The sequence below is a fragment of the Lynx rufus genome, unplaced genomic scaffold (assembly GCF_022079265.1).
Source record: "Lynx rufus isolate CCGP_SWC_20201006 ecotype Redwood Valley unplaced genomic scaffold, mLynRuf1.p SCAF_10, whole genome shotgun sequence".
Classification (NCBI taxonomy): Eukaryota; Metazoa; Chordata; class Mammalia; order Carnivora; family Felidae; genus Lynx; species Lynx rufus.
Genome location: NW_025814824.1, coordinates 59,242,791 through 59,385,426, shown reverse-complemented (window position 1 = coordinate 59,385,426; position 142,636 = coordinate 59,242,791). Strand labels below are relative to the sequence as shown.

Sequence of the window (142,636 nt, the reverse complement as noted above, 5' to 3'; positions counted from 1 at the left end):
ACCTCAAGCATTTTGAAATGGTCATCTGTTATATCATCAGCTCGGGAAATAGCAAGTGCAAACTCCAGCATTGCCTTTTCCTGAGCAGGGAGATCAGACTTTCTCCAGTTCACACAGACGTGCAAGAAAATACACAGAAGCAGAATCTCTGTTCATCCCAGTATAGCCAATAAGACAAAGGGCCTAACAAAATGAAAAAAATCCTAGGTTAGAGTAAAGGGACAAAGTCAGGCCAAAATAAACTTTCCAGTTAAACTTGATCAAGTCCATCGGAATGCAGACCTGAAACTCTGGCTCAGCACCACCTCTGCCAAGAAGTCTTCTTTGCTCACTCCAACTACAAGCACCTCCTCTTTCTCCTCTAAACACTATGGCATCAAAAATCTCAGAACCAAGACTCAGAGACTCTGAGTACATAAGGACCCCAAATCCCAACTTTTTCATATGAGTAAAGTGAAGCTCAGATAATTATCCCTTTGTCTCCAATTAATCCCAAACAAGATGCAATATTTGCAAAATTAATAGCCGACACTTAGCAATTACTATGTGCTAAGAATGTGCTCAGTGCTTCATATTATCTTATTTCTTCTTCTTTTTTAATGTTTATTTTTGAGAGAGAAACAAAGTGTGAGCAGGGGAGGGGCAGAGAGAGAGGGAGACACAGAATCCAAAGCAGGCTCCAAGCTCTGAGCTGTCAGCAGAGCCCAACGTGGGGCCAGCAGAGCCCAACTGTGAGATCATGACCTGAGCCAAAGTTGGATACTTAACTGACTGACTCACCCAGGCACCCCAATATTATCTTACTTCTTATAAAAATCCTAGGAAGTAGTATTTTTATTATCGTCCCATTTTATTGGCAAAGAAACTAAAGTTCAGAGAGGTAAATTGACTTCCCCAAGGTCACACAGTTGGAAAGTGGCAGAACTAGGATCTGACTCCAAGTGTATTTGATTCCAAAAATTATACTTATAATCATTACCCTTTCTCAGGCAAAACACTGAAAACTACTAAACACCTAAAAATAGAAGAATAATCCAGCAAACCATGGTGTGACAGCATACTTTATGGACACTAGGGAAGCAATGCCTAGAGAATGATCTTGAAAGAACAAGAGTCTGGCAACTAGGCAGGAGGCTCTCAGCAGGGCAAAGGGAAGAGGATGTACCTGTCCTGAAGTTATCTTCAGGATGGCAACAAAGGCCCTTCAAGAACAGTTTGCAAGGTGGGATCAGGAGGGTATGTTGGGGGGTAGGAAGACTGATGACCTTCAACCTGAGATATAAATACAGAGAACAGATGTTTCTGTTTCCCGGCACAGAGGATCAGGAGTTTCACTATAGGGATCAGTAGGACTTTGTAAGCTTGGTTTACAAAAAACCCACGTTTGCTGTGCCTTTACCCTTGGTCCATTTCTCTGGGAAGAATTAGCATGATCTCTGATACCCAAAGGGCCTGACTTTGGATGAAAGAGATAGTAAGCTGTTGGCTGGGGGATTGAGACCAATTTCACAACCAGTCTTGGTGGGAAAGAGAAGATGGAGGCAGTTCTAGAAATGAAAGGCAGACAGGCGTAGGCTTGGGCCAGAAGCAAGAAATAAATGAAAATGTAAGAAGCTGTTTTGGACCCATTAAGAATAATTAGTGGCTAGACTAAATTCACACTGGCAAATGCAAACAGTATCATGTAGCAGAAAGAGCTCAAGCTTTGAAAATGGACTCTGCCATATTCTAGTTGCATGCCCCATATTAAGTTACAGCTCTGAACCTCAAGGATAAAATGGTTATAATAAGGCTCAACTTTGAGGGGGAGCTGTGTGCATTTGAGAGAATGTATGCCATGTATCCAGGACCAGGTCTGGCACAAAGTTGGGGCATAGCTAACCCCTAGTCCCAAACGTCATGCATACACAGGAGCAGATGGACACAGTGATGGGACTGGAAGGGAACTCAAGCAACGAGAAGAGCTGGGAGGCGGTGGGGGGGGGGCATTCCCTGCACCATATAGTGGCATGGACCTTTCCCTTTCCTTAGGTATGAAGAAGCCCTGAAACTGGCATTGAGGAGGTGGGCACCAACCTGGTCAGAGAGCACTGGGTTCTTTGAGGAGATCCTGTACCAGGCACTGTGGACAACCACAATGTATGGGTACCTGTTGGCCAGGCTGGTCACCACAATGATAAATTCCTTGTCAACTCTGCTGAGCTGCCCTACAGAGGGAGAGGAGAGGAGAAGAGACCAGTTCAGAAGCCCTGGATTGCAGCTTAGGATAACCTAGACAGGTTCAGCCATACTTCAGCAACAGACTTCTCCTCTACCCCTTCACTTGTGCATCCATTCCCAGTCTCTTGCTACCAGCTACCCTATTTTATTTTCTTCATAATACTTAACACTTATGAAGTTAACCTGTTCTTTTATTTTGTGCAGTTGTTCATTCTTTTTTCCTCTCTAGAATATGTCTGAAAGTCTAGAAATTTTTCTGACTTACTCACCACCGTATTACCAGAGGAGTGCCTGTCATATAGAGGTTACTCAGAAAATATGTGTTGAATATATTACTAAAATTCCAGAAACATTTTCTGAGGCCCATCAGGTACTGGACTAACACTTTAAAAGGAGGAGAAGAAGAGACTTCCTAACCTCAGAGGACCTACTCCATGGGGACAGGGAGAGGCAAAGAAAGTGGGAATTCATTTTGGCACCAGGTACCATTCTGGTACATATGTAACCTTATTTCACCCTCATACCAGCACTGTACAGTAGGTATTAATGCCATTTTACTAGTAAGGACATCAAAGCTTTGAGACATTTAAGTACTTTGTTGAAGTTCACGTGCAACCTCTATGGCACCTCTATGGCAGAACTCAGATGTGAACACAGGGTCTGTCTCTTCCCACTAGGACAGAGAAGCTGTGTGGAAAGATAAGGCAGATAGCTCTCTGTATGCCATCGGAAAAGGACAGATGAAGGATGCTGTGGGAGTTGAACAGGAGGAAGAGTCTCTTGTAAGTAAAGGCAGATGAGATGGACTTTGAAGGAAAGATCAGCTTCACCAACATGGACAGGAGAAAAGGTATCTCAGAGGCATAGCAGAGGGTGAACAAATCATGAGATTTGAATGCTCCAGAGTAAAATGTAGCCCACTTTGATTCCGACAGATAGAACATAGAGGGGCTGAGGGAAAGGAGGCTGGGAAGGCAGGCTGCTGTCAGGCTACTGAGAGTCATTGTGACACACTGTCTCCCAGCACCTACTGTCTCCTCTTCAATAAGAGTCCCTTCATTTTAGACAGGCACATGGCCTACACAGCTTCCCTTGCAGCTGAGTGTGATGATGTGATGAAGTTCCAGCCAGTGGGATGTAAAGAGAAGTGATGTGACTTTCATGTCATGACTCTAAAGGAAAGGAATGTGTACCCACAAATGCCCCTTCTCTTTCTGATGGTAGCAGTGGTAAATCAGCATGAGCATGTCGGCAGGGGCAATCCCAAACAGTAAACAACACTACACTGGCCCTTAGCAGCTCACATGGGGACTATTAGGTGAGAAAGAGAAAATACCTTGTTTATGTTTAAACCAATGTATCTTTGGGTCTAGATAACAGCAACCTAACTTGAATCCTAAGTAAGAAATCCATGATTGCCAAGCTCAAGTACCCGAACTTTATTCAGGGGGCTATATGGAGCCAGAGGACATTTAAGCCCAAAGTAAGAAAGATGAGCTGTGGTCATCACCTAACTTAATTCTGTATGTATAATTATATAGTTACATTCAGAACCCAGATTCAGAATCTAGAGGATAGCTCAACCAACTACAGTCTTTCTGAACCTCTTCCTAGCTCCACAGTGATCTGGAACTATATGGGAAGAACTCTAGCAAGCAGGCATCTGGATCTCATCCAAGAATGATTTAGCACTGTTTTTCTATTTACCTGTTGCCTTGTTGCAGATGGCATTGTAATAAGCAAAGAAGGCTCTGAATTCCAATGGCCAGTGAGACATTACTTTAAATACATTCTGTAAAAATCCCGTCTGCAGGAAAGAAAAAAACCAAACAAACAGGGAAACATAAAGTGAAAATTAAGAGCAAAATAGGCAATCAGTAACTGGTAGTCACCATACGGTCTGCTGAATGCCAGATGCAATCACAGGAAGGCCACAGCCTTGGTGTCAAAGTACAACCCACACATACCTTCTTAGGATATTTATAACTTGCAGTGTTACCTCTAAAGGTATACGTGATTTTTTTGATAAGTGACTTTATGAAATTTAGACTGTGAATGTTATAACTAAACCAAGACACTTCTTAGAATTTACATTTTACTGATTTCCTACCTTTTCACAAGGGGCTGGTGGTGCTCATTCATTTATAAGAATAAATTAATAACAAGCCTTAATATCAATAAAGTATTTTGCAAAGTTCTTTCACACATCCTTCTCCACAACTCTGTCAGGTAGGTAAGGCAGGTATCACTATTCCCAGTTTACAGATAAGGAAACTAAGGCCCAGAGAGGTTGAGTGACTTGGCCAAGGCCATACCAAAAGAGGCAGCCTTGGAATTTTGACATTGGGTTTTCGGTATATTTCCTAATGGGATGTTACAGCAGACAACTATTGGCTGCTACCCAGCAGCCATTTCTTCCCTCCTCCCTTGACAACGGAACCTGTATATTGTTCAGATACCAGATTGCCATGGTTTTCTGGTAAGGTTAGGCCCTTCCCCAACTCTAGTGGGTAAATCCTGATTTGTCTAAACCAACTGTGGTTATTCTATTCTACTTCTCAGTGACTGGTCTAGGAATGGGCATGTGACACCATCCTGCCCAGTAAGAAATGAGGGGAAATTAGCTGGGAACCTTCTTCTCCTTCCAAAAGGAATATGAGGAAGGGGGGCACCCTCCTAACCCCTTCTAGAAGTTGTGCAAGGATGTAATGTTGGCTGCTGCTATAGGCATCTTTTGACTGGGAGGGGACAAGTGTGAGCCCAGAGTCATCTGAGGAAGACAGAACCAAAAAATGCTAAGAGCCTCATCATGCTGTATCACTTAGCCACTGGATTAAACAACCCAGGAATCACCCTGTCTGTGGATCTGCTGTTATATGAGACACTGAACTGTCCTTATAGTTACATGAACTGAACTGGATTTTCTGTTACCTGTAGGGCAAAGAACCCTGATAACAGATGCTAACAACTCATTAATGGGCTAGAAGACATAATATAAAGAACCATATATATCAGCCAGGGGCAGGGGCTGAGGAAGAGGTGGGGAAGTGGAGAGGTTATGGACAGGTGAAGGTGGTACTGAGGGAGAAGCTAGGCCTCCAGACCTTTCCCTGCAGAGCAGGTGGGTTTTTATCTTTCTTATATAATGGATTTCCATACAAGATTTTGTTTGGAAAAAAATCCTTTAAGTTCTACCACCAAGTTTGAAAAACAAAAGCTTATAGCAAATGTCTATGCTCAAAGAAGGGTTTTATAATTTGGCAACATAGGTACCAACTTTCAAAAGTACCCTGAGAAAATAATTTGGGAATGTTAAAAAAAGATAAATTACAAGTTCTAAATGTCCAAGATTAGGAGATTGCTGAAATAAATTAAAATATGTCTAATATATAATACTATATTATGCAGCCACTAATTATAATGATGTTTTGACCTGTAAAATGTCCATGGTAACACGATTTCATTTTCAAAAGTTATATGCAGGGTACCTAGGTGGCTCAGTATTTTTAAAAGTTACATGTGGGACGTCTGGTGGCTCAGTATTTTAAAAAGTTACATGTGGGGCACCCTGGGTGGCTCAGGCAGTTAAGCATCCGATTCAGCTCAGGTTATGATCTCGTGGTTTGTGAGTTTGAGCCCCATGTCAGGCTCTGTGCTGACGGCCTGGAGCCTGGAGCCTGCTTTGGATTCTGTGTCTCCCTCTCTCTCTGCCCCTTTCCCACTCACACTCTGTCTCTCTCAAAAATGCATGAATGTTAAGGGGCACCTGGGTGGCTCAGTTGGCTAAGCGCCCGACTTCGGCTCAGGTCATGATCTCACAGTCTGTGAGTTCAAGCCCCGCGTCGGGTTCTGTGCTGACTGCTCAGAGCCTGGAGCCTGTTTCAGATTCTGTGTCTCCCTCTCTCTGACCCTCCCCCGTTCATCATGCTCTGTCTCTCTCTGCCTCAAAAATAAATAAACGTTAAAAAAAAATTTTTTTTAAAATGCATGAATGTTAAAATGTTAAAAAGTTACATGTATATTTATACAAAGAAAATAACGGGAAACACATCAAAATGCTAAAAGTAGCTTACCTGGGTGGAACCAGATAATTTTCATTATTTTTGAGTTTTCTGCTTAATTTTTCTTATTTTTCAACATGTAATTATAGAAGAAGCAAGGTACCTCTCACACTTTAAGCAGCTAGCATGGATGTCAGTGGTTCTATCTCCACGCCATATTACAGTGCTAAAGTAAACTATTATAAAACAAACCTCAGAAGTTTGTTTGGGCAGAGGACTGAATGACAAAGAAGAGTCCCAAAACATGAGAGCCTAAGAGGAAAAAAGTATGTCCTTCTGATTGGGATACAACTGGTCCCCAAAAGAAGGGTTTGTCCACAGTGGACACTAGGGCAGACTGGGGCAACCTGTTCCAGGGCTTCCTTTCTGGCTGACACAGTCTGTACTGGCTGCCTCCCTGCATGAGGGAGGGTCTTACCTCCTTTTCTACCTCCTACATGAGCTCTATAATGTCAAAAGGCAGGTCCTTCTTGTAAGGAATAGGGTAACGGCTAATGGGTTTGGACTTCTCTTCCTTCTGAGTCCCATAAAGGTGCAAGTTCAGGATCACCACAGGCAACTTTTCCCAAAACCTATTTGTCACAAAGGAAACAGAGACAGGTTTAGGTGGACTACTGAAGAAATGGCTTGGATAGCTAGTCTGTATATCTGGGCCTAAAGAAAAGAGATTACAAATAGGGTCTACCTCCTGGAACAACTCCCACTGACTATAAATCCCCTGTCTTGAGCAATCATGAAAAGGATTCTCAGCTCAGTAAGAAACAATATTGTAATCAGTTAGTAATGTCTCACATGGGTAGGCAATATGAGGGCATGGTGGCCCAGGTAACATTATTTGCAATAGGTTAGACAGATGTTTGAGCCTGCATTCAAATCCAAAACTGTATGATTCCAAAGTCTATGTTCTTCTCACTTTTCAGTCCTGTTAAAAAAAAAAAGTCTAAATAAAAAAATGTAAAAAACTAACAATATTCTAAATGAAGAGTAGAAAACAAACAAACAAACACATAAATTTGAATGGGCTGCCCCTTTGTGCCTTTTACCACATAAAGTTCTAAGAGGGGTGCTTTTCTGGAAAGTTCAGTGTGGTCAGGCTATCTATGAAAGATAGTGTAATGCAGGGCTGTCTGAAGCCCTGAATGAGGAGCATCTGGTTGGCTCAGTCAGTTGAGCATCCCACTTCAGCTCAGGTCATGATCTCATGGCTCATGATTTCGAGCCCCACATTGGTCTCTGTGCTGACAGCTCGGAGCCTGGAGCCTGCTTCAGTTTCTGTCTGTGTCTCCTTCTGTCCCTCCCCCACTCGTGCACTGTCTCTCTCAAATATGAATAAACATTTAAAAAAAATGAAATGTTACAGGTTTAAAATAAGGGTGTCATAAAAGTATATTGGGGTACACCGTGAATCTATCAATTGACATTTGCTTACATATTCAATGCTGGGCCCACAGAAAAGATTTGACAACTCCCCTCACACCCTCTAGGAACGGTGGATGGGCCCTATCTACTGTGGCAGCCCACACACCTGGCATTCACACCTGACACCTCACCTCGGTACCTCCTACTGAAGGGGAAGGTCTAGGCTGTCAACCTTTGTAGCTTTTTAACTTCAACTTCCCCTACCTACCAACTAGTATGGGGCAAGTAACTGAGCAACCAGGCCACAGACTAGCCACTGATCCATGAGGCTGTCAAGCCAAAAAGCTCTGTCCACACAGATTCATACTCTATGGGAGGTGAACTGGGAAATCAGAAGCGAGTTAGCTGGCAATGAGAATTTGGGCTGAAAAGTAATGAGGTAAAACAGGCCACTGGAGTCATGATGGTCATGAGCACACCAAAGGAATGAGAGAGAAATCATGAGTAAGCAGCAGTTACAAGGGAGAGAAAAAATTCAGGGTAGAGGGTAAGGAAGAAAGTTGGTGGTAGGAGGAGATGCAGATAGAGCAGCTGAGACTTGTTCATGGCAAAGTTCCTAGGATCTTGCTGCAGGGCTCCCTTAAAGTACCAGAATGAACTCTCAGTTTGTTTCTTTCTGGCGTGACTGCTTGGTGTTGCCATACTTGTGATAGGTTTTACAGAGCATTGACAAGAAGAATCAATAACAACCAAGAAAGCAATTGTGTCATTTCCATCTGGGAGCCTTTGGTAACTCAAAGAAAACAATGTAGTCAGGAATGAAATGGTCCTACCATATAAGCTTAAAAAAACATAAAATATATTGGGGCGCCTGGGTGGCGCAGTCGGTTAAGCGTCCGACTTCAGCCAGGTCACGATCTCGCGGTCCGTGAGTTCGAGCCCCGCGTCAGGCTCTGGGCTGATGGCTCAGAGCCTGGAGCCTGTTTCCGATTCTGTGTCTCCCTCTCTCTCTGCCCCTCCCCCGTTCATGCTCTGTCTCTCTCTGTCCCAAAAATAAATAAACGTTGAAAAAAAATTTAAAAAAAAAAAAAAAAACATAAAATATAAAAAGCAAACACTTATATAATAATACATGCCTAATACTATTCTGGCTGTTTTATATTAACTCAAAAGTCAAGTTACGTTGGTATGTTATTATCCCCATTTTAGAGCTGAGAAAACAACAGCCACAGAAAAGATAAGTCACAGAGCCTGCAAGTGGTAGAGACAGGATTCAAATCTAGGCAATCCAGCTCCAGAGTCCACAATCATAAAACCATGGGCTGTGCTGTGTATAGAGCTCACTGCCAAGGATGGCAATTACTTTTTTAAAACCCCTCAACTCCAAGCCACTCTACAAATCTCAGGTCTGGTCCTTCTTTTCCCCTAACCACGTGTTAACATTTTCATTGTGAACCTCTGAATAACCAGAATACTATTAAAAAGAACAACTTCCATTTGAGTAAAGTACTACACCAGGATTATCAATACGAGTTTTGTAGACATTGTCTCTGAACCTTAAGTTGTTATCACCACTGTATCTCTCTCTACTGAAGCAGCCAGATTCAGCTACCACAAGGCTTAGTAATGCCATTTGCTTTATCAAAAGAAAATGAAGGTGGAAGTTCAAAATGAAGCCTGCTGTTAGCCTACTGAAGCAGCAAGAAATAAGACTATGTACCTGGCACAGCAAGGAGGTGCTTGTGTGACTCTGGGCACCGGCTGAGTAAAGACTTAGCCACTCTGCCACCTTCCGGTGATAGAGGGCACTAAGTCCTGGCAGTCACGCTTGAACTTCAGACACCCCTGAGACAGTAGGAAAGTAGCTGTATCCCTGACTCTGTGCACTCTGCCAGCTTATTTGCTGGTTTGGTAGTAAACTGAAGTAAAAGGAACCCAAAGGTGATACTATTCTTGCCAATCTTTGAGCCCATACTGGGTTCTGGATTAACTCATTAAAAACGGAAAATTTCAAGTGAAATCTGATCATTAAATGTTAACTCAATTGTTTTTCCCACAGGTGTGCATGTAGCAGCATTGGTGGCCACAGAGGCTGTTTTTTGGCTACGTAGAAGTTTACTATACTAGTCTGTCAACTTTTATGTGTTTGGAGCCGTCTATAATAAAACATTAAAAGGGGTGCCTGGGTGGCTCTGTCAACTAAACGTCCAACTCTTGATTTCAGCTCAGGTCAGGATCTCATGGTTCGTGGGTTCAAGCCCCATGTCAGGTTCTGCACTAACTGCAGAGAGCCTGCTTGGGATTCTCTCTTCCTCTCTATCTGCCCCTCCCCTGCTTGCATGCTCTCTCTCTCAAAATAAATAAATAAACTTTTAAAACAAAATTAAAAGCCACACTTAAAAATTTTTTTTAATCTGTGGAACAAATACACACAAAAGTCTGCAAGCTGTTAGCTTACAAATGTTAGCTTAAAACGCCAGCTATGAAAGCATTTGAGTTATGAACATGGGCACAGTACTTGACATTCTTAGGTGAGTGGATAAATGAGTTATTATTGGAGAGCTATAGTTTAAAAATTTGTTTTGTAAAAAATCAGACACTTCACTATTCTAAAATACAGAGACTGGGCTCCACTACCAGTCTTCATAGTACAGCACAATCTAAAAATAAAAAATTGGTAAACTGGATGTCATCAAAATGCAAAATATGCTTCAAAAGATACTGTTACAAAAATGAAAACAGGTCACAGACTGTGAGAAAAAAAATTGTAAATCATATATCTGATAAAGGGTTTATATCCAGAATATATTTAAGAGTATCTTATAACTCAATAAGACAGGCTACACAATTTAAAAATGGGCAGAGGTGCCTGGGTGGATCAGTTGGTTAAGCGTCTGATTCTTGGACATGATCTCATGGTTCATGGGTTCAAGCCCCGCATCCAGCTCTGTGCTGACAGCACAGAGGCTGCTGGAGATTTTCTCTCTGTCTCTCTCTCTCTCTCCTCTCCCCTGCTCATGCTCTCTCTCTCAAAAATAAATAAACATTTCAAAAAATAAATAAATACAGGCAAAAGATCTGAATAGACATTTCATCAAGTAAGATTTACAAATGTCTATTAAGCATATTAGTCATTAGGGAAATGCAAATTAAAACCACAGTGAGATAATATTCACACCTACTGAGATGAATTTAATCAAAAGGACAATAATCAGTGTTAGTGAGGATGTGGAGAAACTAGAACCTTTATACATTAGTGGTGGAAATGTAAAACGGGGCAACTTAGAAAAATTTGGCAGTTTCTTGAGAGGTTAAAAATAAATTTATCAGAGGCACCTGGGTGGCTCAGTTAGTTGCTTGAGCATCTGACTTCTGCTCAGGTCATGATCTAGCAGTTCGTTAATTCGAGCCCTGCATTGGGTTTACTGCTGTCAGCACACAGAGGCCGCTTCGGATCCTGTGTCTCCTTTCTCTGCCCCTCCCCTGCTCACACTCTTTCTCAAAAATAAAAATAAAACATTAAAATTAAAACAAAAAATTTTTTAACATTTATTCATTTTTGAGAGACAGAGTGAGTGGGGGAGGGGCAGAGAGAGAGGAAGACACAGAATTTGAAGCAGGCTCCAGGCTCTGAGCTGTCAGCACAGAGCCCAATGCGGGGCTCAAACTCACCGACTGCAAGATCATGACCTGACCTGAAGTCAGACGCTTAACTGAGCCACCTAGGCGCTCCAAACATTAAAAAATTTTAAATAAATAAATATATCATACAACACAGCAATTCCACTCCTAGGTACCCTATCCAAGAGAAATGAAAACATACATCCACAGAAAGACTTGTATACAAATGTTAAAAGCATTATTCATAATAGCCAAAAAGTGAAAACAACCCAAATGGTCATCAACTTGTAAATGGATAAACAAAATGTGGTGTATCCATACAACAGAATACTATTCAGAAATAAAAAGGAATGATTTACTGCTAATATATGCTACAAACACAGATGAACCGCAAAACATGTTACATGAAAGAAATCAGACACAAAAAATCTATACATTGTATGATTCTATCCATATGAAATGTCCAGAAATGGCATACTAGAGAGACAGAAAATAGATTAGTGATTCCATGGGGCTGGGGTAGAATGGGAATTGATTGCAAGTGGGCACGAAGGACCTTTTTAGGGTGACCGAAATGTTCTAAAGGATGTTCGTGATGGTTGCACAACTCATAAACCTACTAAAAAAATCACTGAATTGTATATTTAAAGTGGGTGAAATTTACGGTATGTAAATTACACCTCATTAAAGCAGTTTTTTAAATGCTGCATGTAATTGGCAGGGTCGGGGAGCAGAAATACCCTATTTTGTTTTAGAGTGAGATTTGGGGAAAGTTTCACAAGCATGGAAGAAGAGCTAACCTCCGTGCCTTTCCATAGCTGTTTAAAGGCTCTGACAACTAAGTAATCCCTAGAGTCTCACCCAGGTATACAGATTTTGAGTTTCTCAGCTTAATCATCACTAAATCCAGTACTAGCAGACTTCTGTTGATACAAAGACAAATGGCCCATAAAATGGTGAACTGGCCATAAATTAGACCATAAAGGAGTTTTTAAAAAGGTATAAACCCACTGGACAACAAGAAGAATAGATAATAGCAGATAAAAGTTTTCAACAAATGTAAGATAAAATAGAAGTGGTAACTAGCAGAGGATAGTTTCCACCTGAAATAGCTGCAGGTGGCCTTCTGAACACAGGTGAGCCTATTTGCTGCCTATTTGCTGCACAGAACCCTGGGGAGACCCAGCCCTTGAAGGTACAGACACTATGTACGGTAACAGGCTGATAGGAGGTGGAGCAGCTCAAAGTCTGTATACCACTTGGTCCCCTAACCCAGTGGCCAGGCTGCTTTCCCCACCTCCACCCCCAAAACAATGGCTAGTTCTTTTCTAAAGAAATGAACTGCAGATGATGGTGGCTGCTTCTGGATAGGAACTATAGGAACTTTTTTCACTTTTCCATCTGAAACTGTAGCCATTAAAGAGTTATTCCTACTTTCCCCCTCCGGCAGCCTCTGGCAACCACAGCTATTTTTCTAAACGCCTTATAGACTTTTATCTCTACAAGACTTTTTGAAAACCAGCTACAGTACCTGAAACTAATGTAACATTGTGTGTCAACTACAGTCAAATAAATTTAAAAAAAAAAGTCTTGTAGACTTTCAAAATAAATCACTTCTCTCTACATTATTTAGATGAAAATTAGAAGTGAATTTTTCCAGGGGTGGTGGCGATGGTGGTGGTGGTTTTCCTCAAATATATTGTTTTTAGCCTAGAGAAAAAGTATGTTAAGTAATCCCTGCAGGGATCTGTGACATACAATATTCATAAAGCTGGAGAAATATTTAGCAAGCTTATATTAAGAGATCTTCCTGGTAGAGAAACTCCTTCATAGACTTTGATGCAATGCATTTGACATACCAGTTTCTACATTCCAGGCATGTGCATGTGTATAAATTTGGTAGTTTCAGTCTCATGTTTCCTGCTATGATAAATTATGGACAGTGAGCTATGGAAACAGATGAGGGGCAGGCAGCTCCAAGCCAGTATCAGAAAATATTCCCTGGGCAATCCAGCCCAATTTTGAAGGAAAGGTTAAGAAGGGAGAGGGAGGTTGGTTTGCTACATTAAGAAGAATTTTAAGCAGAGGGCATACATGGCTTGAATGGCACAGATCAGGGTACATATGTGATAAATACGTGATGTGGTATTACTCAGAAGAAATGAAAGTCAGAGAGAAACAGGATAAAGGTGGCAGACAGAGTGAGCTGAGGCCAGCTGTCAGTCTTGGATGCCCCCTGGAGTTTAGGCAGGTGAAAGGCATGGTCAAAGCTGTGTTTATTTTTTGTTTGTTTTGCAATAACTTTTTCCATTATTTGCTCCATCATGCTGAACAGTCATCAAGACGGTATCTAGATTTCCTATCTCCACACTATTTTTTCAATTATGAAAAGTTTCAAACAAAACTAGAATTGAATTAAAAAACCAGGGGGGTTGCCTAGGTGGCTTAGTCGGTTGAGTGTCCGACTTTGGCTGAGGTCATGATCTCACGGTTCAAGTTCTGCGCCTGGCTCTGTGCTGACAACTCGGAGCCTGGAGCCTGGAGCCTGCTTCGGATTCTGTGTCTGTCTGTCTCTCTGCCCCTTCCGTGCTCGCGCTGTTTCTCTCAAAAATAAACAAACATTAAAAAAAAAAAAATAAAAAACCAGGGGCACCTAGGTGGCTCAGTCGGTTAAGTGTCCAACTCTGGCTCAGGTCGTGATCTCATGGTTTGTGAGTTCAAGCCCCGCATCGGGTCTGCTGTCCGTGCAGAGCCTACTTTGGATCCTGTGTCCCCCTTTCTCTCTGCCCCTCCCCCACTTGTTCTGTCTCTCTGTCTCCCTCTCTCTCTCTCCCCCAAAAATAAACATTTAAAAAAATAACAAAAAAATCACAACCATATGCCCATCATCCAGGTTCAACAATTACTAGATTTTTTGTTACATTTGCGTCACAGATCTCTCTCCTTTTTCTGTGGAAATACTCCTTTTACTGTGGTAAACATAAACTTTACCATTTTAACCATTTCTAGGGGGACAGTTCAGTGGCATTAAGTACATTGATATTGCTGTGCCACTGCCACTACCATCTCCAGGCTTTTCATCTTCCCAAACTGACACTGAACTCATGAAACAATAACTTTCATTCTCTTTTCTCCCTGCCCCTGGTAACTTTTTGTCTCTGCAGATTTATCTATTCTGGATATTTCGTATAAACAGAATTGTAGCCTTTTGTATCTGGTTTCTTTCACTTGGCATACTGTTCTCTAGATTCAACCACATTGTAGCATTTATCAATACCTTTTGTTCTCTTTCAGGATTAAATAATATCCCATTATATGCCACATTTTGTTTTCCCATTATCAGCTGATGTTCATTTATATTGTTTGTGCTTTTTGGCTAGTTTGAATAATTCTGTTACGAACATTCACGTGCAGTTTTTGTATAGACACAGGCTTTCAATCTTTGGGTTATAATATCCTAGGAGTGGAATTGTTATGTTATATGGTACCTGTGTGTTTCACTTTTTGAGGAACTGTCAAACTTTTCCAAAGTTTTACATTTTACACTCCACCAGCAACATGGGGGTCCCAATTTCTCCACATCATCACCAACACTTAAATTATTATCTTTTTAATTATAGCCATCCTAGTGGGGGGTAAAAATGGTGTATCATTAAGGTTTTACTTTGCATTTCCTGGACTAATTACTTTAAGCATCTTTTCATGTGTTTCTTAGCCATTCGCATATTTTCTTTGAAAAAAATGTCAATTTGGGGGCGCCTGGGTGGCTCAGTCAGTTAAGCATCTGACTTCAGCTCAGGTCATGATCTCACGGTTCGTGGGTTTGAGCCCCGCATCAGGCTCTGTGCTGACAGCTCGGAGCCTGGAGCCTGCTTCAGATTCCGTGTCTCCCTCTTGCTCTGCTCCTCCCCTGCTCACACTGTTTCCGTCTCTCAAAAATAAATAAATGTAAAAAAAAAATTAAAAAAAAAAGAAAAAATGTCAATTTGGATCCTTTGTCCATTTTTAAATTGGGTCACTTGTGTACTACTGAGTTGTAGATGTTGTTTATATATTCTAGATACACGTCCCTTATCAAATACATGATTTTCAAATATTTTCTCCCATTCAGTGGGTTGTCTGTTCACTTTCTTAATGCTGTCTTTGAAACACAAAAGTTTTGATAAAGTCCAACTTTTTTTCTTTGGGTGTTTGTGCTTTTGTTGGTGTCCTAAGAAACCACTGGCAATCACAGGTCAAAAAACTCAGCTCTATGTTTTTCTTCTAAGAGTTGACTTCGTTGTTTTGCATGTGGATATCCAGTTGTCCCAACACCATTTGTTGAACTATTTTTTTTCCTTGTCTTCGTACCCCTATCAAAAACCAGTTGCTCACAAATGTGAGTTTTTCTATGTTCTGAATTTTTTCCCATTGATTTATGTCATGATACCAGTACTGTCTTGATTACTGTAAGCCTTGTAGTAAGATTTAAAATCAGAAGTGTAAGTTCCCCAACTTTGTTCTTTTTCAAGTTTTTTGTCTGTTTTTGCTATTCAGGGTCTCTTGAATTTCCATATTAATTTTCGGGTTGATTTGTCAATTTTTGAAATGAAGACAGTAGGGATTTTGATAAGGATTGCTTTGAATCTGTGTATTAATTTGGGGAGTACTATTATCTTAACAATATTAAATCTTCTGATCAATGAACAGGAGGTACTTCTCCAAGTATTAAGATATTTAATTTCTGGGGTGCCTGGATGGCTTAGTTGGTTAAATGTCCGACTTTTGGTTTTGGCTCAGGTCATGATCTCATGGTTCATGGGTTCAAGCCTTCACACTGTCTGCGTGGAGCCTGCTTGGGCTTCCCTCTCTGCCCCTCCTCCCCCCCACCAAAATAAATACTTTCTTTTTAAAAAATAATTTTTGATAGAGAGCACGTGGGAGCAAGGGGCAGAGAGACAGGGAGAGAGAGAGAGGGAAGAGAGAGTAAGGAGCACGAAGCAGGGCTCAAACTCCCAAACCGTGAGATCATAATCTGAGCCAAAGTTGGATGCTTAATCGACTGCACCACCCAGGCGCCCCAATAAAAACTTTTTGAGAAGATATTCTGGGGCACTTGGGTGGTTCAGTCAGTTAAGTGACCAACTCTTGGTTTTGGCTCAGGTCATGGTATCACAGTTCATGAGTCCCAGCCCCGCATCTGGCTCTGCACTGACAGTGAGGAGCCTGCTTGGGATTCTCTCTCTCCCTCTCTGCCCCTCCCCTGATTGCGTGCTCTCTCTCTCTCTCAAAATAAATAAATAAACTTTTTTAAAAAAAGATATTTAATGGGGCGCCTGGGTGGCGCAGTCGGTTAAGCGTCCGACTTCAGCCAGGTCACGATCTCGCGGCCCGTGAGTTCGAGCCCCGCGTCGGGCTCTGGGCTGATGGCTCAGAGCCTGGAGCCTGTTTCCGGTTCTGTGTCTCCCTCTCTCTCTCTGCCCCTCCCCCGTTCATGCTCTGTCTCTCTCTGTCCCAAAAATAAATAAACGTTGAAAAAAAAAAAAAATTAAAAAAAAAAAAAAGATATTTAATTTCTTTCAATAATGTTCTATAATTTCCAGAGTTTAAGCTTAGCATTTCTTGGGTTAAATTTATTCCCAAATGTTTTATTCTCCTTGATACTACTATAAATAGAATTGTCTTAATTTCAGTTTTCCAAATGTATAGAAATGCAATTGATTTTTGTATATTGTTCTTGAATCTAGCAACCCTGCTGAACTCATTTGTTTAACAGTTTTTCTTGAGTGGATTCCTTAGCGTTTTCTATGTACCTGATTATATCACAGGCAAATAGAGACAGTTTTACTTCTTCCTTTCCAGTCTGGATACCTTTTATTCCTTTTTCTTCCTGAACTGTGTGGGGTAGAACCTCCACTACAATACTGAATAGAAGTGGAGAGAGCAGACTTCCTTGTCTCGTTCCTGATCTTCGGGAGAAAGTTTTCAGTCTTTCACCGTTAAGTACGATGTTAGCTGTGGGTTTTCGTAGATGCCCTTTATTAGGTTGAGGAGGTTCTTTTCCAATCCTAGTTTATTGAGTGTCTTCATCATGACAGGGTGTTGGACTTTTTAAAACGCTTTTTTTTTTTTAATCTACTCAGGTAATAATGTGGCTTTTGCCTTTTGGTATGGTAAATTAATTGATGTCAGATGTTAAAAGACTACAATTGTAGGATAAATCCCATTTGGTCATGGCGTATAACCCTTTTTGTAGAATGCTGGATTCAGTTTGCTAGTATTTTGTTGAGAATTTTGTGTCTATCTTCATAAGAAATAATCATTTGTAGTTTTCTTTTCCGGAAGTATCTTTGGTTCGGATACCAGGGTAATACTGGCCTCATAGAACGCATTGGTATATGTTCCCCCCTCTTCTATTTTTTTAAGAGTTGGCAAAGGATGGATATTCTTTAAATGTTTGGTAGAATTCATCAGTGGAGCCATGTGGACCTGGGCCGACTCTACTGCTGTTACCAACAAGTCTATTGATATCACAACTTGATGAGACCTTGAGCCAGTTACCAAAGTACAGCCACGATGGTCTAAACTCACCATTACTGCTTGCTCTGAGAAAATGGATCTGGACCTTTAAAACACTTTTCCTTTCCTATCTAACACAAAGACAGGCTTTGTAGGTAGAAAGCCCTGCAGAAGCATTTCAGGAAGAATAGGTTTTGCTTACTGGTACACTCCTGCAGCAGGGCAACTTCTCTAGTATCGGCTCCTTCTTCTCTTGGTGGCCAGAAGCACCCACAAGTTTTCCCTGGTGCCCTACCAGGCAGTCTTGTAGCAGGGGCTTCCAGGTGACATTTCCCCAGGAATAGCTTTCCCCGGAACCATAGAAGTGCCAGCAAGTTCTGGAGAGTGGATTTCAAAGCAAGTTCCACTGCCACAGGTTCCCGGTGACTGCTTACATTTAATGAGCCATGACCATGTTCTCTCCAGCAAGGACTCACTCAATCAGTCCTGGACAGCAGGGAGAGATTTCCTCAGACGTGCTATCTCAACTGTAGGCATAATGGCTGTTCCTTACATCTGCTATTCGTATACTCTTCAAAACTCTCTCTAGTTTTTTATTTGTGATTATTTATGACTTGACTATTTGTGATTAAAAACATCTGTAGCAAAAAAAAAAAAAATCCATAGCAAGGAGATTCGTTTAAAGTGATAATTGTAAGCATCTAAATTCTTTACTTGAATAACGACACTAACAATACTTACATGGGCTCTTAATTTCTGTACATAAATCAGCATGTAGTTCATTTGTAATTTTTAGAAACCAGTAAACTAAAAAAATCTTAAAGGTTCATTCAAACTTTCTTTGGGACACCTATCCTGACTCCCACCTTTCTCCCACATTCAGGTAACCATTTCATCCTGTCTACCCTTGCGACTGACACCCTCATCAGGTTGTTACAGCCACCTTAGCCCTTGGTATTTTCATGTGAAGACAGCTAACTCCTCCAGGGCAGGGGCCATGATTCAGCTGATTCCCCGGCTCACTTCCTGACTCAGAGCAAATGTTCAACTAGAGTTGTTGACTGAAAGGAAAAAACACAAACAAAAATCCGCCCAATTTCACCAGTCAACAAAGAAAGGCAACCATGACATGTTACTTTTCCAGTTTTTCAAGTCGCAAAGATTTTTAAAAAGGAAGTTTGGGGAGACCGTCCGGAAGGATGTGGTCAGGTCCAACCTTTCCAAAAATCAATCTGGTAACTTTGCGGAAGAAAATCCTGAGAAGTGGGGAGGTGGAAGCCAGAGCCAATTGAGGGTGGCGCCGCCCTTACAGCACGGGCTCCCAGTGGGCAGCCCCCCAACAGGCAATGGGCCTAATCCGCCTGGGCCAATCTGCTAGGCAGCCCCCACCTGGGGGCCGAGTGCTAAGCTTGTCTGGAGCCGACAAGGCCTGCGTTAACTGCATGGGCTCGGCCTCCTATGCATTCCCCAGTCCCACCGCCATTTTTACATCCAGAAACGACCGCACGCGCTTTGTGGAAACGCAACTTCGTACCCGCGACCCAACTGGACCCCAAAGCCAGACCTGCACGTCACAGAAGTCCTGGCCGCTGCGAGGAACCAGGCTCCACATACTCGCTGGCGGTCTGGACTCCCCACTCACCCGCACGCGGAAGGACCTCAGCATCTCCGGGGCCCTGCCCACCACGCGCCCACCACGCCGGCCACTGCCGGGCGCTCTCACTCACCAGAGGCGGCAGAGCGCCGAGGTAGCGAAGCACAGCCATGGCGGCACGCGGCTCAAAGCCCGGCGTCCTTCCCGCGCGCCCCACCCCCTAGGCCTGCCCCTTGGGGGTGTGTCGGGAGGGCCCCGCCCGGGAGGAGCTGCGGCCTGCCCCTCCCGGCCCAGCTTCCGGTCTTCAGGCGACGGCACACTGTAGAATGCCGTATGTCTTCTGTGGACCTAGGAATGAGCCAGGAGGGTACCCACGTGCCTCCTTCACAGGGTGGTGGACTCGGAAGACCTTCTTAGCCAGGTTTGGGCCGAGTTTTTTTTTCCAGAGACTTCTCTGTCAACGTGGGGTGCGCAAAGGACAATCCTGGGGTCATTTCCCGACTTCTCTCTCTGCCTGGCCCATACCGGAGGCCATTGGCCCCACTTCCGGCATGGCCTTGCTTGGGCCAGCCGCGATTCAGGTGGTCTTGGTCATCGAATACCCACTGATTCCAGAGCCTCTAGAAATGGGTTAGATTGGGGAGGAGAGAAAAAACAATCTACACCATCCCTGCTGCCAGGGTAACCGAACAAGAACACTTTAAATAATGTGGCTGTAAAACAAAAGCTACATTTCAGTTGGCCTCTTAATACTCTTACTCAGTTGGCTCGTCAGCACTTTGCCAAATTTGGAGGGTATGTTAGAAATGATCCGTCTTAAACATCCCCCAAATATAATAACTCATGTTGGAAGCCAATCCCTCCCAGTCCCCAGGAGCTCTCAGCCTTATTGGGGAATCTGACCAAGCGCTAACTGGAGGTGCTAGTTTATAGAGGAAACAGTGATTTCAAGAAAGAGCCTAGAAGTAAGAGCAGTCCTGATATGCTATGGATTTGGAATTCAGCTGCTTCTCACCTGGGTACCTAGTGTACTCCATGGAATGTAGCCTCAAGGATATAATTGCAGTTACTAATTCCTCGGACCATGTAGGGGTAGCTCAATTATGGGGAAATGCGCATGGGCATCTGTATATTTACAGGGAAAAAAGTCTGGGGACAAATACACACCAAAATGTTAACATGCATTCATTCATCAGGTTTAAGACCCTGGGCTACAAAGAATGAGAACTAGCTGACAGCTAGCCGGAGACAAATGGGAGCAAGACTAATACCTTTTGTTTATTTTCTCTTTATTCTTCTCTTTGTTTAACATGCTGTGAATAGATATCTAGCAACCACTAAAAAAAGTTTTTTGTTTTTTTCGGTTTTTTTTCGTTTTTTTTTTTTGGAAAAGGAAAATACTTTTCCTTCTGAGGGCGGAGTCGGAAGGAAAGGACTGACTCCCCAAGCCCCTCTGCTCAGTCCCCAAGGTTGCTACGGAACCACACCACACGTAGGAGCGTCTTGAATCCTGCGGTGCGACCTGAAACATCGGAAGTGAAGGATGTGCCATCGACTCAAGTTGCGTGTTTCGAGTGCCGATTTGCAGAAAGACTGCAAGATAGGTGGCGGGGTCTAGAGACACTATCGCAGTCACCTTGGCGGAACCCTCCAGCCCACAGCTCACAGGTTTCGTGGACGTAGTTTCTCCAACAGACCGCTACTACCGGAAACGGAAAGCCTTGGGCCGGCTGGAGATTGGACGCGGGGCCGGAAGCGGAAGTGAGAAATTGCTTTGGGTGGCTCCGGGTATGGCAGGGGTGGTGGCTGTCGCGGCCGAATCCCTTGCGGGAGGCAGGGCACGGGCGGCTCGCACTGTGCTGGATCAGGTGGTGCTCCCGGGTGAGGAACTGCTGCTGCCAGAGCAGGAGGACGCAGAAGGCCCAGGAGGTACCGGGGAGCGACCGCTGCGTCTGAATGCGGGGGTGCGCGCCCGGGTGCGTGTAGTGTGCGGCCCGGGCTTGCGGCGCTGTGGTGACCGCCTTCTGGTCACCAAGTGCGGCCGGCTCCGTTACAAGGAGCCCGGCGGCAGCGGCGGCGGCGGTGGCGTTTACTGGGTGGACTCGCAGCAGAAACGGGTGAGTTGGGACTCTGGAGAGGTGGTACGGCCGTGAAAGTGATATCCCCGCTCTGGGAAGAGGCGGGGATGGGGCCCTGGATCCCTCTGTTAATGCTAGTCTAGAGCCACCGTAGTCTTGTGCCCACCTCTACATCTCCTTTAGAGGGACTGTGAACAAATGGAACGTGACTCGAGAAGGGCGGCCAGGAGAGAGAGGAGACTGCAAATCTTGGTGTATAAGAGGATAAGAACTGTAAGACATGGTCGTTGCCTTCAAAATCCCAAAGGAGCACCAGGCGTATCTTTTGGCGTCCCAAAGGACGGAACCAGGCTCAATGAGCGGATGTCACAGGGAGTTAAATTTCTCTTAGAATAAGGAAAGACTTTAATATGGGAAAAATTGTGAATGAAATAGCCTTACTTGGTTGTGAGGACCCCGTGTAGCACTAGACTTAATATGCAAGCAGAAGCTAGGGACTTCCTGATAAGGATACAAGATGTATGGGATATTGGCTGAAATGAACAGAGTATTTGAAGCTGTAAACCTAAGAGTTTATGATTGATTTTCTTTTACTGAAAGTAACATATGATCAAATTTGTTGTAATTTGTATTAATTTGTAGACTTGAATCTCACAATATTTTCTAAATATCTCTAATGACAGTGAAGTAATCACTAAAGACTTGCTGAAGATAAAGTGGAAATGATTGCCATTTATGGCTGTCACTTCATTCTGGTTTTTTGTTTTTTTGTAGTATGTCCCAGTGAAAGGAGACCATGTGATTGGCATAGTGACAGCTAAATCTGGAGATATATTCAAAGTTGATGTTGGAGGGAGTGAGCCAGCTTCTTTGTCTTACTTGGCATTTGAAGGTGCAACTAAAAGAAACAGACCAAATGTGCAGGTAACGATGGGGGCCTTTGCTTTCAAAAATAAGAAAAAGCATCGAAATATCCAGCAACACTCAAATATCCAGAATGCTACCTGAATTCTCTCTTAAGCATGACTTACTTTCCCACTTCTCTGGGTTGATCTCTGAGCATCTGTGTAATCACTTCAGGCTGTAAGAGTTTTTTCCAGTGTCCAGCTCTGGGACTAGAGTTGCATGCTTATTTACATTTGCTATATTGGGGGCTGTTTCATTTGTACTGAGTTGAAAGGCTCTGTCCTATTGTTATTTGTTATGTCTGTATCCACTGGACAAGGAAGTGGGCCATAGGCTTCAGGAGGAAGGAGGATTAAGTAGTGCAAATTGCCATATCAGCCACCCATCCACCCTGATTGTTAAGTCCTGGGACTGCCATCTCACAACTTCAGTCGCATCAGTTTTCCCACAAGCTCTGCTTGGAGCTGGCAGAGGAGCAATCCTGTTACCTCAGGTTTTCAATTTGGGTTCTTCTGGTAGTATAGCCACACTCTCTCTGTCTGCCCAAGCCAGAAATTTGGTGATGTCTTTGCCCCTTTTCACTAACCTCTCAATGTGTCTTTAGTTGCTTAATCTTACTGATGCTGTTTGATTCTATCTCTGATCTTCTGCACATTAATTCCTGTATCCTTCCATTTTGCAAGATCAGACGTTAGCTACTTTTTGACCAGTATTGGTTAGTGACCTCCTTTTTTAAAAAAATATTTATTGAGAGAGAGAGAGTGCGTGTGTGAGTGGGGAAGAGACAGAGAGAGGGAGAGAGAGAGAGAGAGAATCCCAAGCAGGCTTTGCACCATCAGCACAGAGCCCAGTGCCTAACCAGCCAAGCTAACCAGGTGCTTCAGTGATCTTTTCATTAACATCCCTGCATGTACACTTTTGCCCTTCTATCCAGGCTTTTGAGAGCTGACAGCCTCATAACACTCCCCTTACTCAAAAAAAAAAAAAAAAATCTTTAACGCCTACAGATTTCCTTGGCATTATACTCCAGAAGTCTTCACTTATCTATAATTATATCCTCCGTGCAGCCATACTTGAACCACTCCAAACTATTTAATAACACTACTGAGGGGTGCCTGGGTGGCTCAGTCGGTCAAGCATCCTACTGTTGATTTCATCTCAGGTCATGATCTTACAGTTCGTGGGTTTGAGCCCTATGTCAGGTTCCACACTGTGCAGAGCCTGCTTGGGATTCTCTCTGCCCCTCCTCTGCTCGCGCTCTCTCTCCCTCTCTCAAAATAAATCTACCTTATAAAAAAAATAGCACTACTATTTTATTTTTAAGTCCCTGCCCTTGTACCTTTGCTTATGCTGTTCCCTCTGTCTGGATTGCTCTTTCTGATTGCTCTATTACCTTAGCCTGTGGAACACATGCTCATCTTTTGAGACTCAGGCTAAACACCATCATCTCTGTAAAACGATCCCTCATTTACAATCATCTTCCTTATAACTTTACTCTAGCACCTACTGGATTCAGTCTTAAATGAACTTGGTTATTTATATGTACATCCCCACTGCCCTCCAAGACCAAATGCTTCTGAAATGCAAAGAATGTTTTGTTCCTCTTTAGTTGCTAGTCACCAACAAATAGTAGATATAGTAACAGAACAAATTCACTCTTCTCCATTCCTTTAGTTTCATCATTTTGAAGTTCAGTTCTATGAAGTTAAGTAAATCTTGCCTTAAATACCAATGAATTACCATTGTTCCATGTTGCTTTGAATAATTGACACGCCTGGAGTTTTCTTCCATCAATCTTCTGTAAGTCCCTAGAGTAGTGCTATCTAATAGAACTTTCTGTGATGATGCTAGTGTTTTACATTTGCACTGACTAGTATGGTAGTCACTGGCCATGTCATGGCTGTTGAGCATTGAAATGCGGCTAATGCTGGGCGCTTGAGGGGCTCGATGGGTTAAGTACAGACTCTTGATTTTGGCTCAGGTCATAATCTCATGGTCACTAGATTGAGCCCTGCATTGGGCTCCATGCTGGGCATGGAGCCTGCTTAAGATTCTCTCTCTCTTTCTGCCCCTTGTCCACGCATGTACGTGCATTCTCTCTCAAAAAAATAAATAACTTTTAAAAATGTGACTAATGAAATTGAGGAACTGAATTTTGAGGATCTAATTTTAATTAAATGTAAGTTTAAATAACTACATGTGGGTAATGGCTACCATATTGGATGGCGTAACCCTAAAGAATGTTCTCTTGTCTTTGAGATAGCTCCCATTCTGGGGAGGACACACTTGGGTAATGTTGCCTTTTTAAAGAGTCAACTCGAGTGACTCTGGGTATTCTGGAAGATAGTTGGTCCCTTAGGCACAGAAGTATACATGGCAGGCATTGCTGCCAATGGGAAAGAACCCATAGCAGCACCTATAGAATGATTTGAGTGGAAATGAACTTTTTAAATTATCATTTTAGGTTGGAGATCTCATCTATGGCCAATTTGTGGTTGCTAATAAAGATATGGAACCAGAGATGGTCTGTATTGACAGCTGTGGACGAGCCAATGGAATGGGTGTGATTGGACAGGATGGTCTGCTTTTTAAAGTGACTTTGGGCTTAATTAGAAAGTAAGTCCTAATGCCTTCTGGCTTGACTATCTTCTTTTATAATTATCCTTCTTGGAAAGCTGACTGATTTTTGGGATTGGATTCTTTGTAACAATGTCTGAATCTCCTCAAAGTTAAAAATCAGTGTCCATTTTAACACCATTGTACGCTCATGCATTTAGTCCCATCCTCTCTTCATGTAAATACACTAAATTCAGATGTATCTGGTGGTGTAGTTTTTGTGTTGATATGAAGTCTTGGGCTTCTTTCCCAGAAAATCAGATGTGAAAACTGGCCTTTCCTCCTCCTAGGTCATTTGACTATAGACGCAATTTATAATTGTACAAAATCACCAGATTTCTCTAGTAATGGGGGCCAAATACAGGTAGGCTGATGTACTCTTGAAGCTTATGCAGATATTCCCGTAAGATTCCTGCTATTCTGTCCTGGTAGATTTAATAGTTCCCAGAGGTAGATTCTGTTAGGTGTTTAGACCTTTACCTACCCAAAGTTATGTCCTGTTAAAAGAGCTTTACTCTTAGAGCCACTGAGCTCAGAGCTCAGTGTTACATGCCTCTCTTTGCTACTTATTCTGCAGATTTGGACAAAGTTCAAGACAGAGAAGCAGCACCCTTGTGGTTTGAAAGTCAATGTTTCTCTCCAAGTACTGAATTTAATACCAGGAAATAGCTTACATGGTCAGCAAAATAAGCTGGTTCGTTTAGCACCATAGATAATACAAAAGTTACAATTCTACAGCCTAGAATTAAGGTGCTCTGACGATACAGGAGAACTTTATATGTATTTTCTGTAAAGTTGGTGACAGAGGGACTTTGATTTCTTTGTAGAGGATATAACCCACTGTTGTGACCTGTAGTGTACTGGTAAGTGTGCTTGGATGAAAGGGGGCAGCAAATGTCATGTACCTTTTTCTTGGATGATGTTGGTGGGGATTTGAATAACTATGGAGAACTATCCAGAAACTAAGTCTTCTGCTAAAAGAGACTCAGGTCACACCCTACCACTTGGTTAAATTTCATTTTCTTTCCTTTTCCTCACCAGGCTGCTGGCTCCAGACTGTGAAATCCTTCAGGAAGTGGGAAAACTCTACCCACTGGAGATAGTATTTGGAATGAATGGAAGAATATGGGTTAAGGCAAAAACCATTCAGCAGACCTTAATTTTGGCAAACATTTTGGAAGCTTGTGAACATATGACAGCAGATCAAAGAAAACAAATCTTCTCCAGACTGGCAGAAAGTTAGATGTAATTTTTTATGGGTCAGTTGACCCAAGAGACTATGGGTTTCCTAGGGAAAATTTTTTTCAGGTGAACCTCTCTCTCCCCATTAAACCGTCAGAAGACATAATGTGAATGTACACGTTGTCTTATTACAGTTCTAAGTAAAATATTTTTATAAACATGTTACTAGTTGCCACCCATGTTCTTGTGGGTGAGAAAAGTCATTATAAAATAATGGTGTACTTTTTCCTTTACAATAAAGTTTACTAAAAGTATTAAGGCTTATTTGGTGTTTACTCCTTTAATTTGGCTGAAGTGCAGCTTCTATAATAAACTGGAATTAAGCATTAAAATAACAATTATTTTCTGGTAAAAGTAAAACATGTTCACCAGAGAAAATGAGAATACATAAAGTATAAAGAAGAAAATGCACTATAGACATAATGTATGGAATATTCTTTAAATTGAAATTATAGGATTATACTTTATATAGTACTTTGTAATCTTTGTCCACTTCAATGTTTGATGTATTTCTTATATGATTGCTATTAAAAATGAAATAGTTATAGAATATTTAATGTTCATGTTAAGATATTTTGCATATATCCAGCTTTTTGTTGGTTCTGTAAATAACACAGATGAGGATCTCTGAAGCCAAGTCCAAAACTTCCTGCCTAGGCTTTAAAAAAAAATGGTAGAAGTGATAGCGTTGGAGAGGAAATTCTTCCATGCCATTTGATTATTGTAAGCAAAGTCTTTAGAGGTAAAAATGAAGCCTGGCAGATGATCCAGGTCAGTGTTCGGAGGTCAGAGACCTCTCTGAGAGTATGATAAGAGTCACCCCTGAAGCCTAGCCATAGGAGGTCCCTTTTGGATGACAGAGATTATAGAACTCATTTAATACGGTGATAAAGACCAAGGAGCATTATATATTCCTAAAGATGTTTCCTGAAGATTGGGTTGTTTTTAATACAAAGATATTGATAGAATTTATCAAGTGATGATAGCTCCTTTAGGATTAAATCATGAAAGGGAGGGAAGAGAGCAGAGAAATAACGTTTTGGTTCTTTGGAGCTACAGAATATATTCTCTGAATTTGCTAACTGCTTAGCTTTCAAGTTTACTAACCCAAGCTGGCCAGAGTAACTGAAGCAACTATATGTAACTAAGACCTGAGAAAAGGGATCACTGAGATTGTGTAATGAAAGGTTATCCAACATACTTGCATCAGAGGCAATGTATTTCCTGGTTACTTTTTTTCTTTTCTGGTTATTTTTAAGTTAGACTTACCAATACTGTATTTTTGCTCTTCAATTCTGCCTGTTGATTATAAATATATATGAAGAAACTAGTTTGCACAAGGCTCAGAAAGATACAAAGATACTCCCACAAAGTGTCCTGTTAGGAGGCTACCTTTAGGAAGAGAGAAACCCTCCACTCCATACTCAGAGCAGGAGAGACAGGGTGGGAGCTACAAGTGGGAGCAAAGTGCTATGGGGCTTAAAGCAGGGCTAGGTTAGGATCCTGCAAAACACATAGAGTGTATCGCTGAGTTGGGGAAAATCACCATGAACAGAGGAGGCTGGAGAAAGTGCTACAACTTGATACCAGTTGAGTGAAAATTAAACTCGATATAATAATAATTATTTAATTATTTAAGCTATCTCTAAAGAATAGGTATTTCACAAATAGGTACATAAAAGATGAATTAATACATCCAAAGCCATGTAGTTTTGGGCTAATTCCTGGTTATGTAAACTTTTTACTTAGTCATATATCTGGGCTCTTCCTGTGAGCCAGGCACTCGGAGATAGAAAAGAGTGTAAAATGTGGTCCCTGTTATTAGTAACTTATATTCTAGTGAAGATCCAAGATGTCAAGTAAAGGCAAGTGTGTGCCATCGCCACCCTCTGCTCCGCTTTTCGGTCAAGGCACCTTCAGCAACTTCCCCACCCCTGCAACTTCTTAGGCTGTCTGTCCATCACTCCACTGAGTTCTGAAGAACGTAGCCTTTTCTGGAAGAAACTCCTTTCTTCAATGCTTCAGGCCAGTTTTGAGTCTCAAAGTATGCAGATAGGATATCAAAGACTGTTAGAGGGTAAAAAGAAAATAGTGACCACACTGAGAAAAAAGTAGTAAATGACTGATGAGGAAAAGGGTGTTCTGGAATATTTCATTTAACAAACCTCTGCACCACACACGGACCCTCTTGCCACAAGGACCTCAGCCTACATGGAGAGATAACGAGCCTGTGAATGGACAGTGCCGCAGCACTGAGAGGAAAACAGTACAATGGAACACAAAGGAGGGTCTCTGAATGGCTGAGAGGGGGAAGGGAGCAGCCAAGATGCTCCTGGACTGAATTCTGGATAAATAGGACTTCACAGTTCACTGATGGGTTGAACACCGCATTCTAGGCCAAGTGGACAATTTCACCCATCTTTAACATAGTTGGTTGGGATCCAGGAAGAAAATGCCAAGTGCATCTGAGAGGCTAGAATACTTGTCACAAACAGCATGCAATAAAATCTGAGCACATTAGTCACGGGGTACTGCTTTGAGGTCTGCTTATATGTAAACATAATGCAAAGAAGCAGCACCAGAATTAACACACATTAAATGTGGGCCAAGTGAGGGGCGCCTGGGTGGCTCAGTCGGTTAAGCGTCCAGCTCAGGTCATGATCTCACAGTTTCATGGGTTTGAGCCCCACATCAGGCTCTGCGCTGACCACATGGAGTCTGCTTGGGATTCTCTCTCTCTCTCTCTCTCTCTCTCTCTCTCTCTCTCTCTCTCTTCCTTTCTCTCTGCCCTTCCCCCACTCATGCTGTCTCTCTCAAATTAAATAAACTTAAAAAAAAAAAAAGCGTGGGCCATGTAAGCAGTACCTTGATTGATGGCCAAGATCTCTGAATGATAGTTTTTCCGATTCTGGCATCTGACCATGTATTCCTGGATTGGCAAGCGGGCTGTCTTGACAGAGTGCTCTTGGGCTTTTTGAAATGTCACCTTCTGTAAATCACAAATATTTTTCTTGTGAAAATGATAAAGATATTCTCATTGTAATATGCATAGCAAATTATGAGAAACCCCATTTACCACCACTCCAATTTCCATCTGTATAATTATGATCATCTGTAATCATAATTAAATGGTAAGTATTAAAAATCAGTAGCCTAAGGGAGAATGAAGGAACTGCAGACAATGAAGAGTATTTACCTGTTCTAAGTAAGAAATGGCTTGTGCAGCAGACATCTCACTCACTTGGGAGTCATCTATCTACTAGCTTCCATTTATTACTATTTACAACCAAGAAGGAAATAAGTAAAAGGAGGCATATTTATTTGCAGCCACAATCTGCATCCAAAAGTTCAAGCAATCTAATCAACCAGAGGAGAACACTCCTGACCCTAAGTCGGTAAGATGTAATTCTGGATCTGGAGTTTTCAGCCCATAGCCATTTGACAGCAGCAAATTAGAGAAAAGGGAGAAAGGATTCAAGTCAGATACAAAACAGCAATAAGGTGTGAGAGCACTCAGCCCAAGTAAAAGGAAGGGATCTGAAAACTGCAGAAAGCAGTCATAAAAACTAAAAAAACCCCAAAATCTGAGGCCATTTAGGGTCAGAGTACAATAACTAATATCCCTTTAAAGATGTTCCTGAGTCATGAACTCAAATTTAAATTATATTTGCCACTTTGTAAGAAGCTCTGGAGAGATCATCTACCTACTTACAATTTCAGGATTAAAAAGAAAGGTTTAGATTACTGGTTAGATTACTGGTATAGATTACTTCCAATAGTTAACTATTGGAAGGGGCCTCAATAGTTAATTATTCTATTCCGATCATCTTTCCAATGTTGGTCTATCCTTATGGCCTCTCTTCCAAGTGGCCTCTGTCCTGAAAGGGACAATCCTTATGACAGGCATCCTGGGGAAACCTATTCTACTTTTGACAGTATGGATTAATAGGAAATTCTTGACAGGGAGCCAAATTTTCTGTTTTCCCTGAGCCTTCCACTAATTTTTCTAGTCCCATCCCCCCAGGACCATACCAAGCAAGTAAAATGTCTCTTCCATAAGATGGCCATTCAGGTACTCCACAGCAGGGATCATGCCCTGTGCATCCTTCTGGCAGTCTCAGTTCTGTCGCCTCCCCCTTGAGTCTCTTCATCATTCAGGCCAAATTCATCTGAATTTGTTGCAGCTTGTCACTGTCCTTTCCCACTGTGTCATGATCGACTGGCCACCAACAGTGTGGTCTGACCAGCTGGAGCAGCATGAAGCAGACCTAGCACCTCTGTCCTGACACTGGACCACCTGCTTCTCAGACTCACATAAAACAATTCCAAGAGAGAACTTCCAAAATGTGTTATGTGATGCGATTCAGATAACATAAAGGTATAGCTGCTCAAAAGCCTTTTTTGAAGAATAAGATCCCTTTGCATATATGGTCTAGGTGGTTTTTTTTTTGTTTTAAGTCTATTCTTTTACAATCATTTTGAACTGGAGTACAAGAATTCAAAGTTAGTAAGAGACTTGGATGCTGCCCTGGAGGAGCTCACAGTCTAGTTTCTGCTCCTCTGAACATTTAAAGATAAAACGATTCCCCTTGAAGAAATGTTCTCAGCCTATCTTCTGTGTGGAAGCCAAACTCTGCAGTAACAACCAAAAAGTTCTATACGTGTGGCAAATCATTGTGCCAATTATTTTTCAGTTTAAACACGACTGGAGCGATAAGAGAAGACAATGTATTAAAACTGCACATCACTGATTGTACCCTGCTCACTGACCTTCTAGACTTTTCTGACTCAAAAGAAAAAGCTGTCACTCTGCTGTGGGAGACTGCATTTGGCTGTTATGTCTCTTTAATCTCTTTTAATCTATAACAGCCCCCTAACTCCGTTTTTATTACACTGTTTTTTTTTTTAAAATGTGGTCCAACTGTTTTGCAGAATGCCTCACATCCTGTTTCTTCATGATTAAATGTAGTTTAAACAGTTTTCAGTAAGAACACTTTGCAAGTGAGATTCCATCACATTGGGAGGCACATAGTGTCAACACTGGTGATTCTAAGTTTGAACATCTGGTAAGATGGTGACCTCCAGTTCACTTCACTGTAATGGCACATTTGTGCCTTTGTGATGTGTGGGGCAACACTTGGGAGACTTGTGTGAATAGCCAGTTCCCCCACGCTTTTTGTTCAATCAGTTCCGTCAATCAGTGATTACACTGGGAGTAACAAAATAATGATTTTTCAATTCTATTATGTATTTCTCATTTAACAGCTAGCATTCTTTTTTTTTTTTTTTTAATGTTTATTTATTTTGAGAGAGAAAGAGGGTACGCGCGAGCAGGGGACAGACATAGAGAGGGAGAGAGCATCCCAAGCAAGCTCTGCACTGTCAGTGCAGAGCCTGATGCGGGGCTGCGTCTCACAAACCATGAGATCATGACCTGAGCCGAGATCAAGAGTCAGATGTTTAATTGACTGAGCCACCCAGGCGCTCCTAATACCCAGCATTCTAGCATTCTTCTATCTCCACCCCCCACCTGTTTTTTAGATTATCACTATGAATCATGGAATGCTGACCTTTTTTTTTTTTTCATTTTATTTATTTGAGAGAGAGAGTGGGGGAGAGTGGCAGAGGGTGAGACAGGGAGGGAGAGAGAATCCTAAGCAGACTCCACACTCAGCACAGAGCCCAATGAGGAGCTCGATCCCACGACCCTGGGATTATGACCTGAGCCAAAACCAAGAGTCAGACATTCCACCAACTGAGCTACACAGGCACCCCAGAACACTGACCTTTTTAGAATAAATGCAATTCAGTTAAGTATCACCTGTATTGGGGCGCCTGGGTGGCTCAGTCGGTTGGGTGTCCGACTTCGGCTCAGGTCATGATCTTGCGGTCTGTGAGTTCGAGCCCCGCATCAGGCTCTGCTGACAGCTCAGAGCCTGGAGGCTGCTTCGGATTCTGTGTCTCCCTCTCTCTCTGCCCCTCCCCCGCTCATGCTCTGTCTCTCTCTCTCTCTCAGTCAAAACTAAATAAAACATTAAGAAAATTTAAAAAAAAGTATCACCTGTATTAAATACGTGTGTATATCTCTACAGATATGAAAAAATATCCAAAATACACTCACATATATTAAAAAATACATATATGTAATATACCCACGAACACTTGTGTGATCATAGATTATATCAAGAAGTATACACAAGAAAATAGTGGTTGGCTCAGGTGGGGGGCACTGTAGGACAAGGATAGGAGGGAGACTTATTTCTCACTGTAGTTCTTTTTATACACCTTATTATATCATTATTTATTGCGTATGCAATATGTTAATTAGTGATATAAACTAGTAACAATTATCTCAACAAATGTGTGTATAATAGAAACATATTTCAAAACTCCAATTATTCCAATAAAATTCCAACTCAACAAAAGAAATCTGCACAGTCTTACTGACATCAAAATTATAGGATAAAACTTATGTCAGCAGAAAAGACAGCCCAAGAAGGAACAAACTCCACTCTCATAAAGAACAATTAGGTGGGAAGAATGCTGAATCAATGCTTCCTTGGTCAAGATCAGAGTTATCCTTGCAGAACTGAAGAGAGGAGAAAAGAAATTCAACAACGGCTCTTTATGTAATTACCAAACACTCCCCATGCCAGTTCCTGACTGGACTGCCAGGTCAGATCACTAACATTGATGAGAAAGGGAATTTCACAAGCAGGAGGGCCAACCGAGGCAGGAGAGATTCCTTCTTCCTATTCTGAGTTCTTAGGCCTTTTGGGTAAGATTATGATAGGGCAGCTACCTCTGAAAGGAAGCCCCGCTTTTCAAAATATAGCTGTTAGGTCTAAAATGCACGTTTACCTTCTGGATGCTTTCGTCCACAAGTCCACCAAGGATGTAAACTTTGTTTAGATCAACATCTTCAAGAGCTAATGAAAAAATGAAGGCCATTGAGATCAAATCTGTTTTATAATTTCTAAAGCCAAAGAAAGTAAAAGGAAAGAATTATTAATGATAAAAGTAGAAATTTAATAAAGTAGGAAACAAAAAGGTAATAGATTTGCTAATTTTCTCAAAAGACAAAACTTTGGCATATCTAACCAAGAAAAAAAAGGCAGTCGACTCAAATCAACATTAGGATTCATAAAGGAGACAAAATAAAAATTACAGAGGAATGTGAAATAATTAGGAAAGAATACTAAGATCAACTTAATACCAATAAATTTGAAAAGTATGTGAAATAGTTGATTTTCTGGAAAAAACACATATCTAACATTGATCCAAGAAGGGCCAAGGAGGGGAGCTGACCAGGGAAACTGGGAAAGACTGCCAGGTAGGTCACAAGGTCCAATGAGGCTGGAGACCCTAGATCTGTGCAGCTGTGCACACATAGTAGGACATGTGCAAAGTGTAGTGACGTATACACCCATAAGAGGTGTGCAATTAATGTTCATTCCTTTTGTTTTTTTTGATACACCTTGGGTGGCTTTAATAAATTCTGACACAGGGAATAATCAAACACAGGGTTTAGAACAAAGTGCTACATGAATCCATGCAGGAAAGTACATACCATGTTCTGAATCAGGAGTCAGGTACACAAGGGTTTCCAGAGGAAATAAACTAAAGCAGTCTTCCTCTGTTATGTCTAGCTGAAAAATGTAAATAATCCAATGTAGTGTGAACTAGGTTAAGACACAGCCCACACTGCAGCATCTAGTTACCAGGCATCAATTCTCTGTTAGGCATGGCTCTAAGTGCATCAAGGGGACACATGTCTGACAATCTGTTCTCACAAAGTACTTCAATGGGGAGAGGAAGTAGAAAGGACATTCTACAAAACAAGATAGAAAGTAATACAACACCCTAACAGATGTACAGGAAGCACGCCCCAGGACAACAGATGAGGGAGTGATAACACCAGGGACAACCTTCTAATGAAGGGAATGCTGGAACTTGGTTTCTGAAAAGAGATGAGATAGACACATACAAAAGGAAGTAGCAATGAAAATGGGGAGAATCACCTAAGAAAGGCATGAAGATGGCAAAGCAAGGGAACCATGTGACCCTAAGAGTGGGTCTGTGGGGCTCACGTACGAGAATCATAAAACCCGCACAGAGAAGAGAAGCAGGAACTGGCTGTACTGTAGGAGAGACACTCAGACAGTAACAGCGACCACAACTAACTGCAGGACCACACAGGGCACGTTTCATACTCTCTTCCTCTGTGAACCTCCCTAGGAAAGTCCACGCCACCCAGTCCCAGCTACATAACACAAACACACAAGACATTTTTAGTGGCACTTCTTAGGAAGTGTTCTGGATTGTTGCCTGTATTATGATCACCACATTCATGGGACCCTAGGGAAAGGGATAAAAAGTAACTGAATGCTCCCTAAAACTCACCTTGAGTCCACATTACTCTCATAAGGATTTTCTCTTCCCCCATAACTCATGCTCCCTAATTATGCACTACTGTAAACAAGAAAGGAGTCACAGCATTTCCCCCAAAACATTCGTGGAGTATACAGTCTAGCATACAACACACAGAATACAAAATACAGTCCTAGATACCTGGTAATATTAGTCTGCCAATGCAGTGGAAGGATGAAAGTTTAGAAATCGAAGAACTGATGAGAGATTCTAAAGTTTTTTAGATTGCAATAGTGAAAATATAGAATTAGTATATTTTTATATAAAAATATGAAAAAGTTAAAAAAAATTTACTATTATCATACAATCTATATTTCAAATGACACTTCAAGTAATATGCAAAATGAGGCTTACCAGGTAACTAGAAAATCCATCATTCATCCTCAAACACTCTTCATACAGGTGACTGTCTGTTGTGAATCCAGTGAGGTAGATCCAAAATGGCCTGTCAGCTTTTTTATTTGAACCATACAACCTTCGGATCTGTCCAGCCAGTCTACTTAACTCCTTCAAAGAAATAACGACAACTTAGACTAGAAGCATGCCCACTCTTTCTAAATTCACTACCAACAAATGGTTAGGGATGGCTGGATGGCTCAGTTGGTTAAGCATCTAACTCTTGATTTTGGCTCAGGTCATGATCTCACAGTTCATGAGTCTGAGCCCTGTGCTGGGCTCTGCACTGACAGTGTGGACCCTGCTTGAGATTCTCTCTCTCTCTCTCTCTCTCTCTCTCTCTCTCTCTCTCTCTCTCTCTCTCTCCCTCTCTCTCACTCTCTCCCTCTCCCTCTACCCTTCCTGGGCTCACGCATTCCCTCTCAAAAAAACAAATAAACAAACAAAAAAACAAAAAACCATACCATACCATAAAACGAAACGAAACGAAACAAAACGAAACAAAACAAAACAAAACAAAACAAAACAAAACAAGACAAATGGTTACTCAGTAAGTTCACTGAATGCTACTCTGAGAAATCTGATGAACTAGAATGGCCCCTTTTACTCCAAGAATGAGTACGGAGGGTATATGTGAGCATGCATGTTACACTCCATGGCACACACACCTTATAGATCAAAGTTAAGGTAATGATACTAGCCCAAAAATAGTGAGTTAATGGAAAGACTCTGAACTCTCTCTCCTTCTGGACCTGCTGTTATATATCTAATATGATATACAGAATTGTTCTTTTAGCTCATATCTAAAATTTTACCATGTGATATTTATTTTTAAAAGGTTAGATTACTAAACAGACATGTTTTATACTCCATCAAATAAAATTGGCACCTTACCCTAACTCTAGGAGATGTAACAGGGTCAGAGGTTTTAACTTTCCATCCTGATTCAGAGACATCACCTTAAGAAAAGTAGTTTCACAATCTGGCCTGATCTGGGTCAGGAGAGAAAAAAACACTCTGGATTTGATTTAATCTGATTTCAATTAAAATAAACAGAAAATTCTTGGTTGACCTTTTCAGAGGGCTATACTTAGAGGTTCCATGTACGAACCCCAAATCTTCAGTCTTCCTAGTTTCTCTGAAAAACATGCAAACACCAGCATATACGACAAAGATGTTGGCAAACAGAAGAACCTGGTTTTTGGTGTAAGGCCAAAAATTAAGGCCCAATACTGTGTGTTTCCTAGACATCTGGTGAAACCAGGTAGGCCCTGAAAGTCCAAATAAATGCAAGCTCTTCCCCCAGTTCTGCTCCCATAGACAAGGCCCCCCAGCTAAACAATCCTTTCTGTCAAAGGGACCAGGCTAGTTCCTGCTTATCCCCAAGTAGTGAGTTTCAATTCCCTGCCAGCCCATGGAGTTATTCCCAGAAAATTAAACACATCTTCCTGCAGGAACCAGGGAGTACCCCACCCTCATGATACTACAAAGCCTGCCTCCCACAGCCCCTGGTTGTTCATTCTGTCCCCAAGTATAATCCCATGTGGTCCTGCATGGCATGCAGTGTCCTCCTCCCCCTGGGCTGAGTACACATGACTAATAAACTGCTATCATTCTTATCTGTCCAATGTCAAGTGTGTTTTCTTCAGCCATCCCCAAAACCCTAGGGTGGAATCCCTCCTTTACCAATGGGGTGAATGGAAAACGATTAAAACACATACGTTATAGGAAGACCTCCTACAAGGTCATCTCATCAACATGCAACTAGGCAAATATTCCTCTCCCCAGTAGAAAGCCAGATTTCATTTCTGGAGGACTGAACATGAAAGACTCCATCTAGACCGGGGACACCATGAATACTGAGACAACAAGGTGGGGCTCAAAACAGAAGATCAGATAAAATTTGCAGACTAAACCAGAGGGTATCTATTCTCTTCCTGATTCTTTATAACAGCCAATTTGAACTGAGAAGCCATGTGTAGAAAACTAAACACTTTTGCTGGTTTACTACGGAATTACAGAGGCTGAAAGTGGTCCTGCTCTTTGTCAAAGCTGTTCCCTTCTGGACGTCCCTCATGTGAGCAGGAATTCAGAGCTTAATGGATGTCCTACCTTCTTAGACATGTGGTGGGTCATACTCAAATCAATACAGAGTCTTGGTCCTGAGTGTTTGGCTTCCAAAAGTCTCTCCTTGGTTAAGGATCTCAGAAAACGTTTGCTGTGCTGGGGGCAGATGCCTGAAGTAGAAATATCAAAAAGGAGTAAAAGTGGGAAAACAGAGGAATACATTCAGTTGGAAAAGAATCTCCCTAGCCAACTGATATTTTTTGTACACAAAGAGAAACTTGAAACTCATACAAGATATTTATTCATTTGGGTGCAGCTGAATGGTGAGGGGTGTGGGCTCTGGAGTACATTGCTGAGTCTAACTCAGAGTTCAGTCCATTTACTTATTACTAGATAGTCTTAGGCACATTATTTAATTTCTGAGCCTCAGTCTCTTCACCTACTAAATGGGGATAATAAAAGCACCTACCCCTCAGGGTAAGCCATGTAAAATTCTTAGCAATGAACCTAGCACATAGCACTCAGTAAATGTTAGCTCCTGTGGTTATCATTCCTTCTACTTCTGAGCTTATAAACACATATGTTCACTATGTGTTTCAGGGCAGCCTTAAACTTTGCTGTCTTTGAAACATTGATTCCCCCCAAAACAGAACAACAGGTCCTACCTCCAAGAGGTTTGTTTTTCCTTAAAAACAATATTCCTACTCTCCTAAGAACATGCAGATACTAGTCCGTAAAGAGATAAATGACTACACCAGCAATCGGATTTATTTTTACCTGAATTTTCTACACGATTGGCCTTTCTTCTTTCTTTTTCTTGCTTTCTTTTGCTCTTCTTTGCTGCAACTATCTTTTCCCAGTGTCTCTGTTTTCTTTGGACATTTTTCTTATGTCATCGAGAAAACAAAATTGTTTGAGAACTTCGTAAGCAACAAAAAGGAAAATGAATATTCAAATCAATTACTTATTTTTTAAGTTAGATTTAGAGTTAGGAGAGAACAAAGATATTAGTCTTAAAAAAAAAAAAAAAAAAAAGACTGGATTGTGTTAAGAGAAAGCAGAGCCCCAGAAAAGAAAAGTGATATGCCCAAAGTAAATGTATTAGGGACAGGGAGGGACAGGGCCTAAAGCAGAGCTTAGATTTCCTGACCCTTCTGAGGTGTAACAAAAACTCCTTCCCAGCTGGCTCAGTCGGTTAAGTGTCCGACTCTTGATTTCAGCTCAGGTCATGATCTCAGTTTGTGGGTTCGAGCCCTGCGTAGGGCTCTGTTTTGACAGCGCAGAGCCTGCTTGGGATTCTCTCTCTCTCCTTCTCTGTCACTCCCCGTCTCGTGCTCTCTCTCTCCCTCTCAAAATAAACAAATACACTTAAAACAAATTCCTCTTGCACTTTATATACTTTTCTTATGACTCAAGTGGAACTGAAACCTTAAACCAGTAGCAGGAAATTCATCCAATTTTGGAGCACACCAAACTCATTCCTAGTCTTTTTGTTACTAGTACCTACCCTCAGAACAGGGGTCTCTGGGACATAGCACCATCGCAAAGCCCACGGCCAGGCAACTCGCTGCACTTACTGAGCACCACATTGCACTGCCTGTGGGCAGTGTCTCTCCCTCCAGATGCTCACATTCCACATCAATCTGTAGAAGCTGGAAGCTTTCAGAGATGCTGTCTTCACCTGTGTCCTCTAGGATGACTTCTTGCTCCTGCAGCACGCGTGAGTCTGTTTTCCGAGCACTCCCTTCCAATTTCCAGTCCATGTGTTTAGTCTTCTGTCCTTTTCACCCAGGTCAGAAAAAGGCACAATTACGTGAGACGTCACCTTATTTCACCTACAGAGGTATTTCCCTGCATCCCAATGTCAAATAGCATTACTGTGTTGCTGAAGGAGTAGACATGTGGGAAATATTAACACAGACTTATTGAATGGAGAAAAGTGTCTGTGTCTTCCAGAGAAATGGGTCAGCCCAGAAATGTTTCAGTACCAAGGAGGCTAAATCCACTTTTTAGAAGACAAGCACAGCTCCTGACAGCTCCTAGCAATCACCAATGATTCACGGCTGCAGTGACACAGGTGGTCAAGTAATTTACTGTGTTCTTCAAAATGCATGTAGTAGTTGAGGGTGGGACAGAAATGGCAAAAGCCACCTCCTCCATTATGTTTCAGTTTATATTTAGAACTATTCCTTTAGCAAACATTTATTGAACACCTACTATATGTGAAGTCCACTACTAGAAATATCCTAGGAAGGTAAGAGCTAGCCAAAAACATATGGTGAAGAGTTACCCGAAACCAACCAAGAATTCTAGGTTGCTAGTGATGTATCATAATTTGTTTTTCCAAACTATGTATTCCTTCTCCCAACTCAGTTAAGTATCACTGCAGCTGAAAGCCACAGTCACCAGTGAGAAAACTTAATATCCATCAGAAGTGCTGAGGTAGGAAAATATGGAGTACCCATTGCTATGGCACACTAAACAAGGGCCATAATTTCAAACTGCTGTTCAAAATCCCTGCAAAGGTTATAAGTAAAAAATGTTCTAGGCACACCTGGGTGGCTCAGTTAAGCGTCTGACTCTCGATTTCAGTTCAAGTCATGATCTCACAGTTGTTGAGACTGAGCCCTACATCTGGCTCCAGGCTGAGTGTGGAGCCTGTTAAGATTCTCACTTTCTCCCTGTGCCCCCTCCCCCACTCACACTCTCTCTCTCTAAAAATTAAAAAAACCACTCTAGCCTACAGTTAAGTGTCACATATGTCCATTGTTTATGGCTGCACCTCTGAGTCCAGTGCATTTCCACCATCTTCGGAAAAGTATAGCTTTGCAAAAGCAAATGTATGTAATATGATCCATGCATATGGTAAAAAAAAAAAAAAAAGATTTATAATGAAAAGTAATGATCCTCATTCCAATCCCTTCCACCTCTAGTGCCAACCTGTTAATCAGGTCTTTTTAGTTCATCCGGTAATTAACTCCTTATCCTGAAATCATATGCTTTCCATTACTTCTTGAATCAACTTTAACTTTTATCAACTCCCTATGAAACACTAGAATTCAAATCACTCATAATATCCCCTCTTATTTTTCTGTTACACTGACTTTTAAATTTTTTTGAGGTATACTTTACATACAGTAAAACCCAAAGGTTAGGTACAGCTCAATATTGTGTGTGTGGAGAGAACATACCAGCTCAATGAGTTTTTAACAAAAGCATAGGTGTGTTACTTACACCCTCATCAAGATATGGAGCATTTCTTTTTTTTTTTTAAACTTTTTAGTCATTCTTCTTTTTTTTTTTAATGTTTATTTATTTTTGAGAGAGAGAGAGAGAGAGACAGAGAGAGAGAGAGCTTGAGAGGGGAAGGGCCAGAGAGAGAGGGAGACAGAGAATCCAAAGCAGGCTCCAGGCTCTGAGCTGTCAGCACAGAGACCAATGTGGGGCTTGAACCTGTGAGCCACAAGATCATGACCTGAGCCAAAGTTGGATGCTTAACCCAATGAGCCACCCAGGTGCCCCAAGATATGGAACATTTCTATCACTCCAGAATGTTCCTTTCCTTCTGCACTTTGCAAGTCAATCTCCATCCCATTCCCATAACCCGACAAAAGCAACCATTGTTTTTTTTCTATAACCATAGATTAACTGTGCCTATTATAAAACATCATATAAATGGATTCAAACACTGACATTGACATTTTCCCCCTCAACGTGTTTGAGAATCATACGTGTTACTTCATGTATTAGTAGTTTATTCCTTTTAATTGCTGAGCAGAATTCCATTGTATGATATACCATAATTTATTTCCCTATTGATGAACATTTGAGATTTTTCCAATTTGGGACTACTATGAATAAAGTTGCTAACAACATTCTCACACAAGTGTTTTTGTGGACATATGTCTTCATATCTGTTGGCCAAGTACCTAACAGTAGAGTTGATGGGGCATAGGATAGTTGCCTATTTAACTCACAAAAGACTGCCATCAGTTTCTCAAAGCGACCGCACCACTTTACAGTGCTGTCAGCAACAAATCAGACTTCCAGATGATCTGCAGCATCACCAACATTTGCTGTTGCCAGAGTTCTTAATCTTGGCCATTCTTGTGTAGTAGAGCCTAGCTGTGTTTTAATTTGAATTTCTTTGATTGTTAATGATATTAAGCACTTTTTCATGTAATTTATTGGCCATTCATAATATATCTTCATAAGATTTCTGATCAAGTCTTCTGCTCATTTTTGAATTATCTTTTTATTAATGAACTGTTGAAGTTTATCATATTTCTGGATACAAGTCTTTTTTCAGACATGGGTATTGAGAAGAGGTTTTCCCAGTGTGTGGTCTGCCCGCGCATTTTCTTAACAAGGCTTTTTGTTAAGCAGAAATTTTAAATTTTGACCAAGTCTAATTTATCATTTTTAATTAACTTTATTTCTTTAACTTTTTAACTTTATTTTTTTATTAAGTATAAAAGTTAATGCTGTGTCTTCTAAGAAATCTTTGCCTACCCAAAAAGCACAGAGATATTCTATGTTGCTTTCTAGAAATACCTTTATAATTTTAGTTTTTACATTTAAGCCATCTCAAATCCACTTCTCTCAAAGATAACAGTCTTGTCCTGCTTATTGTCCAATGCTGAAAACAGTTTCTTCATATAATCTGTCCAGTTTTACAGCTTTTTTATCAGAAGGTAAGTCCAATACCCATACCTCTGTCATGACAATTACCAGAAGACATCTTTACTATGCTTAAGAATATCCTTTAAATTTCTACTTCTTGTTCAACAATCTTATATATTACCCTCTGACTCCTTAAGGTTAGGCTCCGAAAATAAACACCCTAATCTTTCCCTCTCTCTCTCTTCCACCCTTAATGTTCCAATTTGGTAAGCTGAGGCTTTAATTTTACATATTTAAGACAGGCTCTACATTGTGATGTGTCATCAAAATTAACCCTCTTGGGCTCTGTCTATTCCCTTGGTGGTTTCTAAAATTCGTAAACCAATAAGCTGCATTTATATTAACTATATAAATATTACCCACTACAGAGACAAGTAGAGTCCGAGGATTATATTTAGTTCTCTAATGTTCTGACTCCTGTTACTAGCAAACATTTCTAGTGTTAAGCTCATACTGTTTTCTTATACTCCATCAAATGCTCAAAATGAGGCCAAATTTTAGTTGTTTTTCATTTAAAAAAAATTTTTTTAAATGTTTACTTTTGAGAGAGACAGATAGAATGTGAGCAGGGGAGGGGCAGAGAGAGAGAGAGGGAGACACAGAATCCTTAGCAGGCTCCAGGCTGCTGTCAGCAGAGCCCAATGGCGGGGCTTGAACTCACGAACTGTGAGATCATGACCCAAGCTGAAGGTGGACACAACTGACTGAGCCACTCAGGTGCCCCTAGTTGTTTTTCATTTAGACATAATAGGCTGTTGTACTGGAAACATAGCAGTCCTAGGATTCAGCCATGCTTCCCAGCTTGCTACCTGTGAGTAGTAGGATAACAGCCAACGCACTTAACTTTCTGTCACTGGTTCTTTGAGATGGGATAATACTACATCCCAGGACTGTTGCAAGAACTAGACCTATTTCATTTGCCTGACATGGAGCAACTACTCATGAAATACAGGCTATTCAATCTCTTCCAGTGCTGTTCTTTCAGGCTTTCTAAAAAGGTAAGTCTTCTGAGCAGTTTTGAGGTATTCATCACACATCATGTAAACATTTAACCACCAGATATATTCCTGAATATGGCCAAGTAAATTACATTCTAGATTTTCAAAATTACAGATTAGAAATTTGTGTTCATTTTCCTGCACAGGCTAAAGTTTACTTATGCTCAGAAGTCCTTTCTTTAATACTCAGTACAGATTTTAATGTATTTATTTATACCATTGACTGTGTCACTATGAATTTAAGGCACACACAAAATTTAGTAGTGTACATATTATTTCTAGAAAAACGAGGAAAAGGCCAAGTTATTCTTAAGCATTTCAGAAGCACTGCACCGTTCACATATGAATGGCAATGTTGATTAGAAATACCTTTAAGTGGGGCGCCTGGGTGGCGCAGTCGGTTGAGCGTCCGACTTCAGCCAGGTCACGATCTTGCGGTCCGGGAGTTCGAGCCCCGCATCAGGCTCTGGGCTGATGGCTCAGAGCCTGGAGCCTGTTTCCGATTCTATGTCTACCTCTCTCTCTGCCCCTCCCCTGTTCATGCTCTGTCTCTCTCTGTCCCAAAAATAAAAAAAAAAAAAAAAAAAAAAAAAAAAATACCTTTAAGAAAAGATAGCCAGTCTCATTATACCCGTTCCTTTAGATGACTGAGCAAGTTTTGTTGTGCCCATCATCAGAGTCATCTGCATTTTTCTGCATTTAGGCATTCAAAAAAGAAAAATGAAAACTTTAAGATAAACTGGTCCAACACCTAACAACCTCATTTTATTAGGGTGAGAAAACACCAATTTGTTAAATGAATGCCAGTTTAACAGCCATGTGCTTTCCCTCCTCTGAACTCCACAGCATTTTGTATTCTCATCTGTTTGTCCATTCGTTCAGTCAATAAATATCCATTGAGCTCCTCCTCTTTGCCAGACCCCTTTGGGGAACGACTGAGAGGCAATGAATGTAGATGTCTCATTGGAGAAGTCTGGCTGAGAAGGAGAAAAGAGAGCTAGGGTTGAAGTAGCTGGAGGGGCTGCTGAGTTTTCCGCTGCTGTTTAGAAAACTGGAAGGTCTGTGCTCATGTTTTCTCTCTCATCAAACTGCATTCCTTTGCAGGAGGGACTGTGTACTTATATTTACGTAAATACTGTAAGAGTTCACAATGTAGAACCTTGCAAACAGCAGTGTTTGAATAAATGTTTGTTGAACTGAACTGAATTTTACCACTACCACCCCCATTCCCTTCTTCCTAGTCCTCTCCTTGTATCTCAGACCTCCCCAAGTTCCTATAGTCCCTGAGGATCTTGGGATACAGCAATATTGAAAATCAAATGAAGGCAATTCCAACCACTACCAAAGAGTCTGAAATATAGCAGATTGGGCAGGGACCATATCCTTTTCATCTCTGTATCTTCAGTGGCCAGCACAAGGCCTGGCACAAAATGGAAGCTCAGTAAATACTGAATAGAGCCTTGCTATCTAGTGACTCTCAGAAAGCAAACATGAAATTGGGCATCACAGAAAAACAAACCTTCTTAATCTGTGTGAGACATTATCTATGCCCAGATTTAGCATTTCATTTCATTAAAAAATGTTTTCTGAGCCTCCATTACAGGTCCAGGACCAAGTACTGGAATTATTCAATTAATCAATCATTTAACAAATAGTTACATGCTGAGGATTTGGGAATGATGTCCATTCTGCCTCCATGGGGCTCCAATTATCTACCTCAGCCTTGACTGACAGTTGGTCTGTTTCTCCACTACGTTACAAGCTCTTCCAGGGAAGAGAGGATAAAGAATTCAGGTGCGCACCCCCAGTACTCAGCACTGAGCCTTGCAGAACACAAGGAACCTAAATGTTTTATGATTATGTTACCCTTCTGCTCAGAACTATGTAGTATTCTCCATTTCACTTACAGTACATAACTGAAATCCTTACAATGGCCTATACTCCTCATTAAGATCTACCTCCCGCATCGAGTGTCCTCTGCACTCTCTGGTCTGCTTGCTGCTCCTAACATACTTAAGGATATTCCCACCTCAGAGCCTTTGCACTTGCTGTCGTGTCTACCTCCAATGCTCTTCCCCTAGATAATTATATGGCTACCTGCCTCAATTTATTCTTATATCACTGTTCAACATGGCACATGTTTTACTTATTGTCTGAACTTCCCCATTCCTATAACGTAAGCAGGTGTTGTGTTTGTTTCGTCCACTACTCTATCCTATATGCCTAGAAAAGGGCTTGGTACATAACAGACGCTCAATAAATACTTACTGATTTAATAAATTCTCCACCCATCCCCATCTCTGAGTTGACAGAAGCCTCAGATCTTTTCTAACCCAAATCCCACCTGAGGAGCATATCGCTGGGCCCTAAGTGACGGGCCAGCCTCTGTCTGCACAACTGTTTGCGTCTCTCATTTTCTAAGTTTTAGTCCACCGAAGCTGGCTCCAGTCCTCTGGCACCTTCAGCACGAGAACACCAAGACCCCAGGTCCGAGAGTACCCCGCCTGTGCGCCCCGTCTGGCCCACAGCCTGCTAGTGCGAGGGGTGGCAGAAAGGAAAAGCACCAAGAAGGTGGAGGACACCAGGCCACACGACTGTAGAAGGTCGCTTCCCGGCATCTGTCCCACCTACGAACCAGGCGGCAGCCCCAAGTCAGACCCCTTTGGCCCCACGTCAGTCCACCCAACGAACCCCAGGCGTACCTGAATCCCTCACCTCGCGCAGTCTCGGCGGCGCACGTCAGGCCCCGCCTCCGGGCCAACTTCCGGTTCCTGCCCCCCTCCGAGTGGCATTCTGGGAGTTGTGGTTTTCAGCCTGGTAGCTTGGTGTGCCGGAGCCAGTGGGAGGCTTTGCCTTCCATCTACACTGGCTGCGTACCACCCAGGTATTGCTGCGCCTGCCTGAACCTATTTCCTCGGTTGTGAGACGGAGATTACGATACCCGCCGCTCGCCACTTTCGCAGGCTGCGGCAGGTAACCCGAGGCTTTGATGGTTCTCAAGGGCTGGGCATTGGGAAACTGGGCTGAAACCGGGCTGGAACCACCCCTCTTCTCACAACCTGGGGGTCTTGCCCTCCCTTGGACCCCCTACAACCAGCAGAGCCCACGAACTGACACAGGCTTCCCTGAGCACACAGCTGCCCTCACCACCACCTGGCTGTTTAGGCAGACAATAGAGATATTCGGGCTTGGGCCCTTAACAAGTGAGTCTAGGCTCTGGCCACTCTCCCTTCTCCTTCTCCCTTTACAGACCCAGGGGGAAAGCGAGGCTCAGAGACCCTGAAGAGACTGGCCCAAGCCTTGACCTGATAAAAAACCAACAGTCACCCTTTACTCTTCCCTTTATTCCTGCTATCCCAGCGGTCTCACCCTTTGGAAGAGACCTTAGCATGTAAGAGCCTGAACTATCTCCCACCCAAGAAACCACAGCCCTGTTGGATCCCTCCTTGGCCCCATACTGTTTCCCTCTCTGGTCTTTTCATAGATCCTCCAGCACCCCCACCCCGTCCCTAATCCTTCAGTCCATCCTTTATCTGCTACTGGAGCAATTTAAATGTTAAAAGTAAACATTCTTTATCCCCCAGAGGGCTTTTCCCTAAAACCCAGCTCTAACATCTCTTCTCTGCTCAGAAGCTGGTGCTGGCTTCCCAATCAGTAGGGCTTGCAGAGTGGCTCAAAGGATCTTCAGTGGCTCCCACCACACCTACCAGTCCCTGCACTTTGCCCTCAGCCCAACTGGATAATTTTCCTCTCTCCCTGCCACTGCTCTTGTGTCTCTTCACCTTTGAATGAGCCCATGGCCACCCCCCAGAAAAGTCCTCTTAGCTGGTCTCACTGACCACCGCCCCCCAACCCCCTACTCCCACCATGCAGCAGATATCTGTTTGTCAGATGATATGTGTCTCCCTTTTCCAAACCCTAGTGGCTTCCCATTGTACTTGGATGTGAAGTCTAACCTTCCCAAGGCCTTCCCCGCCTGGTTCCTGGCTGCCCGTCTAAACTCATCCTATCATTCTTCCTCTGGCTTGCTGTGTTCCAGTCATACCTGTCTTCTTGAAATGCCTCAAATATACCAAGGCCCTCTGCAGATTCTGTTCCCTTTCCTCTCACTTTTTCCATGGCTGGCTCCTTCCTATCCTTTAGGCTTCAGCTTAAACCTTCCCTCTTTAGAGAGACCTTTACTGATCACCCAGGTAAGATTGGCTCATCCCATCCCTGTCTTGGCACTCTTCATTTCTTTACATGACCTATCAGTCAGTAATCTTTTTATTTTTTTCTGTGTCTTTCCTACTAGTTATAAGTTCCTGAGGGGAACATGTATCATGTTGATGATTTAATTCCCAGTGCCACTGCACACTAAATATGTGTTGACAGAATCACTAAATGAGTGATTTTTCTCCTTTCTTAACACATTCCAACCTACCTTCCTATCTACCAAATCTAGGACCTGATGCTCAGTAGCTACTTCTAATTAATGCTGCTTCCTACAGGAAGCCTTCCACGATCACCACTCTGTCCCCAACCACAAAATGACTTCTGTCTTTTGAGCTCTCCTAGCACCTTATCTGTCCTCTTTGGTCACCCTGAGCAGACCATACCTTATATTTGTAGGTTTCTATCTCTACATGTCATCTTATCTCTTAGACCAGGAGCTCTTGAAGACAGGATTCTTACCCAATTATTTACATTCATAATCCCACATCAGGCATCACCTGCAACGGTTGTAACAAATGTTTGTCTAAGAAACGAATCAGCCAATATTATGGTGAATGGGAAAAGGAAGGAGTGTAAATGTCTGGTAGTTTCCTAGTCACTAAACAATTGGCTTGCATTGCATCCCATTCTGCCTATTCATGTTGGGGGTGGTGTATCTCAAAAAAGGTGCTAAACAGGACCAGTCCCCACTCCCCTCATTTTAGCTTCTCAACAAGCAGTGGGGGATTTCCTGGAACTTCTGGGACTTAGTGCAGAGCAAAATACTAACTCCATACAGTAGCAGCCCAAGAAAGTTCATGGAGTTGAGGGGAGAGGAAGCACAGACAGACATAAACATTTGAGTGCCTGTGCCAGAGGCTTCACAGTCTTCTTCCCGCCTTCCACTATTATTTCTCACAATATGCCAAATGTGTATTACATAACAATCTCTAGTTTGGGGTGTTGTCCCCATTAATAAGAAAATGTACTTGAGGTATGTAAGTAAGGCATCTGGCACACCGTAGGCCCTCACTAAATGAGACGAGTACTATTTCCTTTTGTCAGTTGGGGAAACTGAGGCCCAGCGTGGTGCCTATAACAACATCACCAGTATTCCAGCTCTGGTTAAGTTGAAGTCCTAAGCTCCTTGCTTTAAACTTGCAAACATACAGATTACGTTCATGTAAATAAGCTACATAGCTCTTCAGAGCTTTCTGCTGGTCCTGTTTCACATTATACAGTTTTTATTTTTTCAGCGTCCTATTGTTCCTGTTATTCATGGCCATACAATCACTACAAATCTACGTTCGAGATCCTTATTCAAATTTTATTCAAAATATTATGTGAAAAGAAATAGGCCTCTAAGAAAATAAATCTTTTCCTGGCACAAGTACTGGTTCACTGGTTAGTTAACAAATAACTGGTAACAAGGGGTGAGAAAGATATCTTCTCGTCTCCCAAAATATTGCTTTCCTCTAATTGCCAAGGGTTTGGGTACATAAACACACTCATTCTGCCCTCCTTGTTCTGGGTGAAGGAGAGGAATTGGGAGGCCAGTGCAGACACACAACTGATCAGGAGTACCAGAGGGACAAAGGGCCCCCTTGAACAAGCTCTAATAGCCCAAGGTGACTGTCTAAGCCAGCTTTGGCCTGGACAGAGAAGCCAGGGGGAAAAAGACATCCCAGGGGTATCTTGAGATCAGTCTTCCTGGAGTCTGAAAACAAAATGTAGGAAATGGTTTCACACTAGGAGAGGCATCCATAAAGTTTGGGGATTACTACTGAATTTTACTGAGTACTTACTAGATTATTTATTAGATTTCTACCCAACAAAGCAGGAACTATTAACATTTAGAGAAGAGAAAACCAAAGCACTGAGTGGTTAAGTAGCTTGTCCAACGTCCCACTAAGATTAACTGGGATTAACTGGTTTAATTGGGATTAGTGAGAAAGGTACTAAATATATTTCTTTCCCTCTAATATTATTCTTAAAAAGGCAAATTGAATTCAGGGCTTTATGTTTGCCTTTACAGGTATTTACCAGAGAAAAAGTGTGCAGCATTCAGTCAATTTGAGATAAAGCACAGAGCACCCACTCCTGGATGTGGGTCACCATGCAACTAAGGAATTTAACTGCCACCTAGTGGCAACCTATGCTTGTCATAGCGAGGCAGCCAAGAATACCAGGCCTGCAGGTGCAGGTGCCGCAAACCAAACCTTGTGAAGATAAAATCTATCAAATATCACATGTATTCACTCCTATTTGTGAAGGTTATTGCCAAATCAGTGTGATACGCGAAGTCAAGACCATTTTTCAGTGATCCCCACCTTCCTCCCTCATCCCTGTCATCCTGGGACAGTCTGTGAATTCCTCCTGTTTCCACATCCCCAGGGTAAACTATTAGGGCACAGTTTACTGATGGCAAGCTACTTATCTGTATCCCCCTGAGGGTCTGTGAGAATCCTGACCAGGGGCAGGGATTTGTCTAATTCACCTTTCTATCCTAAGGACCTAGCACGTGGCCTGACCCAGAGGAGGTATTCAGTGAAATGTTTGTTGAATGAACATGAGTGAATGCTTTTGAACCAAACTTATCACTCTGTATGATTCAGGTCAGGATTAAGCAGCAGTTTATTTGAATACTCTAGTAAACATTTTGGAGGGGTGGTGGAGGAATGGAGGAGCTTCTCAGGGAAGTGTCCAGGGCAAGGCAGGGGCCTGGGCAACCGGCCTGCTCACAGGGCAGTGGATGCTCGGAACTTCTGGGTCAAACAAAACACAGCAGCCGTGAGAGCCGTGCACTGACGGGCCAAGAGTTTCACACTCAGGTCGTGGTAGCCTCTCTCACAGGTCAGCCTAGCAGCCTCTACGAACTGATGGTAGGCGCACACCACGTCCCTCAGGTTCCCTGCTGCTTCCCTGTGCCGAGTGGAACAGCGGCTGCAGTCTGTGAACTGGAAGCACAGGCCGGCCAGCTGGACCAGGTGCTGGAAGGTGTCCCGCACGGCACCCTGCATCTCTTCGGGGGACTGGTCCATTCTGATCACATGTTGACAGCTCGCCAGGAGCTTCTGGGAACCCATGCAGAGGCGGCTCCGGCTTTCTGAAAAGTGCCAGGTGCACTTCTCTGGGGGATGTTTGTTCCCATTCCCCCAGGAAGCTTCTAAAATATCTTGTAATTCCAGTAAGCTCTCTGTGAGTTGGCTAAAGCCCTCCGGGGTGCTGGCAGGGGCAGCTCTCAGCTGTCTCAGGGCCCTGGAGCAGTATTCTGGCCAGATGTGGCTATTCCTCGACAGGGGCTCCGCACTGCAGCTGCGGGCCCGGGCAGGCCTCCAGGGGAGGGCCAGCCGGCTTCCTGCAGAGGGCGGCGTCGTGAGGGGGGCAGTGGGGTGTGCTTCCAAGGCCCGGTCTTCTTCCTCTGCTTCTGGCTGCAGGCCACGGAAGCACGTGGCATAGGAGAACTGGCAGCTGCACTGCTCCATCCCAATCCTGGGGGCCATTGTCTCATTCACACCCACAAACCCCAAAGATGTGGCCATCCTGAGACTGGCAGAAACTTTAGGATGGCTTTCTGGGGCAAAGCACAGGAAAGACTTCTCAGCAGGAAGGCAGACGCTAGGACTTTTGTCTTTGTTTTCTGACAGTGAACAATGGTTTGAACCTTCTAAGTGGGGCTCCTTTGGGGGACCCGGTAGTGGCTTTGGCAGAGAAGGAGCTGGATTAAAACAGATCTGCTGAGGAGTGTCCCGAGAGGCTGTCTCTTCCCCTATCGTGTGGTTAAGTGGCTCTGCCTTGACCCCCTCCAGAGGGAAGGCTGATGGAATGGTCTGGTCCCCAAGCAAGAAATCGGGGTCTAAATCCAGCTCTTCCAATAGTTTTTGCTCTTGGGCCTGGCAGGCTTGGCCTGGGGTTTCTCTGCTTTGTCCTTGGGGACCCGTGGGGGAATGTGGCAGGATCTGCTCAGTTCCTGTTACAGGAGTCTTCAAGGAGAGGGAGGTTCTCATTCCACCAGCTGGAGCATTGACACCAATAGTCTGTGGCACAGCATTCGACAGGTCACTCTTGGAGTCACTTGAATCTTTCCCAGATTCATCATGAAATAAATTGGTGCTGTTTTTGTTTGTAACTTCTCCATCATGTCCCAGAGATAGCTGTCCTTGTTGTTCCTCTTCTGTAGGGAAAGAAGCCATCTTCTCTCCCAAATTTACCCCACGTTCACCACTTCCAGGCCTGACTAGAGGAGGAGACAACAAAGGCTCTGTGTATTTGGGGGCAGTTTCTTGCATAGGATTTGTAAACAAAGATCCCAGTCCTGTTTCCAATTGGATCCCTCCCAACTCTAGTGTGTCTGCTTGAGAGACCTTATGTGGCCCTGGGCTGACGGTCAGGCAGACTCTATTTGGGTCTGGGTCAGCACTAGAGAGGGAGGAGTTGCTGTCCCCTAGCTCTAGGGTGAGTTCTTTGGGGACACTGGCATCCGAGTGTTGAAGTGGAGACAAGGCATGGGAAGGCTCTGCCTGAGCAGTATCTAGGCCAGATGAGCCTGGGCTGGAACAGTGAGGGGTGCTGGCTGGGGAACTGGCAACAGTGGCAGTCAGGGGGGCAACCCCAGAACTATCTTTATGGTTGGGGTCAATCCGGAGGCGAATGGCAGAAATAGAAGACACTCGAGAGTCGATAACTGACTTGGTTTCCATGGTCTCGGGCTCCATCTCCATGACTCGGGAGGCTGGGTTTTTGCTCTTGGTCTGCCTCAAGGGACCCAGCAGCCCCAGGGCCTTGGTCTCCAGGAGGCCAGGCTCACCTTGCATGTCCTGCAGAGAGGACACAGTTGGGGAGGGTGCTCCGAGGGCCAGATAGGGCTCCCTGTCGTAGTAGCACACATCATCCACACTCTCCAGGGAGGCTGATGGCACCAGGGGAAAGGAGACCTGACAAGTGTAGTCAGTCTGTAGGAAAGACCTTCTTTTTCTCAGGGTCTTGGCATACTTCTTCACCCCTCCCCTTCTGCTTGGTTCTCTTCCATCTGGCCCAGGATTCAGGCTGTCCTCACAGATGCAAGTGCTAGCCTTATGCTGTAAGCTTGTGGCACTGGGTTCTGCAGCAGACACAGCTCTGGCCCCTAAGAATCAAGAAAGGGAAGAGTATGTGAAAAGCAGAAAAATAAAGAGACTTATAGAGGTTGGACCCAGGACTCAGGGTTGCCTGGGTTCAGATCCTGGCTGGATTGGGTAACCTTGGGCAGATTAAAGCTTGATCTCCTCAATTTGCTCATCTAACAGTTGGGGATAATAACTGTGGGAGACATTTTTTGGTTCTTCATTGCCCACGATGCATGTCATTGTCTTTGGGTCATAGTACCCCAACTTCCTTTCAGGGAACAAAATCTCCCCAGTGCTTACTGTCTGCTAGAACTCTTCACGAAGGTGCCCTACCCGCAGTCAGCCAAGTAGCCAGATTTATGACCTAGAAAGTCAGATACAAATTTCCTAGAATTTGCGTATTAATTTAAAAAAAAATAATAATAAAAGTCGAGCCCATCCTTTGCAGCTACAGTATCCTGACAGTGAAGAAATGATGAGAAATCCTGTCACCCAGTCTCCAGGCCTGGTTACTACCTGTGTCTAAACCAGCTCTTCACCTTTGCTGGAAATTCTATAAGCTATCTGACATCCTTCTAACACTCTTGATTGGTGCTTATGTCAACCCAAGTCAGTCAGTACCAGCGGTATCAGTCAGCACTGGCCTACTGTGCTGGTTCAATGGACCGGTGCTTATCAAGCTCCCAGAACAAGGCCTGTGCTAACAGTGGTTCAGTGACGGGAGCTGCTACCACTACTGTAGTTATTGTCACTACATGTGTGAGGATTCCGAGGGAGCTTTCTCTTGACAAAAAGTGTCATGACTCAGTCTCAAGTGTGCAGGGTTTTGTGCATACCAGGATGGACCTTTCTTTTTTTTTTTTTTTTTAATGTTTTTAAAATTTATTTTTTTGAGAGAGAGTGCAAGCTGGGGAGGGGCAGAGAGAGGGGGACCAAGGATCCGAAGCAGGCTCTGACAGCAGCGAGCCCAACGTGGAGCTCAACCCATGAACCATGATATCGACCTGAGCCAAAGTCTGACGCTCAACCGATTGAGCCACCCAGGCACCCCCAGGATGGACCCTTCTGAGAGAGAAGCACTTTGTGATGAAGTCTAGGGAATAAGCCAGAAGGAATCAGGTACATAGTATAGCACTTGAGAATCAGAGGGCTCTTATCCTCAGATCAGCAGTTTCCAGTCTGGCTGCATCTTATTAAAAACGTTATCAACTCTAGGCTGCTCTTCAGGCCTCTTTAATCAGAATCTCAGAGGCTACAACCTAAGAAGCTGTAGTATTTAAACCAGGTCCCTTGGGTAATTATGATGCCCACTCATGTTTTAGAGCTGCTGCCCTAGGCCACCTATAGCCATTCACCAAGGGCATTTCTGAGGCCTAAAAAGGGAGAGACTCCCACAGTGAATCAGGGCTCAGACCAGAACCCAGCACCTTTTTGGCTCCTTGTGAAAAAAAGGGAATGTCCAGTATGGACTTTATTTCCCTGGCTAGATTCCTATATGGGAAGGCCTTGACTGATGGTCTCTGTTGTGCCCCCATTTTGAACCCTGCACAATGGCTGGCCCAGCTGGGCAAAGCTGGGGGCATGGATGGCAGTTGGCTGGGTTCTTTGGAGAACAATGCAAATCTGCTCATAAGTTTCTCCTTCTTTATGGGCACAGCCAATTAATGAACTCAGGGTAGATGGTAGAGAATTTGTTTACTCATTTAGCAAAACTGCCAGGTACTATGTGCTGGGGACCCAGGGGTGAGTGTATAACATACAGTCCCTATACTCTGAGGAGTTCTTGGTTTAGTAAGGAAGAGAAATATCAACACAAAAGTCACACGAATAAATATACAATTACAGGCAGTGCTAAGTGCAGGCAGGAAGCACCCAGGGTGCTATGAAAACACATGAAAGGGATGGGGAGACCTGCCCCAGTCTTGGCGCAGTCTGGTTGACGTTTCCCAGAGGAAGTGAATTTCTACGTGGGGCCTGATAGATGGGTAGGCACTTGTAGCCAAAGATCAGGGTGAGGAGTGTTTCAGGCGGAAGGAGCAGCACGTGTAAAGGCCAGAGGTAGGAAAGAACTTGGCACTTTTAAAGAACAGTAAGGAGGTCTGTGTGGCAGGTATGCAGAAAGAGGGCTCAGGAGGAAGGAGACAGAAAGGGACCATGTCACAGAGGACCTGGAGGGGCCTCACAGGGGCTGCTAAGGAGCTGGCCTTTCTCCCACAAGCAACGGGAAAGCACTAGAGGGCAGGAAGCAACAGGAAAGGGCTGACCCAGAAATAAATGAGCTGCAGCTTCCCCAGCTCCTAGTGAGTGACTCATCATCAGTGTCTGCATGCTATTCTCTAATTTTTTCCCTTCAGTATATGGTGTGTGCAACTGTGTGTGTGTGTGTGTGTGTGTGTGTGTGCGCGCGCGCACGCACGTGTGTCCTATAAGGATCTCACATCAACTCAGGAAGTCACTCTATGTGGAACTGGAAAGAAACATGACCAACAGATCCCCAGCCTTTTCTTACGTCTGAGTCCCTTAAGGGGCCACCAACAGCCTATCAGGTTCTTCTTACTTCAAAGCCCCATTTAATACAGAGTCAGGGTCAATAATGACACAGCCACTTTGCCTCCGCTGAGAACTCCTGTCAAACCCTTTTCAATACAAATTCTGTCCATCTCACAAGGCCCAGCACATCTGCCACCTCTTCTGGGAAGCCTTTCCTGATTCCCACTGTTGAATTGGTGCCTCCCATCTCTGCTGGCCCACAGTTCCCCGAACCTCCCTTGTACCCCTGACTTGAAGTTAGGACACATATAATTTGGTCCGCTGAGCCCGGGGGGGGGCCTTCTCAAACAAGGACAAGGAGCATGCTTCAAGTTTGGTCCCTGCCCCTGCTGGGTATTCAGAAGCCGCCTGGAGTCTGTGCAGACCTGCTGGGGAGGGCTCACCTGAGAGGGCGTCTGGGGGTGTGAGCTTGTCGGCTGCGTCATAGTACTCCTCATCTGAGCTGCCATCCTCAAAGGCCAGAGGCAGGTGTGGGCCCAGGGCTTCCAGAGTGGAGCTGGGCTGGGCCTCCATCCAGCCCTGCTGACCCCAGGCTACCAGGCCCCCACCCTGCCGGGAAGCTGTGCTCTCTGAGCTGTCGCTCTGGTGGCTGGCCAGGGAGACACTGGAGCACAGGCTATAGTAGTCTGTCCGACTGTCCTCATATAGCCTGGGGTCCAGCCGGACCGCACTCAGTTCTGGTCCCCAACTGAAAGTCTCAGGAGCGGGACTCTCAGAAAACTCAGTCTTCTGGCATGGAGGGTTGGCTCTCTGGGCCAGGTCCAGGAGACAGAGGAAGCCACTGGTTTCAATACTGCTTCTCTCCTCTTGGCTGTTGGAATCAAGACTCTCTGGGAAGCCCGGCGAGCTAGAGTGGAAGAAGCCAGACCTGCTGGAGGAGCAAGTGTCCAAGTCATCCTCTTCTAGGGCATCCATGGATTCACTGGAACCACTGGTCCTGCAGCCTCGGCTCTCAGTGTTGGCTGAGTCGGATGCCTCGGACTCAGCACTATCTGTCATGCTGCTGGCCCCGGAGGTGCTCGGGCCCCTCCTGGCCACCTCAGGTGTGGGGCTGTCCCCAGGAGGCTGCTCCTCTTTTATGAGTGGTCTGCAGGGGCCCAGCTTCAGCAGGTGTCTGTCGGAGAGAGGCTCCAGCACGCAGTCCACTTCAGAGGACTCCTCAGAGTCGCTGCACGCCCTGGATTCATAGCCTGTAACACAAGGGACACCGCGGGTTATATTCAGGGACTGGCAGAGGCTTGTGTCCTCCCACCCTTACCCTGCCTGCCCTCCAATTCTCCAGGGTGGCTGGCCCAGATCACGCTGTACTGGCTGACACAGGACCTGTGGGTCTCCAGATTCCATGTTCTCCCCACACATCAGGGCTCCTTTCCCACATCTACCTGAACTGCCTAATGGGGACAGGGTTACTTCTGAGGAGAGCTATGTGTTCATGGAAGCACAGAGGGTATGTGGCTGGATTTCACTTTGCTACAGGCATCATCACCTAGGTTCGCTAAGCCCCTCCTCAAATCCCAGCTCTGTCCTGTCTGGGCATCAAAATCAGATGGGGAATCATATTTAAAAAATAAAACAGATCCTTGGCCCTATCCCTGATGTAATAAGTCAAATATCTAGGGAGTGGGGGCTGAGAATCTGTATTCTTAGCAACTTTTTGTGGGATTCTGAGGTGGGTAGGCTGGCACCATTTTGAAGCCCAGCCTTGGGGACCCCCTGGTGCTATGGAGCTTTTAGGGCGGTGAAAACCCAGCTAGCTGCTGGTACTCAGGAAGGATTCATGGTTGGAAGGATGGGGGCATTGAGCCAGGCCTCCAATCTCTCTTCTACCATTAGCCTCCAGAATGATCTTTCTCAAAACTTTTCTCTGTTCACATCACACTCTACTTAAACCCCCTCCATGGCATCCTCTGCCTACAGGGAAGAGTCTAAGCTCTCCCACGGGTTAAGTCCTCTCACAGAGCGGCCCCAATTCCTCCTCAGCCTGGTCACCCCCTCACAGTGTGGCCCCAACCCCTCCTAAACAGCCTGGCCATCCCCTGAAGGCTTCACATGCTCCAGCCACTATAGAGAGCTTCAACAGATCATGACCTTGCCCTTGGTGTCATGCACCTGCCCCAGCAGTACTCCCTCCCACCAGCAGACCTTCACAATTGCTGCCACTCTGCATTGTCTACCTGATTAGACTCTAAGGTATCATCCCATGTTCATAAACTGTGTTAAAACCAAAACAACAAGTACCAAAAACTCATCACTTTCTAATTATTTTTTACTTCATCTTACTATCATCTGATCTCTTGAGATTATTTATGTCTATTTGATCCAAATGGAGGAATGCTATATAATGTTATGCTACTGAGTATCTCTTCCCATCTCCACATTCAGTGACATCATATTGGTAGCCTGGAATTAGCTGAGTGGGAGTGTTTCAACATTTATCAGCAAACCAGTGGGAAAATGCTGCATCAATAGTGCTGAAGCAAAAGCCTGATAGAAACTGGGAGCTGGCCTGGGAGACTGATCATCTTACCTGGCCTCCACTACCTCATTTCTTATATATGATTTCGACTCCCTTCTATATCCAGGTACCCCCTTTTTCTAAACATGTAAGGTTGAGAATTTCTATTATAATTCAAGAAAATGCAGAAGAGCACATACACATGGAATAAAAAACGGTCATCTATACTTTCTGAATAAATGAATGACATGTTTTTTGCCAGTAAATAAAGACAAAATACAGTGGATTTTGGAGACGATTTTAGGAAATACTACAGGGAATCAGAGACCTTCAATAGCATATCTTGGCTTCCAGGGACTCTCAGATACATATAGAAAACTTCTCCGTTTAGGACTTTAGAAAAACCAACTGTTCACCAGGAAATAAATGGAAAAATAGCTCTCATCCACTTGGGTGGAAGTCTCAGCTCAACTCAATTCATCCCCTTCTCTTAAGGCTATGAAAAGGGCCTGTCCTTACTGGAGCAAGCCTCACCTTCTTCAGCAGATACCCGGTGCACCTGTTGTTTGTTTCCGGGCCAGAGGAAAATGGAGGTAACTGGGTCAACAAACAGCCTGTAGTACCCAGCAATCAGGCAGGCTAGGTCTTTTGCACTGTTGGATTCCAGCAGCAACGTCAGAACCTTTGAAGTTAAAGAGAGTTCTTAGATAAAGGGCCAAGGGATAGTGGCCTCAGTCTGAAGACTGACAACAAGGCCATGTGGGGCCAGTGAGAGATTCCAAGTAAATCCAGCCATGGCCCACAGGCAGGCCTCCTGGTATCTCATATTCTCATCTGCAAGACTTGAAATAAGCATACATGCACACATACACACAACCACACATACATGTACACACACACTCACTTACACACAGTGGGTTCCTCCCATTGAATCTCTATGAGGTCTCCTGCCTCTTCATCCCCTAGTCCAGCCTCCCCATCCCAACAACCCCACCCCACCCTGACCATTCATACAGTGAGGCCCCTTCAAGACCTGACCTGGAAAATGAAAAGGAGAGCAAATGGAGAAGGAAGAAGAGGGTGATGAGAAAAATGAAGCACCACCCTTGAGCCCGTCAGAATTAAAGCAAAGGAAGGCAGGGTAAATGTAGGACCTTCCAGAGAGGCCCAGGAAGTACCCCGCATCATTTATCCATTTTAATTGCTGCCACTCAAAACTCTTGGGCAGCCATTTGGGTCCCATACATGAGATACAATTGTGTGGTGCTCTCATCTAAGTTTCTGAACCTGTCAGGAAAGTATATAGTCCAAGCTCAGTTTACACACAAAAATTATCTTAGGACCCTCCCAAGAAAACACACCATGTTCATTATTTTCCTTTTGATGGTACAGGATGGACAACTCATCCTCTTAAGCAAATGCTGGATATTAGACTTTGTTAATATCTATACTCTCATAAACTACCCTAGAATAATTTAGCCCCAAATTACAGAAGTTGGATTCAAAATTTCTTCCCCATGCATTACCTTGACATCCTGAAGATACACTTTGACCATGCTCACTTTCTCAGATTCTTCTGTCAGCTCCACACGGCTGATGTTTGCAAACTCTGCCAGTGTGGACATGATGTTGAGTTTGCTACTGATAATTTGGCTAATCCCATACTTGGCTCCAACTAGAAGGGCAATGTAGGATTCTCTATCCTGTAACTGCATTAGGGTGGAAGAGGAATTAGTTTTCATTCACAAGCTAGTGAAAACACATTGCACATGGAAGACATGATATCCCTCTTGGCCAACTCCTTGATTTTGATTTCAGGTCCTCACTCGCCACCTCTTTCCTAGACTACTAAATTAGGCAATAGCCTAATCTGGGCCCCATTGACAGCTAAATTAAGTATAAATATATCTCCCACAAGACCCTTCACAATAGAGAGCCAGACCATCGGGCTGTTGCCTGTTCCACAAACACAACCTGTGCTTTCACACCCATGTGCCAATATTCATGCTGTGTCCCAGTGAAATCCTGACCCCTCTTTAAAAGAATCCATCAAAAAGTAAAATAAAATAAAATAAAATAAAATAAAATAAAATAAAATAAAATAAAATAAAATAAAACAAAACAAAATAAAATAAAAAATAAATAAAAGACTCCATCAAAACCTACTGCCTATGGAAAACATCCGCTTGATCTGTCTCCTCAAGCCAGAGTAGTCCGTTTCCTCCATGTCGTTCCCACCCCACAGCCTCTGCACAGCTCTGATAGCACTGAGCTGTGACTTCTTACCATAATTATTTGTTTTCAAGCGTTGTATTCAGGTTCCCTGGGAGTCCCTAGTGTCCAGCAAGCATCCTAAGCCAGTTCAATGTGGCTGGCTTCTTCTCCCATTACCAGTTCTTACCTTAGGTAGGACAAGTAAAGGGAGACTGGGGACAGGAACTTGGCAGCTGGGAGAGGATAGGATTGGCCCATGGGAAAAGTAAAGTTGTACCTTTAAGCCTTCCTTTCTGTGGATCTAGTCTCCTTTCCAACCTTTTGTCACCTACTCGTACAAAGACTCAACTATTTTTCCCCTCCCCTATCGGATGCTCTTCCTTTCTGTCAAAACATTGATTCCTTTTTTCCACCTACATTGTTAGGTCAGCAATCTGATTAATCTGACCCATCATTGTAAATGACTGAGAAGCACACCAAATATACCGAAAGGAGCTTTGTTTATATATATATATATATATATATGTATATATGTGTATATATATATATACACACACACATATATATGTATATGTATATATATGTGTATATATGTATATATAAGTACATATACATTTATATATGTACATAAATCTCTAATTGGCAAATTGTGTGGTTTTGTGCTGGAGGGTTCTGGGGCTGCCTAAGTGCAGTGGGGGAGAGTTCCCGTAAGAGGCAGCCCACCAGTCACAGACTGCTGAAAAGCACAGAGCACCAAGCCCAGGCTCCAAAAAGAAAGCTGGGGGAGGAATGAGTAACAAAGGAGACGGCTCTTTTGCTTCTCTTTTCCCTTCTCAGATCCACCCGTAGTTCTTCCCTTATGAACAATCAGGGCCACAGCCTGGCAGTCAATCATACATTTTCATATTTCTTTCATGCTTTCCAATTCTTCCACTTCGCCTTTATATACCCAAAGTGCCAGAGTAAACTCGTCCATTTCCCTCCCCTCAGAATGCCTTTTCTCCTTACTGAAATCTGGTCAATCCAACCTTCTCGCTTTTTCCTAATCTGTCCTTCTTCCCATACTCAACCAGAAGCCAGCAGCGGTACCCTCTGTCTTCAAACTCCACAGCAGTAGTCCTGTGCCTTTCTCATTGCCTCTTTTGTCTGTTGGGTACTTTGTTTCATCGTTTGAGGGTGGAAATCATGGTTTTTTGAGTTCTGCCTCCCCCAGCATCTGCCAGAGGGCTGGCACCAAGCATGATACACACTCCCCAATGGTGTCATATTTCACTTCCCAAACAAATACCTGACAGGTACTCAGGAATTTTAGGCCAAAAGATACACTGATCTTCAGAGGACCTCTAAGTTCCCTTCTAAGAGTAGAGATCTGCATTTCTGTCATACGTACCATTAGAGTAGCATTAAAGATTTTTCCACCATACGTCTTGAGTTCCCCAAGGATCTGTAGATAATTTAAACGAAGCTGGGCAGCAGAAATAAGTTGCTTAAATAGGAGGAAACAAAGACTTAAATTAGAGTTATTCACTTGCCTAAAATCCACACAATGTTGAAAATGCTTTCCCTGAGGTTTCACAACAGACATCTGGGAGAGGGGAAGGGTTGGTGTCATCAGAGGCCACAACATTACCTTCTGTCGGGGTTCCAGCAAATTCTGGTTCCTCTTCATGTGGAAGCTAATGGCTTTCTTGATGTCTTTGCCTTTCATGTTTCGGAGTAAAGTTGGAGATATAAAGTTCTCTATTCCCCAGTCCTTCCTGCCATGAGATATCGGAGACACCATTTTTACAGTGCACCCGGCTCTAATGAAGAGCATAATTACACTTCATTCAGGAACTTAGTGTTCCCAGAACACTGCAATTATGAGCGTCTTTCTCAACAGAAGAATCTACATGTATACATAAGTGTGTGTAAATGTACATAAAATGTATTTATAACTTTATGTATTAAATATCATATATTTATATATATTTAATACGCAGGCACTCTCTCCACAAAAATCCCAGCCATTCAGGAACTAAGCCCCACTTATCTTTCTGGGAGCTTGTTGCTTTTGGTGTGGTATGATATTCTGTTAATCAGAAGAGATCTCAATCTTTTTTTTTTTATTATAATACACATCAGAAATACTGATCACATATGTATAATACATTCTCACACAGCACCTGTGAATCCTTGAGGTTATGCTTCAGAATGGTGCCAGCCTAACAGCCTCAAAATTCTCCAACAAACTGGATAAGAATACAGATCCTCAGGTCTCATTCCCTAGAGATTTAACCCAGTATTTCAGGAATAGGGTCAAGGATATGTTTTATGTTTTAATTATGATTCCCCATTTGATTTTGATGCCCAGACAGGACACAGTTGAGATTTGGTGAATGGCTTAGCAAACCTGGGAGATGCTTCCCAGAGAAAAATGAAAACTTAGCCTACGAACCAGGACGTGTTGGAATTCCACGACTTGAAACTGCTCTAATAGGAATATAATACCACACAACTGGTTCACACAAGATTAATTTCCAAGGCATTTCTGCCCTCAGAAGAGCTTTACACTGATGTTGTCAACGGATATCCCAAGACATTCTCTCAGGAACTGGGAATCTACAAAGGGATCCTGTGTCATTCTATCTGCAGTTGGCTTCTGCCCCCAAGTGCGCAGCCAGATTCTGACATCTGGGGGAGCTGGGCTGGGTCCGAGACAGTGGGGAGGGAAATGGATGGAAAGACAACAGACAGATGGGCAGGTTGGTAAGTATCATCTTTCTGTGGAATCTGGCCATCCTGGCCAGGGGCCAGCCAAGTTATAAATGCAGCCCAGCTGCTGTTGACGGCACATAGAAGTCGCCTGCCACTCACTCTATGTACTTCAAAGAGATCTTCTGCGGCTGGGCACATGCGTAGATCCGCTCCTGGATGTGCAGGGCTGCGAGCCGGAGCGCGGAGCTACATTTCATTTCTACCGCAAAGCGCTCCTGGAGCACATCACTGCAGCTCTAGAAGAGATTACATCAGAGGAATTGGGAAACGAGAATACATGGATTGTGTTCCTAGTTCTTTCAGGCGAAAGGCTCTGAGACCCGGCTCTGCCAATTCTTGCCTATGTGACCTTGGTTGACTTACTAAGACTCTGAACATTGGTGTCTTCTCATTGCTAAATGTAGTCAAGTCTACCTTACGCTGTTTCTGTGAGGTTTAAATGAGATAACATATGAAAGGAGGCATAAGGACACAGCACTACACAAATATAAACTAGTTTTGGTATTATTTGCTGCCATCATTTCTGTAAGATTTGGGCAAGTTAATTCATCTAGTTTGAGTTACCTCATTGGTACAATGGCAATACCTTGGAAATGATTCTTTTTTCATCAGCAGAAAAATGACATGATACATCTCACCCAAGCAGGCAAAGTAGGGGGAACACCAGGCTAAGGGTCAAGGAACCAATTTTTGGCTCTGCCATCAAATGCATGGCCCGGGAAAATCATGTGAGCTTCCCAAGACTCCTTTTCATCATTTCTAAAATAAGGCTTTGAAGGGGAGCCTGGGTGGTTCAGTCAGTTGAGCATCCAACTCTTGATTTCGGCTCAGGTCATGATCTCACGGTTAATGGGATCAAGCCCTGTGTCAGGCTCTGTACTGACAGCACAGAGCCTGCTTAGGATGCTCTCTCTCCCCCATCTCTCTGCCTTTCCCCCATGCACACTCACTTTCCCTCTCAAAAATAAATAAACATTTTAAAAAACTAAATAAGGCTTTGAAGCACTAATGCCACTCGAAGCAATAAAAAACTGTAGCTCTAAATGTTAGTAGAAAATGTATCATCCACATTGAGGGCTAAGCCTAAATTTCATTAATACGCAGCAAATATCCTAAGACAGCAACCATTCTGAAGGATAATCAAGCCTATTCTTCAGATAAAGATAATCCCTACCAGGGAGTTGCTTAACTGCCTTAAGCTCATGTTCAAAATCACCCAATGTGCCATCTTTGAGAAAAACCACTGTTATTTTAGGAAGGGCAGATCCAGTCACCTGCAGGTAGAGGTATTCAAAGGCCACAGGATCTTCTTTCAGGAGGTCCAGGGGGTCCTTGGGAACAAAACACACCCTGAAGAGGCAGCGGTAGTCATGTGACTCCTCCCTTTCTACCACCTGCAATGGGTAAGGGACATAGTTAATCCTCTAACTGCCTTTGTTCTCACAGCTATTCCACAAAGTAACTTAAAAAAAAAAAAAAAAAGGAGATAATGAAAGTCCTCAGAGATTTCAATTTTAGTGTTTCCCAAAACAGCTGCAGACCTTTGCTCTTGACTTTCCCATGGGTATAAAATGTAAAAGGCTCAAAAGAACAAAGTTTCCCACTGACCCCATCAAATTGTTCTCCTTTCCAAAAGAAATATACTTCCAGTCTCCTATATGCCCCTTCAGAGACTGTGTGTGTGTGTGTGTGTGTGTGTGTGTGTGTGTTTCTATATATGTGTATTATTTTATTTTCCACAAATAATAGTATAGTATACATTGTTATATTATGCACCTCACTTTTTTTTTCTACTTCAACTATCTTGGGGATTTCATTTGATTTTCTTTTTCAATGCTAATGGAACAGACATGTTAAAAAGTTGGTATGACAAATCACTGAAAGGCTGAAAGACTGATTGGTACAGACAGACTATGTTCTGCCAATCCATCAGGGACCAGCTTAGGGGTAAGTCTCAGAAAAAGGGCTTAGACCCAGTAAGAAATGCTTCTCTGACTTTTCAAAGATCATCAGAGCTGGAAGCAAAAGTTGAGGCTCTATTGGTTTCATTACCTTGAGTAAGTCACCTTATCTTCTTTTTTGAGTTTATTTATTCATTTCAAGAAAGACAGAGAGAGCAAATGGGGGACGGGCCAAGAGAGAGGGAGAGAGAGAATCCCAAGCAGGCTCCACACTGTCAGAGCAGAGCCCAGTGCTGTGCTCGAACTCACAAACCAGGAGATCATGACTGGAGCCGAAACTGAGTCAGATGCTGAACTGAGTGAGCCACCCAGGTACCCCAGTCATCTTATCTTTCTAAGTCACTATCTCCACATCTGCAAAATGGGACCCCACATACTTCATATGAAAATCAGTCCTGATTTTTGCCCTGTTATCCCCAGGCTGAGTGAGGGCATGAGAAAGTGCTGATGTGCTGAGCCCTATCCCAAAGATTCTGGCTGAGTTGTGTAGCTTGCCCAGCCCGGCTCTCCTCACAAGGAGCAGGTATACCTGCTGGATAAGTTCCTCCTCATGCAGTAGGTGCAGCCGTGAGATGTTGTACTGCTCTTCCAGGGCCAGTGCAAAGTACTCCATGCTTCGGATGGACAGCTTCTCCTTCACAGTGAGGATGATGTCCTGCCAGGCACAGAGAGACATAAGAGTCACCCAAAGAGCAGGCTGGCCCTCGTGCTCAGGCACAGAGCAGGGAGGACCTCCTTGACCTTTTCTCTGCCCCTCGGTGCAGCTGGGGAGAAAAAAGCCTGTGCTGGCTGGGTCCACTGCCAACTCAGGCAGCTGAATCTTCCCAGGCTACATAAGGGACTTCTCATCACCCCTCATGGCCCTACACCCACTGCTCCCCTCTCTTCGGGGCTCCAGCACATCCATACAGTCATCCTCTCTTGTTTCGTGGAAGGCTGAAGCCATGTACTGGAGGCTCATGCCTCTCTTCAAGGTCTCTGGATTCATACTCTCGCTGGAGTCTGCAATTTCAACTGCTAACCAGACAGAATCCCACCACCTACCCAGCTCTGCAACTGGGAAATCAATCTAACATTTCTGAACCTCAGTTTCTTCCTGCAAAATGGATAATGATGCCTCTGTCTCAGAGTGGCTGGTAGGGTGGAATGATAATTACTGCTGAACCATTAGAGTTGCCATGCCACATTCCTCTCCTTCATTCACTACAGTGGCCCTATGTTATCACAAGGTCTTTGCTACCACAAGGCATTCACACATGCTGTTCCCTCTGCGTGGCACACTTTTCCCATCACTCCTCACAAAGCTGTTTCCCTCTCTTTGGAGATGCCTTCTCTGGTCACTGTATCTAAATATGATTGACCCTTCCCTTCTCTGTCCCAAGATCCTGTTTATTTCCCTCATCAATATTTAATATTTGCTTCAATAACAGCTATGTTCTTTAGTAAGAGACAGTATAATAAAGTTAAGTGAATGGGTTCTAGACCCATACCACCACTACTAATTGTGTGTCCCTGATTAAATTCTTTATTCTGCCTGAATGGTACCTAGCAGATGGCAAGTGTTCAGTACATGCTAGCCGCTAATATGTGTTTTCTTGTTTACTGTCTTTCACCCACTAGATGGTAAACTCCTTAGAATATGAACCCTGCCTCTCTTGTGCTCCACTAGATCTCCAAAGCCTGGGGTTCAGTAACGTTCAATAAACCTTTACTCAATGAATCAATAATCATCACAGACTCATTAGAGATGTCCTGCCAAAAGCTCAGGTTTAATAAGTGCCAAAACTGCAGGTGCTACCTGCTAGTCTGAATCCTCTTTCTACTTGCTCCATCACCCTCCATAACTCACCAGTGAGACCAAGTCCTGAATAATCCATCTAACTCAACGTTAATCTAATGCCTGCTTTGCACTGGCCTTGATGGAGAGGCCGTCTCTTGACTCTGTCTCCCTCTCCATCCTCCAATGTCTACTGTGCCTTGAGCTCACACATTTCTCCACTTTGCAGAGTGGTATGCTAGTGATCATCTTACTATCCATCTGACCTCCACCTTGCATCTAGAGCAGAGGTCGGCAAATCGCAGCCCATAGGTCAAATCCAGCCCACTGCTTGGTTTTGTAATTAAAGTTATATGGGAACACAGCTATGTCTGTTTGCTACAATGGCAGAGTTGAGGAACTGTGACAGAGACCCTACAGCCTGTAAAACCTAAAATATTTACTGTTTGGCCTTTTACAGAAAAAGTTTGCTGACCCCTGATCTACAGGGAGTTGTCTAAACCTTGTGCTGTGTACTGATTATGCTCTCTTGCTCAAGAATATTCAGGGATACCCTCCCCCACCCCATGGCCCACTAGGCCAAATCCAAACTCCTCAGCTTAATATTCAAAGCTCTCCAGTATCGGGTGCCACTTCTCCCACTTGATCTTCTGCTGCCTCTTCCAATGCACTCTGCTCACAAGCCCTGTCCTCTTGTCCAAAGTTCCCAACTTTGGGTCTTTGTAGATGCCATTCCCCATTCCCCGTGGATGCTGTCTTCACATACTGCTCATGGCCTATTCCTGTCAAAAGTCTGTCTATCTTTCCAAGTCAGCCTCCCTGGAGGTTTTTCCTTGCCCTCCAGCTGGCAGGTCTCTGTGCCCCGCAGCCTTACCACACAATTTAAAAAAAATTTTTTTAAATGTTTTTATTTATTTTTGAAGGAGAGAGAGAGAGAGAGACAGAGCATGAACGGGGGAGGAACAGAGAGAGAGGAAGACATAGAATTCAAAGCAAGCTCCAGGCTCTAAGCTGTCAGCACAGATCGATGTGGGGATCAAACCCACGAACTGTGAGATCATGACCTAAGCCAAAGTCGGACGCTTAGCCGACTGAGCCACCCAGGTGCCCCTACCACACCATTTTTATGTCCCACTGTCATGACCCTGAGCACACTGCACCTGCCTCGGTTCACACTGAGTTAGCCCCAGGTCTCCTCTCCCCCGCCCCCCAGGCCCCACGCCATGTCTCTGGGCTCCTTTTGGGTGTGACACTGAGGAATTTGTTTCTTTATCCCTGACAGCTCTTTGGCACACAAATGTTCACTGGGTGGAATGATATATTATTTTTCTAGACTTAGAGAAAGTGGGTTTTCTAAGGTAAAAGCTTTGTTCCCCTTTGTAAGGGAGCCAGGAAAAAAAGTTCATGTCAATCATGAACTGACAGTAAAATTTTTTTTTTTTTGACCCACAGGATTTGTTTGTATCTTCCCTCATGCCTCTCTGTCATAAAGAACTAAAAGACTTGCTTTTAAAATTTTGGTTACTACAGAGAAAGTAAAATTAACCAGTATTCTGCCAGCTAAATCCTTGCTCATTTCCCCAACTCTGTCTATCTATCATCTTGGATCTAATTCCTTTGTGGTGTGTGCTTTTATTATAAATCATCTCAAAGTCTTTTTGGCCACCAAAGCGGGGCTCACTCTAAATAAATCATTCTCTTCCATTCCAGTGCATTTCTTTTAATGTTTATTTATTTACTTTGAGAGAGAAAGAAAGAAAGAGAGAATCCCGAGCAGGCTCCATGCTGTCAGCACGGAGCCCAATGCGAGGTTCGATCCCATGAACCATGAGATCATGACCCGAGCTGAAATCAAGAGTTGGACGCTTAACCAACGGAGCCACCCAGGCACCCGATTCCAATGCTTTTTTTTTTTTTTAATGTTTTATTTATTTTTGAAGGAGAGAGAGACAGAGCATGAGTGGGGAGGAGCAGAGAGAGAGGGAGACACAGAATTCTAAGCAGGCTCCGGACTCTAAGCTGTCAGCACAGAGCCCGATGCGGGGCTCGAACTCACGAACTGTGAAATCATGACCTGAGCCAAAGTCGGACACCAAACCAACTGAGCCACCAAGGCGCCCCCCCCCCATTCCAATGCTTTTAGATCAAAGATGACAGGAGTAGAAACCTTGTCTAATTCGTTTGCAAAACTTTGGTGCAGAATGGTAGCGTGGCAAGCTCTGATGCAGGGTTCAGAAATAGACCAAGTTTGAAGCCAGTTATGAGCTAGTTGACCCTGACAATTTGGGCATCTCTTGGGCCTGTGTTATCATGTGCAAATGGGGATAATACTCATCACTTTACAACGTTACTGGAGGCATTAAAGGAGACAGTACACAAGGAAGTGCCCAGGAAAGCAGACATGTGGTAAACACTTAACAAATCCATTCCTCCCTCCTCTTCCTCCTCTGAGTGTGGTCTTCCCCAGTGCAGAGAGGCTTTCTCCAGCTTCTCCTCAGTCATGCTGAGGCAAGAATTGGATAGGGCATTTGGAGCAGCTCTAGGAATTGCCAAAGGAAGGTGACAGAGAGGAACACTGGCTGTATGCACATATGTGTGCATGGGGGGGGTACATGTGTGTGAGTGTGTGTGTACGTGCATATGTCTTGGCTACTGTATGTATAGCTGCCCACCTGAACCCCCTTTGTTTGCTTCTTCACTGGAGCCTCACTCTAACACCATTTACTCTCTTGTTCAGAAACTGTTGTGCCATCCCTTACTCTCTATGAATGTCACTCAACGCCCTCCCCAGCCAGCCTGCGCCCTCTCTCACTCCTCCTAAAAGAAAATGGCCAGTGGTCCAGTGTCATTGGATGGATTACTACTTCCTGGGCAATGCCTGTCTTATTGGCTCTCTGCATTAGTACATGTGCATTAGTACCCCCAACCCCTGCCAACAGTCGTGTCCCCACCTTCCCTTACTGAATTCTTGACTGCCCTTCAAAGCTTAGCTCAGGTCCAGCTGTTTTTTTGCAAAGCCTTCTCTGACGGGAAGGAGGAGATGGTGCTCTTTCCCTTGCAAGCAGAGCGCTTCCTTGTCCCTCTCTTTGCAGACCTTATTTCATCCTGCCTGGGACCTGGGAGCTCCTTGAATGTCCAACCTCCCTCAACTAGACTACAAGCTTCTGGAAGACAAAACCACACTTTACCTAGTCTGTACACCCCTCCCTGCCCCCCCCAGAGCACCTCCTCCCACCCATCCTCATACGGAGGAGCCTGTCAAAAAGAAGTTGAACTGACTTCACCCCAGAACAGAATATGCAGACTCTTGGGCCCACTCTGACATACTGCTTGAGTCTTTGGCTGCACTAGTCTTTTGGGTAGCAAATGGGGTCACATACAAGAGGCAGGGAGCCCAGTGATTAAGGGTGAAGGCTTACAAGTTGTAATAGGACCTTGGGTACTTCATCCCTCTGATCCCGGATTTCCTCCCCTGGAAGATAGTGATAAAAATACATCTTGCTGGGTGGTTGTACAACTAATGAGATAACACGGTGCTTGGCTTATTATAGGTGCCCAGACCGTGATGGTTGTAAGAGCACCAAGACAGCTTCAGGGCAAGATGCCCGGGGGTCCTGGGAGCCAGCAAATTCTCCTTGGGAAAAAGACTCAGATTTACTCTAAATACCTTCACAGTTGTGTTTGCCTCAAACTTGAAAGCTTTGGTCTGTCCATTCTCCAAGTACAGCTTGAGCACGTTGGGCATACACAGCAGAGAATTACCCTAGAAAACACAAAAGTAGTGTTGAAACTGGCCCTTCCTCTCCCCTGGGTGTGACTAGTCCTCAGCTCCCCTGGCCCTGCTTGGTGCGGAGAGCAGGATCCTCCTTAGCCTCCTCACCAGGACGTGGGCTGCTTCTTGGCATTTGGAGATTTCTCCAATGGACCAGGTCTATGTCACACAGAGACAGGCACGCTTCGTTCACTAGAAGTGTCAGACGTGAGAGGGTGGAGAGGAGTGAGCCCTGCCGTGAGCATACTGATGGCACTGCATGAGCCTGAATAAGGCCCCACGGCCATCAGCTGCCACTTCAGTATCTTTGGTTGCTAGCCTTATGGGATACAGCTTAATAAGTCAGATGACAAGCATGCACACTCTCCAAGACAGCCTTCCCTTGGGGAAGCTGGGGGGCTGAATGGGGTGGGAAACTACCTCAGAGTGCCCCCCCCCATTTTCCTGCTGCATTCCCAAAGGGCAGAGGGCTGCTCCCCACCTTCACTCATCCCAACCATCGCCCAGGACTTGCAGAATCTCCCAAGGGATTCTGCCACACCTGGAGGGTTGTTTTTGGGAAGGAGGCACAGGAATAATCTGTGTTTGGTAACCCCAAGCCAGCCAGAATCCCTGCAGTGGGACAAGGCAAGGGAATGATCCCTTTGGGCTCAAGAATCACCCCAGGACTAGCTAGTCTCATAAAAAAGGGACAGCTGAGTGTTTAGCTGTAAATAAAGAGGGCCCTTGGGGTTGGTGTCCTTCCAGAATCAGTGAACAAGCAGTTCTAGAGTCCCTAAGATCTGAGCTAAAATTGCTCCTAGGTATAATCTCTGCAAAGAGTTTGGGTATAAAGCCCACCCGGGTAGAGAAGCTTATCATCTTTTTGCAAAACAAAACAAAACAAAATAAAACAAAACAAAACATCCCAAAAAACTGACAGTCTACTTCAGAGGAGAATTATGTATCTTCTGAATATAAGGGCACTTGTATCTTTTAGGTAAGACGCACACTCATCAGTCTCTATAACTTTAAAAAAGACACAGTATTTTTATGGAGGAAAAAGAGATGAGTTCAGTTCCCCATGCTGTGTCACAATCAGGGAGGAGGGATTTCAAACTGCTTGCTCTGTGATCACCTCACTTCTCTGGTTTTGGGTGTTTAGGATGACCTTCACTTCGGATTTCCCAAGGGCAAAATTTCTTCCTTGAGATTTTATTATTTGGGACTTACAAAAAATACCTCCATAACAGCATCACATAACTACCACCATTTACTTTTCTCTAAGGTTTCTTTCAATTTTTATCTATACCTGTAAATCAGTTTTAGAGAGCTGCAGTAATGGAACATGCACAGTTTCTATTTTCACTTTTTATTCAACACGTATTTCATATACACTTTTTTAAAAAAATATTTTTATTTATTTTTGAGCAAGGGAGGGGCAGAGAGAGAGGGAGATACAGAATCTGAGCAAGGCTCCAGGCTCTGAGCTGTCAGCACAGAGCCTGATGCGGGGCTTGAACTCACAGACCGTGAGATCATGACCTGAGCTGAAGTCGGACGCTCAACCGACTGAGCCACCCAGGCGCCCCTCATATACACTTTTTAATGTGGATTTAATGTTTATCATTTTAATGGACTTAAAATCTTCTATTGATTTGAAATACCAGAATTGATTGAACCATTCCTCGGCCCTAGACATTTAACATTCTTTCCAATTTTTTTCTATTTTATTTATTTGTTAAAAAAATTTTTTTAACGTTTATTCATTTTTGAGAGAGAGAGAGAGCATGAGAGGGGAAGGGGCAGACAGAGAGAGGGAGACACAGAATCTGAAGCAGGCTCCAGGCTCTGAGCTGTTAGCACAGAGCCCGACGCGGGGCTTGAACCCACAGACTGGACCGCAAGATCATGACCTGAGCTGAAGTCAGACACTTAACCAAATGAGCCACCCAGGCGTCCCTAATTTTTTTCTATTTTAAATATCAGTACTATAGATATCTTTAAACACATGGATTTTAATTTGAATTATTTTATAGACTAAACTAATAGCAATGTGAACCTTTGGCCACTTTTTATGGCATTCATTATGCTTTGTTTCTTCCCCCACACAAAAAAGATGAAACCAATGTACAAAGCTACCAGTTAGTGCATGACTGTGGCTTTCTCAGCATCAGGACTTCCATTTTTTTTTCTTTATTTGTCAAACCTGCCCACACCTGGTCTTAACCATTGGCAAAGTTAAGCATTTTGCAAATGTTAGCTTACTATTTAAAATTTTTCTGGTGTCTTATCCTGCTTTCAGGAGGAAAGGTTAACAACCAATTTTACCATCTTTTAAACATTTGAAAGGATGAGTAGGTAGGTCACAGTGATGAACTCTCACTGGTTTTGCTATCTCTGCCTTACGTGGCTGATACAGAAACTTGGTGCTCTGACCCGCAAGTCTCCCCAGAGACACCTTTTTAGAACCCTCTTTCTCTAAACTCCCACCCTTACCAAAATTCTGAACCAGTTTTTGTAGCCAGTTCAGGTCAAACCTGTCTTTACCTGGTCTTCTCACAGTACCAGCAAGCAGGGAATGGGAGCCATTTTAACACAGGATCCAGGTGATCGGGTTCACATCCGCAGAACCTTTATTCTCTACCTGTCCCGTGAACTGGTTCTAGCCCCTACTTCTCATCACTGTGTATTACTCCTAAAAATACACACTGAATCTAAATTTAATTTGCTAGAGAGGTTCAATCCATTTCCACCAGCACGGACACACAGAGGGGTGCCTGGATGGTTCAGTCAGTTAAATGCCTGACTTCAGTTCAGGTCATGATCTCACTGCTCGTGAGTTTGAGCCCCGCATCAGGCTCTGGGGCCACAGCTCAGAGCCTGGAGCCTGCTTCGGATTCTGTGTCTCCTTCTCTCTGCCCCTCCCCCACTCATGCTCTGTCTCTCTTTCTCTCAAAAACAAACATTAAAAAATTTTTTTAAAAACCACACACAGAGATAAAAAATGGCTGCATGACAGGATCTCAGGCCTTTTCTAATGCATGAAGCCTCCCACTGGCCCCTTCATGAACAAATCCACCTTCCACTCTCAGGTCTAATGAAGGTGTGGTCTGTTAAGTAGCAGGCAAGGTAGAAAATAAGTGTTCTGCAGAGGTGAACCAGTTCACCCGGAACCCTTTGTTAAAATGGCCACCCCTCTCCATGTGCAGGTCTCTATGGCGAAAAGACCAGACAAGGACAAGCTCTGACTTGAAAGTTTCAAAATCTAATATTGACTGCTGAATGCAGAATGGCAATAGTTTCAGGCCATTGGGAAGAAAATGTGTAAACTATGAATAAGTCTTTTATCCAACAGCCCACATTAAAAACATAAACTCCACCAATATTTTCCTTTACAAATTTGTCCTCCCCTAATCCTGGATCTCTCCGTATCAAAAAGGACTAGATGGTATGTTAGAATGGAAAATAAAAGGACTGAAGTCACACAGACCTGGGCTCTTATATCTTCTTGCTATGTGATCTGAGAGGTTAATTGTCTTAAACTCTCTCAGCTTCTGCTTCCTCTTGTGTTAAAATACCTCCTTTGCAGGGTATTGTGATGACCAAGGATTATGTATCCAAAAAGTTTAGATTCACATAATAGAAGTTAAACACATAATGGGCTCTTGGGGGAAAAGAAAGCCAATCAATCCCCACCACTACCATCACTAATCAATATCAACCTTTAGAGGGAACACTAAGTTTGAAGGTTCAAAATAAGAAATTAGTATTTGCAGTCTGTTGACATTTCATGGGCAAGAGAATGGAGACACAGAACAAAAGAAAGCCACACCCAGTGCTTCTCTCCCTGGCTTCTCTCCCTGTCCGTGGTCTGCAGGCATCTTAGGGTGCTCAGAACCTCTAGCAAACCCACTGCACTCCCCTGGTATCCTCTCTGGGCTGCAAGATTCCAGTGTCTCAAGAAGGTAGGTGCCAGGAGGTAGCTCACCAGCTTCATGCAGAGTAATTTCAACCCCCTAACTAGTGACGCACCTGGCTGTGTCCACTGACAAGCACTTCCTCAGCAAAGTGCACCTTCACAGGGTTGGTCTTTAGCCGAGCTCTCTTCTCCTCAGTCAGGAAGGATGACTTGGGGACTCCCTGCAAAACATTAACATGACACATTTTAGAACAGGACTTTTGTAAAAGTCATTACACGTCTTCTCATTTCTTAAAAACAAAAGCAAAACCTCTGACAGCTGTTGAGGACTCAATGAAAACCCACAGAGAAGGACAGCATCTCACCAAAGAACTCTTTTCATAAAGTCTATGGATCCCAACCCAGACAATGTTCGTATGTGTCTGAGAACAGTTGAAGATTCAGTATGGTGGTGAAATGGTTGTGTATGACAAAGACAAGAAATGGCCTGTGAACAAGAAGACTCAAGTTCTGCTACTCAACAGTTGTAAGACCTAACTCAAACACAAATTATTATGGAAGAAAACCAGTTCTCTGTGTGTAAAATAAGACAAAATAACTCTGTGTGACTTTGGCCAAGTTATCGCTCCTCTTTGGTCTTTAGTCTTCCTATGTACAAGGAAGTTGTACAAGGTCTTTAGTCTTCCTATGTACAAGGAAGTTGGGTCCAAAAACCTCCAGGGCTCCCTGAAGCTCTGACCCTTGTGATTTATCCTTGGCCCCTCTTTGCTCTTCTCATCTTTTGGGTGGTGCCCTCTTTCCCCAGAAGTAGAAAGAGTCATCACAGTTTGGTATGAGTATGTAATTAAGCCTCTGGCTAGATTGTATCAGGTTAAACTGTGACACAATGAACAGCAACTTGTATGACCTAGACCAACAGGATGTGATGTTCCTGGATGGAATCCTGCTGTGTTATTCCCAGCCTCGCATGCTGTGTTTCCTTGGCCTGGATAGTCCTTTAGGCCAGGCTCTAGAATGTTTCCATGTGTTACGAGTTTCAAGATGGAGCTCTGGACCACATATTGTGTAGCTGCGGGAAAAGAGATATAACAGCAACCAGAGAAACTACTGGAGACAATGCTCATAACCTCAGATATCAACAGACCAATGCCATTAAGTACATGAAGTGAAGAAGTGACCCTGAAGTTTGATATTATAGGTAACTAGAGCCTTGGAATAATAGGGTTCATGACTATGATTCAGTATCTCAAATATATAGTTTTTAAAAAAAAAATTTAGTAAAAGGAGAAGGGGAAATAGCAATGTTCCCAGGGAAGAGGTAAACCTGTGTGGTGATCCCTCAACTCCAGAAATTACTTAACCTTGATTTGCTTTCTTTTTCAAGCAGAATGATTTTCCAATCAGAAGAGACAGCAGAAGGGGAAAAAGAAAGTTACAACCCAAAATTGGTGATAAAACTATCAGACTTCTTTGAGTGAGTTCAAGACACCTGTACCAGTGAAGCTAGGGGATGAGAGACTTGGTATCATCCACAAAAGAGAAAACTGAAAAAATATTAGGAGACTAAAGCTGGTTAATTATCAAATTTCCCAGAAAATGAACATGGAAGATTAAGGAAAACACAGATTGGTAAAGTTTGTTATTATTTCTTGGCAAAATCCAAGATAAGAGGTGGTCAGAGAGCTTTTTAGTCATTGATCACTAGTAACCAATATGGTGTTACCAAGAATAAGTCAGAGCCAACCAAGTTCATTTTTCTTTTGAAGATGGGATTCCAGATTGATAAGGCAGGGTCCTGTGGATATAGTAGTATTCCTTCATTCTTGCAAAATGTTTGATAAGGTCTCCTATAATCCCCCTGTAAAGAAGGCCAGATGCAGAGCCATTAGGAGGATTCAAAACTAGTTGACGTGTTCTCAAAATTGTCCTGATATTTTAAGCAACTCAGGCTCCCTTTGGCTCAGTCTCCATTAATGATGTTTATCAATGCCTTGGATGAAATCAGAGAAAGTGTACTTACCAAACCTGTGAATGAAACAGAGCTACAAGGTGTCATCAGATCTCAGGCAGCAGAAATTTGGGAGGAAAGATGAAGAAACAGGAAATCTAAAAGAGATGTGTGGGAAACTTGAGGAGCAGGTGCCGCTATGGGCCAGAGGCCAAAAAATCACGAAGAACAAACACAAGAGGGTACAAGAGGGGCTTGACAACCCTGATGTCCAGAGCTGAAGGGAACAGAGTAAAGTGACGGGTTAAAGTGACAGGTAAAACCATCACTACCCTAAGATTCAAAGGAATGAGAAATCAGGAGCAAAACGGGGGTGGGGGGGGGGAGATGCAGAGAGAAAAAGAATCCATGGCGGGGCGGGACAACTGTTATCATCTTCCACCTTGGAGACAGCAATCCTGCAAGAGTAAAGTCCAGAGATGGATCAGAAAAGAAAATCAACTGGCTGGGTAATGGAGGAAGTCAGAGAAGCATGGGAAGAGGTGGATCCCTGGCAGGAAGTGAGAATGAGTACAGCTGATGACGGCATTCCAGTTCTGTAATTTCTGGATGGTACAACCTCAGCGTGCCAGAACACTGGGCCAAAACAACATGATTTGACAGGAATTGATGTGAAATGTGGCACTGAGGATCAAAAAAATCAATTGCACAGCATGGGATGGGGGCTTGGAAGCTATTCATTTGAAAACCAGCCTTAGTTTTTGGTCAACCATAACGTTCACCCAAGCCAAGAGTGTGACTGGGCCTACTAAAATCTTAACCCAATCTTGGGCTTCACAAGTGTATTTGGTGCATGTTGGAAATACACTCTCTGTTCCCTGGGTACTCTCACCAGTTGACCGTAGGTGGAGCTGTATTCCTTTCTGGGTGCCATGGTTTGGGAAGACCACCATAAAAATTGGAATCTGTGCAGAAAGCTATCAGAAAAGTGAGATTTCAGAGAAGCATCTTACGATGAAGAGTTGATGGAACAGTGGTTAGCCTGGATAAGAGAAGGCCACAATTCCAAATCTTCACCAATTTATTTCTTACAAAGTAGATGTGCCCTGACTATCACTAGTTGGGGGCAGTCACAGGGAAGAAGGGACTCTCTCACATTCAGAACCACTCAACCATGAAACTAGCTGCCTTGAGAAAGGATACACACTCTGTCACAAAAAAGGGAGAGAGAGAATTCCAACCAGGCTCCATACCATCAGGACTGAGCCTGACTCGGGGCTCAAACTCAAAAACTGTAAGATCATGACCAGAACCAAAATCAAGAGTCGGACAATCGACTGACTAAATCACCCAGGCACCCCTCCCCCAAAATTCTATGTTTTAGAGAAGCAGTAATTAATATTCCAACTTTGAATTTTATTTATTCTTTTAAAGATTTTTTAAGTAATCTCTACACACAATGTGGGGCTCAAACTCACAATCCAAGATCAAGGGTCGCATGTTCCACCAACTAAGTGAGCCAGGCATGCCCCAACTTTGGATTTTATCATTCCTAATCAATTTCAAGTCATTTGAGAACTCTAAGAATCCGCTATGGCAAAGATGAGCATCCTTGCTGAAGTAAGACATATATGATCATTTGTCTTATGATCATATAACTCCTGGCAAGAGGCCTGAATGGCCTAGATAATACTCAGGGCATTTCTCAGGGTATGGGCCAATGTCAGCTTTTCCTGCAGGACCTGTGAAGCACAACATTCACATCCTCCTCTTCTTGGGAACCTCGTGGGAATCTCAGGAGTGGTACTGTAACACATTAATTTTCCTCTCCCTACACTCCATTTTTAAGAGGATGCAACTATAATCTATTTCCTTCTTTTTTAATTTTTTTAATGTTTTATTTATTTTCAAGAAGGGGGGGACAAGGAGGGGCAGAGAAAGAGGGAGACACAATCTGAAGCAGGCTCCACACTCTGAGCTGTCAGCATAGAGCCCAATGTGGGGCTTGAACTCACAAACGTGAAATCAGATGCTTAAGGGACTGAGCCACCCAGGCACCCCTCTATTTCCTTCTTATTGACTTAACAAGTGTTATCTTTTGTTTTCATTTCTTGAAAACAGCAGGAAAAAAACCCATCTAATTAAGTTTAAGATGTTCTCCATTGAGATGCTAATCAGCTAAATAAAAAGAATCTCTTAACACCTGTACAACCATTTATACTGATTAGCTTTCAGTGTACTTTTTTTAATACATTGGTTTCACATTATTTCATAGACAAATTCTTAGAAGAATCTCCATTTATTTGTTCACAAAAGCACTTGGTCTGTCATATTTATGGCAAACATCTTAATCCTATATAGGTTGCTTTTTCCCTATTCTATTTCCAAGAAATAAAAACAAAAGACAATACTTGTCAAAAATGAGAAAAGACCACAATTTCTTTGCTTTGTGTTGTGAAGTTTTGGGGTCATAGAAATTTAATTTTTTTCACATAATCAAATAGCTGCTTGTTCCATTGTGCTTCCTCCCACTCCCCATATACTTAGGAATTCTTTCCACAACCTACGACCAGATAGACACCCAACCATATTGTCTACATTTCTGTGTTTTTTTATATTTATTATTACATCAAATGATGTGACATGAGACTTTATTTTTTTCAAATGCTTAAGGAAATGTCTTAGCTTGATTTCATGAATGATCATCTTTTCTCCCACTGATTTGGGATGCCATATTTACCACATACTAAATTCTTATATCAATACCTATTCTAGGACTTTCTATTGGATTACACTGACATGTTCAACATTTTATCAATATCTTGTTTAATTATTTTAGCTTCATTAGTTTTAAAATCTGGTACATCAAGGCCATCCTCATTACTTTTTTTTTAAAGATACTTATTTATTTAGATTCAGGTTAGTTAACATACAGTGTAGTATTAGTTTCAAGAGTAGAACCCAGTGATTCATCACTTATATATAACACCCCGGGCTCATCCCAATAAGTGCCCTCCTTAATACCCATCACTCATTTAGCTCACCACCCCCCCCAGTCATTCCCCTCCAGCAGCCTTCAGTTTGTTCTCTGTAATTTAAGAGTCTTTTATGGTTGCCTCCCTCTCTGTTTTTATCTTATTTTTCCTTCTCTTCCCCTATGTTCATCTTAAATTCCACATGAGTGAAATCATATGATATTTGTCTTTCTCTGATGGACTTATTTTGCTTAGCATAAATACACTCTAGTTCTATCCATGTTGTTGCAAATGGAAATATTTCATTCTTTTTGATTGCTGAGTGGTATTCCATTGTGTGTATGTATGAGTGTGTGTGTGTGTGTATACACACACACAGTCACACACACATCTTTTTAATTTTATTTATTTATTTAATGTTTATTCATTTTTGAGAGAGAGAGACAGAGACAGAGACAGAGACAGAGACAGAGTGTGAGCAGGGGAGGGGCAGAGAGAGAGGGAAACACAGAATCTGAAACAGGCTCCAAGCTGTCAGCACAGAGCCTGATGCAGGCTCAAACTCATGAACTAGTAAGATCATGACCTGAGCCAAAGTCAGATGCTCAACCAACTGAGCCACCCAGGTGCCCCTTAAGTTAATTTATTTATTTTGAGAGAGAGAGAGGGAGAGGGAGAGGGAGGATCCAAAGCAGGGTCCATGCTGACAGCGTGGAGCCTGATGCAGGGCTCAAACTCATGAACTGTGAGGTCATGACCTGGGCTGAAATCAAGAGTCAGACGCTTAACCAACTGAATCATCCAGGTGCCCCCTATACCACATCTTCTTTATCCATTCATTAGTCAATGGATATTTGGGTTCTTTCCATAATTTGGTTATTGTTGATACTGCTGCTATAAACACTGGGGTGCATGTGTCCCTTCTAATCAGCATTTTTGTATCCTTTGGAAAAATAGCTAGTAGTGCAATTGCTGGGTCATAGGGTAGTTTTATTTTTAACTTTTTGAGGAACCTCCACACTGTCTCCAGAGTGGCTGCACGAGTTCACATTCCCACCAACAGTACAAAAGGGTTCCCCTTTCTCTGCATCCTCGCCAACATCTATTGTTTCCTGAGTTGTTAATTTTCACCATTCTGACAGGTGTGAGGTAATATCTCGTTGTGGTTTTGATCTGTATTCCTCTGACGATGGGTGATGTTGAGCATCTTTTCATGTGTCTGTTAGCCATCTGGATGTCTTCTTTGGAAAAGTGTCTTTTCATGTCTTCTGTCCATTTCTTCACTGGATTGTTTTCTGGATGTTGAGTTTAATAAGTTCTTTACAGATTTTGGATACTCTTTATCTGATATGTCATTTGCAAATATATTTTCCAATTCTGTCAGTTGCCTTTTAGTTTTACTGATTGTTTTCTTCGTTGTGCAGAAGGTTTTTATCCTTTTTTTTTTGTTGTTATTTTTTTTTTAAACGTTTTATTTATTTTTGAGACAGAGAGAGACAGAGCATGAACGGGGAGGGGCAGAGAGAGAGGGAGACACAGAATCGGAAACAGGCTCCAGGCTCTGAGCCATCAGCCCAGAGCCCGACGCAGGGCTCGAACTCACGGACCGCGAGATCGTGACCTGGCTGAAGTCGGACGCTTAACCGACTGCGCCACCCAGGCGCCCCCAGAAGGTTTTTATCTTGATGAGATACCAACAGTTCATTTTTGGTTTTGTTTCCCTTGCCTCTGGAGACGTGTCAAGTAAGAAATTGTTACTACTGAGGTCAAAGAGGTTGCTGCCTGTGTTCTCCCCTAGGATTTTGATAGTTTCCTATCTCACATCTAGGTCTTTCATTCATTTTGAATTTATTTTTCTGTATGGTGTAAGAAAGTGGTCAAGTTTCATTCTTCTGCATGTTGCTGTCCAGTTTTCCCAGCACCATTTGTTAAAGAGATTGTCTTTTTTTCCATTGGGTACTCTTTCCTGTTTTGTCAAAAATGTGCCATACATTTATAAGTCCATTTCTGGGTTCTTTATTCTGTTCCATTAATCTATGTGTTTGTTTTTGTGCCAGTACCATACTGTCTTGATGATTACAGCTTTGTAATACAGCTTAAAGTCCAGAATTGTGATGCCTCCTGCTTCGGTTTTCTTTTCCAAGATTGCATTGGCTATTTGGGGTCTTTTCTGGTTCCATACAAATTTTAGGATTGTTTGTTCTAGCTCTGTGAAGAATGCTGGTGTTGTTTTGATAGGAATTGCATTGAATGTGTAAATTACTTCGGGTAGTATCGACATTTTAACAATATTTGTTCTTCCAATCCATGAGCATGGAAATGTTTTTCTTTGTATCTTCTTCAGTTTATTTCATAAACATTCTATAGTTTTCAGTGTATAGATATTTTACCTCTTTGGATAGGTTTATTTCTAGGTATTTTACGGTTTTTAGTGCAATTGTAAATGGAATTGATTCCTTGATTTCTCTTTCTGCTACTTCAGTATGGAAATGCAACCGATTCTACAACTTTGCTGAATTCATGTATCGGTTCTAGTGGTTTCTGGTAGAATCTTTTGGGTTTTGCATGTAGAGTATCATGTCATCTGTGAAGAGTGAAAGTTTGACTTCTTCTTTGCCAATTTGGATGCCTTTTATTTCTTTTTGTTGTCTGATTGCTGAGGTTAGGACTTCCAGTACTATGTTGAGGAACAGTGATGAGAGTTGACATCCCTGTCATGTTCCTGGCCTTAGGGAAAAAGTTCTCAGTTTTTCCCCATTGAGGATGATATTAGCTGTGGGCCTTTCATATATGACTTTTATAATGTTGAGGTATGTTACTTCTGTACCTACTTTCTTGAGGGTTTTTATCAAGAAAGGATGCTATATTTTGTCAAATGCTTTTCTTGCATCTATAAAAAGATCTTCTTGATGTGTCTCACTTTGATAAACTGTCAAAATCCAAGTACAAGTCCCACGGGGAGTTTGAATTCACATTAAGAATATACATCAATATGAGATGGGAATGAAAGCTGGTGCAGCCACTCTGGAAAACAGTATGGAGGTTCCTCAAAAAACTAAAAATAGAACTACCCTATGACCCAACAATTGCACTACTAGGCATTTATCCACGGGATACAGGTGTGCTGTTTTGAAGGGACACATGCACCCCCATGTTTATAGCAGCACTATCAACAATAGCCAAAGTATGGGAAGAGCCCAAACGTCCATCGATGGATGAATGGATAAAGAAGATGTGGTATATATATACAATGGAGTATTACTCGGCAACCAAAAAGAATGAAATCTTGCCATTTGCAACTACGTGGATGGAACTGGAGGGTATTATGCTAAGTGAAATTAGTCAGAGAAAGACAAAAGTCATATGACTTCACTCATATGAGGACTTTAAGAGACAAAACAGAGGAACATAAGGGAAGGGAAACAAAAATAATATAAAAACAGGGAGGGGGACAAAACAGAAGAGACTCACAAATATAGAGAACAAACTGAGGGTTACTGGAAGGGTTGTGGGAGGGGTGATGGGCTAAATGGTAAGGGGCATTAAGGAATCTACTCCTGAAATCATTGTTGCACTATATGATAATTTGGATGTAAATTATTTAAAAAAAATTAAAATTAAAGAAAAAAATTAAAAAAAAAGAGGACACTTGCTGGGATGAGCACTAGGTGTTATACATAGGGGATGAATCACTGGATTCTACTCCTGAAATCATTATTGCACTGTATGCTAACTTGGAAAGAAATTTATAAATACATACATACATACATACTATTTACTATATATAAAAGAATATACATTGAGAATAACCAAGGTATTCATAATAGTCTTCCCATGAAAGAACATGGTATGTATCTCTTTTTATGTTAAAATTTTTTTTTTTACATTCTTGAAAATATTCTACTTTTCTTCACATTGGGCCCATCTACTTCTTTTCCTTAAAGTTTTCCTATTTTCTTATTTTTTTCCCTTAACAAACTAGCTCTTGGATTTACTTATCAAATTTACAATTTTTGTTTTCCAAAGCATCATTTAGATTTTTGTTCTTTCTTTATTCTGCTTTATGTTTGTTTTATTAGTTGTTTCTTCCAACTTCTTTCACTGAATTTTCACTTGACCAATTTCCTTATTAAATCATAAAATCACCTAAGGCCATAAATTTTACCCCGAGTATAGTTTCAACTGCACATAAATTGTTAAAAGCAGACTTCTAGTTTTAAATTTTCTCCTAACTGGGGTGCCTGGGTGGCTCAGATGGTTGAACATCCAACTTCGGCTCAGGTTATGATCTCACAGTTCATGGGTGTGAGCCCTGTGTCGGGCTCTGTGCTGACAGCTTGGAGCCTGGAGGCTGCACTGGATTCTGTGTCTCCCTCTCTCTCTCCATCCCTCCCCAGTTCGTGCTCGCTCTCTCTCTCTCTCAAAAATAAACAAAAATTTTTTTTCTCCTAACTAGTCTAGAACGGTATAGTTTTGCTTTTCTGCTTGACTTGAGAGACTGCATTCATATTTCTGAATGGCTGGATAGTTTTAATTAAGTTGTTGATAGTTATTAATTCCTATTTTATTATATTTGGAAGAGATATATAGTTTGTTATTTGGGTAATTTATTGAGTTTCTTTGATAGCATAGTATGTGGTCAATTAGGTTAGATTATTAAATGCTTATTGAAATTCCCCATGCCCCTATTTATTTTTTTGTCTTTATGTGGCCAAGGCTAAGAGGTATATATTGAAGTCACTCCGGATGAGAGTTTTCTGTCAACTTTTCCTCCTTGGTAGTTCTTCCTCTTATGACTTGATTATATACTTTTTCCTGTCACAGATAAAGGGCTCCTTGGCCTCTGGTGTTTAGGATTGCCACTTCCTTCCAGTCCATTGTCTATGCCACCCCTTGTCTTGTGATGAGCTTCAGAGCTGATGACACACTTTCATATCCAACACCTCACTTGTCCTCATAACAATGCATTAGAGAAACAAGACAATTATTGTCATCACCACTGTTTTACAAAAATGCCAACTGAAACTTAATGACTTGCCCAAAGTCGCAACACACTACACTTATCTTGAAACTTGTCGTTTGGTACACTTATCATCATCCCACTTTGTGTAATCATGGATCTGTCTCCTTAGCTGGACCACAAGTTCTGGAAACCTGGACCCATATCTGTTTCCTCCACAACACTGATGCGTTGGCTGTCTTCGGGCAACGTTGAGTGCCTGCCTGTCCACTGTCTGGCCACTGCCCCTTCTACCATTGCCTTCCCTATTCATTCTCTGAAGGATATCCCACTGTGGGTTGGGATGAAAAGAATAAAACTAACGTGATGTAGCAAGAGATTTACCGATGTGCAGCGAACAACTGTGATTGAAAGAGAGTCTTCAGCTTCCCTGAAAAAAAAAAAATAAAGAAAGATAAAACATTTCCTCATTCTGGGTGCTGTGTGTGTGTGTATGTGTGTGTGCATGTGTGTGTGTACACACGCTCACACCAAGGTCAAAAAGACTGGCAGAAGTATAAACCAGCCTCTTTTGCCTCAGCATCTTTGGCTCAGCAACCCTGAGAAAGACGTTGAGAAAAGCAATGTTCTGCAAATGAACTGAAGCTGTCCCAGAATACCCCTCCCACCTTGAGGGAATCTTCAAATTTCCACCTCTACCATCTAGTCTATACCTACAGCCACTTAATTAAGTCACTTAGGTTTAATTTAGTCTATATGACGGGGAACTCATATAGTTGGTATGACCATTAGCTAGGTTTATGTCAAAAAAAAACGTTTAAGAGAAAACATAGCAATAACACAGATAACTCAGGTTGTTTTTTCAAACAACTTAGGCTAAACATTTCACTAAAATTGAATGAATGAATGAATGAATGAATGAGTGTGTATTTCACATAAATCAGATAAAAGCCAATCAGTTTGTGGTGCTTGGGCACACAAGGTCAGTGTAATGAGCCGAATCACATATCAAGATACTATACATTTCTGTCTTGTTATTATGTCTTAGATTCCAAAAATGATAAAAGTCAACCAGACAACGGCCTAACTTCCATCTTGTATTAGAGGAGAGAACTGGAAATCAATCCATATTTTCCTTTTTCTTTGCCATTGCTACATAGAGAAGCCATTTGCAAAATAATTTCATTTGACTTCTTGCAATATGAGCATTTAGGCCAATTGCTGCTGGTGTGTTCCTTCCTCAAATGGGTAAAATCAACCTGCAGCTGTGTCTGGGGATTGCCTCATTTCCATTTTCCATAAGAGCAGGCCTTTCCCGAGATAATCTACAATGAACCAAGGTCCAAGTGCTCTCAAAAGGACATTCAGGCCTCACAGATATTTGGAGGGATTAGAGAGGTTTTGTTGTGCCAGTGTTTTGCTTGGATTTTTCCCTTTATAAGTGGCAATGGCACTGGGAACTAAGCTAAAAAATAAAGCAGTCCTGGGATCCCCACATGCAGTGTATGGCAGAGAGCACAGATGGCTCAAGTAACCTCCCTGCTGAGAGGTCTTCGAGGGCTCACCCTTCCAGGAAAAGAGGAACACCTGAACTTGCTGTGTCAGCGTTGGAGACCCTCCACCATGTGGGCCTTGCTTCCCAAAAGCTTTCTTTAGGCATCTGGTGTCTTAAGCAAACTGACCTGTTCAGCATCCCCGCCCCCACTCCTCACCCAGCGGTTCCTGCTTATCACTCCTTTGCCTGGATTGACCTCCACCTCCATCCACCTTTCAAGGCCAAATTCTACCCAGCATTAAAGGTACAGCTGTATTACTTCTGGACTCCTCTGTTTTCTCAGACCTCCACTTCCCCCCAAGTTGGAGGAATCTGTAGCTTTTACAACCCCTTTCCTGTGCTCCTCTTGACCCACTGTCTGCCCTCAACCTCACAGGGGTGAGCGTGAGGCACTTCCGCACTACCAGTCTGCAGGTGTCTGGGGAGCAGACTCTTTGCCCCACCAGGCTCTTTGCCCAGAGAAGGTGCTCAGTAAACAGACTGCGTTCAATGTTACCTAACCACTCAAATGCCAGTCTACCACTTTAGTTTGACAATAATTTGGCTTGTTAGTCACAGTCTTATCTAGCCTGGCAGAAATATTAGTATCGCTGAAAATCTAAACTTAATTTGTTGGCATTGATCATCTTTGAGAAAATCACCCAATAACTGGGAAAGCACACTTCATGATTTCCATAACCATATGTCATATTCTGGAATGAAATCATCAAATCCTTTCCTGAGGCTGCCCCACCCACTCAATTTATTCTCTGGTCATCCTGAAGCAATATTGGCCTTGGTTGAAAGGCTTCTATTTTCTACAACTTTGATGGATTCTCTATAAATCTTAAGCTGTGTATGCCTGTCTCTCCACAGTGAGACTGCGTGCTTCCTGTATTTTCATTTTCTCTTACTCTGATTTTCTGACTATTACCTATTATTCAGTGTGTGCTGTGCATGACATGCCTTGGGAAATGAAAACCACCCCACTCACAAAAGAGGCATCATCTAACTATCTTCAAGTTGGCTTTCATGGAACTCTATTTCTCATTTCTAATATTTATATTGAAGTCATCAAAACAGTGTTGAAAAATTTGAAAGACAAAGCCCGTAGGTGCCTATGAAATGTCCGTGAGCCCTCTCCTCTTCTGTCACTTACGTTCCTCTGTCTTAAAACCAGGGTCAGCAATTGGTGCTAACTATCTTCACTCGTTCAACTGAGCAGTCACCGTGCACCTGCTCTGAGAGAGATCACGGTCCAGGCAGGAAGTGACGCAGGTCACAACGCCACCAGGGAGAAGGCGGCAGCTGCCAGGTCAGTGAGACTACATATGTGCCAACCAGGCTGTGTGTCCAAGGGCATTTAAGAATATTTATCAAAAGGATTAAAGAAGAACTGACAAGTTTAGCGTCAATTTGGTTCGATCTTTGGCATATGTCACAACAACCCTAGAAATCCTTAATGGGTAGCGTCCACATGTTATTCATAACTACCTTCCCTGCAGAGCCTGGCACAGTGTCTAGCATAGCAGGGGGGTCATAATACAGCACCCTGTGTCCCTCTGTCACTTCTCTAGGCAGATGAAGGGGAGCACGGTGTAACCGAATTCTAAAATGAGGCAGCTACTGCCACTTTAAAGGAACCTGGTCCCTATTAAAACCACGAGGAGATCAATTATGTCATTCCTGTCCTGTCACCCATCTTTGCTCTGTGATCATCTGTGTAACTCTGGGGATAATGGAGGCAATTTAGTACCTCAGTATATCGGCTGCTCGTTCACAGGAAAGACTTTCGGCAGGCTCGTTGTTCATTTGGAGGATCTGATCACCAGGGAAAAGCTTGCCGTGAGCAGAACCTCCTGTTGGACAGAGAAGAAGTAATTGGTGTTCATGCCAGGAGGGCCCAGACCCCAGGTGTCACAGCAGCACAACTGAATGGCAGGCTGATCCAGTCCCCAGGGCACCAGCTCACTCCCCGCGCCTCCAAACCCCTCAGCCAGCTTTGGGCTCGCATGAGTCTGTTTCCCTAATTTACAAAATGTGGATAATATACCTACCACCCATCACCTTCAAGGGATATTAGGAGACTGTCCTGGGAAAGAAAACTAGCAGAAACCCCCTGAATCAACAGGGCTGGCAAGTGAATCTATTACATTCACCTCTAGAAAACTATGTGATGTGTGTGTGTGCTCGCGCACGTATGCGTGTATATGTAAACCAAAATTAGATTTTAACTAGACCCAGATCTCACATCAATACATAGCTGATGTATGAAAACAAACACTAGACATTTTCAGCCTGTTCTTCTTCACCATGATACAGCTTATATTTTACAAAGACTCAGTGAAAACACATCAATAATTTCTATTACTCTCTGGCCAGAAACTCTCCCCAGCTTGGAGCATGCAGGGTTTCAGAGAGAAGAGCCAGCGGATCCAAATACTGTCACTGCCCTGAGACTGGCCAGGGAGCCACGGGTGGGCAAAACCCTGGCTGAGGCCAGCAGGAGCCTGGGGTTCAGATCAGCAAGTGCACTTGCGGCTTCCTCCCTCCCCACACCAAAGGAAGGTACAAGGTTCTAGACAGAATTAGGTCAGAATTAGATGTGCCCTTTCTAACTTCCCGGGGTAGCATTTTCGAAATTACATTCTAGGACAGAGAGATGGGACGAGACCCAGGACTACTTCTCCCCCCCCACCCCCAGAAGTCAAACTCCTTTCTTGTTTCCCAGTCAGCCCCTACCTGCTGTGACAGCCACGACTGTGAGGGGTAGGCTCTCGGAAACGTGGAATCCATAGTCCTGGAGGAGGGCGTCTTTGTCTATTTTTACTGTGTGTTTCATAGGGGTGAGGGTCTGGATTGAGATCCCGGGAGGCCCATCGGCTACAGCAACTTTAGCCCTGGAAGAGAAAGAGTTTTACAATTAAAAAAAAAAAAAAAAAGAGGGGGTGGATTCTAAGTGGTGGTCACAAACTGGGACAGCCCTAGGCATCCTGGAAGAGGAAGATGCAAAGCTGAGCACACCCCAACTCTCCTCGTGACAGAGATCAGGCACAAACACCAGGGGATAAAAACACCCAGTGGAACAGCAGCAGCCTCTAAAAGAGAAGTCATGACATGCTATGGGCACTCAGAGAAGGGGAGAGCAGTTTTAACTTTGCGGAGGAGGGGATCAGGAAAGCATTCGCTACCCACAAGAGGGGGCATTGGAGCTGCACCTTGAGAGATGTTGAGGGTATGTGTACGCAGCCCAGATCCCAGCACACAGAAGATGTTCAATGGCCGCTGCTGCGTGGGTGGATGCCTGGATGCATGGACAGGCATTCCAGGAAGGAGGCAGTGCTTCAGCAGAGGTACAGAAGAGGAAAAACAGCGACCGTGAACAGGATCGAGGAGCCGTTCAGTCTGGATGTCTGATGCTGACTAACTGCATAGATGGATTGTTTCTTTGGTGATTTTGTTTCCTTTTTAGCTTTGAGATGAATTTCACTTCCCTTTCAAATTTGTAAACTGTGAGGATTCCAGTAGGAAATGCCAGCTGGTCTTCAGACTCCCTCTACAGTAATCTTTAAAAACATATGTTTTCTATACGTCTAAAAGCAGGTAAGTTGAAAGCTGTGATTTGTCTCTCTCAAAACCACAAACCAAGTCACAAGCTATTTCTCCTATGTCTGTGGCAAATGATTTTTTCCCCTTTGAGAGTCAGTGGTCCTTTCTGAGGAAGGTCAAATGGTGACGGGATGAGGTGCTTATTATTATTAATAAACAACAGGAATGTGGAGGAGTAACAGTCCCCCCGGGGCTCTGCAGCTAAGCCCTATCATTTATTCTCCTCCATTTACCAAACACTGTCAGAAACTCTGTCTAATGCAACAGGACGTCCCTTATCTGAAAATCACCTGTCATTTATAATGATCTCAAACTTCAACAAGGATCAGGAAATATAACAAAATGGCTTCAGGGTACCAAAATGCATGTGACAACCCCAAGTACAAAGCCTCATGCACATTATCCACCAAGGAGCTCCTCAGACCCCAGCTTTGAGCTGATTCAGGCTGTCTGAACAAATGATGACCTGACCCCCCACAGCTTAGAAGCAAAGAGGGGATTTCTTCTAGGCAAGCACATGGGTAACACTGAGAAGTGCCAGCAGACAGACCTAACGACAGGGAAGAAACAGAAAACTGGAAATGTATAGTAAATAAATGTATAGTGAATAAAGCCCATAGTTATTCCCGATTAAAAAAAAAAAAAAAGGGGGCGCCTGGGTGGCGCAGTCGGTTAAGCGTCCGACTTCAGCCAGGTCACGATCTCGCGGTCCGGGAGTTCGAGCCCCGCGTCGGGCTCTGGGCTGATGGCTCAGAGCCTGGAGCCTGTTTCCAATTCTGTGTCTCCCTCTCTCTCTGCCCCTCCCCCGTTCATGCTCTGTCTCTCTCTGTCCCAAAAAATAAATAAACGTTGAAAAAAAAAATTAAAAAAAAACAAAAACAAACAAACCTTTAAAGCTATGAAAGGGCCTTTCCAAATAATAATATACTATACTGAGAGCCAAAAATCAACATTTACATGCTTTTAAAAAAGCAACAGGAAGGATACCCTAGACACTACTCCCATTAAATGCTGCGGGGAAAAATGCGTGTGATCATTATCAGAGAAGGAAAAACAGTTAGAAGCATAATAAGCACAGGAAATGGAAGGCACCACTTGTTTTTAAACAGATGATGATACCTACAAAATGATCAACAACGAGAACTGCTGGTGCTAAAAAAGTAAGGTGAGTGGAGTTGCAGGATAAAAAAACACAGCTTCAAAAAGCACTCAATAACTCATTAAAACAGATTAGCTGGATGTATATTAGGATGTATATTAGGTGTTAGGCATTCTTTTTTTTTTTTAAAGATTTTATTTTTAAGTAATTTCTATGACCCATCGTGGGGCTCAAGCCCACAACCCCAAGATCTAGAGTCCCAATTGAGCCAGCCAGGAGCCCCTAGGTGCTAGGTATTCTTAATCAGCTGACGTATTGAAGGAAGACACAAGGATTGGGCTAAAGTTATGCTGGATTCCTGGTTGGGAAGACTAAATATTAAAAAATGAAAATACTGGGGCTCCTGTAAGGCTCTATCAGTTAAGCGTCTGACTTCAGCTCAGGTCATGATCTCACAGTTTGTGGGTTTGAGCTCCGTGTAGAGCAGGCTCTGTGCTGACAGCTCAGAGCCTGGAGCCTGCTTCAGGTTCTGTGTCTCCCTCTCTCTCTGCCCCTCCCCCACTCATGCTCTGTCTCTCTCTCAAAAATAAACATTAAAAAATTTTTAACAAAAAATAAAAATATTAATTTCTAAACAAAAATATAGATTTAATATATCAGTCAAAAATTCTTCCAGAATTAAAAAAAAAACTTGATAAATTGGTGACAGTACAAGTAGCAGTAACAGCAATGGTGATAATCATTAATAATATTTATTAAGCAAGTACCCGGGAGTGATCCAACATTTTCATAGCTCACTCACCTAACCTTCCCAACAAACCTGTGTGGTGGGTGTAATTATCATCCCTATTTTATGGATAAGGAGACTGAATCTTCCTTTGAGAGACTTTTACTTAAAATCACACAACTGGGAAGGGGGTTCCAAATCGGGGCCCCCTTCTTCAAAGGCTCTGTAGTATAGCTCCCAGTACAGTGCTGGCCAAGTGGGATATAATGCAAGTCACATATGTAAAACGTAAGGTTTCTAACAGCCTCATGAGAAATGGTGGAAAAAAACAGGTAAAACGAAGTTTGACATATTTTTTATTTAACCCAATATATCCAAAATGCTGTCACTTCAACATGTAACCAACAACAACAACAAAATCGATGAGATATTTTGCATTCTTTTTCAGATTAAGCCTTCAAAATCCAGTGTGCATTTCATATTTAGAGAGCATATCAGTCTAAACATACTTAAAATTTTCCAATAACTGAATTGTCAGTCTTTATATTTAAATCAAATGCAATATCCAGGCCCTTGGTCACACATAAATACAAATAAATTTTAAAAATTGGATAACAAAATTGGAAAACACAAGGAAAACTTTAAGCCATAAAAGCTTGTAATTTCTCCCTCATATAAACAAAAATTGACTCACAATGGATCATAAGACCTAAATATAAGAGCTAAAACTGTGTCACTCTCAGGAGAAAACATAGGAGTAAATCTTTGTGACCTGGATAGGATACCAAAAGTATAAGGCACAATGAATATGCAGATAAACTGAACTTCATCAAAATTAAAAACTTTTGTGTTTCAAAGGGCCCAATTAAGAAAGTGAAAAAACCCACACTGTGGGAGAAAAGATTTGCAAATCATATATTTGATAAGAACCTTGCGGCTAGAATAAAGAATTCTTATAAATGCAAACAAAAAAGAAAAATAATGAAAAGTGGACGAACAATTTACATGGACATTCTCCAAAGATATACCAACAATGGGTAAGTATGTGAAAAGATGCTTAACATCATTAGCCATTATGGAAATGCAAATCAAAACCTCAAGGAGATACCACTTTTTATACCCACTAGGATGGCCATAACCAAAAAGACAGGTCAAGTGTTGACAAAGATGTGGAGAAAATGGAGCCCTGATATCATCTGGCAGTTCCTCAAAAGACTAAACATTGAACATCATAAGACCCACCAAGGCCACTCCTACATATAACCCTAAGAGAAATGAAAACATATGTCCGTACAAACTCGCATACAAATATTCATAGCAACAATATTCCTAATAGCCCCAAAGTGGAAACAGTCCAAATGTACATCACCTGATGAAATAACAAAGAAAATATTCCACAGCACATTATTTAGCAACAAAATATGAATACATGCTGAAATATGGATATACTTTGAACACATTATGCTAAGTCAAAGGAGCCAGCCACAAAAACAAACACATACCACGTGACTCCACTTACATGATATATTCAGAATAGGCAAATCTTTAGAGACAAAGTAGTAGTTGCCTAGGGCTGAAAGCAGGAGAATTCTGGAAGGAACTACTAATATGTATGGAGTTTCTTTTTTGGGTGAAAATCTTCCCAAATGGATTGCAGTGACGGTTGTACATTTCTGTGGATGTATTAAAAACCAATGAGTTGTATGCTTTAAGTGGGTGAATTGTAGAGTACACAAATTATATCTCAATAAAGCTGTTGAAAATAAGGCGAATCAGCTTAAAAAAAAATAAAATTCTGGGCGGGGGGTGGGGGAAGGCTGCAATACAAACATATGAAGAATGGGCATAAACACATGCAGTAAATACCCAGACTTCACATGCTAAAACTAAGTACATCGACAACTTGTACACGAAGAAATAAAATTGGTAAATAACATAGAGAATGTACTTTATTAATTAAAGAAGTACAGTCAAAAGGGCTACAGAGTACTATTACATGTCAAGTAAAGAACCAAATGTAAATAAAAATAATAAACCCCTGGGATTTAAGGCTGACCATATAAATTGGATATTCAATTTCTCCAGAAAATAATCAGGGACACTGTAATATGAATTTAAAATCTGATCATTTTCTTTGACCTTCTGTTACCATTCTGACTGCCATTCCTCAAAGTAATCACCCCAAACAAAAAATAAAATATTATTTGTACTAGACTATGAGTTCCTAAAAGACAAGGGTATTTATCTCTGTGTTCCCCAGGCCTGGTAAAGTCCCAGAATAGAGTATGAGCTCAAAACACCCAACCTCTTAAATATTCAAAAATATTTATCACAGCTTCATTTAGAAGAGTGGAAAAACTCAAACTAAATCAACAGAAGATAGATAAACTGAGCACAGTGAAGAATTACTCCAAGACAAGCCTAAGTATCACAAGCCTAAGAACTTTAGACATACATGGAAACACAGCTTAGAAAATACCCTTTCAGAGCATCCTCTAAACTGTAGTTCAGACCCCCTTCCTAAGGGAGAACTCAGATTATTCTAGACATAAATTCTCTCATCTCAAAACTCTGGCCCTCTCTTATGGCACCTCAAGTTGCATTGATAGCTATCTGATTCCTTATATTATTACCCCAAATAGTCTGTAAATTCTCTAAACGTAGGAACCACTTTTTACCCACCTCTGTATTTCTCACAGTGCTGAGTGAAGATCATTTTTCTGCAGCAAGATTTACTTATTGGGTAAATACATGAGCAAAATATTGTACACAGAAAGCAGGATACAAAACAGTAACTCAAATGACTGGCAAAAGGTGAAAATGTACGTATAACCATTAATAAACAGCAGACCACTTGAATGTAAGTAACAGAGTTCAATATTTGTCATTTTCCTTTGTTTGCTTAATTGGATATACAGCTCTGCCCTATGATTAATTAGGACTCATCTTCTCCATGTCCCAGAGCTCAATAAATGGTATCATGAGGACTCCTGGGAAGCATCCTTGACTTTACCCTGCTCTCATCCCTATTATCTGATCGGTCACAACACCTAAAGATCTCGAAAGACGTCCATTTCTATCTCCACAACCAGCATTCCATTTTAGGCCCCCATTACCTGTCCTGCAGACAGATTTCTCCAAGAGTCTCCAAACTGGTCTCTCTACTTTTCACTTTTGTCTCTCCTGAATGACTCTCCATCCAGTACCCAGACTGATTTTATAAATACAACCCTGCTCGGATGTCTCCCCTGACTGAATGGACCAATCCGAAATCCTTGATGTGGTTTAATACAGCTCCTGCCCACCCCTCCAGTGTCTACAACCAAGCCTTTCATTCTCTTGATATTTTTGTTCTAGTCAAACTACTCTCCTTGGAGTTCTTCAAATTAACTGGCTTTTACACAAGCTCTTCCCTTTACCTAGAATCCTCCCTCACTCACCCCGATAACCCCTGAGAGCATACGCTCTCCAGAAATTTACCAAAGAAGTTCAACCCCTACTCTATCTTCTGATTTTGGCATAAATATCTCCTTCTGTTGAACACACCCACAGAACATGTACTCCTTTTTTTTTTCTTTTTTGAAATATACATATTTGCAGTGACGTGAAGGCTCCTGTCCTCTCTAGACTATGATTTTTGTGGCAAAAAACATGTCTTTTTTGACCCATGTACGAAACTCAATGCTAGGCATATAGTAATGCTAATTGACATATGGAGAATAAAAGATAAAATAAACCTTACCACATGGTTAAAATAGAATCCAACTTATGCTTTTCAAATGCGTAGTCTTCAGTTATCTGATTTTTCCATTTGGAAGGGTACGTTCTTCTACAATGGTAGACAAACAAGGCCCCACTGTGTTGACTTATCCCTGCACAGTGTCAGTGGCTTTGGCCCAAAGTCTGGATTTGACATTTTCCCCCACAGGCCACATTTCAGCTTTTGTTTGGAAGGGGATTGCTTGAGAACATGACCAAACCATGGCCTCTCCTCACAAAGAATGTTTAATATTTGACAGGGAGCTGAAGGAAATGATCTCTGCAGCAAAATTTCCTCCTCTGAAGCATCTTATAAATATCAAACTGAGCACTGATAATTCAAAAACTTATGTCTGGTTCCTCTGTAATGGCTTCGAACCATAAATCTGAGATCATTTCTATGATTTTACACTGGAACAGCGTAAGACCTGTGGCTCCACAATGGAATTCCTGCCAGATAGCTGGATTTGGCCTACGGTAGGACTAGAAAAAAAAATGTTACATTTATCTTGAAAGTAGTCTAGAGTAGACAAATTCTATATTTTATGGGTCATTAGTTCATACTGAATTGATCAATGCTGAAAAGGAAAAAATACCACATGGAAATAGATTATGCTTCTGATATTCTCTGGCTTTTTATCTGCTCTCTGTTACATCAGAAAATATATTTTACTTCTATGCTGTAACAACAAAGAACTCACCTTTGAGTCCAGCAGGATGTGGAGAAACTGTTTTGAATCTATGTTTAAACACTGCATTATGTGTTCAGCTTGAATGATTTTAAAAGCTAAAGTCTGTTATAAGGTGGATTTTTAATCTAAAGTGTATTCAAAGAAAGCTGAAATAGAGGGAGCAGTCTGTACCAGACAGAAATATAGCGTGTAGTGTAACCATAGGACTATACTTACGGCAGTTTCTAGGGACCATGCAATGTAGACACTGGGAGTATAGTGCTATAGGGTGAAGGCCTACAGTTGAGAGAAGTAGTTATTCCATTATTACGTTAAAAAGGAGATTTAGGGGGCGCCTGGGTGGCGCAGTCGGTTAAGCGTCCGACTTCAGCCAGGTCACGATCTCGCGGTCCGGGAGTTCGAGCCCCGCGTCAGGCTCTGGGCTGATGGCTCAGAGCCTGGAGCCTGTTTCCGATTCTGTGTCTCCCTCTCTCTCTGCCCCTCCCCCGTTCATGCTCTGTCTCTCTCTGTCCCAAAAATAAATAAAAAACGTTGAAAAAAAAAATTAAAAAAAAAAAAAAAAGGAGATTCAGAAGATAATGACAACTCTGAAGGTGCAGTGCAGGAACCTTCCAGCCTGTTCTCAGACCTCCCCAATTTTGCCTAGGGTCAAGAAGCTATAAAAAACTGGTTGTCAAAAAAAAAAAAAAAAACTGGTTGTCTGGAATGGTCTTTCTACATCACTAGGAATATGAGAAGGGCCAAGTAAGGCCATCCCTATAATTAGGAAATAGTTGTATGGTTGCAATGAACAGGGAAATTTGGAAAACATGTAAAACCAACAGGAAGGGCTTCTGACACAAAGATGTCACGATACGTGTATACGTGCACACAAGTATGTGAGTACATGTGTGCCTGTGTGTGCGTGTGTGTGTGTGTGCATGTGTCTACAACATGTATGTGTGTGTTCATTAGCATTAAGATTCAAGTTGAGTTGAGGGGCACCTGGGTGGCTCAGTTGGTTAAGCATCTGACTTCCTCTCAGGTCATGATGTCATGGTTTGTGGGTCTGAACCCCGTGTCCGCCTCTCCACTGTCAGTGCTGTCAGCACAGAGCCTGCTTTAGATCTTCTGTCCCTGTCTCTGCCCCTCTCCCGCTCTCTTTCGCCCTCAAAAATAAATAAACATTAAAAAAAAAAAAAAAGATTCAAGGTAAGTTGAAAGGAATCTTTTTAAGCCCTGAGGATAAAACCCAGCACCAAGAAGGCTCCAAGTTGCATTAAGCTCTTCATGTTTCTTTAAATCTTGCTCAGGGGCGCCTGGGTGGTTGAGCATCTGACTTTGGCTCAGGTCATGATCTCACAGTTCATGAGTTCAAGCCCCATCTCAGGCTCTGTGTAGACAGCTCAGAGCCTGGAGCCTGCTTCGGATTCTGTGTCTCCCTCTCCCTCTCTGCCCCTCCCCCGCTCAAGTTCTCCCTCTCTCTATAAATAATAAATAAATATTAAAACAAATTTTTTTAAACTACAATGAGATACCACTTCACCCATTCTAGGATGGCCACAATAGACAAGGAAAAGATACTAACAAGTGTTGGCGAGGACGTGGAGACACTGGCACCCTCATACACTGCTGGTGGAAATGTAAAATGGTATAGCCACTTTGGAAACAGTCTGCCAGTTGCTCCAAAGGTTAAATACTAAGTTACCATGTGACTCATCTATACCACTCCCAAGTATATACCCAAGAGAAATGAAAACATATGTTTAAACTAAAACTTTTACACACACATTCATAGCAGCATTATTCATAATAGCCCCAAAGTGGAAACAGCCCGTGTATATTAACTGATGAATGGACAAAGAAAATATTCCATACTGGAATATTACTTGGCAATAAAAATGAAATACTGATACATGCCATAACATGGATGAAACTTGTCCACATAATGCTAAGTTAAAGAAGCCAGGCACAAAAGACCACGTATTATATAATTCCATTTATGTGACATATCCTGGATAAGCAGATCCATGGAGACAGCAAGTATAGGAGTGGTGGCCTGGGTCTGGGGGAAGGGCAAATGGGGAGTGACTGCTCACAGGTATGAGGTTTCTTCCTGTGGTATTAAAAACGTTCTAAAATTGGATTGTGGTGATTGCACCACAGAATGCACAATTCTGTACATATACTAAATGCATACTAAAAATCACTGGGCTATATACTTCTAGTGGGTAAGTTTTATGATATGTAAAAGGTATCTCAGAAAAGACATTGGATAAAAAAAACTTCCTACAGGTCAGTGTCGCCTTTTATTTACATTCTGTGAGAAAAGCAGGATATTAGAGAGTACCAAAGGTCAAATATTTAGGCAACATCAAATTAAAGTTACACAGGTCTCTTCTCTGCAGGAATCTCAGAGCCTTTAATGTGCGAAAATGCACTGTGCAAAATGCAAGAAGTGGGTGGGAGTGGAGTATGGGCTGTGTCACTTCCAAACCTTCAGTGGAGCGGCATAACATAGGACTAGGGTTTGCAGAACTCACTTTAGGAAGCGATGTACCTGGCAGTTTCCCCATTCATCACAAGTACTACTTGACCACTTGCAATCACTCTCTTGGAACTCAATCACTGCTGGGTTGAACAGGCGAGGCCACTACTTTCCCTGCGCTCATAGGGCCTACTGTCCAGAAGGAAAAAAAGAGATGTGCTCAAATAAGTTGAACATATCAGGAGGAGCACCCTGCCGATGCTACCAATCAAATACTATGGGGTCCCATGGGAGTGGTTAAGTCTAAGGAACATTTCATGGAAGACCCAATGGTTCAGCCAGACCTTGAACTGTGGGTGGGTTCTGTATGCATGAAGTTGGGAGGAAGGGATCTGGCACAGGAGCCCCGGTCTAAGGGGTGAAAGGAGAAGAGGGGTTGCTTATAGTAGGGGAACAATGAATAATAGTTCATTTTAGCTGGAGTATGATGTGAATGAAACGGAGTAGTAAGACAAATAGCTGTAAAGTACTAGGGGTCAATCACGGAGAGCCTTGAATGCCTAACCAAAAATGTTAAAACGTATCCTGTAAGAAATAGGGACCCATCAAAGATTTCTGAACACGGGGTGGGGATGATCGTAAACAAGACTGTCTCTGGGCCTCAGGTGTTTCACCTGTGACACGGGGCTAATTCTACCAGCCTTATCTCACCACAGTGTGTGAGGATCGGAGCCCTTGGCCACAGGGCAGTGTGGTTCTGAGCAAGGGTTATTGCTCAGCAGCACAACAGCTGTTTCCAGTTCCTTTGGAAGAATGTGTGCCTCAGAAACACCTGACACATGATATTTCATCTCTGTGGCAGGGCCAGATGGGAAATCTGAGATGGAAAATGAACACTTCGAAACAGAACATATTTTAAGTTCTCTTGTAGCAGTCAAATCAGATCTGTATTTGATTTCATTTTATTTTGTTTAGAATGAAATAGGGACTGCAAGGAAGGAACAGCTGCTGGAAACAAAGACAGGGAAAGAGTATAAACAGCAGATCTCCTGACCCTCACATCAAGGACTAAGACAAGGGGTGTGTGTGAGACAGAGAGAGACAGAAATGTGTGAGTGTCTGTTCAAGAGTATGTGGGTGAGTATATTCCAGAGAGTATGTGCACATGAGTGTGAGTATGTATGAAGTGTGTTTGTGTGTGTAAGTCCATTTGTGTGCGAGTGTTTGTAAATGTGTGTATGAGTTTGGTGTGAGTGTACATTGTGGGTGCATAGTGAGAGACACCAAGGGAAGAGGTGGAAGGGGACAGACGGAAAGGCACTCCGGCAAAACTGCCGATCTGTTTATGCTTCCCCCCACCATACGGGGTAAAAACAAAGCAAACTGGAGACTGATCCCCGAGTGCTGCCAAGACTGGCGAAAGCTCTGCCCGCGGGGATGCCAGATCCTCACAGACAGAAATCTCTGCTGGCCCAGGAGCCTTACCGGGCCGAGCTGTCCCGGGAACGCCGTAGCCATCTTGCCACCATTTGTTCTATTCTGTGTGCTTTCCGTGTCTGCAATAAGCTGGTCTCCAGCTCTTCCATTTACCTACAAGGAAGAAGAGTTTTCTTAAGAAAGCTAACCAAAATATTTGGAAGAGGATCTGACAAATCACTATGACATTTCCTGTATTTGCCCATTTAAGGACATGCTGATCAAATAACTAGGGCTCTCTTTTCTTTGAAATTAACACAAACAGGTCCTCAGTGTCTGTAGAGTGGACAACTTTATAGCTGCCCTCTGCCTAAGGAGTACACAGTCATGGGAAACAGATTAGCTTTCTACATCTTAAACAACTAAAGAGAGGGATTAGGGAATAAAATAGATAAGGTTTCTCAAACTGTGACTGTGACCCATTGTAAGAGACACACCTTACTACGTGACACTGCTTGCTGCCTCCAAGTATGCATGCGTCCCTGAACAGCACAGCTTAGTTTTGCCTGCACTGGGAGCTGCACATACGTGGGAGCATTCTAATCACATTGTGGCTATTCTTCTGATTGCTACTTCTTTTGCTCAATATTTTGTATTTTCTTTTTTTTAAAAGTTTACTTATTTATTATAGAGAGTGAGCATGAATAGGGGAGGAGAAAAGACAGAGGGAAAGAGAGAATCCCAAGCAGGCTCTGTGCCATCAGCACAGAGCCCGATGCAGGGCTTGAACTCACAAACTGTGAGATACTGACCTGAGCCAAAACCAAGAGCTGGACGCCTAACCAACTGAGCCACCCAGATGCCCCGAAAAATCTCCCTTCTATCCTTCTTTCATCCACCCAGTTCCCACACTCATTCATAATCACTGCTCTACTCCTTTTTCTTTCCAGAGTTTCTTTATGCCTATATGAGCAAATACAAATAAAGATTTTATATGTCCTCCTCTTAACACAAAGGATAGTACATCATAAACCTTGTTCTGTACTGTGCTTTCTTCTCCTTAGAATATATATCCTTGGTATCTTTCTACATCAGTACATAGAATGCTTCTTCATTCTTTTTGACAACCCCTGAGTATTATACTGTATGAATGTGCTGTAATTTAAAAAGTAGTCCTCTCTTGATAGACATTTGGATTATTGCCAATCTTTTGCTATTTTATAAATGATACTGCAATGAATTATGTTGTACATATATCATTTCTGAATGTATGCAATTATGTATCTGGATAATTTCCCAAATATTTAATTACTAGGTCAAGAGTTATGTGTATTTGTTCTTTGATAGATATTGTCAGGTTACCAAGAAAACACACATATGCTGGAGATTAAAATTTCATGAAACAGTATATTTCTATTTTTCTATCCTAGTTATTTTCACTTTTTAAAATATTGCCTCAATTCACCAAATTAATTTCACAACCCAATAAATAACCACACAAAAGGAAACATGACATTGGGAAATAAGTATGGATAGAGAGAAAATAAAAATGAATTATAAGAGATTATGTTAACACTACACAAATACATTTTAAAACCTTGATGACACAGATGGTTTTCAAGGAAAATATAAATGATATAATATGACCCTGTAAGAAACAGAAAATCTAAAAAGACAATTACCATAGAACATAAGTTGATAAAGAGATACCCCTACAAAAAAGTCCCTGGCATAGACAGATTCAAAGGTGAGTTCTTACAAATCTTTAAGATGTACCTCACCCTGATAAATTATTTTATTTTAAATATAAACTTTTTATTTTGGAATAACTTTAGATATATAAAAAGGTTGCAGAGATAATATAGGGCGTTCCTATATACCCTTCACTCAGCTTCCTCTAATGTTAACATCTGACAGAGTCATTGTATCTTTGTCAAAATTAACACTGGTCCAATAATATTAACTAAACTCTAGACTTTATTCAGATTTCACCAGTTTTTCCACAAATGTTCCTTTTCTGTTTCAGGATCCAATCCTGGATACCATGTTACTTTTAACCATTCTTAGTTTATTTTCCCCCAAATTTCCCCAAATGCTGTTTTAGCTGTTCTAGACTATAAAAAAGGAAAGCTCCCAAAATCTTTTTGAGCAGTCAGTATAACATTGACATCAATTCTGATAAAACAGGACAAATAAAGTAAAAATACAATCTCTCTTGTGAATACCAAAGTGAATATCATAAATAAAATGTCAGCAAGAAGAATCTATCGGCAATCAACAGAGTAACAGCAGTATCTATCCCAGAAGTGCACTGGCAGGGCACACAAAAATGTAAGCAGGACACCCAACTTGACCACTTTGAAAGCGAGAAATATATGTACTTTTCAGTTAAATGTCAGGCAAATACAAATTAGTGGACAAAAAACAGCTGCAAACAAAAATAAATTCCACTTAGATCAAGGGATATGTCGGTCTAGTTTTATTCTACAATAGGAACATCAGACCTGAATGCTGTCTTTAGTTCTAGTCAGCTTGCTTTTTTTAAATTATAAAACAGAGGGTAGATTTCTGGTTAAATATGGTGAATTGAAACTATGTCTTAATCTCTTCTCTCATAAATTACAGCAAAGGACTATAAAGGCAATTAAACCTATAGAATAAGAGAGAAGATGGTACATGAGAGATATAGACAATGTTGGGAAGATAGAAACTGTTTGGAGGAGAGGTAACTGAGCAGAGAAAAGGAAACAGAAACCTATGTGCTTTCATGGATTCTGATGAAAAATGAGCTGAGTTTTCCTAAGATGGCTCAAGAATTAGAGGTAGCAGGCATGGGAGAAGGCAGGGATAAAGCATAGGGCTGGAAATATGGAAATGGATTTTTATACGGAGCAATTTTACTCACAGGTCCCAGCCCATTCCCTTGGCCCACTAAGACAAGCACTCCTTCTTCGCCTTACTGGAGACAAGAGTCTTATTCTCTGGAGAAATCAAACCAGAGAGCCTCCAGACTTAGGGAGACCAGGCCCAATAGAGACTGCAGGATTGAAAAAATAAAAAGATTAAAACTCTTCTTACTGAATGACAAGACATTCTGCCTCTTCCTTTGCCCCGCTCCCCAAATACTGGCAGCTAGGACTCGACATCCCAAGCAAGAGACTAGAGAATCCTTTTTTTTGAGAATTGAAAAGAACCATAGAAAAGAACTTTAGATGATGATACTTCTGGCAACTTGATGCCTGATCATCATGCACTGAAACCTGTTAATTCAGTGAGCCCCACAAATCATACAAAGTTTCTTACACATGAATGGATATTTGAGAAAAGCCTACATTATGAAAAAATATCAAACAGAAAAACCTAGAAGAAACAGAGACAATGCAGGAAACAGAAGGAAAAAAATCATAGAGCCTTAAAATATTACATCCATGAAACAAGAAGAGGATTTTCTTGGAAAAAGAGAGCAGAGAATGAGAACACTTGAAAATTAAAAATAATATAGGCAGAATTTAAAAGTTCAATTAAAAAGTTGAGAATATCAGTGAAGTCAATGAAATATTATAGAAAAGAGTAACCAAAAGCCAAAGACAGGGAAAACAGAGAAACTTAGAAATGTATAGTATCAATCCAGGAGTCCTATATTTATCTAAGAGGAAATCCAGAAGGAGAGAACAAAGGAAATGGAGATAAGAAAATTATAAAATAATTCAATAAAATTTCCCTGAAAAACCTAAGTTTCCAGATTATCTACTAAGTGCCCAGCATAATAAGTGGAAAAAAAAGACCCATATCAAGAAATAACACTGTAAAATTTCAGAAACTAAAAGAAGAGAATATCTTCAAAACTTCCAGAGAAAAAGATAGATGGCACACAAACAATTGAGAATAAAAATGGCATTAGACTTCTCAGTAACAACAATGGAAGCCTGAAGACATTGAAGCCATGTTTTCAAATTTCTGAAGAAAAATTGCTTCAATTTAGAATTCTATACCCAGCCAAACTACCAATCAAATAGTAGACACATTTTCATACGTTCACATCTCAGACAATTTACCTCTCTTATATCCTTTCTCAGGATGAGCATAGAGGATGTGCTCCAGCAAAAGAAGGAAGTAAATAAAGAAATGGGATCCAGGAAATTGGGGATGAAATACAGACAGGAGGCAAAGGGAACATCCAGGATGACTATGAAGGGATGTACTATGGTAGTGCCTATACATGAGACCTATAAAGAGCAACCTTACAGATTGGTGCTTGAAGACCAAGGTCTTAGGAAAAAAAGATGAATATAGATTATCTTATGTGTTTCTTCAGAAAAATTCACTGAGAAGCTGTTGGAGGGTATGAAAAAAATTAGCAATAGGTACATGGAAAACTAAGCAAATAAAAAACAGGAAATTCTGAAATACAAGAAAAACAAAAGGTTGTATGGTTAAGGTAACCAAATTTTAGTTCATTACTTGGCTCAGAAATGAACAATATTTACATTGTCATAATAATGTAAACACTGAAAAATGATTCCTCAAAAACAGCTTATATGATTTGGGGAGGCTATGGTGAAGGGGAGCTGATGTAGTGGTATAAGAGCTAAAACCTCATTAACCACAATAATTAAATAATCTCTAAAATTAATAAATTATGCAATAGTAATGCAAGCATATTTCTCAGAAACTTGGAGGGAAAAAAAGCAGAGGATATAGCTAGAAGAGTTCAAAGAGGTTGCCTCTAAGAAAAGTAACTAGATGCTAAGGAAGAGTGGGGCAGGGACTGTTGATTTCTATTATAAACCCTTAGTACTATTTTCTTTTTTTTTTAACTATTTAGCTATTGTTAATTATGTTAGCTAAATTTTAAAAACTGAATATATGCATATAGTAAAATACACAGAAAAATATAATGAAAATAAAATCACCTGTAATCATACATCCCAGAGTTATCAACTGTTAATTTTTCTTTTTTTATGCTTATACATGCTATGTTTTTATTAAAATGAGATATTATAATTTTCCCACTTAATATTTCATGAATATCATTCCATATTGATATTTAAGCATTTAGATCATCATCATTTTAAATTGCTTTATAGTGTTATTTTCTCTGGCCATATCACAATTTATTCAGTAAATCTATCATTGGACATTTGTGTTACTTCCAATTTTTCAGTATTACAAAAGCTTTACAACGAACATCCCTATTTATGGTAAATGGCTACTTCCCAGATAGTTTCTTGGGATAAATTCCTCAAGTGAAATTAATGAATTTAAGCGTATGTCATTTTTAAGAATTTGGATGTGTATTGTCAAATTGCTTCCAAGAAGGTACGAGTTTTCACTCCCTGATAGATTTCATGAATACTGAATATTACCATTTAAAAAAATGTTTTTTTAATGTTGATTTATTTTTGAGAGAGTGGGGGGGAGGAGGGGCAGAGAGAGAGGTAAATATAGAATCCAAAGCAGGTTCCAGGTTCTGAGCTGTCAGCACAGAGCCTGATGTGGGGCTTGAACCCACGAACTGTGAGATTATGACCTGAGCCGAAGTCAGACGCTTAACCCACAGAGCCACCCAGGCACCCCTGAATATTCTAATATTTGCTAATAGGATGGAAAGTAGAATCTAAAAATTGGTGGAAATATATATTTCTTGAAAATATAGAAAAAAAGTAAATGTACACATAATTCCATCACATATAAAAATTATATGAAGTATTTGGTGGGTATTTGCACCAACTTTGCCCTAAATTTATACCAATCTCTATTACATATATTAAAATGTATAGTCCACAAAAATAGAATCACTCTACAGTCAGCCTGCATTTTTGTAACCAGTGACTATATCATGGACATCTTTCCATATCAGAGCTCATAATAGTTTTTATTTAAAGTTATATGATTACTAGTATATCTGAACATTTTTCATGAGCTATGGCCACTTATATTTCCTTTTTGTTACTTTATTTTTCCTTTTTTTCCCCTACTGGAATGTTTGCTTCCTTGCTGTTGTAAAAGCTCTTTTATAATAAGGATTGTTGAATGTCCCTTTCCCAAGAATACAAAATCACATCATATTTCTGTGAGACTTACCATGGAGGGTCAAGAATGCAGATTCCGATGTCTGACACACAGAGAGACTAATCAGAAAGAACAGAAGAATAAACATCCAGCAAGGCCCACAGGATATTGTTTTCAAATATCAATTGCCTCAGTCAGGCCCTTAACAGGAGTGAGTCAGCTGACAACTTTAGGATATGGGTATTAACTCCGTTTGTCTTTTTTCCTGATCATCACACTTTCAGCGTCTTTCTATAAAGGTCTAGGATGGTAAGAAGACTTAAAACCAAGTCATGTGAAGACTCATTGAAAAAAAAAACCAGAGAATATTTATTTGACAAAGATTTGGAGGAGGCCTGTCTGATCATGGTTCACAAACCACCAAAAGGCCACCATATAGAAATAACTGCATGGATGCAGGAGGGACATTGCAGTGGAATACAGGGACAAGATGACCTCTGGCTCCTCCCACTCATGCACCTTGAGGTCTGAACCGATCCAGAAACCAGGCAAGATGATATGTGTTATGCTCTGTCTTGAAATTCAAAGACCCAATCACCTAGAGCAGCTGGAGATCCTAAAGAAACCACAGCACTAGAAGATAAAAAAAAAAAAAAATCTCTGATCTCTCTGTTGTTTCAGTCTCCAAATGACTGCAGAAATGTCAGGATCTCAGACATATCCAAAAGGACACATCCAAAAGCTTTTCTATTCCTTTTGAAGGTCATCAAATTGCAATGGCTACTTATAGAATTGTTATGAAACTGCTGCCAAATAGAATTTAGCTAATTGATTCAAATAAACACATATGGCTATAATGATAAGAATTCACTTGCATTATATATCTGGACTGTGGATAAGGTACATGCTTTCATCCAGGGATTGCTGAAGACCAAAGAAATGGCAATGTCAACCAAGCCATTAAAAGCGCTCCCTGATTCAGCAAGGTCTAAGCAGGAGAGTTTAAAGTCAAGAAAATGACCTACTAATGGTTTTAATATTAGCCTCTGGATTGCTGGGCTAATGGAAGAAAGTAAGGGCCCAGATAATCTCCAAACATTTGAATCTTTTCTGCAATCCCACTGCCAAGAAGTCATCCGGCCTCTAATTGTTCTGTCATTCACTGTTGGACCCATCTTATTGCTAGAAAGTTTCTTTACTTAAAGCTGAATTCCACCTCACGAGAGCTTCAGTCCTCAGTAGCAGTATGGCCACCCCTCCCCAACCCTCCCCATCATCTAGCATAAATAAGCCCCTTTTTCTATACATAAACCTTTCCTGATTTGAACATAGCAATTTTGTTGCAATATTCAAGTCTCCTCTGCCCCAGAATAAACGTCCCCAGTTCCTTCCACAGTTCTTTATATGACAGGATCCTTTTAGATCACCCTCCTCTGGGCACACAACCAATTTGACAAAATCCTATAAAGGGGCATGAATCCCCAGACTGAGTACACTTCTGGTTGTCTGGAACAAAGTAACATGAAAAGGTAAACTCTCTCAAAATATTTTGCAAATGGAAAAGAAGACTAAATACACCAGGTAGACAAGCTATCTTAAAAGCACTGGACAATTAAGGATATAAATCCTTCAAAAGGGATAGGAGAGGTTATAGTAAAGACCTTCAAGCAACTAGTACCAGCTATTGAGAAATGAAAATTACCAAAAATCAGCAAAGGATAGAAGAGAAACTGAAGAGCCCAAAATCACTTACACTAAATCGAAATTTTAAAATAAAACTGGATAGCAATTCAAGTGAAGCTATCAGACGTTGAATCAGATTGAGGATATTCAACTCACAATAGAGAATGGCAGAGAAAAGAGAATAGGAATGCACAAAATTGAAATCAAAGAGTCAAAGGTAAATTTCTTGAGCTGAAAAATACGTCTCAAATATCAAAAGCACAAAAAGCAACATGCCTTGAGGAAGGCTCCTTACGCAGCAAGTGAAGTTCTTAAACTTCAAAGATTAAAGAAGCATCTTTCAAACCTGTTTTAAAAGAGGAAAAGAAGATCATCACTTGCAAAAGAAAGGATTAGGCTCATATGTTTTGCAGCATATTATTTAGGTATAGACTCAAGTTTGTTCTTTTTCTCTCTGGGGAATACAAAAGCTTTACAAGTGATATTTGAAACTCTGTTCTTGAAAGACATCCCGAGGAGTCCTTCTGTGATTTTTTTTTTTTTTAACCTGCTAGTGAAGGTCTTTTGTCAGCTTCGTGTTTTGTTTTTGCTTTCACTATTTCCTCTCTCCTCTTACTACGCTGTCAGCAACTTGAGCATGGAGACCATGTCTTATCTCTATTTATTTCTCCCAGGATCTGTCACATAGGCTCAACAAATGTTTGTTGAATGAGAGAATGAACAAAACTAAAATAAAAGCAGAAATAAACTGGAAAATTAGAATAAAATTTCACTTAATAGAGACAACGTTAATGTGGGTTAAAAAGTGACAAAGACTGACAAAACCAGCAAAACAAGGGTACAAATTATAACAAAATGAGAAATGATCAAAGACAGATAAACATTACAGAAAAAATACTAGACAGTGCTATACATGTTATGCACAAGGAATTTAGATAAGTAAATATGGGTGGCTTTGGAGGATATATTAGGAATGTATCTTTCTAGAGTCTTCCTGGTAAGTCCTTCAATTTTCCTGAGGGGTAGATTCCTGGATAACAAGGTCAGTCTCACAGAATGATACCTTCCAAGATTTCCACATCAAACCTTTAGTATATAAGTGCATTCTTATCTATCAAGGGATTTTCCTAAACCAGTTCCTTGGGCATAGTGGAAGACATACTTTCCATATAGGGTCTTAACAGGAAAAGACTCTAAGACCCACGTGGGAAAATAAAAATCTGATGTTCAGCAGTGAAACACCCTGGGAACTCAAGAGACCAAGGGGTTGATGTTGGTTTTTCCTGGATGGATGAAGATACTATTTTTTTTTTAATCCAATTCAGGGGCGCCTGGGTGTCTCAGTCAGTTAAGCAACCAACTCTTGGTTTTCGGCTCAGGTCATGATCTCACGGTTTGTGAGTTTGAGCCCCGCGTTGGGCTCTGCACTGGCAACACAGAGCCTGCTTGGGATCCTCTCTCTCTCTCTCTCTCTGCCCCTCCCCATCTTATGCTGTCTCTGCCTCTCTCAAAATAAATAAGTAAATTCTTTTTTAAAAATCCAGTTCAGGAAACACCCGTTTACTGAAAAAACACCCAGTGCAGGTGACCGTATATGAGAAATGAATGAAACGTAGCCTCCACTTCAGGGAAGGGTCAGCCCCTTTCTTCTCTCTGACTGGTGGTGGGAGGTACCTGGCAGAGTGGTCAGCGTATTTGGCTCATTTATTCTATGGTTTCCACAAGGCTGATCAACTCCAGGAAACAGACAATTTAATATCTTCACCCCTAAAAGCAAAGAACCTGAACTAAAAATATGAAATAAAAATCCCAAGTAAATCTATACCAGCAGAAGAAATTTAGAAGGTATTTAAAAAAAAAAATCTGAAAAAAGTACCCTACATAGAATTTGATGTGTTTTCATGTTTATAAAGAATTATTTCAAACTCTCCCCAAAATTAATAGAAAATATTAATCAACAGAGGAAATGATAGCAGTCTATCAAGTTCTTCTAATAATGCAAAGATAGCCCTGAATTTAAAATCTGACAAAGCTTCACTAAAAAGGGACGTAGGTCAATCTTACTCATGAAATACTCAAAAAACTCCTAAATAAGATAATAGGCAGAAAACGTTGATAACGTTAAGCTGGGAGAAGGGCATGTAAAGTTCATTTTACTGTTCTCTCTACTTTGGGATAAAGAATTCTTAATATGCTTGCTTTTTTAATTAAAACAAAATTACCTCCAGCAAAATCCACATTATAAGGATAATATATCATAATCAAGCTGGTTATCCTAAGAAAGAACATCTCAATATAAGGAAAATTATTAATATATGTTATCTCATAAAAAAATAATAAAGTCAATGATCATAAGATGCTGGAAACTAATCTTGTTTGATTTTTACAACCAGGCAATTCAATATTATTTTAGAAAGAAAAATAGAAGCATTCCACTTAAAAGAGAAAATAAAATTATGACGTTCATTACAACATTGGAGTTGCTAGTCAGTGCAATGCAACATGAAAGAGAAGTGACAGATAAATACAGCAAAGGCACTTAAACCATCAGTGCCTATAGTTGGCATGATTGCACATGGGACTCAATTTGAAAATACCGGAGATAAATAACCTGAGCAAACTGTTCAGTTGTGAAGATGTAGGAGAATTTATGAACAATCATAAATGTTGGAATGGACTGTATGTGTAAAAGGAAGCTGGACTTGTTCTGAATGGCTCTAACCAACAATTCATCAAAGTTCAAGAAGACAGATTTCAGCTCAATGTAAAGAACTTTTCTATTTTTTAAAGGAAATTTTAAAAACATACACAAAAGTAGACACAACAGTGTCAAGAATATCCATGAACCCATGGAATCAGCTTTAACTTTTATCTATTTTGCCCATCTTGAAAAGAATTTTTCATAATCAGAGCTATCAAAATGGTACTGGGCTGCCTTAAAGGAGAAAAAGCTTTTCATCACCAAGGTGTGCAAGAACTACAAAAGATATTAGCAGATCAGGGATCCTACAGGGAACAGTCAAAACTGGATAGGAACTAACTCCACATGTGCCTTCCAAGAGCCTGTGATTTAGGAGGTGAGATGAATCCAGGTTGTGAGTTTGTCTGGGCCAGGTTATAAACAATCTAACCCCTGAAACCAATATTACACTATATGTTAACTAACTAGAATTTAAATATAAACTTGAAACATAAAAAAAAGATAATTATATACTCTCAAAAAATTTAAAGCAGGGTTTTTTCTCTTAGTCATCTTAGTACATCCAACTCGCAACATAAATATTTAATAAATTCAATAAATGTTTGTTAAATAAATGACAGATGAATGGAACACAAAATGGGATGGTGGCACTTCCACACGACAGTAATAGACAGAAAAATAAATAAAATATAAACCTTCTTACAACAACTAATCTCCAATATACCAAAGGCCCAAGGATATAAGCCAACTGTTGAGGTGATAAAATTAAAAAGCATAAGAAACCAAAATGCCTGGCAAATACCCAGCCACTGGAATAATGAGAGAAATAAATGACCAAACTAGCATTTACTCTTAAACCTACATAAAGTGCTAAAACTTCTTGATCTTCCTCCTTTGACTCCTGTGACATGGGCTCCATTTCCTTCAGCCTCTCAGAATACATACACCTACTCAGTCTTCTCAGCAAACTCCTCTTCTGTCCATCATCTAATCCTTGGTTTGGGTTTTCAGCTCCCTTGTCATCCAAATAAATGATACCTATTATTTCTCGGCCATTGGTTCCCAAACTTCACCACATAGTAAAATCACACAGGGAGCTTTTAACAACCCCAGGTCACACCCTAGAAAATTAAATCAAAATGTCTGAGGGTGCAAGCCAGACAGTGGTAGGGGTTTTTTTTTTATTTTTATTTTTTAATGTTTATTTATTTTTGAGAGAGACAGAATGCGAGTGGGTTGGGACAGAGAGAGAGGGGGACACAGAATCTGAAACAGGCTCCAGGCTCTGAGCTGTCAGCACAGAGCCCGATGCGGGGCTTGAACTCACAAGCTGTGAGATCATGACCTGAGCTGAAGTCGGACGCTCAACCGACTGAGCCACCCAGGTGCCCCAAGACAGTGGTAGTTTTTAAAGACAACCCCTATCCCAGTGATTCCAGTATACAGTAAAGTTTGAGACTTATTTCTCTAAACACTCCCCATAAGCGATATCATTTACTCCCATGGTTTCGAGCTGCTCTGAGAGCCATCTGCCTCTCTAGGATCTCTACCAAGATGTCCCATAAGCAGTGGAGCCAGTTATACCTAAAACAGAATTCACCATCTTTCTTTGCTCCACTCTTCAAATCCCCTCCTCCAAATGGAATATCTTGTTGAGGAGACTACCATTAAATTTTCTAACTGCCCACACCAAAAATTTGGGAATTATTCTTGACTTACCTTGTTTCATGCCCCACATTGATCCAGTCCCCAAGTTTTATTGACTTTGCTTCCAGTTATCTTTCCTTTCTTTCTTCCTTCCTTTCTTTCTTTCTTTTTTTTTTTTTTTTTTAGAGAGATATTGAGACTGAGCACACAAGCAAGGGAGAGGGATAAAGAGAGAACCTGAAGCAGACTCCATGCTCAGCACGGAGCCCAAAGCGGGGCCCCATCCCACGACCCTGGGATCGTAACCTAGGCTGAAATCAAGAGACAGATGCTTAACTGACTGAGCCACCCAGGTGCCCCTGCTTCTGGTTGTCTTAATCTCTCACTTCCTCTCCTTTCTTGGATTGGGACTTATTATAATAACCTCCTGGCCAGTCCCTACTTCTAGTTTCACCCTCCATCAATCTGCCCTCTATATGGCTACCAAAGTGATACAACATGTCATTCTAATCACATGACTCATTTTCAAACTATATTAATATATTAATTATAATTAATTAATATATTAACTATAATTAATTAATATATTAACTATAATTACTATATTTCAAATATATTAACTATACAAACTGCTATGAACCAGGCACTGGGCTAAGCAATTTGTATGCATTATCTTATTTAACGCTTATTACAGTCTTCATTACAGAAAGGAAACTGAGGCATGAAGCAATTAATCTGGCCACGAGCACATGGTAAGGAAGTGACGTAACTGGAATTCCAAATCAGATTATCTTGCTTGTTTCTGGAACTGGACTCAATGATTCCAGCCTCCTTCGTCCCTCCTGGCCTCAGGATGCATCAAGTCTTCTGTGATCTGGCCCCTGCCCACCTGTCTGTCTCATCTTCCTCACACCATAACCTCCAGCAGAACTGAATTACCCCTTGTTCTACAGACAGACTCTAATTTCTCACACCCTCATGATGCCCGCAGATGCTGTCTCTTCTGCTTTGTCCACACCCCCTGCCCATCACTCACCAAAGTCCTACTCACACATCAATGAATGGCCGTGGTGGTACCCTGGACTAGCACAGAGCGCTTCCCTCTCAGCTTGTTTTCTCATCTGTAAAACCAATTACAACGATCCTTGCCCAGCTGTGTTCCAGGGTTGGTTTAAGGCTTACATCCTATTACTTATGACAATTCTTTGAGAACTATAAAGTCCTATGCAAATGTTACCAAATGTTACCTCTTTTTCTGAGGTAGTGTGAGCTCAGCTCTATCACCAAATTTGTCGGAGGCAAAAGTTGGAAGTATAAGAAGTTTATCTCTGCCATAAGAAGGAGTGAAGGACTGACACATGTTACAACATGGATGAACCCTGAAAACCCTGAAAAGTGAAATAAGCCAGACACAAAAGGCCACATATTGTATGATTTCATTTACATGAAATGTCCAGAATAGGTAAATCCATACATGAAGAAAACTTATTAGTGATTGCCAGAGGCTGTGGGGAAGGGAAAAGGAGAATGGACTACTAATGGGTAAAGGGTATTTTGGGGGACGATGAGAATGTTCTAGAATTAGACCTTGGAATGGTCTAATGGCCTCTGCCATCTCACCTTGCACCAGGTGTAAAGGAGACATAGGAGGTGGCCCATGAGAAAGTACCCTAGGTCATCCTCACCCCAGAGTAGCAGTCCCCAAATGACAGTTGACCTCAAACTGCCCTCATGGCCCTTGCTATGTCAGCAAATATCCAGATTACCACACCTGCCACATACACCATCTGTGTAAAAAGGATTCTGGGGTATGGTACCCCCTCTGTAGCTTCATCCTAAGTGATAATATTCATTAAATCATAGGTCTGATTGTGCCAGATATGGCTTTTTTCATGGCACACATTAAAATAAATACACCACTACTTAAACAAAAATGTTCATTCACATATCACCAAAACCCATCCTGGGTGCCATGTGGCACAAAGACAAGTCTTTGGGAAACACAGGGTCAGGGCACTGTCATGCTACTCTGATTTCACATGTGCCGAACAGGATTAGACATCTCTTAGGGAGGACACAGCTTCTTCTCTGGCTCAATACAGATGGCCTCTGCATGGCCCTCTGGGAGCTGCAGAGTGGCAAGAGGAACAGCCTGCACCAATAGGGACCAGGCTGTGCCTTCCTCTTGCCAGTGATATGAGGGCACGGACACCCAGGCCACTCCACACAGAAGACTGCAAACTGGTCACACAAGTTATCTACTTTATCAGATGGACAGTGAGCCCTGGAAAGGATGTGGGAAAGGTCAGACACTCACAATAACACTATCTTCAAGGCCTCACCCCATCACAGCTATGTTTAGAGGAGCCCTGTAAGCAGCCTCAGAGGCAGATGGCAAATGTCACTGTTGAGTCAGTTGCGGCTTCTGAGCCCCTTGTTTCCACCTTGGATAGGGGCACAGAAGCCCTGCAATCAGATTCCTGCTCTGCTACCAGCAGGACACATGACCCAAGTCATGTCCCTTCCCTCTCTGAGTCCCAATTTCCTACCTGTAAAGTTATGGGGTTAAGCATGGATGCATCTTGAAAACACTGTGCTAAAGTGAAAGTGGCCAGTCACCAAAGACTACACATTATATGATTCTGGTCATCAGGAAGTCAAGAATAGGCAAATCTACAGTGGGAGACAGTCATTAATGTTTGCTTAGGCTGGAAGGATTGGAGGATAGAGTTGCATAACAAAATAGACAACACTGACTACCCTCATGAAGTTTTTACTTCCAGGTGAGGCTTTCCACAGGCAAGAAATGATATAAACATAACAAAGGAAATTGACAAAGAATGTTATAAAGGGTAAGTGCCAGGGAGAAAAAAAAGAATCAGATGACCAGTGCATGGGGTTGCAAGACTGGAGTCAGGCTGACGTTCATTCACTTGGAGATTCCATCATGGGCTCTCCCACTCCTATTTCCAGAGGGCCAAAGAGTTCCCCTCTTTCTCTCCAATTCTCTAAGTCAAACCACTAGTCAAGCACCCTGCTATGACACACCTGGACAAACATCACCATGGCTCCTGCTTCCCTTTCTACCTCTGAGACCACGCTCACATTCACACATTCATTCAAGGAATGCTTACTAATCAACAACATCATACCAGGTACAAGGGCTGAGGGGGACATGGAGACCAACAAGCACGATGCTCACCGGCATGGAGTCTGCAATTCACCAAGGGAATCAGCGATATGAACCCCTACTTGTAATTCAGAGCAGAATGGTAGAAGCCATCTGCTGGAGACAAGGGTTTTGCACCATCCTCTACAGTTTCCAAAGCACTTCATGGGCATGGGTGATCTCATTTGGTGGTCACATCTTGATCCTCCTTCTTGCATGCTTTGACAATGCTGCTGGGCTCAAGGCTCACGGCTCTTCCCCACTGACCTCTCACGTCAAGAGCACAGGCCCTGACGTGTCCTGGAATCCAATTCCAACTCTTACCACCATGTGCTAACCACACATCTGTGGACAAGTACTATAGCCTCCCTGAGCCTGTACTGTCATCTGTGAAGTGGGCTGACTTCCCCTACCTTCCAGTATATTAGGTAATATACATGAAGTACTACCAGAACCCATGGCACACAGAAAGTCCTCAATAATAACAGCTACACTGATGTTGTTAATTTCAGGTTATCCTCTCTTTTTTTTTTTAAGTTTATTTATTTTGAGAAGGGAGAGGGCATAGAGAGAATCCCAAGCAAGCTCCGCAGTCTCAGATGTGGGGCTAGAACTCACAAACCGTGAGATCATGACCTGAGCCAAAATCAAGAGTTGGATGCATAACCGACTGAGCCACCTGGACGACCCACAAGTTATTCTCTTGTCTATAATGTTACTTAACTGTTTCATCTGTGTCTTTTATATCTTCCTAACATAAATCCTAGACTGCATTTCTCCCCAGTTGCCCGTACCCCTAACTACTGGGTAATGAATTATTAAATAAATGAATCAATCAAGTGGAACTTGGAATATCAGAGAGAGAAAAGGCACAAATAACTCTCCAGCTTCTGGTTTGGAGATGGTAGTCCTCTTCACCAAAGGGGGAAGCATGGGGAAAAGGGCAGGTTTGGGAGGAAAGATGGGTTTGGTTGGCAGATGCTGCATGTGAGGTATTGAGAAACATTCACAGATATGTCTAGTAGATGGTTGCAGCTGAAAATAAAAATTGGACAGTCCTCAGGTTGAGACCATGAGAATAAATAAATATCCTGAAAGGAGCTGCCTATCAAAATCACTGAGGTCCTTTAAATAACACCAATGCCCAAGCTCCACCTGCCCAAAGATACCGATTTAACTGCCCCAAGATGAGGCCTGGACAGGGTTTATTAAGAAAGCCCTTGGAATTGTAATGTGCAGCTACAGTTGAGCACCACTAGGAAAGAATGAGCAGAAGGAAGGAAAGAATGAGCCCTGGGTGGGACTATCATTTCAGGGATTGGAGACACAAAGGAATCATGGGGAAAACTGAGAAGAAACAGTCAAAGAGGCCTGAGAGCAGCCTGAGGAGCCTGGAGAGGAGAAACGTTCAAAAGGGGGAATGAGAATAGTTTGGCAGCTCTTCAGTAAGTTAAACACAGAGCTGCCACTGACAAGCAATTCCACTCTTAGGTATATACACAAAATAGTTGAAAGCAGATGCTCAAACAGTAACTTCTACAGAGACGTTCACAGAAACACTATGTACAACAACCAAAAGATGTGAACAACCCAAAGGTTCATCAATGGATGAGTGGGTAAAAAAAACTGTGGTATATCCATACAACACAGTATTATTCGGTCATAAAAAAGAATGAAATACTGACACATTACAATACCGATGAACCTCAAAAATTTATGCTAAGTGAAAGAAGCCAGACACAGCAGGCAACATGATGTGCAATTCCATTTACATGAAATATCTAGATAAGTCCATGGAGACAGAAAGAGATTAGTGGTTGCCAGGGACTCAGGGAGGGTATTGGAATAGTGTTTCAGCTTAATCGGTATAGGGCTTCCTCTTGGGGTGATGAAAAAGTTCAAGAACTAAATAGTGGTGGGGGTTGCACAACACTGTGAATGTACTTGATGCCACTGAATTGTGCGTTTCTAAGTGGTTTTTAAAAGGTACATTTTATGTGTATATGTTTTACCAAAACAATATGAGACCAACCCATGACAAAACAGCCAAAAGATCCACCCTGAAAGTGACCACAGATTTGTCGACTGGCACTTTCATGATATACATACCCCCTGCTCCTGCACAGCCACAGAAGGATCCAGGGCTGGCCTTGAAGCCACTAAGGGCCTTTCAGTTCAGATGCCATCAGTTCCCAGGGTCTTTAGCCCCCTGACATTCAGTGTGAAGTGTTTTCTTCCCCATAGACTTTTGGTTTTTGCAAATGTCCTCATCTGTTAAGAAAAATTCTCTCGCCAACCATCTGGACATAATTCAACAAAACTGCAGAACATAAACTCAAAGCCGAGACTTAGTTTTTACTATCAACTGATGCATCAAATGTCATTAACACGCCAACTAATTTTCAGTAGCTTCCGGGCATGTCTGAGACCACAGGCACCACCAACAAAACCCACAGCAAGAGCAGTGCTTGGGAAATTCAGTCCAAGGACTCCCGCAGCTGCTCAAAGGAAGCAGCTGGATTGGACTCCATGGTCCGTGCTGAGGAAGGAAGGCGGGACCCCCAATCCATCACGCTGGAAAACAGCGGCCACCGCCACTGCAGCACAGAAACGGAACGGCTTCCGGGCACAACACACTTCACAGGGCTCCGGCCTCAGTGACCTGGGACGTCAGGCTCTTTCCTGGCCACAGAGGTCTTGAGTCTTCCCTGAAAGTCCTCGTCCTCCCACAGACTCGGCACTGGCCATGGACAGCTGGCCCCGGTCTCTGCATTTTTCAAGTCTTGTCCCCGGATCTTCAGACTCCAGTCTGAAGGGTCTGCAACCGTCTCAGGTCAGGAGATTTGGTCCCAAATCAGTGCCCTTCATTCAAATCAAGCACCTCTGTCAGCTGGGCCTTGTGCTGGCCGCGGTAGAGGAGACTGAGGTTAATCAGACACGGTCCCCGCCCTGGGACAGTTCACACGGTGTGAGAGAGACGGCAAGGTGCGTGGATAAATGACTGCCGGCCAGTCCAAGGCAGAGTGTGGGGCCCACAGGAAAGGGACATCTGAAATGCTCCAGAGAGTCTACGAAACGGCTCCTGCCAGCCAGTCGGGCCCTCATGTGAGGGTTCAAACCGACGGACCTCCTGGCTGGCTTAATTAAGCCCCAGTTAGGCATTGTGCCCGGAAACCTCTCCTCCCTCCTGTAGAATAGCCCAGCTCACAGCAGGACATGCAGGGAACCAGGTCAGCTGTTGGGGGATGGCAGCTGCGGGCAGTGGTGTCGACAACGGTCAACGACTGCCACCTCGGCTCAGACGTAGGTCACTGAAAACCGCAGGGCCCAGAAACCAGACATTCTGCCCTCAGGAAGCACTCCGCCTCCTGTCCCTGACCTCACAGAGAAGGGCCGGCTGGGGTCACCCCGCTCTGAAAGACCACCCTGGCCAGAGCTTTGCCTGAGGAGAGGAGGAGAAGCAGAGGCCGCAGACACTCGGTGGGGCACCATCTCTGAGGTCGGGGAACAAACAACAGACCCAGAGAATGGTAAGTTACAGCTCATCCTCTTTCTGGAACCCTCGGAATATGCTAAGAAACCATCAAACATTCCAGGAAAGGCAGTTGGTTTAATGTAAGGCGTAAACCATAGGCGATAAAGCCATCTCTGCGCTCTGGGCACAAGTGTAAAGGGCCGCTGGGCACAGACAGGCAGGAGACTCAAAACAACAGGTCTGATCGGCCGGATACCGGGTTTAGGGAGTAAACTGAATTCATTTCTTTTTAAGTCCCCATTATTTCTGTCTGTGCACAACGACACCTGTGTTAGGATCAGAGAGACAGGCTCTGAGAAGAGAATCCAAGCTCTGAGGGATGGAGCACGGGATCCCAGGGGGATGGCACGGTGGTGAGCCCCCGGCCACCAGCAGCCCTGCCCCTTGTCCCCCCACCACCCTCACTCCCCCCTGCACATCTGGAAAGGCTCAAAGGTCTGACCTCGGACTCCGTGTCTGCAGCTGGCAGAGGGCTCAGAGGTCTTGTCGGCTCTCCTGGGACAGACACGAAGCAACTCACCTTGGGGCGTCCGTGGCAGGGACATCAGGAGCACCATGAACGCCCCACTGCCCCATCCCCCATCTTCCCAAGCCTGGAACCCGGGCATTGGAGAGTCTCTGTACCCTCCCTCCGAACCCAACCTCTCTCAGCCCCTGCTACTGTGACCCCCAAACATCTCCCGTGTTTCCTCTTCCGTCTCCGCTGCCATCACACATGCTCAGGCTCTTATGTGGTCTCTTACATGGTCATGCAGCACCTGCTCTCCCTGCTTCATTCAGCCTTCTCTCCTGCCAATCCATTTCCACACCACATGGCCATTTTTCTAAGATGCAGATCTGACCTGGTCACTGCCCTGCATCAAACCCTATGATGTCACCCCACAACTTCTAGGATAATTGGTTAGGGTCTGCAGTGTGAACTCTGGAGCAGTCCTCCTGGACTCATATCACTGCTCTGTCACTTACTAGATCTGTGACTATCAGGTTCCTTAACCACTTGGTGCCTCCGTTTCCCCACTGGTAAAATGTGGACAATAATAGTACCTGCCTCACAAGGTTGTTGTTAGGACTGAGTTAATGCATGTAAACTGCTTAGAACAGTGCCTGTAAATGGTAGCTACTATTTTCACAGATTTGTGCTTTTTACAGACCTTGGAGGCCCTCCCTGTTCAGGCCCAATGCAGCTGTGCAACCTCTTTGCTCTGCTATACCTCCCTCCCTCGGCCTCCCAGGGACTTCCAAAGACACTGACCCCCTTCCCTTTTGCTTTCGCCACTGAGCCTTTGCACACGCCACTGTCATTGCTGGGTTACGCTATTCCTCTCCTGGCTTGTCCGACTGTCCATAGTTTCCCTCTCTCAAAACTATATTTGATTATTTATTCATGGATATCTCCTGCTGTAATACAAGATCCATGTGAGCAGGGCCATGGGTGTCTGAGTCACCATGATTCTTCATTGTTTAAAATAGTGCTAGCTAATAGTGCTAGCTAGTCAAAGCCCAGGCCCTAGGAAGACAGCCCTGCTGAAATGAATCAGAAGGAACAGGGTCTTCTCTATACATCAAATACTAGACGTCACAGCACATCTGTAAGTTCATGACATTCCAATTTGCTACAACTATTCCCACGAGAGCCACCACTGGAAGAAGGCAGATCCTTGACTTAGATTCAGGTGTTCTAACAAAGTAAGTCGGTGACTGAGAGGGAAAACAGCTTGGAGGAGAAAAAAGCAGCATGGAAGATCCACATTTCAGGTGCTTGATATTCAGATTTTATGTGACCCGACATTACCAGGTCATTGCTGAGTAAAATGAATACAGATCCATTTTGTTTAAAAGACAATGTTAGAAAAGAAAAACAAAGAAGGGAGGAGTTCTGGAAGTTTCCTATAAAGCCCTTCTGTTAAGCAATTTCCATTTTCTTGCAGATTCCTCGTTATAAAATTAGAACTGTGTTCCCCTGGACAATAATCTATGCCCTGGAAGCTTATTTCAAAACCCAATGACCACCATAAGAAAAGCAATTCCTTCCTAATTGAACATTAAGATGATTGGTCAATGTATCAACATACCACTGCAAAATAGTTACAAAATAAAAACAAAGCCTCCCCACCTCCCCTTCAATCTGCTTCCTACTCTGATGGCAGATTAATTTTACTAAAAGCACAGCCCTGCTCAAGCCTTGCCCTCATTCAAAACCCTTCAGTGGCTCCCCATTGCCTTCAGGATAAAGAACAAACTCCTAGCGGGTGTTTGAAGATCCTTCTCCTTTTGGCCCTGACCTACTTGTGTAGCCTCATTTCCTTCTAATCACCTTCAAATAACCCCTGGCCCAAACAAAATGCACTGAGAGTCCCTGCCATGCCTTTATCTTTTCCCCACTTCTGCCTAGAATGTTCTTTACTCCCTTCTACCCCCCACGTCAAAACCCCGCCTCCTTGTAAGGCTCACTCAAATGCTACCTCCTCCATGAAGTCTTCTGTGATGTCCCCCTCCATAATACATGCTGCCCACCATCTTCAAGCTTCCATAACCTTTTACTAGAGATGAATCTCATGTATTTATCACTGGCTGGCTTGTATTGTTATTTCTGCACATATTCTCTACTTCCTGATAAACTATAAACCCAAATACATTTTCCCCTCACATTTAACATATGTCATGCAAATAGAAGGTACTAAAATTTTGAATGAATCAAGTAACAAGCGGCAGAAAACAGTACAATATGGCTGGCAGCAACTGAATTTATCACTGCACTTAGAGAGGTAGCAAGTCTGGAAACGTGAGAACTCTATCCCAGTGGTTGGAACATTTTGTCTACAAACCTGTTTCTATCAAAATCCCCTATTTAGTCTCATTATTTATCCATTGACCTTTCACTCCTGCTGGATGTGTGTGTGTGTGTGTGTGTGTGTGTGTGTGTGTGTGTGTTGTGCAGAGGGGAGGAAGCAGAGTAGAGGAGGGGTATTATCATCAAAAACAGGCAGCAGCAACAGAGAAGCTCCTTCAGTGAAGACAGCTCAAAATCCACAGAAGCATCAAGTGTGTCCTCTACTGGCTGTCAAACACAAGGAGGGGGAGATTGAAGTCCTGCCGGGCAGTGGTTCCCACTCTACTGAGGACCGCGCAGAGCTTGTGAAAACCCAGGTGGGCCCCACGCCCAGAGTTTCTGTGCCTGTAGGTTGGGGTGGGGCTCAGATTTTGCATTTCTGACAAGCTCCAGGATATGCTGATAGGGACCATGCTTTAAGGATCCTCCATGTAGATGAACCAATGAATCAAGGGGTTCAAGGTGCAAGGATCAGCCCCTTGTATATGATACAAGTGTTTTTAAGGCTAGAAAATTCATCTTTGATCAGATTAAGGCACACGGAGAAACAACATCATATCATGGTTTTTCCTTCTCACTTGTAATTCAGAACCTAAATTCTAAATCCTACAGGGTAGACCAGAAAGTTACAGAGAAAGTAGTTAAGAGACCTAGGTTCGAGTCCTGATTGTGTCACCAGTTAGCTGGGTAACCAAAGGCTCCTCACTACTCTTTCTGGACATCACTGCACAATTAGAACCACAGAGATACTCAACCTGAAAAATCTCCAGGGTCAGGTCTTACATCCCATGATCTCACAATTTTAAAAACCTGTTGGCAACTTAGTTCCAAAACTAAATATTATCCTATCTCTATATAAAATGCTTAAAGATACTGCAAATTGAAAACTGAAAACACAAGAAATAATTAACAGTTAAATTGGAGAAGAGCCCATAATAACTGCAATTATGAAGACTGAAAGAAACTTCACTTATATTTCACAAATAATAAGTGCTCAAGAATATACCATGGAAGTAGATTTTAAAATACACAGCAAATATACTACCGTTAGGAAATTACTCAGCCATAAAAAAGAATGAAATCTTGCCATTTGCAATGATACGGATGAAGCTAGAGAGTATAATGTAGTGAAATAAGTCAGAGAAAGACACATGCCATATGATTTCACTCGTATGTGTAATTTCAGAAACAAAACAAATGAGCAAAAGGAAAAAAAGAAATCAAGAAACAGACTCTTACATTATAAAGAACAAAATGATAGTTACCAGAGGGTGGGGTGGATGGGTTTAATAGGTGATGGGGATTAAGGAGTACACTTGTGGTGATGAGCACCGGGTGATGTATGGAAGTGTTGAATCACTATATTGGACACCTGAAACTAATATAATGTTGTAAACTAACCGGAATTAAAAACTTAACTTAAAAAAATGCTACAATTAAAAAAAAAAAACAGCTCCCTTTCTGCAAGCCTTCTAGAGAAAGCAGGACATGTTACAGAATGAGAGAATAACTCACCAGTGGAGCAGAGCTGACGGGATTCATCCAAGGAGAGAAATCAGCCCCTCTTCCCCACGTTGGCACCTCCCCTCCATCCCAGGGGCACACTGCTCCTGGGCCGCCCAGCACACAGCTCTTTTTAAAGAGAAAAGGCCACCTTCCCAAGATCGTGGCCACAAGAATGTGAGGATCAAATGACCTTCCCCTAGCTCATCGATGAGTCCAAGGAAAGCTGATCGCCAGGCCATGTGGGCCCAGTCGCAGGGTCCCCCCGGGGCCTGGCGCCCACTTTCCTGCTGCTCCGGGGCAGTTGCAACCATGCCCTCCGCGGGAGTCTGGCCTCTCCCCTTTCAGCACCACAGGCCCAGAAGTCATCCAGATGCCATCTCATCCTCCCCACCTCAGCCACTTGAACCAGCCGAGAGAGGAGACCCCACAGGCCCTCGATGGCAGCCCGCCTGCCACTGGGCCCGGGGCGACCGAGAACACGAGGCCCCAGGTCTCACGGGGCACCCATTCTGTGGCTGCGGGGCTGACTGGGCGACTGCTCACCCGCCCCCTTGTGCCCAGCTGACCCGGGTTAAAGTGAACCGCACGGCATTAAGTCGCTAAGCCTCCCGGGGAGGTAGGTCACCCTCAAACACATTATCCCCCCTCAACAGATGGGGAAATGACGCCACAGGAAGATTAAATAACCCACCGGCCTCACACAACCTGCTGCAGGTGGAGCACGAGGTGATCCCAGCCCTCAAGCCGGCTCAGGGGTCCAGAATGCTCCAGATAAAGCCCTCCCGGCGACGGGGACTTGCACCGCAGAGCCAAGAAAGAAAGAAGCAGAGGGCCCCTGCTGAAAGCCAGGGTGTCCCCAGGACACTGTGTGTCCCCAGAACACTGTGTAAGAGGATGCTTTTCAACCACAAGCATGAGAGGGGCCGGAGTGTGAGTGCGGGTGCAGAGGACGGGCTCGTAGACAGCAAGGGCCCTTGGTGATTGGCCCCAGAAGGGCTCAGGCCGAGCCGGGTTCTGTCCGTGCCCCCTCTGCACCCCGCAGGGCTCTGCACGAACTGGTGGCCCTGGCCTGAAACCATGCCTGTTTCACTCCTTCCTTCGATGAGTACTTACATATCTAACGAGGGCAAGTCACTGAGAGACACACAGGATGAACTGGACCATCCTCCAGTCAAGAGATGTCATCAAGTGTACGTAAATCACATAAATACAAGTGGGGATTAGTACAGGCACAGCAGGGGGGCTGGTACTGTTTGATGATGGGAGCTCACGTCCAGCTGTGTATCCCGTTGGGGGATACGGGAGCAGGTGACCAGGCTATGTAGGGTGGGACAGTGACACCTGCAGGGATGAGGAGAAGGGTATAGAAAGTGCAGGGAGATGACTCTGGCCTGCCCTGAAGACCTGGCTGAGGGGTGTGAGGGACCAAGGGCATGTCAAGTAGGGTTCAGAACTCAGGGTAGGAATGGCAGGTGGAAACCCTATCACCAAAGGCTTTAAGTGTGGGACTAAGGAGATTAAACTTCCCTCCTGACCACAGTGCTCAGTACGGCGCCTTGCTCACAGTAGGCACTCATTACCGTTAAGGAGCAAATGCAGGAAGGCAATTTCATTTATGACAAATATATGACAACTGTAAAAGAATATGCCACAAAAATTGCCTCAATTCTTTTGATCAGGTAATATCTGGTCAAAACAACTCTCAGTTTAGTTTAACTATAAAATATTTGCTACATTCTGCCCCAAATGGAGACCATAAGACTTGCCATCAGCTTCTCACCCAAGAACACTGTGAAAATTAATGATGAGGTAATGTCTGAAATGCTCAGAGCTCTTTGGAGATGTGTGGCAAAAGACATCACTATTATTAATATTTAAAGAGATTCTACCCAGCTCTGATCTCTTTTTCTGCAGACTAATGTTACGTCCACAGGATAAGGTGATGCCAGATTGGCCTCTAAATAAACCTTCCAACCGACAGTGCCCAATGCAGGTGTATTATCCTGAGTCCCTTACATGGGGCTGATGGGGCCCATCACAACAATGTGGGGCTGGTCTATGACCTGTTACTGAGGGTTGCCAGAGGATGAAGGGGCCAAATAGACCACACAGAAGAGCAAGATAGAGTTCAGAAGGTGGTCTTCCTTGGGATCCCAATTTTTAGGCACTCAAGAGAGTCCAGTGAAGACTTCAAGGGGAATCATTTTTGAAAAACCCACATCCTAAGCCAGTTAACATTTTTAAGTCTAATGCGGTGCCCAAGAAAGGAAGATATAAGAATAGCTCCCTGGGCTCAATTACAAATGGAGTGGAAAGAATAATTTCAAAAGTTCAAGGGGAAAAAAAATCAATCTATTTCCTTCCCCCAAAGCTTTCTCTTCTATAAATACACTCATACAAATAGACCGAAGACCACTCTTCCTTATGAAAACACTACCTGTCTGGAATTTGCAAGATAAACGATGTGCCCATCTTGCTTTCAATGCACTGAAGCTCAAACAATGCTCTCCAGTAGCTTCTCTCTTCTTCTTAAGACTCACACTTAAGACTCTTCTTAACACTCACACCCCTTCCCCCATTATAAAAGTAATACATGTGCCTGGTTTTTGAAATTAGTCTTCCTTGGAAAGAAGAAAGCAAAAATTATCTGCTACAGTCTACAAATTGCTAATTACCCTTCTAGCCTCTTTGTGTGAAAATACACATTTTCAACATAACTGTGAATATTCTGTATATTCAGGGTTTTAGCCTGATTTTTTTTCCTAGAACAATACCCCTTAAACATTTACCTATGTCTTTATTATTGTACAGCATTATTTTCTATGTCCTATTGATCAGAGTGCCATTTTTAAAGCTAACCCCCTATTGCTGGACATTTGCTCTATTTTAGCAATGTCTGTGTTACAAGCAATGTTGAGATAAACATCTTTGCATAATACATCGTTAGTTATTCTCTTAGGATAAATTCCTCAGAGAGGTGCTTCTGTGTGAAAAACTGCACAAGTTTGTACAGCTTTAGATCTGGCCAAATTGCACTCCAGAAGGGCTATTGCAGGCTTACTCCTCCATCAGTGGAAGAGCCACCTCCCCTAAATGCTCACTGACACCTACCTTAGTAAGTTTACAAAGGAGTTGTTGCCTTATTTGCAGTCCTTTGATTACTCTGGAGGCAGATTTTTCCCCAAATGCTTCATGCCTATAGTGTTTTTTTCCCCACAGTATTTTTTTTTTAATGTTTGTTTATTTTTGAGAGAGAGAGAGAGCACAAGCAGGAGAGGGGCAGAAAGAGAGGGAGACACAGAATCTGAAGCAGGCTCCAGGCTCTGAGCTCTCAGCACAGAGCCCAATGTGGGGCCCAAACCCACAAACTGCGAGATCTGAGCCAAAATCAGACGCTTAACTAACTGAGCCACCCAGGCGCAACCCCCCCTTTTTTTTTCAACTGTATGCTTGCACTCATCAGAAAACCAACATTCTATTCCCTCTCCAAAGGGTATTTCCCCCACCCCACCTCAGTGGTCTTCCTGCTTAGCACCCGCCACCCACGTCTTCACCTTGGTGCCCCCCACTCCTTTCTCAGCAAACATTTCACAGTTCCATCAAGTAAGTCAGACACAGAACCCAAAAATCAGTTATTCAGTCATCAATTTATTCACCTGATAATCACCATCAAGAGACTGTGGGTCAGGAATGCTCCAGGAACCATACTAAAAGAAGCCAGGGGAGGGAGGGTCAATGAGGTCTGAACAGAAGTACACTTAAGAGAACTCAGAGTTTTCCTGGTAGATGAAGGGAAAGAGCAGGCTAGGCAAAGGGAACAGCATGAGCAAAATTCCTGAGGCATTTTGAAGCTTCACATATGAAAGGAATATTTGTATTCTTTTCTTTTTGAACTCCAGTATAGTTAATATACTAGTATTACAGATTAATTTCAGGTGCACAATATAATGGTTCAACACCTCCATACATACCCAGTGCCTATCACAAGTGCACTCCTTAATCCCTGTCACCTATTTAACCCATCCCCCCATCCAACTCTCCTCTGGTAACCACCAGTTTGCTCTCTATAAGAGTCTGTTTCTTGTTTTGCCTCTCTTCTTTTTCCTTTGCACATTTGTTTTGTTTCTTAAATTCCACAAGTGAATGAAATTACATTGTATTTGTCTTTCTCTGATTGACTTATTTTGCTTAGCATTATACTCTCTAGCTCTTTCCATGTTGTTGCAAATAGCAAGATTTCGTTCTTTTTTCATGGCTAAATAATATTCCCTTGTGTGTGTGTGGGGGGGTGTGTACACACACACACACACACACACACACACACACACACACACCCTCATATTTACCCATTCATATATCGATGGACATTTGGGCTGCTTTCATAATTTGCCTACTGTAAATAATGCTGCTATAAACATAGGGATGCATGTATCCCTTTGAATTAGTGTTTTTGTATTTTTGGGGTAAATACTAATGCAATTGCTGATCACAGAATAGTTCTATTTTCAATTTTTTGAGGAACCTCCATATTGTTTTCCCACAGTGGCTGCACCAGTTTGCATTCCCACCAGCAGTGCCAGAGGGTTCCTTCTTCTCCACATCCTAACCAACACTTGTTGTTTCTCGTATTTTTGATCCTAGCCATTATAACGGGTGTGAGATGGTATCTCATTGTAGTTTTGCTTTTTGTTTCCCTGATGATGAGTGATATTGAGCATCTTTTCATATGTCTATTGGCCACCTGGATGTTATTTTCATTCTCAGGACATGAGAATGAGGGGCTGGCGTTGAGAATGAAAAGTTGGCTCTTGCTAAATTCACCTGCCAACCTGTTCTTCTCCTTGCACCTTGCCTCTGCTTCCAGTCTCTGGCCCATCTCCAATGCAGACTCCTACAAAAGCCTTGAGAACCAACCTCACCTCATCCTTCTCTCCAGATCTCTCTGCCGGGAGCAGAAATCCTGGCACTCACACCAATGTACTCAGCAATTCCCCAGTGAATAGATGGCTCTGTTTGCTGATTCCTGGGTCTTATCAGTCCAGCTAGGAAAGAAACTTCTGGATAGTGATATAGTCTGTCATACCCATAGCCTCTCAACACTGGGCTTAACTTTTAATAGGCAATCAATAAACGCTTATAGAATCTAACCAAATTAAATTGGGCAGAATAAATACAAGAGAAGGGATGGGAGTGCACAGGTTGTATGCTTCTAACTATCATCCAGACAGCTGGGAAAATTGAAACTGTCTTTGAAAATTAGTTTCTGAACACAATCATGACAAAAAAATAGATTAATTCTCTTTAGGCATGTAATTCAGCATCTACCTCCTAGACATTTCTCAGTTAGACACACAACTGATACTTGTTAAACTATGCTGCATATCCCAAGAGCTTCTGTACATAAAGGTCAATATATTCTGGAGATTTGGATTTTTTTTTTTAGCAGGAAAGCAGCAGGAAGAGAGGAAATAAGGTCCCTAATACATGCCATCTCTGCTGGGATTTTCCATATCGATAATTCCAACTCAAAGCAAAAATCCTAATGCCACTTGGGAGGAACCTGTCTCCATCACTAATGCTCTCATGCCCACAGCAAACATTTCTAGATAATTCTTCCCTGAGGGTGCAGAGCCCATACATTCCTCTGGTCTCTCCCTGTTCTGGTTCTGATTACCTTAGCTCTGGATTCATCCCCTACCAGGGCTTTCACCACACACTCTGCTTGTTTGTCCCCACACTAGGCTGTGGCCTCAATCCCTATGTGCCCTGGGGTTTAGAACATTCACCCTCCACAGAGTGGATGCTCAATCTGTGTTGTGGAATTAAATGTAGTGCCAAGGCTATTAAGGACCTTAGAAATAAACCAGTCCACAGATAAAAAACTGAGGCCCAGATTGGGGAAGCAACCTCTTCAAATATACAGAGTTGATGATAATTATTAGGTGAAAGAAAGGAAGAAATCAAATACGTTAGCAATGCTGGAGGAATTAGGAGGCTGAAAGGCTTGATGGAATTTGGAAAGGATGGGGAGAAACAAAGTTTGGTTTTAGACAGCCTCTAACCCTAGAAGTTATCTCAATTCCTCTTGATAGCCCTTCAGATAATATAAAAAGGAAATTAACAATTACTGACTATTTACCACGTATAGGTAGAAAACAGTGGCTGTGTCTTCCTTGGGCCCTCTGTAAGTTTAACACTCGCAGATGGTCCATTAAAGAAGCAAGTAAATAATGTGCCTCAGGTCATGTAGCTAGCAAACCCAGGTATGACGGAGTCAAAAGCCCAGGCACTTTGCCCACGCCCCACTGCCTCTCTGACCCTAGCCCTGAGGCTATGGGTTACCAAGGAAGAGCCAGGAAGACCCAGTGAGCAAGTTTACCGGTGGCCTTGACCACGTTCCAGGATAACAGACAGCAAGCACCTTCAGAGCCTGAATGTTAGGTCTAGAGCCTCATTCCCTCCTGAAAGTGAAGAGGGCAGGCACCACCCATCGCTAGTGCTTGGCTGACAGGCCAGACCCACTGCAGAAGCAGGTATAAGACAGAAACACACAGGCCTTGCCATAGCCAGGATACCACTGGTGACTGTGAAGGGCACTGAGGGCAGCTGGAGCCAGATGCAAGGCAGGCAATCATCATAATCACGTCTTTCATTTCATCAGTCAGCACCATATGCCAAGCCTGGCCCTCCCAGGACCAGGCCTTCTCCTGGGCTCTGGACTGAACCAGGCTCAGCCCCTGACTGGGGGAAGCTCACAGTCAAGTGGGGCAGGTTATGTGGAAATACCCCATAGTCACACCATCTGGGGAGGTGCTCCTCCAGCCTGGAAAAGACTTCCTAGACAAGGCAGGGCATTCTGATATGGGGCTATTTCTAGGTGGCTACATCAAACAAGCCTTGTCAAGTTGGGAAATCACTGTTCTTTAAACCCAGCAAGCAAAATAAGAGGCAGAGTTCTCTGAACTGTTCCCCTACACCTGCCCTTAGGGCTCCAAGCAGTGCAGTTGGAGTATCTTACTAGCTGATCCTTCTGATCCTTTGCAAACCTGAGGTTCTTAACCGGTCAAATCTAGTCAGATGACCAGGAAGGGGGCAATCTGGGGTCCCAGTTGGGATACAACTAAGGATACTTTCAGTCTACTGCTCTAGGCCAGTCCCTCCTGGAAGCCTTCCTGGATCTCACCCAAGGCATGGCCAGCCCTCTGCAGGGCTCCCATGGGTCTCTGTAACATGCAGCACCCCGCCCTACACTGACTTGCTGTCAGCTGCAGGTGGGGCAGGACTATCTGAGTCATCTGTCTCCTCCCTCCTCCCCACCCCCTGCAGAGACCTTTCTTAGCAAAGCATACTGACCCCAGAGGAGCAGCAGTCAAAAAGGACACTCTGGGTAGGTGTGAGTCAGTAATCCCAGAGCAGCAGTGACAGTCACGAGTAGAGTATGGAGTGGTTCAGTGCTAGACCCACTCGGCCACCGCCCTCCTGCTGCATCCCCTCAGCTCCACCACGGGGCTTCACCAGACCCAACACTATTGCTTGCCCGAGGCCTTTTTGGCACTCTGGCATGTCAACTGCAAACAAAGTGATGCATACGCTCTTTGGAGAAAAGCATTTTTTATTTGTGTTGCATTTGGAGAACGCATCAGCGAGTAGCAACTAAAAACTCCACCTAAAGGGCCGTGGAACTTCTGAAACAGGCTACCCAAAAGGCAAAAAGATCACACCACAATACACTCTGAAAGCTGCGAAGAAGCACTTCCCTATTTTTCAGAAAGAGATATGTACCTGGGCACTGAGAATATAAATAATTTCTCTCAAGTTCAATGAGCCAATCTCGGACTGAATTAGAGGGGAAATGCAAGGACATTAAGTCTTCCTTTCTGTGTCCCTTCTCTATCCAGAGCACGTTCACTAGGGGATCTCCCCTATACCTAAGAACTAGTAATGAATATTTTAACAGCCATAACTTCTTCCCATTGATAAAAACTCCACTGACTAGCCAGGACATGCTGGTGAAGACTGAAGGACCAGAAAAACCCACCCACATCTGCAGAACCAGGCCCCTCAGAGCAGCAGCCTGGATGCTAAAGAAAGAAAGTCACATGATATGTGCCCAATGGAGACCCGAGGCTGGGGACCCTGGAGAGCTGGGCTCAAATACAATCGAGAGCAGTCACATAAGGAGAGAAAGTAAGAGGCCAAAGGCTGAATAGTGCTCCCCCTAAGAAATATGTCCATACCCCAATCCCAAGAATCTGTAAATGTTAACCTTAATTTGAAAAAGGATCTTTGCAGATGCAATTAAGTGAAGGGTCTTCAGGCAAGGAGCTGATCCTGGATTATCCAGGTGGGCCCTAAATGCAATGACAAGTGTCCTAATCAGAGTGAGGCAGAGGGAGATTCAACCCAGACAGGAGGAAGAGCCAGTAGTGATGAAGCCACAAGTCAAGGAATGCCAGCAGCCACCAGAAGCTGGAAGATGCAAAGAAAAAATTCTTCCTTAGAGCCTTCCAAGGGAGCAGAGCCCTGTCGACACCTTGATTTCAGACATCTGGGTTCCAGGACCGTGAGAGAATACATTTCTGCTGTTTTAAGCCAAGGTTGCAGTGATTTGTTACAGCAGCCATAGGACACTGATACAGTGCCGTAGATGTTATCAGACTGACGAGGGCTCTGAGTCCCAGAGAGGGCACTGCCTCAACCGGAGCCGCTCCACATCGCTCCACATCAGCCACTGGTCCCAGACACTCTCCTCTACAGCTCACCAGGCCTCTCTGACACCAGCATGAGTGCGGTTCCACAGGAACCTAACTGGGCCTCAGGTTGTGCTAAATGCAAAGACAGACTCTGGAGTGAGGCTGCCCTGCTCTTGCTCCCCTCCGGGCTGGTCAGACCTCACCTGCATGGCTATTGTGTCCAATTCAATTGTGTCTTTTTCAGGGGATTGGATAAACTGGGACATTCTAACTGAAGCAGTGAAGATTCACGGACCTGATCCCTGTCTTTGTCCAAATGGCAGAAATGGCCATCATGGGGAAGAAGAAACAGATTTCTGCGTAGGGCTTCAAAGGGCAGAATCAAGGCCAATGGGGCAGCCACAGCCTGCAGGGAGAGTCAGTGCAGCATAATGAAGAACTTTCTAATAATCAGAGCCAACTGACAATGGAATAGAAATGCCTCGAGGATTGGCAGGTCCAAGCAGAGAGAGGCTGGGTGCACTAGGGGAATTCCTGCACCAGAAAAAGCTCTACTCGATCATCTCCGGAGTTGGCAACCCTGTTTGAAGTCTATGACTATTAGTTAAAGTATCCTGTAAAATATTTTGCATGAGTCTGGATTTTCAGCATACAGGCAGGGAGTGCTCTCACTGAGGAACTTATTTACACAGCTTTTGTTTAAAACAAACAAACAAACAAAAAACGAAGTACTGCAACTAACCAGAAATGAGCTCAGAAAAAAAATCGTTCCTCTTGCTCCTCTATGCTAATATCTCCAACTCCCAGGAAGGAAGAAAGAGGGAGAGCATATTTCTCCATACGGACATCACCCTTTAACCTCACCAGGAACCAACAGCATATGCTCCAGTACCAGGGGAACTTTGGGCTTGATGTCCTTCTCCAGGGAAAACCAGAGAGAACAGAGACTGTTTATTTTAATCATTGCTTTTCCTTTTGCATTCTTCCGAATTCTACATTTGGAACAAAGAAAACAACAAAGCAGTAACTCAGAAGTATACCTATGTTGATGCTCAAAACTTAACCTTGGAGAGGTTTTTTATGGGGGGGTGGTATTGTTATCACTGGTTGTAACAAGTGCTAGCCTACACCCCACATTCTGGATACGCATAGAACAGGAAGCACGGCATTTCTCATCTGCCTGCACATCTGTCTTCTCTTAAGTCAAAATCTCAGAGAACTAAGCACTGTTGCATCCGGGTGAATTCCTCTGAAGCTCTTTCTGTTCAGCATTTTGAAAATTTGCCATGTTACCCTTCTACTGAAATGGCTGAGCTTTTCAGATCATTCCTCAAGAGAGGTCAAAAGAATAGACTTTCATATTTTTAGATTTGCCACCATCTCTTTTCTAGCCTGTAATTAGTGGGTTTTTTTTTCTTTTTCTAAAAGAACCAGTGTTAAGCACACACATCATTCATCAGCCAGCTTGTGAAATGACTGGAAGCCCAAACCGTTTCTAACCACTGGCAAAAAAGGGTCTCCAAACGTCAGGTGGGTCCCTGAAAATACTGTGTCACTTCAGTGAAATTAATGACTACCTCCCTCATGTCGACTGGCCAAGCACCAAATAGGGCTTCCCATTGTCCTTCAGGCAGATAGTTCATTACTTTTAAAACCCTCATATTTGCAGAGCTGCATAATGTAATCTGTACTTACCAAAACAAATTTAAGACAGCATTATTCTGCTTCTGTGAATGCATATTAAGTTTGGTGCATGTCTTAAGACTACAGTGGAAATATAGCTACAACAGCTATGCATAAATCAAAATTTTATATACTGAATGGTGTTAAATACACAGGCATGTTTGGTATTTGAAAGCTTTCCGTACCAGATCTTTCGGTATGGTGGAGAATCCTTTCATAATATAAATAGTGCTCAATTTATCTAGCTTGAAGGTTCATTTTTTACACCATATATTTATTAAAAATAGGCCATACTGGAAAGCTAAATTCAAAATTCAGACTCCTGTTTGAGGTTACATCAACTCTTCATCAAATGAAGGATCCACATTTTAAGGCAGCAGAATGCCTCAAGAGGGTTCATCTGGGGACCACAAGCCCTGAGCATCAGCATCGCATTTCTGGCATGACTCAAACCATTTCAGATCTCGGGAAAATCACAGGCTTTTGTCAGTCCAGTACAGCAAACACATATGAAGCTTGCACAAGGGCTAAGCTCTGTGAGAAGGGCTGTGGAGTGGAGGTAAGAGGGACATTGTGCCTGTCCTTTCAGGGACTTCTCATGGCCATGGCCACGTGCACAAATGACTGCACATAAAATCCTCCACGGTTGACGGTAACGGCTTCCCCATGAGAGATACTAAATGCAGTGAGAGATCAGGGGCAGATAAGAGCTCTGGGAGGAGGGGATCCGGAAGACAGCGGAACTGGGCCCTCAGGCGTGGGCACGACCACCTGGGCTGAGGTACCTGCTAGGGAGGGGCCAGGTGGAGAGGCAAGGGCCTGGAGACCTGGGGGTGAAATTAAGTGTGGAGGACCTGGTGAGGGAGGAGGGGCACTAAGAGAATAGATGGAGACAGCCTGGGGCACCTGGGTGGCTCAGTTAGTTGAATGGTTTAGCGGTTTAGCAGCTGAGTCTTGTTTTCGGCTCAGGTCATGATCCCGGGGTGGTGAGATCAAGCACCATGTCAGGGCAGGAGGGAGGCACCCCCAGTGCTGACCATGGAGCCTGCTTGAGATTCTGTCTTTCTCTCTCTCCCTCTGTCCCTCTCCCCCATTCACACACACTCTTTCTCTCTCAAATTAGAGAATTAAAAAAAAAAAAAAAAAAGATGGAGGGACGCCTGGGTGGCTCAGGCAGTTAAGCGTCCAACTTCAGCTCAGGACATGATCTCCTGGTTCATTAGCTCAAGCCCCTCATCGGGCTGTGTGTTGACAGTGTGGAGGCTGCTTGGGACTCTCTCTCTCTTCCTTTCTCTACCCTCCCCCACTTGTACTCTATTTCTCTCTTCTCTCAAAATAATAAATAAACTTTAAAAAAAAAAAAAAAAGGATGGAGACAACCCATCGTGTCCGCCAGGCTGAGGACTGTGGACTTCATTATCTGTATACGAGGGACCCACAGGAGGTCCCTGGGACATACTTTAGACAAAACAGAAGTCCAACATTCAGAGAGGGAATAGAAAGGTGGAGACACGTTTGAGAGAGATTTTGCAAGTAAAAACGACAGGGCTTGGTGAGTGACTGGATTTCAGTCAAGAGGGATCAAGGGAGAGAGTGAGGTCACAGGTGACTACGTGCCCCTGCTATGCAATTTCCAGCGTGGGAGTGGGGGGGGGGAGGACACTGGCCAGGGGGCATCTCACAGCGGGGACGGTGGGGGGCAAGGCTGGCTTTGGCGACACCACTCATGCTTCTCCTTGGCACATCAGTGAGCACTCCAGGGGCACTACTCTTCAGGGCTCACAGTAAGAGGAGATGGGGGAAAGGGAGAAGAGGTGAGGGAGGAGGGACACAGAGGAAAGGAGGAAGGGACAGGAGAGGGAGGGTAAGAAAAGGAAAGAGATGAAAAGAGGGAGGCAGAGAGATCCTGAAGAAGTGGCTCTACAGCAGGATGTTCCCAAAGCAGTGGCCACGCTGCCACTCTGGGCCTGGTTTTGCAGGAAAGTGCTGTGGCTAGGTATTCCTCTTTTCAGAACTCCTAAAACATAGTTTTGTTTTGTTTTTTTAATTTTTTAAAAGTTTTAGAGAGAGGGAGAGAGAGAAGCCCAAGTAGGCTCTGCATTGTCAACACAGAGTCTGTAGCAGGGCTTGAACTCACAAACTGTGAGATCATGACCTCAGCCAAGATCAAGAGTCAGGTGCCCAACCAACCGAACCACCCAGGTGCCCCAAAGACTGTTAATACATAGTTTGTATTGAAGGCAACCTCTCTGGAGTCTCCCAAGCACCAAGGGGGTAATATCCACGCACACGGCCTATCTAGTCTGAGAACACACCAAGCTTTTCAGGCCTCTGGGGCTTTGCATTTCCCATTCCCCTCACCGCCACCCCACCCTCTTAACTTTCATCCAGTGTTTGCTACATACCTGGCACCATTTCAAGTACATTACATATATCAACTCATTGAATCCCCAAACAACTCTTTCAAGTAGGATTATTATGCCCAGTTTACAGATGAAGAAACTGAAGTCCATAAGATTAAATAACATGACTATGGAATATATTTACTTGGCAGGGGGGCCAGTATTCAAATCCAGGCGTTGTGGCCGGGCGTCTACAATCTCATACCAAAGCCAGGTTGCCTCGTCCTGAGCCAGATGGCACCCCCGCCCCCCTCAGCTCTAGTCCCAACTGACTCCTTCTCTCCTATAGTTCCTAGTGACTCAGACAGGCCTTCCTCCGTCACCCCCATCACCTTCTCTCACATTACCCTGTTCATTTCCTTCCCAGCCCTTAGCCAACCTGTAATTATTTATGTATTTACTTGATTATTATGTGTCTCCTACTAGGAAATAAACTCCAGGAACACAAGGGTCTTCCCTTTTGTTCCAGTGTATTCCTGGGGCACCTAGAATAGTTATCTGGCACAGAGAAGGTATTCCACAAATAACTGTTGCATGAACAAATGAAGGGCAGTATAATGGCTGCTAAGTGGTATACATAGGTTCACAAAGTATCGCAATGTCATTCTTCACCCTCCTGTCCTAGTCTCCTTCCTTGGCTCCTACAGACCCCTAGCAACCCACACTAAGGCGATGGGAGCCGGTGCCTGGTTCCCAGCATATATGGACAATGCTGATGTATTTATAAACGTGCCTGACTGTCAACCCGCCCCCCCCGCCCCCCCGCTCCTGGGTCCTTGAGCACATAGTGATAAGCTTGTGGGAGGCAGGGATTGCATGTTCTGATTAACCTATCTGTGGCCTCCCACCACCTAACAGTATTTATAGGACATTGTCTGCTGTTGATGTCGGTGTCTGATCTGAGCACCCCCCAAATAACAAAAAGCCCCTGCCCTTGAATCAGGAGGTCCCCTGAATACAAATCATATTGTTACAGGAACTCCAGTCTGATGGTGAGGTTCCAAGTCAATACACACGCTAAAACAAAAGGCACTATTTATACACTTCAGTGGTGTCTACCAACACTTATGGAGCTTGCCAATGAACACTTTAGTAAAAGAAACCATTATCAAATACCTATTGTTATGCAAACACTGTTAGGCACTTTATACATGATCTCATTTAACCCTGTGCATTGTAATTACTCTTATTCCCCTTTTACAGATGAGAAAAGTGAGGTTCAGAGGCCCAATATCCCCCCAACAAGTGTGGATTCAAGCCCAGGTTCCGACTCTCCTGAGCCTCTTCCCACTATCCTCTGAAGTTTTCTGCCTTCTCCCTGCTTCCACCAGACCTGCTGTCTTCCATCTGGGCCCCGGGCTCTCCTGACTCATACCAGTTCCTTGACCTAAAATGGCCTTTCCACTTGTCACCACCTGTTGAAATCCTCTTCCCCCTCCCACCTCCCGTGGTACGGTCTACCTCATTGTCTCCAGTGAGAATCCCCTCCTCAGTGTTCGTGAGGTCCCCAGTAAGAACTCCCAAAATGTGGAGCTCCTGGGTGGCTCAGCAGGTTGAGCATCTGACTCTTGATTCCAGCTCAGGTCCTGGTCTCATGGTTCATGGGATCACATCCAGCTCTACCCTGATGGTGTGGATCCTGCTTGGGATTCTCCCTCTCTGCCCCTATGTGTGCACGTGCTCTCTCTCTCAAAATAAGTAAACATTTAAAAAAAAATAAGAAAGAACTCCCAGAATGGCCTGTGGTATGTTCCTCTTTCTTCCTCACTAGACCCTGAGCTCCTTGAGGGGAGGGCCTACTGGTATTTTCCTGTTTCTTCCTGAACGAGTGGTAAGAAAGTGCTTGCCAACCCACTGAAGAAGGAAGAGGGAAAAGACTGGTGCGATTCTAATGCATCTGAGCGGTCAAAGGCTCTGGACAAATTAGCTTCAGCTACACAGCATGGCTGGGAAAAGGCAAACCTATGTACCACAACTCTGCTGTTTCCCTGCCCCAGTCACAAAGCACACTCTTACCAGTCCTCTGATTTCATAAAGCTTGAAACTTAAAACCGGGAAGTCTAGGAAGGAAATAAATAAAATAATAAAATCACTTCCACAAGAATCCTTTGGTAGTAATGGATTTCACCCACACCCTGGGGAGATGCTAACTGCAGCACAAGAGGGACAGAAGATGGGGCAAAAGAACAAAGCTCACCTCTAGGACATCAGTGAACTACCTCACAGTTGTTCTGCTGTGGCTGCACCAGAATGCACTTGTCCTGGAAAACATGTACTTGCCAAACTGTAGGCCTCTCCAAGTATGCCTGTGTTGAACACCCAGCAAGGAATGCCTGATTTAGAGTGACTTTCTATATCATCTTGATTGGAAAACATCTCACCCATCACTTTAGAAACAAGTAGATGCTGGCCTCTATGTCGGACCCCTAGAACAGTGCATTTTTACCCCTGGAACAACTATTTTGAGGTTTTAACAAAAATAACCGACTCACAAACAGAAACACTTCCTGATCTATAAGCCACTCTGAAAACAAATCATTATGCTGTTGAATATTTTATGATGGTCCAAAGCACTGACGGAGGGAAGGCCAGCATTCACCAATCCTTGCCATGTCTATTTCGGGACTCCCAAAGCACCGTGCAAATCCCTTTATTTTCTAAACTCCCATTTGCAAGTGCTGGGTGTATGTTTCCTCTCTACCCAATATTTTCTCTACCCAAACTAACCCTAAATAGACCTGGAAGATTCCACCTCTCCGAAGTTTACAGCAGAAGGACGGCAAGGATCATCTAGTGCATATTCCTCCCTCCCCACTTGTAGGTGGCAAAACTACTAGGGGACTTGCCCAAGGTCACACAGTCAGTGGATGGCAGAGGGGCCACCAAAAGCCAGGGCCCAGACTCTAAGCTCCAGCAGCGTCCTCTTCCCAGACATTGACTTAACACCCCTCACAAAGCTCAGCCCAAACTTCTGCTGGCTAGCGATGTGACGCCCCCTCACCCAGACTGACTTCTGTGGGTTCCACCCCACAAGGAGCCCTGGAGCTGAGACACTTAGGGGTACACCTGACTCACAAAACGGCAAGACAGACGTGCGCTTCAGATGATCATCCCGGCGAACCCCTCCTGGTCCAGGTGTGGCCGTCGAAACGGGGCAGGACTGGCTGGTCTGAGGTCACTTAGAAAGTTGGCGCTAGCGGTGGCCGCACCTGAATCCAGGTCTCCCGCCACCCGGTTTGCCGCTCTTTGCACTACCCCATGCACGTCTCAAAAACTTAAGCAACACATTGATGCTGGGGCAGATTTAACCGTTGCACGCCCTGAGCGAACCCGCGGACGCGCCCCCCACCGGGATGGGACACGAGGACTGGAGCCGGGCGCAGGTCAGCCGGGGGCGGTGGTGCAAGCAGAGCGCACGGCGGAGGGCGGCGCGGAGGAAGCCGAGGGGCAGGCAGCCTGCAGCTACCGGAGGCGCAGGCCCGGGGCGTAGGGACCGTCAGTCCCCCCCTCCCAAAACTTTGCGGCGCCGGGACCTCGCCCTTACCTGCAGAGGAGGCGCCGCCCGCGCGGACGCGGACCCGAAGAGCTGACGCTTTCGGCGAGGGGCGGCCCCGCCCGGCGGCGGGCACGGACGCGGGCAAGGCTCGGGCAGCGGCTCGGCTCGGGCTCGGCTCGGGCTCCGCCTCCCGCGCCGCGGCTGCAGCCGGAGGGGGGGCGCAGGGCCCGGCCGCGCCCGCGCCGTCTGGCCGCGGCAGGTGCTGAGGCTGCAGCTGCGGGGCCGCCAGCTGCCGGCGCCGCGACCCCCGCCCCGGGGGAGGAGCCCCGCGCGCCGCCTCCGCGGGCCCGGGAGGTCCCGGCCCGCCGCAGTGGGCGGTCCCGCTCCCACCCGGGCCTGCCTCCGCCGGCCTTCCCCGGCTCCCACCGAGGCACGCAACGTCCGCCGAGTACCCACGGGGAGACTGAGGCCGGGAGAGGAAAGGGGCTCCCCCAAGGTCACCCGGTCCGCCGGCGGCGGGGCCAGACTGGAACCTAGAAGAGTCCCAAGGAACGACCGCCTGCTCACTCCACCCTCCCCCTGGCTGTCACACTCCAAGGCTTTTCGAAGAACTCCAGCTACGTGGGACTCTGGGGAATGCAAATGGCCCCAACTTCGCCCTCCTCTCAACAGGCTCCCGGGCTGTGGGGAGATGGAAGAAGTGGACCCACTTTGGCACTACGGCCTTCCTTCTCTGCCTCTAAATTCCTTCAGCGCCTGAGCGTTGGGGTCCCTTAGCTTTCCCGAGGCTCTCTAACTACTCCTGCTTGGTCTCCTTTGAGGGCTCCTCACACCCCAAAGCCCTGAAATGCCGCGATGCCTAGGACTCTGCACTCAACCCTCTTCCGACTCCCTGGGCCATCTTACCCACTGCTCTGGTTCTGGCCCTTACACCTGTCTGTCCATCCCACCCAAATGCATGCCTCTGTCCAAGAACTCTTTTCCCTGCTGACGAATCTACCTAGCACCTACTAGGGCCCTACCCCGTGTTAGACCCTGGAGATACAGCTTCGAATAAAGCACTATCCCTGCCCTCAGGAATGCACTAATGGGCTGTTAATACAGTGCAGCTCTTAGAGTAATAGTGTGATCCCAGGGTGCCAAGCGGGGCACCTGCATTGGCTGAGCAAGGGAAGAAGACCTCCTGGAGAGGATGCCCTCTACACAGAAACCCGGAAAGGCCGAAGAGGTGGCTGGTGACAGGGCAGAGTGTGGAGAGAGGTTTCTAGGCAGAGGCCACAGGAACAAAGACCCAAAGATGAGAGGGAGCCCCTTGAGGGAAGGGAAGGGGCAGAGAGCTGAAGCATGAGAGGTAGTTTTGAGTGGGGAAGGGGCACCATCAGATTGGTATATAGATCAATCTGGTGATGGAATGGAGCACAAATGTAAGTGAATTAAGTGTGTCCTTCATCAAATTAAAACCAAAAATGGGGATGCCGGAGTGGCTCAGTCGGTTGAGCATCTGACTTCAGCTCAGGTCATGATCTCGCAGCTTGTGAGTTTGAGCCCCGACGACTCTCAGCTGTCAGCTGTCAATACGGAGCCCACTTCAGATCCTCTGTCCCCCTCTCTCTCTGCCCCTCCCCTGCTCTCAAAATACACTTCAAAGTTTTTTTCAAAACTAAAAACAACAACAACAACAAAAAAAAAACAAAAGACAAAAACAAAAATAGCACTACAGCCTACCTGGCCTAAATGAAGAAAGGCAGTCCAGCACCTGCCTCCTGTATATCTTTAACTTCCAAATCCAGGCTTCTATTCAAAACCTCTCTCCTCAGAGGCTCCCTCTTGGAAAGGCCTCCTAGCTACCTACACCCAAAGATCTCTTTTCTCTCAGTGCTCCAGCCCCTCTGTCACCCAGATCCATGGGATGAGTTAGCCCTTCACTCCTTGGGGTCTGCTTCCCCGATCTGTCTCCACTCTAGGGACAGTGTACCGAATTCTGCCTCGGGATAAGCATCATTAGGGGAAGTGGACAGAAAATGGAAAATTCTAAGGCCATGGTGGAAATAAAGTAAGCTTCTAAAAACCTAAGTGTTGTACCTGTCCACATTATTTCTTAACAACTCCATGCAAATCTATAATTATCTCTAAAGACAGTTTAATTTTTTAAATGATGTGTTGTAGATAAAGATTAATAACCAAATTACTCTCCCTAATGCAGATTAAAGACTGAAGAGGGCACTTGTCAAGAAAGGAAAATAAAAACTCAACCCCCTTGTCCAGCAAGTACAGATTTTGCCCATGGAATTTTGTCCTGTCCCTCTCTATTTCCTAGCTGCCCATGCCAGAAGTATCTTCCTCTTCAGGAGCTTTATGTACTTAATGTGTAAACACTTTTCACCCATGGCACCTGGGTCCCCGTTCTGCCTTGGTTCCCATTCCAATTGCTTTTCTCCCTCAGCTTTCCTTGTCCAATGGCTGTTTAAATGCCAAGGTTCCTCATGTCCCCTCTTGGTCTCTTTTCTCTTCTCTCTAACTGAGCAATTCTGTCCAATGCGTGGTTCAGTCCAGACCTTATTCTGTGCTCCAAACCCAGAGGCATAACTGCCAGCGGAACATTTCCTGAATCCTCCTCAGGTGCCCCAGTCTCAAAGGAGCCAAAGCCAAACTCTCACCTTTCCCCTAAATTACCCCTTTTATATTGCTTCCGTTCCTCAACTGTCAGTGGCACTTACACCAAAACCCAGAGGATATTCTAGACTCTTCCCTCTTCATGGCCCTCATACCCTGCTGGTCGCTAAGTCCAGTCAACTCTGTCTCCATAGCATCCCTTCCACACGTCTCCTCCTCTTCATCTTGCCCACTCCCTGTGCCTTACTCAGTTGGAGCCTCACCATTTCTTGGCGAAGCTGTAGTAAATGCCTCTAATCTTGCCTATTTGCAATTCATCTTCCACATGCTGCCAGGGATCCCTTTTTTAAAAGTTTATTTATTGATCTTGAGAGAGAAAGAGAGAGAGAGAGCATGCGCACAAGTGGACAGAGGGAGAGAGGGAGACAGAGAGAATCCCAAGCAGGTTCTGCACGGGGCTTGAACTCAAGAACTGCGAGATCATGACCTGAGTCGTAGTTGGACAATTAACTGACTGAGCCACCCAGGTCCCCCTGCCAGGGATCTTTTTAAACCAGGAATCAGGCAAGTCCCTCTCCTGCTCAAGATACCTCGACTGTTTCTTCTTGACCTATGGCAAGCCCCTAACTGCTTAGCATGGCATGCAGCCCTCAGTAATCTGACCTGTTCCGGCTACAGCCCCATTTAGACATCACCCTATACCTCACACCAAATACCTCTTGTTCCTAGGGCACATCATATTTTACAATAGTAAAAATAGCTACAATTTATTAACTTACTACGGTCTGCCACTTACCGTGTTAAGTGCTTTACACACAACATTTCATGTAAGGAAAGACGTGAAGCATAGCACTAAACAATACCGTCTCAAGCCAAACCGCCTCTCTTCAAATCCCAACCCAGCCACTTGTTAACCGGTATAAGCAAGGGAAAGCTCCACACCCTCTCAGTTCCAGGTTTCTCCCTCTGCAAACGTAGCGGAAGAAGAACAACCAAGAGTGACCAGAGGTAAAACAGTGCTCACTCCCTGCTGGCCAGCACTTAGTCACACTTATAAACAGTGTATGCAGTGAGGGCTGCCATGCTCCTTTTTCACAGAAGGAAACTGAGGCCCTAGGAAGTGCAGTCATTCACCTAAGACCCAAAGCCCTACAGTAGCGGTGCTGGGCCTCACCTGGGATTCTAAATCCCCCACAGCTAAGTGCTTTGCATAAGCTATTGGCTCACTCTGGGACGTTTCCTGGTTTCCCGTTTGTTTCCTACTTTTACTGCAACTTGCCAGACAGACTCTTCCTCCTTTAAACCCCGGTCAAAAGTATCTCCTCTATGAGGTCTTCCCAGTACCTCCTGTGTGCCTGTGCTGCACTTGGGCGATTCTTCAAATAAAACGCCAAGTGCCCCCACATTACAATGATTTATTCACATGTGCGTCTTCTTGAAGCCTCCTTGAGAAAGACAATTACCTTATTTATTTTTGTCTTCCTAGAACTCTATAGATATTTGTTGAATGAATAAATAAATCAATGAATAAAACATACATAAGATTCTCAAAGGAACTTTACCCTAACAGCTGTCATTTCAATCTAGATCACTTTTAATCTCTGTTTCTGTCACTGTCAAGTCATTTTTGGTGAGAGAATACCATCAAATGATCTGATATTAATATAGAGCAAGATACAGCACGACTGAAATCTCTCATATGGCTATTTGATCACGCCTTGTCCTTCTCAGATGTCTCTCCTTTTTTAGTGACACTATGTAATAACCCATAATGAGAAGCTGTGTTGCATCCTAATGAGACTTCCTGACTAAAACATCTGAGGTTTGAATTTATTTCCCATAAGTACCATTTCAGCTAAAAGTTTTGCTTTCTCCACAGCATAAGCGTGTCATTTGTTACTGGCTAAGTGCCCATACCTTCCCTTTATCCGTATTAATCTCCTTTGCATCCAAATACTTCTGAGAGCTGACTTAATAGTTAGCTTTTCTATATAATTTCCTTCTTCGAATGCCTAACTCTTCCTG

The 142,636-nt window shown here is 43.3% G+C and overlaps 3 protein-coding genes across 7 annotated transcripts; 1 reads left to right on the top strand and 2 right to left on the bottom strand.

Annotated features, from left to right (window-relative positions):
* Positions 1-21,117: 21,117 nt before the first annotated feature.
* On the top strand, positions 21,118-26,449 carry EXOSC3 (exosome component 3). The gene is made up of 4 exons (XM_047066459.1): positions 21,118-21,470; positions 22,206-22,355; positions 24,802-24,953; positions 25,995-26,449. The coding sequence occupies exons 1-4, from the start codon at positions 21,144-21,146 to the stop codon at positions 26,194-26,196; spliced, it is 831 nt and encodes a 276-aa protein (XP_046922415.1). The 5' UTR covers positions 21,118-21,143; the 3' UTR covers positions 26,197-26,449.
* A 964-nt stretch (positions 26,450-27,413) lies between these two features.
* Positions 27,414-45,492, bottom strand: TRMT10B (tRNA methyltransferase 10B). 5 transcript variants are annotated; one of them, XM_047066423.1, is made up of 9 exons: positions 45,472-45,492; positions 38,666-38,868; positions 37,866-37,974; positions 37,134-37,258; positions 34,980-35,132; positions 33,766-33,844; positions 33,057-33,124; positions 29,061-29,184; positions 27,414-28,262 (listed from the first exon to the last, which is right to left on the bottom strand). In XM_047066423.1, the coding sequence occupies exons 2-9, from the start codon at positions 38,849-38,851 to the stop codon at positions 28,156-28,158; spliced, it is 951 nt and encodes a 316-aa protein (XP_046922379.1). In that variant the 5' UTR covers positions 38,852-38,868; positions 45,472-45,492; the 3' UTR covers positions 27,414-28,155. The 5 variants fall into 5 exon arrangements, with proteins under 5 accessions (XP_046922379.1, XP_046922372.1, XP_046922384.1 ...); XM_047066416.1 differs by lacking the exon at positions 45,472-45,492 and adding an exon at positions 43,139-43,172; XM_047066428.1 differs by lacking the exon at positions 45,472-45,492 and adding an exon at positions 43,139-43,157 and having other exon boundaries at positions 38,666-38,863.
* A 4,209-nt stretch (positions 45,493-49,701) lies between these two features.
* FRMPD1 (FERM and PDZ domain containing 1) lies at positions 49,702-98,811 on the bottom strand. Its single transcript, XM_047098942.1, has 15 exons — positions 98,711-98,811; positions 87,615-87,772; positions 86,629-86,731; positions 83,723-83,768; positions 73,569-73,676; positions 69,450-69,545; positions 64,535-64,660; positions 63,319-63,438; positions 62,144-62,280; positions 60,918-61,044; positions 60,678-60,773; positions 58,600-58,782; positions 57,608-57,755; positions 55,002-55,808; positions 49,702-52,088 (listed from the first exon to the last, which is right to left on the bottom strand). Exons 1-15 carry the CDS (start codon positions 98,809-98,811, stop codon positions 49,702-49,704), a joined length of 4,743 nt encoding a protein of 1,580 aa, XP_046954898.1.
* Positions 98,812-142,636: the final 43,825 nt, after the last annotated feature.

Bases quoted from the DNA above. Each gene is read 5' to 3' on its own strand.
- TRMT10B (XM_047066423.1), bottom strand. From the start codon at position 38,851: ATGGACTGGAAATTGGAAGGGAGTGCTCGGAAAACAGACTCACGCGTG. The intron at 35,133-37,133 runs GTAGGACATCCA...ATTTCTTTGAAG, and splicing joins CCCACCACATGTCTAAGAAG to GAGTTAAGTAGACTGGCTGG. The intron at 28,263-29,060 runs GTACTGCTTACA...ACCCTCTAACAG, and splicing joins GATCTTGGCCATCAATCAAG to TCTTTGATATCCTATCTGCA.
- FRMPD1 (XM_047098942.1), bottom strand. From the start codon at position 98,811: ATGGAAGAGCTGGAGACCAGCTTATTGCAGACACGGAAAGCACACAGA. The intron at 69,546-73,568 runs GTGCGTCACTAG...TGTGTTTTCTAG, and splicing joins TTGTCAGTGGACACAGCCAG to GGTAATTCTCTGCTGTGTAT. The intron at 64,661-69,449 runs GTATTTAGAGTA...TGTGCCTGGCAG, and splicing joins AGGCAAACACAACTGTGAAG to GACATCATCCTCACTGTGAA.
- EXOSC3 (XM_047066459.1), top strand. From the start codon at position 21,144: ATGGCAGGGGTGGTGGCTGTCGCGGCCGAATCCCTTGCGGGAGGCAGG. The intron at 21,471-22,205 runs GTGAGTTGGGAC...GTTTTTTTGTAG, and splicing joins TGGACTCGCAGCAGAAACGG to TATGTCCCAGTGAAAGGAGA. The intron at 24,954-25,994 runs GTAAGTCCTAAT...TTTCCTCACCAG, and splicing joins ACTTTGGGCTTAATTAGAAA to GCTGCTGGCTCCAGACTGTG.